Here is a 144,179-nt window from a genome sequence, read left to right as displayed (position 1 = left end):
CACTGATGTTTTCCTTTCATACATACCTGTATTTCCTCACCCTAGCTGAACAGGCCGATTTGGAGCAAACAGAGCCTACCTCCATTTTGAAAATCCCATGTTGCAACATGTCTTTTTTCAAAAAATAATTCAATGCTCACAGGGAATCAATATGCAGGATGCTGCAGCCTCTAACGTAGATGGTTTCCTGGGAGAGATACATGCATATCTACCACACTAAGAGCCCGTTAGGAATAAAATGAGCCTTTCTCCACCAAGGAAACGATGATTTACAAGAAGTATTCCTTTCAAACAGTAACTCAATTCTCACTTGGAAACAATTTTCTAGATGCCGATACTTGTAACACACATGGTTGTCTTTATACAGATATATGTGTTTCTTCGGTTCAGCTTCATAAGCATATTTAGAAAACAAGGAGCCTTCTCCAGCTTGAAAACTATGATTTTCAATAAGTATTCCTTGCAGAAACTAACTCAATTCTCTCTGCGCAACAAGGCACTATATACTCGTGCTTCTTACAAAGATGGATTTCTACAGAGGGATACACGTGTTTTTCCAAAATAGCTGAGTGGGCCTAGGTGGGTCATCCAGAGACTAACTGACTCTTTAAAACAATGATTTGCAGGAAGTATTCCTTTCAAAATTGAACACAATTACAACAGGGTAACAATGTTTTGGATGCTCATGCTTCCAGCACAGATGGTTTTTCTTGGAGACATATATGTGTTTCTTCAACTTAGCTGAATAGGCCTATTTGAAGCAAACAGAGCATATCTCCTCCTTGAAACTCCTATGTTTCAGGAAGTATTCCTTTCAAAAATAAATCGCCTGTCACAAGGAAACAATATGCAACATGTTTCCGTTTCTAACAAAGTTTTTTTTATTTGCAGTGATACAGGTGTTCCTTCAACTTAGCTGAATAAGCCTATTTGTAGCCAAATGATCCTATCTCCACGCTGAAACACCTAAGTTGCAGGAAGTATTCCTTTCAGAAACTAACTCAATTGTCACTGGAAACAATGTTCCAGATGATCCTGCTTCTAAACAGTTGGTTGCCTTTGGAGAGATACATGTGCTTCTTTGACTCAGCTGAATAGGCATATTTAGAACTAAGAGAACCTATCCCTACCTTGTAAACCCCACATTGCACGAGGCATTCATTTCAAAAACTAACTCAACTCCCACTTTGAATCAATGTGCAGGATGCTGCAGCCGCTAACATAGATGGTTTCCTTTGGAGGCATACATGCGTTTCCACAACTGAGGTGTATAGGCCGTTTTTGAATAAAATGAGCCTTTCTGTACCTTGAAATGTAAGATTTGCAGGAAGTATTCATTGCAAAAAATTACTCAGTTCTCCCTTGAATACAATGTGACTGACGCTACTGCTTCTTTGAGAGATGGTCGTCTTTGGAGATGTACAGGTGTTTCTCCAAATCATCTGAATAGGTGATTTGGAACCCAATGACCCTTTCTCCATCCTGAAAATTTTCATAATCACATAGTATTCCTTTCCAAAACTAACTCAATTCTCACAGGGAAACAATATGCTTGACGTTTCTGCTTCGAGCACCCATGGTTTTCTTTGGAGAGATTCATTTGTTTCCTTACCTTTGCAAACCAGGCCGATTTGGAGCAAACAGAGCCTATTTCCACCTTGAAATCTTTGATTTTCAGGAAGTGTTCTTTTCAAAAAGTAAGTCAGTTGTCACTGGACACCAATGTGCTACAGGCTCCTCTTTTAGACAGAGGGTTATCCTCCCAGAGATATATGGGATCCTTCAAGTTTGCTGAATAGACCTAATTGGAGCAAGCAGAAGCTCTCTCCACCTTGAAGCACCTAATTTGCAGGAAGTATTCCTTGAAAACTTGTTATAATTGTCAAGGAAATCAATGCTCTAGATCCTCCTTCTTCTACCACAGATGGCTGTCTGTGGAGAAGTACATGTGTTTCTTCCATTCAGCTCCACAGGCCTATTTGGAACAACATGACCCTTTCTCCACCATGAAAACTATGATTTTCAGAATGCATTCCTTTCAAAAATTAACTCAATTCTCACAGGGAAATAGTGTTCCACAGCCTCCTGCTTCTAACTCAGGTGCTTTTCTTGGGGCTATACATGTGTTTCCTCATCGCAGCTGAATTGGCCTACTTGGAGTAAGCACAGCCTGTGTCCACCTTGAAACAACTAATTTGAAAGAAGTTTTCCGTGAAAAACTAACAATTGTCACAGGTAAATAATGGGCTAGATCCTCCTGCTTCTAACACACATGGGTGTCTTTGGAGAGATACATGTGTTTCTTCAACTCAAATGAATAGGCCTAACTGGAAAAAAAAATCATCCTTTCTACACTTTGAAAATTATTGTTTTCAGGAAGTATTTCTTTCAAAAACTAAGTCCATTGTCACAGGGAAACAAGGAGCTTGAAGCTCCTGTTTCTAACACTGATGCTTTTCTTTTGACAGATACATGTGTTTCCTCACCTTAGCTGGACAGGCCAATCTGGAGCAAACAGAGCCAATCTCCACCTTGAAAAACCCATGTTGCAAGATGCACTTTTCAAAAACTTACTGAACTCCCACAGGGGAGAGTTAAATGTGCAGGATGCTGCACCATTTCATATAAATGGTTTCCTTAGGAGAGATACATGTGTTTCTTCAACTCAGCAGAATAGGCCATAAGGAATTATATAAGCTTTTCTCCACTTTGAAAACTATGGTTTACAGGACTATTCGCTTCAAAAGCGAACTCAATTCTCACTAGGAAACAAGGATCTACATGACAATATTTCTAACACAGTTGGTTGTCTTTGGACCGATACATGTGTTTCTTCAGCTCAGTTCTATAGGGCTAATTGGAAGAAAATGAGCCTCTGCCCACCTTGAAAACTATGATTTTCAGGAAGTATTCCTTCCCAAAGCTAATTCCATTCGCACTGAGCAAGAAGGAGCTGCATACTCGTGCTTTTACAAGGATGGTTTTCTACTGAGGGATACACGTATTCTTTCCAATTAGCTGAATAGGCCTATCTGGATCACACAGAGCCCATCTCCCCTTGAAAACAATGATTTGCACGTACTATTCCTTTCAAAAAGTAACACAATTGAAAGAGGGTAACAATGTTTTTAATGCTCATGCTTCAAACATAGATGGATTTCCTTTGAGAGATATATGTGTTTCTTCAACTAACCTGAAAAGGCCTACTTGGAACAACATGACCCTGCCTCAAGCTAGAAATCTATGATGTTCAGAAAGTATTTGCTTCAAAAATTACTCGATTCTCCCAGGAAAAGAGTGTTGTAGATCCTTCTGCTTCTAACAGACATGGTTGTCTTGGAGAGATATATGTGTTTCTTTGTCTAAGCCAAATAGGCTTACTTGGAGCAAACACAGCCTTTCTCCATCTTGAGACACCTTGGTGCAGGAAGGATTCCTTGAAAAACTAGCTCAATTCTCACAGGGAAATAATTCTCTAGATGCTCCTGCTTCTGACACAGATGGATGTCTTTGGAGAGATACATGTGTTTCTTCAACTCAATTGAATAGGCCTATTTGGAACAAAGAGACCCTTTCTCCACCTTGACAAGTATGATTTTCAGGTAGCATTGCTTTCAAAAACTAACTCAATTATTCCCGGGAAACAATGTGCTTGAAACTTCTGCTTCTAACACTGATGTTTTCCTTTCATACATACCTGTATTTCCTCACCCTAGCTGAACAGGCCGATTTGGAGCAAACAGAGCCTACTTCCATTTTGAAAATCCCATGTTGCAACATGTCTTTTTTCAAAAAATAATTCAATGCTCACAGGGAATCAATATGCAGGATGCTGCAGCCTCTAACGTAGATGGTTTCCTGGGAGAGATACATGCATATCTACCACACTAAGAGCCCGTTAGGAATAAAATGAGCCTTTCTCCACCAAGGAAACTATGATTTACAAGAAGTATTCCTTTCAAACAGTAACTCAATTCTCACTTGGAAACAATTTTCTAGATGCCGATACTTGTAACACACATGGTTGTCTTTATACAGATATATGTGTTTCTTCGGTTCAGCTTCATAAGCATATTTAGAAAACAAGGAGCCTTCTCCAGCTTGAAAACTATGATTTTCAATAAGTATTCCTTGCAGAAACTAACTCAATTCTCTCTGCGCAACAAGGCACTATATACTCGTGCTTCTTACAAAGATGGATTTCTACAGAGGGATACACGTGTTTTTTCAAAATAGCTGAGTGGGCCTAGGTGGGTCATCCAGAGACTAACTGACTCTTTAAAACAATGATTTGCAGGAAGTATTCCTTTCAAAATTGAACACAATTACAACAGGGTAACAATGTTTTGGATGCTCATGCTTCCAGCACAGATGGTTTTTCTTGGAGACATATATGTGTTTCTTCAACTTAGCTGAATAGGCCTATTTGAAGCAAACAGAGCATATCTCCTCCTTGAAACTCCTATGTTTCAGGAAGTATTCCTTTCAAAAATAAATCGCCTGTCACAAGGAAACAATATGCAACATGTTTCCGTTTCTAACAAAGTTTTTTTTATTTGCAGTGATACAGGTGTTCCTTCAACTTAGCTGAATAAGCCTATTTGTAGCCAAATGATCCTATCTCCACGCTGAAACACCTAAGTTGCAGGAAGTATTCCTTTCAGAAACTAACTCACTTGTCACTGGAAACAATGTTCCAGATGATCCTGCTTCTAAACAGTTGGTTGCCTTTGGAGAGATACATGTGCTTCTTTGACTCAGCTGAATAGGCATATTTAGAACTAAGAGAACCTATCCCTACCTTGTAAACCCCACATTGCACGAGGCATTCATTTCAAAAACTAACTCAACTCCCACTTTGAATCAATGTGCAGGATGCTGCAGCCGCTAACATAGATGGTTTCCTTTGGAGGCATACATGCGTTTCCACAACTGAGGTGTATAGGCCGTTTTTGAATAAAATGAGCCTTTCTGTACCTTGAAATGTAAGATTTGCAGGAAGTATTCATTGCAAAAAATTACTCAGTTCTCCCTTGAATACAATGTGACTGACGCTACGGCTTCTTTGAGAGATGGTCGTCTTTGGAGATGTACAGGTGTTTCTCCAAATCATCTGAATAGGTGATTTGGAACCCAATGACCCTTTCTCCATCCTGAAAATTTTCATAATCACATAGTATTCCTTTCCAAAACTAACTCAATTCTCACAGGGAAACAATATGCTTGACGTTTCTGCTTCGAGCACCCATGGTTTTCTTTGGAGAGATTCATTTGTTTCCTTACCTTTGCAAACCAGGCCGATTTGGAGCAAACAGAGCCTATTTCCACCTTGAAATCTTTGATTTTCAGGAAGTGTTCTTTTCAAAAAGTAAGTCAGTTGTCACTGGACACCAATGTGCTACAGGCTCCTCTTTTAGACAGAGGGTTATCCTCCCAGAGATATATGGGATCCTTCAAGTTTGCTGAATAGACCTAATTGGAGCAAGCAGAAGCTCTCTCCACCTTGAAGCACCTAATTTGCAGGAAGTATTCCTTGAAAACTTGTTATAATTGTCAAGGAAATCAATGCTCTAGATCCTCCTTCTTCTACCACAGATGGCTGTCTGTGGAGAAGTACATGTGTTTCTTCCATTCAGCTCCACAGGCCTATTTGGAACAACATGACCCTTTCTCCACCATGAAAACTATGATTTTCAGAAGGCATTCCTTTCAAAAATTAACTCAATTCTCACAGGGAAATAGTGTTCCACAGCCTCCTGCTTCTAACTCAGGTGCTTTTCTTGGGGCTATACATGTGTTTCCTCATCGCAGCTGAATTGGCCTACTTGGAGTAAGCACAGCCTGTGTCCACCTTGAAACAACTAATTTGAAAGAAGTTTTCCGTGAAAAACTAACAATTGTCACAGGTAAATAATGGGCTAGATCCTCCTGCTTCTAACACACATGGGTGTCTTTGGAGAGATACATGTGTTTCTTCAACTCAAATGAATAGGCCTAACTGGAAAAAAAAATCATCCTTTCTACACTTTGAAAATTATTGTTTTCAGGAAGTATTTCTTTCAAAAACTAAGTCCATTGTCACAGGGAAACAAGGAGCTTGAAGCTCCTGTTTCTAACACTGATGCTTTTCTTTTGACAGATACATGTGTTTCCTCACCTTAGCTGGACAGGCCAATCTGGAGCAAACAGAGCCAATCTCCACCTTGAAAAACCCATGTTCCAAGATGCACTTTTCTAAAACTTACTGAACTCCCACAGGGGAGAGTTAAATGTGCAGGATGCTGCACCATTTCATATAAATGGTTTCCTTAGGAGAGATACATGTGTTTCTTCAACTCAGCAGAATAGGCCATAAGGAATTATATAAGCTTTTCTCCACTTTGAAAACTATGGTTTACAGGACTATTCGCTTCAAAAGCGAACTCAATTCTCACTAGGAAACAAGGATCTACATGACAATATTTCTAACACAGTTGGTTGTCTTTGGACCGATACATGTGTTTCTTCAGCTCAGTTCTATAGGGCTAATTGGAAGAAAATGAGCCTCTGCCCACCTTGAAAACTATGATTTTCAGGAAGTATTCCTTCCCAAAGCTAATTCCATTCGCACTGAGCAAGAACGAGCTGCATACTCGTGCTTTTACAAGGATGGTTTTCTACTGAGGGATACACGTATTCTTTCCAATTAGCTGAATAGGCCTATCTGGATCACCCAGAGCCCATCTCCCCTTGAAAACAATGCTTTGCACGTACTATTCCTTTCAAAAAGTAACACAATTGAAAGAGGGTAACAATGTTTTTAATGCTCATGCTTCAAACATAGATGGATTTCCTTTGAGAGATATATGTGTTTCTTCAACTAACCTGAAAAGGCCTACTTGGAACAACATGACCCTGCCTCAAGCTAGAAATCTATGATGTTCAGAAAGTATTTGCTTCAAAAATTACTCGATTCTCCCAGGAAAAGAGTGTTGTAGATCCTTCTGCTTCTAACAGACATGGTTGTCTTGGAGAGATATATGTGTTTCTTTGTCTAAGCCAAATAGGCTTACTTGGAGCAAACACAGCCTTTCTCCATCTTGAGACACCTTGGTGCAGGAAGGATTCCTTGAAAAACTAGCTCAATTCTCACAGGGAAATAATTCTCTAGATGCTCCTGCTTCTGACACAGATGGATGTCTTTGGAGAGATACATGTGTTTCTTCAACTCAATTGAATAGGCCTATTTGGAACAAAGAGACCCTTTCTCCACCTTGACAAGTATGATTTTCAGGTAGCATTGCTTTCAAAAACTAACTCAATTATTCCCGGGAAACAATGTGCTTGAAACTTCTGCTTCTAACACTGATGTTTTCCTTTCATACATACCTGTATTTCCTCACCCTAGCTGAACAGGCCGATTTGGAGCAAACAGAGCCTACCTCCATTTTGAAAATCCCATGTTGCAACATGTCTTTTTTCAAAAAATAATTCAATGCTCACAGGGAATCAATATGCAGGATGCTGCAGCCTCTAACGTAGATGGTTTCCTGGGAGAGATACATGCATATCTACCACACTAAGAGCCCGTTAGGAATAAAATGAGCCTTTCTCCACCAAGGAAACGATGATTTACAAGAAGTATTCCTTTCAAACAGTAACTCAATTCTCACTTGGAAACAATTTTCTAGATGCCGATACTTGTAACACACATGGTTGTCTTTATACAGATATATGTGTTTCTTCGGTTCAGCTTCATAAGCATATTTAGAAAACAAGGAGCCTTCTCCAGCTTGAAAACTATGATTTTCAATAAGTATTCCTTGCAGAAACTAACTCAATTCTCTCTGCGCAACAAGGCACTATATACTCGTGCTTCTTACAAAGATGGATTTCTACAGAGGGATACACGTGTTTTTTCAAAATAGCTGAGTGGGCCTAGGTGGGTCATCCAGAGACTAACTGACTCTTTAAAACAATGATTTGCAGGAAGTATTCCTTTCAAAATTGAACACAATTACAACAGGGTAACAATGTTTTGGATGCTCATGCTTCCAGCACAGATGGTTTTTCTTGGAGACATATATGTGTTTCTTCAACTTAGCTGAATAGGCCTATTTGAAGCAAACAGAGCATATCTCCTCCTTGAAACTCCTATGTTTCAGGAAGTATTCCTTTCAAAAATAAATCGCCTGTCACAAGGAAACAATATGCAACATGTTTCCGTTTCTAACAAAGTTTTTTTTATTTGCAGTGATACAGGTGTTCCTTCAACTTAGCTGAATAAGCCTATTTGTAGCCAAATGATCCTATCTCCACGCTGAAACACCTAAGTTGCAGGAAGTATTCCTTTCAGAAACTAACTCAATTGTCACTGGAAACAATGTTCCAGATGATCCTGCTTCTAAACAGTTGGTTGCCTTTGGAGAGATACATGTGCTTCTTTGACTCAGCTGAATAGGCATATTTAGAACTAAGAGAACCTATCCCTACCTTGTAAACCCCACATTGCACGAGGCATTCATTTCAAAAACTAACTCAACTCCCACTTTGAATCAATGTGCAGGATGCTGCAGCCGCTAACATAGATGGTTTCCTTTGGAGGCATACATGCGTTTCCACAACTGAGGTGTATAGGCCGTTTTTGAATAAAATGAGCCTTTCTGTACCTTGAAATGTAAGATTTGCAGGAAGTATTCATTGCAAAAAATTACTCAGTTCTCCCTTGAATACAATGTGACTGACGCTACGGCTTCTTTGAGAGATGGTCGTCTTTGGAGATGTACAGGTGTTTCTCCAAATCATCTGAATAGGTGATTTGGAACCCAATGACCCTTTCTCCATCCTGAAAATTTTCATAATCACATAGTATTCCTTTCCAAAACTAACTCAATTCTCACAGGGAAACAATATGCTTGACGTTTCTGCTTCGAGCACCCATGGTTTTCTTTGGAGAGATTCATTTGTTTCCTTACCTTTGCAAACCAGGCCGATTTGGAGCAAACAGAGCCTATTTCCACCTTGAAATCTTTGATTTTCAGGAAGTGTTCTTTTCAAAAAGTAAGTCAGTTGTCACTGGACACCAATGTGCTACAGGCTCCTCTTTTAGACAGAGGGTTATCCTCCCAGAGATATATGGGATCCTTCAAGTTTGCTGAATAGACCTAATTGGAGCAAGCAGAAGCTCTCTCCACCTTGAAGCACCTAATTTGCAGGAAGTATTCCTTGAAAACTTGTTATAATTGTCAAGGAAATCAATGCTCTAGATCCTCCTTCTTCTACCACAGATGGCTGTCTGTGGAGAAGTACATGTGTTTCTTCCATTCAGCTCCACAGGCCTATTTGGAACAACATGACCCTTTCTCCACCATGAAAACTATGATTTTCAGAATGCATTCCTTTCAAAAATTAACTCAATTCTCACAGGGAAATAGTGTTCCACAGCCTCCTGCTTCTAACTCAGGTGCTTTTCTTGGGGCTATACATGTGTTTCCTCATCGCAGCTGAATTGGCCTACTTGGAGTAAGCACAGCCTGTGTCCACCTTGAAACAACTAATTTGAAAGAAGTTTTCCGTGAAAAACTAACAATTGTCACAGGTAAATAATGGGCTAGATCCTCCTGCTTCTAACACACATGGGTGTCTTTGGAGAGATACATGTGTTTCTTCAACTCAAATGAATAGGCCTAACTGGAAAAAAAAATCATCCTTTCTACACTTTGAAAATTATTGTTTTCAGGAAGTATTTCTTTCAAAAACTAAGTCCATTGTCACAGGGAAACAAGGAGCTTGAAGCTCCTGTTTCTAACACTGATGCTTTTCTTTTGACAGATACATGTGTTTCCTCACCTTAGCTGGACAGGCCAATCTGGAGCAAACAGAGCCAATCTCCACCTTGAAAAACCCATGTTGCAAGATGCACTTTTCAAAAACTTACTGAACTCCCACAGGGGAGAGTTAAATGTGCAGGATGCTGCACCATTTCATATAAATGGTTTCCTTAGGAGAGATACATGTGTTTCTTCAACTCAGCAGAATAGGCCATAAGGAATTATATAAGCTTTTCTCCACTTTGAAAACTATGGTTTACAGGACTATTCGCTTCAAAAGCGAACTCAATTCTCACTAGGAAACAAGGATCTACATGACAATATTTCTAACACAGTTGGTTGTCTTTGGACCGATACATGTGTTTCTTCTGCTCAGTTCTATAGGGCTAATTGGAAGAAAATGAGCCTCTGCCCACCTTGAAAACTATGATTTTCAGGAAGTATTCCTTCCCAAAGCTAATTCCATTCGCACTGAGCAAGAAGGAGCTGCATACTCGTGCTTTTACAAGGATGGTTTTCTACTGAGGGATACACGTATTCTTTCCAATTAGCTGAATAGGCCTATCTGGATCACACAGAGCCCATCTCCCCTTGAAAACAATGATTTGCACGTACTATTCCTTTCAAAAAGTAACACAATTGAAAGAGGGTAACAATGTTTTTAATGCTCATGCTTCAAACATAGATGGATTTCCTTTGAGAGATATATGTGTTTCTTCAACTAACCTGAAAAGGCCTACTTGGAACAACATGACCCTGCCTCAAGCTAGAAATCTATGATGTTCAGAAAGTATTTGCTTCAAAAATTACTCGATTCTCCCAGGAAAAGAGTGTTGTAGATCCTTCTGCTTCTAACAGACATGGTTGTCTTGGAGAGATATATGTGTTTCTTTGTCTAAGCCAAATAGGCTTACTTGGAGCAAACACAGCCTTTCTCCATCTTGAGACACCTTGGTGCAGGAAGGATTCCTTGAAAAACTAGCTCAATTCTCACAGGGAAATAATTCTCTAGATGCTCCTGCTTCTGACACAGATGGATGTCTTTGGAGAGATACATGTGTTTCTTCAACTCAATTGAATAGGCCTATTTGGAACAAAGAGACCCTTTCTCCACCTTGACAAGTATGATTTTCAGGTAGCATTGCTTTCAAAAACTAACTCAATTATTCCCGGGAAACAATGTGCTTGAAACTTCTGCTTCTAACACTGATGTTTTCCTTTCATACATACCTGTATTTCCTCACCCTAGCTGAACAGGCCGATTTGGAGCAAACAGAGCCTACCTCCATTTTGAAAATCCCATGTTGCAACATGTCTTTTTTCAAAAAATAATTCAATGCTCACAGGGAATCAATATGCAGGATGCTGCAGCCTCTAACGTAGATGGTTTCCTGGGAGAGATACATGCATATCTACCACACTAAGAGCCCGTTAGGAATAAAATGAGCCTTTCTCCACCAAGGAAACTATGATTTACAAGAAGTATTCCTTTCAAACAGTAACTCAATTCTCACTTGGAAACAATTTTCTAGATGCCGATACTTGTAACACACATGGTTGTCTTTATACAGATATATGTGTTTCTTCGGTTCAGCTTCATAAGCATATTTAGAAAACAAGGAGCCTTCTCCAGCTTGAAAACTATGATTTTCAATAAGTATTCCTTGCAGAAACTAACTCAATTCTCTCTGCGCAACAAGGCACTATATACTCGTGCTTCTTACAAAGATGGATTTCTACAGAGGGATACACGTGTTTTTTCAAAATAGCTGAGTGGGCCTAGGTGGGTCATCCAGAGACTAACTGACTCTTTAAAACAATGATTTGCAGGAAGTATTCCTTTCAAAATTGAACACAATTACAACAGGGTAACAATGTTTTGGATGCTCATGCTTCCAGCACAGATGGTTTTTCTTGGAGACATATATGTGTTTCTTCAACTTAGCTGAATAGGCCTATTTGAAGCAAACAGAGCATATCTCCTCCTTGAAACTCCTATGTTTCAGGAAGTATTCCTTTCAAAAATAAATCGCCTGTCACAAGGAAACAATATGCAACATGTTTCCGTTTCTAACAAAGTTTTTTTTATTTGCAGTGATACAGGTGTTCCTTCAACTTAGCTGAATAAGCCTATTTGTAGCCAAATGATCCTATCTCCACGCTGAAACACCTAAGTTGCAGGAAGTATTCCTTTCAGAAACTAACTCAATTGTCACTGGAAACAATGTTCCAGATGATCCTGCTTCTAAACAGTTGGTTGCCTTTGGAGAGATACATGTGCTTCTTTGACTCAGCTGAATAGGCATATTTAGAACTAAGAGAACCTATCCCTACCTTGTAAACCCCACATTGCACGAGGCATTCATTTCAAAAACTAACTCAACTCCCACTTTGAATCAATGTGCAGGATGCTGCAGCCGCTAACATAGATGGTTTCCTTTGGAGGCATACATGCGTTTCCACAACTGAGGTGTATAGGCCGTTTTTGAATAAAATGAGCCTTTCTGTACCTTGAAATGTAAGATTTGCAGGAAGTATTCATTGCAAAAAATTACTCAGTTCTCCCTTGAATACAATGTGACTGACGCTACTGCTTCTTTGAGAGATGGTCGTCTTTGGAGATGTACAGGTGTTTCTCCAAATCATCTGAATAGGTGATTTGGAACCCAATGACCCTTTCTCCATCCTGAAAATTTTCATAATCACATAGTATTCCTTTCCAAAACTAACTCAATTCTCACAGGGAAACAATATGCTTGACGTTTCTGCTTCGAGCACCCATGGTTTTCTTTGGAGAGATTCATTTGTTTCCTTACCTTTGCAAACCAGGCCGATTTGGAGCAAACAGAGCCTATTTCCACCTTGAAATCTTTGATTTTCAGGAAGTGTTCTTTTCAAAAAGTAAGTCAGTTCTCACTGGACACCAATGTGCTACAGGCTCCTCTTTTAGACAGAGGGTTATCCTCCCAGAGATATATGGGATCCTTCAAGTTTGCTGAATAGACCTAATTGGAGCAAGCAGAAGCTCTCTCCACCTTGAAGCACCTAATTTGCAGGAAGTATTCCTTGAAAACTTGTTATAATTGTCAAGGAAATCAATGCTCTAGATCCTCCTTCTTCTACCACAGATGGCTGTCTGTGGAGAAGTACATGTGTTTCTTCCATTCAGCTCCACAGGCCTATTTGGAACAACATGACCCTTTCTCCACCATGAAAACTATGATTTTCAGAAGGCATTCCTTTCAAAAATTAACTCAATTCTCACAGGGAAATAGTGTTCCACAGCCTCCTGCTTCTAACTCAGGTGCTTTTCTTGGGGCTATACATGTGTTTCCTCATCGCAGCTGAATTGGCCTACTTGGAGTAAGCACAGCCTGTGTCCACCTTGAAACAACTAATTTGAAAGAAGTTTTCCGTGAAAAACTAACAATTGTCACAGGTAAATAATGGGCTAGATCCTCCTGCTTCTAACACACATGGGTGTCTTTGGAGAGATACATGTGTTTCTTCAACTCAAATGAATAGGCCTAACTGGAAAAAAAAATCATCCTTTCTACACTTTGAAAATTATTGTTTTCAGGAAGTATTTCTTTCAAAAACTAAGTCCATTGTCACAGGGAAACAAGGAGCTTGAAGCTCCTGTTTCTAACACTGATGCTTTTCTTTTGACAGATACATGTGTTTCCTCACCTTAGCTGGACAGGCCAATCTGGAGCAAACAGAGCCAATCTCCACCTTGAAAAACCCATGTTGCAAGATGCACTTTTCAAAAACTTACTGAACTCCCACAGGGGAGAGTTAAATGTGCAGGATGCTGCACCATTTCATATAAATGGTTTCCTTAGGAGAGATACATGTGTTTCTTCAACTCAGCAGAATAGGCCATAAGGAATTATATAAGCTTTTCTCCACTTTGAAAACTATGGTTTACAGGACTATTCGCTTCAAAAGCGAACTCAATTCTCACTAGGAAACAAGGATCTACATGACAATATTTCTAACACAGTTGGTTGTCTTTGGACCGATACATGTGTTTCTTCAGCTCAGTTCTATAGGGCTAATTGGAAGAAAATGAGCCTCTGCCCACCTTGAAAACTATGATTTTCAGGAAGTATTCCTTCCCAAAGCTAATTCCATTCGCACTGAGCAAGAAGGAGCTGCATACTCGTGCTTTTACAAGGATGGTTTTCTACTGAGGGATACACGTATTCTTTCCAATTAGCTGAATAGGCCTATCTGGATCACACAGAGCCCATCTCCCCTTGAAAACAATGATTTGCACGTACTATTCCTTTCAAAAAGTAACACAATTGAAAGAGGGTAACAATGTTTTTAATGCTCATGCTTCAAACATAGATGGATTTCCTTTGAGAGATATATGTGTTTCTTCAACTAACCTGAAAAGGCCTACTTGGAACAACATGACCCTGCCTCAAGCTAGAAATCTATGATGTTCAGAAAGTATTTGCTTCAAAAATTACTCGATTCTCCCAGGAAAAGAGTGTTGTAGATCCTTCTGCTTCTAACAGACATGGTTGTCTTGGAGAGATATATGTGTTTCTTTGTCTAAGCCAAATAGGCTTACTTGGAGCAAACACAGCCTTTCTCCATCTTGAGACACCTTGGTGCAGGAAGGATTCCTTGAAAAACTAGCTCAATTCTCACAGGGAAATAATTCTCTAGATGCTCCTGCTTCTGACACAGATGGATGTCTTTGGAGAGATACATGTGTTTCTTCAACTCAATTGAATAGGCCTATTTGGAACAAAGAGACCCTTTCTCCACCTTGACAAGTATGATTTTCAGGTAGCATTGCTTTCAAAAACTAACTCAATTATTCCCGGGAAACAATGTGCTTGAAACTTCTGCTTCTAACACTGATGTTTTCCTTTCATACATACCTGTATTTCCTCACCCTAGCTGAACAGGCCGATTTGGAGCAAACAGAGCCTACCTCCATTTTGAAAATCCCATGTTGCAACATGTCTTTTTTCAAAAAATAATTCAATGCTCACAGGGAATCAATATGCAGGATGCTGCAGCCTCTAACGTAGATGGTTTCCTGGGAGAGATACATGCATATCTACCACACTAAGAGCCCGTTAGGAATAAAATGAGCCTTTCTCCACCAAGGAAACTATGATTTACAAGAAGTATTCCTTTCAAACAGTAACTCAATTCTCACTTGGAAACAATTTTCTAGATGCCGATACTTGTAACACACATGGTTGTCTTTATACAGATATATGTGTTTCTTCGGTTCAGCTTCATAAGCATATTTAGAAAACAAGGAGCCTTCTCCAGCTTGAAAACTATGATTTTCAATAAGTATTCCTTGCAGAAACTAACTCAATTCTCTCTGCGCAACAAGGCACTATATACTCGTGCTTCTTACAAAGATGGATTTCTACAGAGGGATACACGTGTTTTTTCAAAATAGCTGAGTGGGCCTAGGTGGGTCATCCAGAGACTAACTGACTCTTTAAAACAATGATTTGCAGGAAGTATTCCTTTCAAAATTGAACACAATTACAACAGGGTAACAATGTTTTGGATGCTCATGCTTCCAGCACAGATGGTTTTTCTTGGAGACATATATGTGTTTCTTCAACTTAGCTGAATAGGCCTATTTGAAGCAAACAGAGCATATCTCCTCCTTGAAACTCCTATGTTTCAGGAAGTATTCCTTTCAAAAATAAATCGCCTGTCACAAGGAAACAATATGCAACATGTTTCCGTTTCTAACAAAGTTTTTTTTATTTGCAGTGATACAGGTGTTCCTTCAACTTAGCTGAATAAGCCTATTTGTAGCCAAATGATCCTATCTCCACGCTGAAACACCTAAGTTGCAGGAAGTATTCCTTTCAGAAACTAACTCAATTGTCACTGGAAACAATGTTCCAGATGATCCTGCTTCTAAACAGTTGGTTGCCTTTGGAGAGATACATGTGCTTCTTTGACTCAGCTGAATAGGCATATTTAGAACTAAGAGAACCTATCCCTACCTTGTAAACCCCACATTGCACGAGGCATTCATTTCAAAAACTAACTCAACTCCCACTTTGAATCAATGTGCAGGATGCTGCAGCCGCTAACATAGATGGTTTCCTTTGGAGGCATACATGCGTTTCCACAACTGAGGTGTATAGGCCGTTTTTGAATAAAATGAGCCTTTCTGTACCTTGAAATGTAAGATTTGCAGGAAGTATTCATTGCAAAAAATTACTCAGTTCTCCCTTGAATACAATGTGACTGACGCTACTGCTTCTTTGAGAGATGGTCGTCTTTGGAGATGTACAGGTGTTTCTCCAAATCATCTGAATAGGTGATTTGGAACCCAATGACCCTTTCTCCATCCTGAAAATTTTCATAATCACATAGTATTCCTTTCCAAAACTAACTCAATTCTCACAGGGAAACAATATGCTTGACGTTTCTGCTTCGAGCACCCATGGTTTTCTTTGGAGAGATTCATTTGTTTCCTTACCTTTGCAAACCAGGCCGATTTGGAGCAAACAGAGCCTATTTCCACCTTGAAATCTTTGATTTTCAGGAAGTGTTCTTTTCAAAAAGTAAGTCAGTTCTCACTGGACACCAATGTGCTACAGGCTCCTCTTTTAGACAGAGGGTTATCCTCCCAGAGATATATGGGATCCTTCAAGTTTGCTGAATAGACCTAATTGGAGCAAGCAGAAGCTCTCTCCACCTTGAAGCACCTAATTTGCAGGAAGTATTCCTTGAAAACTTGTTATAATTGTCAAGGAAATCAATGCTCTAGATCCTCCTTCTTCTACCACAGATGGCTGTCTGTGGAGAAGTACATGTGTTTCTTCCATTCAGCTCCACAGGCCTATTTGGAACAACATGACCCTTTCTCCACCATGAAAACTATGATTTTCAGAAGGCATTCCTTTCAAAAATTAACTCAATTCTCACAGGGAAATAGTGTTCCACAGCCTCCTGCTTCTAACTCAGGTGCTTTTCTTGGGGCTATACATGTGTTTCCTCATCGCAGCTGAATTGGCCTACTTGGAGTAAGCACAGCCTGTGTCCACCTTGAAACAACTAATTTGAAAGAAGTTTTCCGTGAAAAACTAACAATTGTCACAGGTAAATAATGGGCTAGATCCTCCTGCTTCTAACACACATGGGTGTCTTTGGAGAGATACATGTGTTTCTTCAACTCAAATGAATAGGCCTAACTGGAAAAAAAAATCATCCTTTCTACACTTTGAAAATTATTGTTTTCAGGAAGTATTTCTTTCAAAAACTAAGTCCATTGTCACAGGGAAACAAGGAGCTTGAAGCTCCTGTTTCTAACACTGATGCTTTTCTTTTGACAGATACATGTGTTTCCTCACCTTAGCTGGACAGGCCAATCTGGAGCAAACAGAGCCAATCTCCACCTTGAAAAACCCATGTTGCAAGATGCACTTTTCAAAAACTTACTGAACTCCCACAGGGGAGAGTTAAATGTGCAGGATGCTGCACCATTTCATATAAATGGTTTCCTTAGGAGAGATACATGTGTTTCTTCAACTCAGCAGAATAGGCCATAAGGAATTATATAAGCTTTTCTCCACTTTGAAAACTATGGTTTACAGGACTATTCGCTTCAAAAGCGAACTCAATTCTCACTAGGAAACAAGGATCTACATGACAATATTTCTAACACAGTTGGTTGTCTTTGGACCGATACATGTGTTTCTTCAGCTCAGTTCTATAGGGCTAATTGGAAGAAAATGAGCCTCTGCCCACCTTGAAAACTATGATTTTCAGGAAGTATTCCTTCCCAAAGCTAATTCCATTCGCACTGAGCAAGAAGGAGCTGCATACTCGTGCTTTTACAAGGATGGTTTTCTACTGAGGGATACACGTATTCTTTCCAATTAGCTGAATAGGCCTATCTGGATCACACAGAGCCCATCTCCCCTTGAAAACAATGATTTGCACGTACTATTCCTTTCAAAAAGTAACACAATTGAAAGAGGGTAACAATGTTTTTAATGCTCATGCTTCAAACATAGATGGATTTCCTTTGAGAGATATATGTGTTTCTTCAACTAACCTGAAAAGGCCTACTTGGAACAACATGACCCTGCCTCAAGCTAGAAATCTATGATGTTCAGAAAGTATTTGCTTCAAAAATTACTCGATTCTCCCAGGAAAAGAGTGTTGTAGATCCTTCTGCTTCTAACAGACATGGTTGTCTTGGAGAGATATATGTGTTTCTTTGTCTAAGCCAAATAGGCTTACTTGGAGCAAACACAGCCTTTCTCCATCTTGAGACACCTTGGTGCAGGAAGGATTCCTTGAAAAACTAGCTCAATTCTCACAGGGAAATAATTCTCTAGATGCTCCTGCTTCTGACACAGATGGATGTCTTTGGAGAGATACATGTGTTTCTTCAACTCAATTGAATAGGCCTATTTGGAACAAAGAGACCCTTTCTCCACCTTGACAAGTATGATTTTCAGGTAGCATTGCTTTCAAAAACTAACTCAATTATTCCCGGGAAACAATGTGCTTGAAACTTCTGCTTCTAACACTGATGTTTTCCTTTCATACATACCTGTATTTCCTCACCCTAGCTGAACAGGCCGATTTGGAGCAAACAGAGCCTACCTCCATTTTGAAAATCCCATGTTGCAACATGTCTTTTTTCAAAAAATAATTCAATGCTCACAGGGAATCAATATGCAGGATGCTGCAGCCTCTAACGTAGATGGTTTCCTGGGAGAGATACATGCATATCTACCACACTAAGAGCCCGTTAGGAATAAAATGAGCCTTTCTCCACCAAGGAAACTATGATTTACAAGAAGTATTCCTTTCAAACAGTAACTCAATTCTCACTTGGAAACAATTTTCTAGATGCCGATACTTGTAACACACATGGTTGTCTTTATACAGATATATGTGTTTCTTCGGTTCAGCTTCATAAGCATATTTAGAAAACAAGGAGCCTTCTCCAGCTTGAAAACTATGATTTTCAATAAGTATTCCTTGCAGAAACTAACTCAATTCTCTCTGCGCAACAAGGCACTATATACTCGTGCTTCTTACAAAGATGGATTTCTACAGAGGGATACACGTGTTTTTTCAAAATAGCTGAGTGGGCCTAGGTGGGTCATCCAGAGACTAACTGACTCTTTAAAACAATGATTTGCAGGAAGTATTCCTTTCAAAATTGAACACAATTACAACAGGGTAACAATGTTTTGGATGCTCATGCTTCCAGCACAGATGGTTTTTCTTGGAGACATATATGTGTTTCTTCAACTTAGCTGAATAGGCCTATTTGAAGCAAACAGAGCATATCTCCTCCTTGAAACTCCTATGTTTCAGGAAGTATTCCTTTCAAAAATAAATCGCCTGTCACAAGGAAACAATATGCAACATGTTTCCGTTTCTAACAAAGTTTTTTTTATTTGCAGTGATACAGGTGTTCCTTCAACTTAGCTGAATAAGCCTATTTGTAGCCAAATGATCCTATCTCCACGCTGAAACACCTAAGTTGCAGGAAGTATTCCTTTCAGAAACTAACTCAATTGTCACTGGAAACAATGTTCCAGATGATCCTGCTTCTAAACAGTTGGTTGCCTTTGGAGAGATACATGTGCTTCTTTGACTCAGCTGAATAGGCATATTTAGAACTAAGAGAACCTATCCCTACCTTGTAAACCCCACATTGCACGAGGCATTCATTTCAAAAACTAACTCAACTCCCACTTTGAATCAATGTGCAGGATGCTGCAGCCGCTAACATAGATGGTTTCCTTTGGAGGCATACATGCGTTTCCACAACTGAGGTGTATAGGCCGTTTTTGAATAAAATGAGCCTTTCTGTACCTTGAAATGTAAGATTTGCAGGAAGTATTCATTGCAAAAAATTACTCAGTTCTCCCTTGAATACAATGTGACTGACGCTACTGCTTCTTTGAGAGATGGTCGTCTTTGGAGATGTACAGGTGTTTCTCCAAATCATCTGAATAGGTGATTTGGAACCCAATGACCCTTTCTCCATCCTGAAAATTTTCATAATCACATAGTATTCCTTTCCAAAACTAACTCAATTCTCACAGGGAAACAATATGCTTGACGTTTCTGCTTCGAGCACCCATGGTTTTCTTTGGAGAGATTCATTTGTTTCCTTACCTTTGCAAACCAGGCCGATTTGGAGCAAACAGAGCCTATTTCCACCTTGAAATCTTTGATTTTCAGGAAGTGTTCTTTTCAAAAAGTAAGTCAGTTCTCACTGGACACCAATGTGCTACAGGCTCCTCTTTTAGACAGAGGGTTATCCTCCCAGAGATATATGGGATCCTTCAAGTTTGCTGAATAGACCTAATTGGAGCAAGCAGAAGCTCTCTCCACCTTGAAGCACCTAATTTGCAGGAAGTATTCCTTGAAAACTTGTTATAATTGTCAAGGAAATCAATGCTCTAGATCCTCCTTCTTCTACCACAGATGGCTGTCTGTGGAGAAGTACATGTGTTTCTTCCATTCAGCTCCACAGGCCTATTTGGAACAACATGACCCTTTCTCCACCATGAAAACTATGATTTTCAGAATGCATTCCTTTCAAAAATTAACTCAATTCTCACAGGGAAATAGTGTTCCACAGCCTCCTGCTTCTAACTCAGGTGCTTTTCTTGGGGCTATACATGTGTTTCCTCATCGCAGCTGAATTGGCCTACTTGGAGTAAGCACAGCCTGTGTCCACCTTGAAACAACTAATTTGAAAGAAGTTTTCCGTGAAAAACTAACAATTGTCACAGGTAAATAATGGGCTAGATCCTCCTGCTTCTAACACACATGGGTGTCTTTGGAGAGATACATGTGTTTCTTCAACTCAAATGAATAGGCCTAACTGGAAAAAAAAATCATCCTTTCTACACTTTGAAAATTATTGTTTTCAGGAAGTATTTCTTTCAAAAACTAAGTCCATTGTCACAGGGAAACAAGGAGCTTGAAGCTCCTGTTTCTAACACTGATGCTTTTCTTTTGACAGATACATGTGTTTCCTCACCTTAGCTGGACAGGCCAATCTGGAGCAAACAGAGCCAATCTCCACCTTGAAAAACCCATGTTGCAAGATGCACTTTTCAAAAACTTACTGAACTCCCACAGGGGAGAGTTAAATGTGCAGGATGCTGCACCATTTCATATAAATGGTTTCCTTAGGAGAGATACATGTGTTTCTTCAACTCAGCAGAATAGGCCATAAGGAATTATATAAGCTTTTCTCCACTTTGAAAACTATGGTTTACAGGACTATTCGCTTCAAAAGCGAACTCAATTCTCACTAGGAAACAAGGATCTACATGACAATATTTCTAACACAGTTGGTTGTCTTTGGACCGATACATGTGTTTCTTCAGCTCAGTTCTATAGGGCTAATTGGAAGAAAATGAGCCTCTGCCCACCTTGAAAACTATGATTTTCAGGAAGTATTCCTTCCCAAAGCTAATTCCATTCGCACTGAGCAAGAAGGAGCTGCATACTCGTGCTTTTACAAGGATGGTTTTCTACTGAGGGATACACGTATTCTTTCCAATTAGCTGAATAGGCCTATCTGGATCACACAGAGCCCATCTCCCCTTGAAAACAATGATTTGCACGTACTATTCCTTTCAAAAAGTAACACAATTGAAAGAGGGTAACAATGTTTTTAATGCTCATGCTTCAAACATAGATGGATTTCCTTTGAGAGATATATGTGTTTCTTCAACTAACCTGAAAAGGCCTACTTGGAACAACATGACCCTGCCTCAAGCTAGAAATCTATGATGTTCAGAAAGTATTTGCTTCAAAAATTACTCGATTCTCCCAGGAAAAGAGTGTTGTAGATCCTTCTGCTTCTAACAGACATGGTTGTCTTGGAGAGATATATGTGTTTCTTTGTCTAAGCCAAATAGGCTTACTTGGAGCAAACACAGCCTTTCTCCATCTTGAGACACCTTGGTGCAGGAAGGATTCCTTGAAAAACTAGCTCAATTCTCACAGGGAAATAATTCTCTAGATGCTCCTGCTTCTGACACAGATGGATGTCTTTGGAGAGATACATGTGTTTCTTCAACTCAATTGAATAGGCCTATTTGGAACAAAGAGACCCTTTCTCCACCTTGACAAGTATGATTTTCAGGTAGCATTGCTTTCAAAAACTAACTCAATTATTCCCGGGAAACAATGTGCTTGAAACTTCTGCTTCTAACACTGATGTTTTCCTTTCATACATACCTGTATTTCCTCACCCTAGCTGAACAGGCCGATTTGGAGCAAACAGAGCCTACCTCCATTTTGAAAATCCCATGTTGCAACATGTCTTTTTTCAAAAAATAATTCAATGCTCACAGGGAATCAATATGCAGGATGCTGCAGCCTCTAACGTAGATGGTTTCCTGGGAGAGATACATGCATATCTACCACACTAAGAGCCCGTTAGGAATAAAATGAGCCTTTCTCCACCAAGGAAACTATGATTTACAAGAAGTATTCCTTTCAAACAGTAACTCAATTCTCACTTGGAAACAATTTTCTAGATGCCGATACTTGTAACACACATGGTTGTCTTTATACAGATATATGTGTTTCTTCGGTTCAGCTTCATAAGCATATTTAGAAAACAAGGAGCCTTCTCCAGCTTGAAAACTATGATTTTCAATAAGTATTCCTTGCAGAAACTAACTCAATTCTCTCTGCGCAACAAGGCACTATATACTCGTGCTTCTTACAAAGATGGATTTCTACAGAGGGATACACGTGTTTTTTCAAAATAGCTGAGTGGGCCTAGGTGGGTCATCCAGAGACTAACTGACTCTTTAAAACAATGATTTGCAGGAAGTATTCCTTTCAAAATTGAACACAATTACAACAGGGTAACAATGTTTTGGATGCTCATGCTTCCAGCACAGATGGTTTTTCTTGGAGACATATATGTGTTTCTTCAACTTAGCTGAATAGGCCTATTTGAAGCAAACAGAGCATATCTCCTCCTTGAAACTCCTATGTTTCAGGAAGTATTCCTTTCAAAAATAAATCGCCTGTCACAAGGAAACAATATGCAACATGTTTCCGTTTCTAACAAAGTTTTTTTTATTTGCAGTGATACAGGTGTTCCTTCAACTTAGCTGAATAAGCCTATTTGTAGCCAAATGATCCTATCTCCACGCTGAAACACCTAAGTTGCAGGAAGTATTCCTTTCAGAAACTAACTCAATTGTCACTGGAAACAATGTTCCAGATGATCCTGCTTCTAAACAGTTGGTTGCCTTTGGAGAGATACATGTGCTTCTTTGACTCAGCTGAATAGGCATATTTAGAACTAAGAGAACCTATCCCTACCTTGTAAACCCCACATTGCACGAGGCATTCATTTCAAAAACTAACTCAACTCCCACTTTGAATCAATGTGCAGGATGCTGCAGCCGCTAACATAGATGGTTTCCTTTGGAGGCATACATGCGTTTCCACAACTGAGGTGTATAGGCCGTTTTTGAATAAAATGAGCCTTTCTGTACCTTGAAATGTAAGATTTGCAGGAAGTATTCATTGCAAAAAATTACTCAGTTCTCCCTTGAATACAATGTGACTGACGCTACTGCTTCTTTGAGAGATGGTCGTCTTTGGAGATGTACAGGTGTTTCTCCAAATCATCTGAATAGGTGATTTGGAACCCAATGACCCTTTCTCCATCCTGAAAATTTTCATAATCACATAGTATTCCTTTCCAAAACTAACTCAATTCTCACAGGGAAACAATATGCTTGACGTTTCTGCTTCGAGCACCCATGGTTTTCTTTGGAGAGATTCATTTGTTTCCTTACCTTTGCAAACCAGGCCGATTTGGAGCAAACAGAGCCTATTTCCACCTTGAAATCTTTGATTTTCAGGAAGTGTTCTTTTCAAAAAGTAAGTCAGTTCTCACTGGACACCAATGTGCTACAGGCTCCTCTTTTAGACAGAGGGTTATCCTCCCAGAGATATATGGGATCCTTCAAGTTTGCTGAATAGACCTAATTGGAGCAAGCAGAAGCTCTCTCCACCTTGAAGCACCTAATTTGCAGGAAGTATTCCTTGAAAACTTGTTATAATTGTCAAGGAAATCAATGCTCTAGATCCTCCTTCTTCTACCACAGATGGCTGTCTGTGGAGAAGTACATGTGTTTCTTCCATTCAGCTCCACAGGCCTATTTGGAACAACATGACCCTTTCTCCACCATGAAAACTATGATTTTCAGAAGGCATTCCTTTCAAAAATTAACTCAATTCTCACAGGGAAATAGTGTTCCACAGCCTCCTGCTTCTAACTCAGGTGCTTTTCTTGGGGCTATACATGTGTTTCCTCATCGCAGCTGAATTGGCCTACTTGGAGTAAGCACAGCCTGTGTCCACCTTGAAACAACTAATTTGAAAGAAGTTTTCCGTGAAAAACTAACAATTGTCACAGGTAAATAATGGGCTAGATCCTCCTGCTTCTAACACACATGGGTGTCTTTGGAGAGATACATGTGTTTCTTCAACTCAAATGAATAGGCCTAACTGGAAAAAAAAATCATCCTTTCTACACTTTGAAAATTATTGTTTTCAGGAAGTATTTCTTTCAAAAACTAAGTCCATTGTCACAGGGAAACAAGGAGCTTGAAGCTCCTGTTTCTAACACTGATGCTTTTCTTTTGACAGATACATGTGTTTCCTCACCTTAGCTGGACAGGCCAATCTGGAGCAAACAGAGCCAATCTCCACCTTGAAAAACCCATGTTGCAAGATGCACTTTTCAAAAACTTACTGAACTCCCACAGGGGAGAGTTAAATGTGCAGGATGCTGCACCATTTCATATAAATGGTTTCCTTAGGAGAGATACATGTGTTTCTTCAACTCAGCAGAATAGGCCATAAGGAATTATATAAGCTTTTCTCCACTTTGAAAACTATGGTTTACAGGACTATTCGCTTCAAAAGCGAACTCAATTCTCACTAGGAAACAAGGATCTACATGACAATATTTCTAACACAGTTGGTTGTCTTTGGACCGATACATGTGTTTCTTCAGCTCAGTTCTATAGGGCTAATTGGAAGAAAATGAGCCTCTGCCCACCTTGAAAACTATGATTTTCAGGAAGTATTCCTTCCCAAAGCTAATTCCATTCGCACTGAGCAAGAAGGAGCTGCATACTCGTGCTTTTACAAGGATGGTTTTCTACTGAGGGATACACGTATTCTTTCCAATTAGCTGAATAGGCCTATCTGGATCACACAGAGCCCATCTCCCCTTGAAAACAATGATTTGCACGTACTATTCCTTTCAAAAAGTAACACAATTGAAAGAGGGTAACAATGTTTTTAATGCTCATGCTTCAAACATAGATGGATTTCCTTTGAGAGATATATGTGTTTCTTCAACTAACCTGAAAAGGCCTACTTGGAACAACATGACCCTGCCTCAAGCTAGAAATCTATGATGTTCAGAAAGTATTTGCTTCAAAAATTACTCGATTCTCCCAGGAAAAGAGTGTTGTAGATCCTTCTGCTTCTAACAGACATGGTTGTCTTGGAGAGATATATGTGTTTCTTTGTCTAAGCCAAATAGGCTTACTTGGAGCAAACACAGCCTTTCTCCATCTTGAGACACCTTGGTGCAGGAAGGATTCCTTGAAAAACTAGCTCAATTCTCACAGGGAAATAATTCTCTAGATGCTCCTGCTTCTGACACAGATGGATGTCTTTGGAGAGATACATGTGTTTCTTCAACTCAATTGAATAGGCCTATTTGGAACAAAGAGACCCTTTCTCCACCTTGACAAGTATGATTTTCAGGTAGCATTGCTTTCAAAAACTAACTCAATTATTCCCGGGAAACAATGTGCTTGAAACTTCTGCTTCTAACACTGATGTTTTCCTTTCATACATACCTGTATTTCCTCACCCTAGCTGAACAGGCCGATTTGGAGCAAACAGAGCCTACCTCCATTTTGAAAATCCCATGTTGCAACATGTCTTTTTTCAAAAAATAATTCAATGCTCACAGGGAATCAATATGCAGGATGCTGCAGCCTCTAACGTAGATGGTTTCCTGGGAGAGATACATGCATATCTACCACACTAAGAGCCCGTTAGGAATAAAATGAGCCTTTCTCCACCAAGGAAACTATGATTTACAAGAAGTATTCCTTTCAAACAGTAACTCAATTCTCACTTGGAAACAATTTTCTAGATGCCGATACTTGTAACACACATGGTTGTCTTTATACAGATATATGTGTTTCTTCGGTTCAGCTTCATAAGCATATTTAGAAAACAAGGAGCCTTCTCCAGCTTGAAAACTATGATTTTCAATAAGTATTCCTTGCAGAAACTAACTCAATTCTCTCTGCGCAACAAGGCACTATATACTCGTGCTTCTTACAAAGATGGATTTCTACAGAGGGATACACGTGTTTTTTCAAAATAGCTGAGTGGGCCTAGGTGGGTCATCCAGAGACTAACTGACTCTTTAAAACAATGATTTGCAGGAAGTATTCCTTTCAAAATTGAACACAATTACAACAGGGTAACAATGTTTTGGATGCTCATGCTTCCAGCACAGATGGTTTTTCTTGGAGACATATATGTGTTTCTTCAACTTAGCTGAATAGGCCTATTTGAAGCAAACAGAGCATATCTCCTCCTTGAAACTCCTATGTTTCAGGAAGTATTCCTTTCAAAAATAAATCGCCTGTCACAAGGAAACAATATGCAACATGTTTCCGTTTCTAACAAAGTTTTTTTTATTTGCAGTGATACAGGTGTTCCTTCAACTTAGCTGAATAAGCCTATTTGTAGCCAAATGATCCTATCTCCACGCTGAAACACCTAAGTTGCAGGAAGTATTCCTTTCAGAAACTAACTCAATTGTCACTGGAAACAATGTTCCAGATGATCCTGCTTCTAAACAGTTGGTTGCCTTTGGAGAGATACATGTGCTTCTTTGACTCAGCTGAATAGGCATATTTAGAACTAAGAGAACCTATCCCTACCTTGTAAACCCCACATTGCACGAGGCATTCATTTCAAAAACTAACTCAACTCCCACTTTGAATCAATGTGCAGGATGCTGCAGCCGCTAACATAGATGGTTTCCTTTGGAGGCATACATGCGTTTCCACAACTGAGGTGTATAGGCCGTTTTTGAATAAAATGAGCCTTTCTGTACCTTGAAATGTAAGATTTGCAGGAAGTATTCATTGCAAAAAATTACTCAGTTCTCCCTTGAATACAATGTGACTGACGCTACTGCTTCTTTGAGAGATGGTCGTCTTTGGAGATGTACAGGTGTTTCTCCAAATCATCTGAATAGGTGATTTGGAACCCAATGACCCTTTCTCCATCCTGAAAATTTTCATAATCACATAGTATTCCTTTCCAAAACTAACTCAATTCTCACAGGGAAACAATATGCTTGACGTTTCTGCTTCGAGCACCCATGGTTTTCTTTGGAGAGATTCATTTGTTTCCTTACCTTTGCAAACCAGGCCGATTTGGAGCAAACAGAGCCTATTTCCACCTTGAAATCTTTGATTTTCAGGAAGTGTTCTTTTCAAAAAGTAAGTCAGTTCTCACTGGACACCAATGTGCTACAGGCTCCTCTTTTAGACAGAGGGTTATCCTCCCAGAGATATATGGGATCCTTCAAGTTTGCTGAATAGACCTAATTGGAGCAAGCAGAAGCTCTCTCCACCTTGAAGCACCTAATTTGCAGGAAGTATTCCTTGAAAACTTGTTATAATTGTCAAGGAAATCAATGCTCTAGATCCTCCTTCTTCTACCACAGATGGCTGTCTGTGGAGAAGTACATGTGTTTCTTCCATTCAGCTCCACAGGCCTATTTGGAACAACATGACCCTTTCTCCACCATGAAAACTATGATTTTCAGAAGGCATTCCTTTCAAAAATTAACTCAATTCTCACAGGGAAATAGTGTTCCACAGCCTCCTGCTTCTAACTCAGGTGCTTTTCTTGGGGCTATACATGTGTTTCCTCATCGCAGCTGAATTGGCCTACTTGGAGTAAGCACAGCCTGTGTCCACCTTGAAACAACTAATTTGAAAGAAGTTTTCCGTGAAAAACTAACAATTGTCACAGGTAAATAATGGGCTAGATCCTCCTGCTTCTAACACACATGGGTGTCTTTGGAGAGATACATGTGTTTCTTCAACTCAAATGAATAGGCCTAACTGGAAAAAAAAATCATCCTTTCTACACTTTGAAAATTATTGTTTTCAGGAAGTATTTCTTTCAAAAACTAAGTCCATTGTCACAGGGAAACAAGGAGCTTGAAGCTCCTGTTTCTAACACTGATGCTTTTCTTTTGACAGATACATGTGTTTCCTCACCTTAGCTGGACAGGCCAATCTGGAGCAAACAGAGCCAATCTCCACCTTGAAAAACCCATGTTGCAAGATGCACTTTTCAAAAACTTACTGAACTCCCACAGGGGAGAGTTAAATGTGCAGGATGCTGCACCATTTCATATAAATGGTTTCCTTAGGAGAGATACATGTGTTTCTTCAACTCAGCAGAATAGGCCATAAGGAATTATATAAGCTTTTCTCCACTTTGAAAACTATGGTTTACAGGACTATTCGCTTCAAAAGCGAACTCAATTCTCACTAGGAAACAAGGATCTACATGACAATATTTCTAACACAGTTGGTTGTCTTTGGACCGATACATGTGTTTCTTCAGCTCAGTTCTATAGGGCTAATTGGAAGAAAATGAGCCTCTGCCCACCTTGAAAACTATGATTTTCAGGAAGTATTCCTTCCCAAAGCTAATTCCATTCGCACTGAGCAAGAAGGAGCTGCATACTCGTGCTTTTACAAGGATGGTTTTCTACTGAGGGATACACGTATTCTTTCCAATTAGCTGAATAGGCCTATCTGGATCACACAGAGCCCATCTCCCCTTGAAAACAATGATTTGCACGTACTATTCCTTTCAAAAAGTAACACAATTGAAAGAGGGTAACAATGTTTTTAATGCTCATGCTTCAAACATAGATGGATTTCCTTTGAGAGATATATGTGTTTCTTCAACTAACCTGAAAAGGCCTACTTGGAACAACATGACCCTGCCTCAAGCTAGAAATCTATGATGTTCAGAAAGTATTTGCTTCAAAAATTACTCGATTCTCCCAGGAAAAGAGTGTTGTAGATCCTTCTGCTTCTAACAGACATGGTTGTCTTGGAGAGATATATGTGTTTCTTTGTCTAAGCCAAATAGGCTTACTTGGAGCAAACACAGCCTTTCTCCATCTTGAGACACCTTGGTGCAGGAAGGATTCCTTGAAAAACTAGCTCAATTCTCACAGGGAAATAATTCTCTAGATGCTCCTGCTTCTGACACAGATGGATGTCTTTGGAGAGATACATGTGTTTCTTCAACTCAATTGAATAGGCCTATTTGGAACAAAGAGACCCTTTCTCCACCTTGACAAGTATGATTTTCAGGTAGCATTGCTTTCAAAAACTAACTCAATTATTCCCGGGAAACAATGTGCTTGAAACTTCTGCTTCTAACACTGATGTTTTCCTTTCATACATACCTGTATTTCCTCACCCTAGCTGAACAGGCCGATTTGGAGCAAACAGAGCCTACCTCCATTTTGAAAATCCCATGTTGCAACATGTCTTTTTTCAAAAAATAATTCAATGCTCACAGGGAATCAATATGCAGGATGCTGCAGCCTCTAACGTAGATGGTTTCCTGGGAGAGATACATGCATATCTACCACACTAAGAGCCCGTTAGGAATAAAATGAGCCTTTCTCCACCAAGGAAACTATGATTTACAAGAAGTATTCCTTTCAAACAGTAACTCAATTCTCACTTGGAAACAATTTTCTAGATGCCGATACTTGTAACACACATGGTTGTCTTTATACAGATATATGTGTTTCTTCGGTTCAGCTTCATAAGCATATTTAGAAAACAAGGAGCCTTCTCCAGCTTGAAAACTATGATTTTCAATAAGTATTCCTTGCAGAAACTAACTCAATTCTCTCTGCGCAACAAGGCACTATATACTCGTGCTTCTTACAAAGATGGATTTCTACAGAGGGATACACGTGTTTTTTCAAAATAGCTGAGTGGGCCTAGGTGGGTCATCCAGAGACTAACTGACTCTTTAAAACAATGATTTGCAGGAAGTATTCCTTTCAAAATTGAACACAATTACAACAGGGTAACAATGTTTTGGATGCTCATGCTTCCAGCACAGATGGTTTTTCTTGGAGACATATATGTGTTTCTTCAACTTAGCTGAATAGGCCTATTTGAAGCAAACAGAGCATATCTCCTCCTTGAAACTCCTATGTTTCAGGAAGTATTCCTTTCAAAAATAAATTGCCTGTCACAAGGAAACAATATGCAACATGTTTCCGTTTCTAACAAAGTTTTTTTTATTTGCAGTGATACAGGTGTTCCTTCAACTTAGCTGAATAAGCCTATTTGTAGCCAAATGATCCTATCTCCACGCTGAAACACCTAAGTTGCAGGAAGTATTCCTTTCAGAAACTAACTCAATTGTCACTGGAAACAATGTTCCAGATGATCCTGCTTCTAAACAGTTGGTTGCCTTTGGAGAGATACATGTGCTTCTTTGACTCAGCTGAATAGGCATATTTAGAACTAAGAGAACCTATCCCTACCTTGTAAACCCCACATTGCACGAGGCATTCATTTCAAAAACTAACTCAACTCCCACTTTGAATCAATGTGCAGGATGCTGCAGCCGCTAACATAGATGGTTTCCTTTGGAGGCATACATGCGTTTCCACAACTGAGGTGTATAGGCCGTTTTTGAATAAAATGAGCCTTTCTGTACCTTGAAATGTAAGATTTGCAGGAAGTATTCATTGCAAAAAATTACTCAGTTCTCCCTTGAATACAATGTGACTGACGCTACTGCTTCTTTGAGAGATGGTCGTCTTTGGAGATGTACAGGTGTTTCTCCAAATCATCTGAATAGGTGATTTGGAACCCAATGACCCTTTCTCCATCCTGAAAATTTTCATAATCACATAGTATTCCTTTCCAAAACTAACTCAATTCTCACAGGGAAACAATATGCTTGACGTTTCTGCTTCGAGCACCCATGGTTTTCTTTGGAGAGATTCATTTGTTTCCTTACCTTTGCAAACCAGGCCGATTTGGAGCAAACAGAGCCTATTTCCACCTTGAAATCTTTGATTTTCAGGAAGTGTTCTTTTCAAAAAGTAAGTCAGTTCTCACTGGACACCAATGTGCTACAGGCTCCTCTTTTAGACAGAGGGTTATCCTCCCAGAGATATATGGGATCCTTCAAGTTTGCTGAATAGACCTAATTGGAGCAAGCAGAAGCTCTCTCCACCTTGAAGCACCTAATTTGCAGGAAGTATTCCTTGAAAACTTGTTATAATTGTCAAGGAAATCAATGCTCTAGATCCTCCTTCTTCTACCACAGATGGCTGTCTGTGGAGAAGTACATGTGTTTCTTCCATTCAGCTCCACAGGCCTATTTGGAACAACATGACCCTTTCTCCACCATGAAAACTATGATTTTCAGAATGCATTCCTTTCAAAAATTAACTCAATTCTCACAGGGAAATAGTGTTCCACAGCCTCCTGCTTCTAACTCAGGTGCTTTTCTTGGGGCTATACATGTGTTTCCTCATCGCAGCTGAATTGGCCTACTTGGAGTAAGCACAGCCTGTGTCCACCTTGAAACAACTAATTTGAAAGAAGTTTTCCGTGAAAAACTAACAATTGTCACAGGTAAATAATGGGCTAGATCCTCCTGCTTCTAACACACATGGGTGTCTTTGGAGAGATACATGTGTTTCTTCAACTCAAATGAATAGGCCTAACTGGAAAAAAAAATCATCCTTTCTACACTTTGAAAATTATTGTTTTCAGGAAGTATTTCTTTCAAAAACTAAGTCCATTGTCACAGGGAAACAAGGAGCTTGAAGCTCCTGTTTCTAACACTGATGCTTTTCTTTTGACAGATACATGTGTTTCCTCACCTTAGCTGGACAGGCCAATCTGGAGCAAACAGAGCCAATCTCCACCTTGAAAAACCCATGTTGCAAGATGCACTTTTCAAAAACTTACTGAACTCCCACAGGGGAGAGTTAAATGTGCAGGATGCTGCACCATTTCATATAAATGGTTTCCTTAGGAGAGATACATGTGTTTCTTCAACTCAGCAGAATAGGCCATAAGGAATTATATAAGCTTTTCTCCACTTTGAAAACTATGGTTTACAGGACTATTCGCTTCAAAAGCGAACTCAATTCTCACTAGGAAACAAGGATCTACATGACAATATTTCTAACACAGTTGGTTGTCTTTGGACCGATACATGTGTTTCTTCAGCTCAGTTCTATAGGGCTAATTGGAAGAAAATGAGCCTCTGCCCACCTTGAAAACTATGATTTTCAGGAAGTATTCCTTCCCAAAGCTAATTCCATTCGCACTGAGCAAGAAGGAGCTGCATACTCGTGCTTTTACAAGGATGGTTTTCTACTGAGGGATACACGTATTCTTTCCAATTAGCTGAATAGGCCTATCTGGATCACACAGAGCCCATCTCCCCTTGAAAACAATGATTTGCACGTACTATTCCTTTCAAAAAGTAACACAATTGAAAGAGGGTAACAATGTTTTTAATGCTCATGCTTCAAACATAGATGGATTTCCTTTGAGAGATATATGTGTTTCTTCAACTAACCTGAAAAGGCCTACTTGGAACAACATGACCCTGCCTCAAGCTAGAAATCTATGATGTTCAGAAAGTATTTGCTTCAAAAATTACTCGATTCTCCCAGGAAAAGAGTGTTGTAGATCCTTCTGCTTCTAACAGACATGGTTGTCTTGGAGAGATATATGTGTTTCTTTGTCTAAGCCAAATAGGCTTACTTGGAGCAAACACAGCCTTTCTCCATCTTGAGACACCTTGGTGCAGGAAGGATTCCTTGAAAAACTAGCTCAATTCTCACAGGGAAATAATTCTCTAGATGCTCCTGCTTCTGACACAGATGGATGTCTTTGGAGAGATACATGTGTTTCTTCAACTCAATTGAATAGGCCTATTTGGAACAAAGAGACCCTTTCTCCACCTTGACAAGTATGATTTTCAGGTAGCATTGCTTTCAAAAACTAACTCAATTATTCCCGGGAAACAATGTGCTTGAAACTTCTGCTTCTAACACTGATGTTTTCCTTTCATACATACCTGTATTTCCTCACCCTAGCTGAACAGGCCGATTTGGAGCAAACAGAGCCTACCTCCATTTTGAAAATCCCATGTTGCAACATGTCTTTTTTCAAAAAATAATTCAATGCTCACAGGGAATCAATATGCAGGATGCTGCAGCCTCTAACGTAGATGGTTTCCTGGGAGAGATACATGCATATCTACCACACTAAGAGCCCGTTAGGAATAAAATGAGCCTTTCTCCACCAAGGAAACTATGATTTACAAGAAGTATTCCTTTCAAACAGTAACTCAATTCTCACTTGGAAACAATTTTCTAGATGCCGATACTTGTAACACACATGGTTGTCTTTATACAGATATATGTGTTTCTTCGGTTCAGCTTCATAAGCATATTTAGAAAACAAGGAGCCTTCTCCAGCTTGAAAACTATGATTTTCAATAAGTATTCCTTGCAGAAACTAACTCAATTCTCTCTGCGCAACAAGGCACTATATACTCGTGCTTCTTACAAAGATGGATTTCTACAGAGGGATACACGTGTTTTTTCAAAATAGCTGAGTGGGCCTAGGTGGGTCATCCAGAGACTAACTGACTCTTTAAAACAATGATTTGCAGGAAGTATTCCTTTCAAAATTGAACACAATTACAACAGGGTAACAATGTTTTGGATGCTCATGCTTCCAGCACAGATGGTTTTTCTTGGAGACATATATGTGTTTCTTCAACTTAGCTGAATAGGCCTATTTGAAGCAAACAGAGCATATCTCCTCCTTGAAACTCCTATGTTTCAGGAAGTATTCCTTTCAAAAATAAATCGCCTGTCACAAGGAAACAATATGCAACATGTTTCCGTTTCTAACAAAGTTTTTTTTATTTGCAGTGATACAGGTGTTCCTTCAACTTAGCTGAATAAGCCTATTTGTAGCCAAATGATCCTATCTCCACGCTGAAACACCTAAGTTGCAGGAAGTATTCCTTTCAGAAACTAACTCAATTGTCACTGGAAACAATGTTCCAGATGATCCTGCTTCTAAACAGTTGGTTGCCTTTGGAGAGATACATGTGCTTCTTTGACTCAGCTGAATAGGCATATTTAGAACTAAGAGAACCTATCCCTACCTTGTAAACCCCACATTGCACGAGGCATTCATTTCAAAAACTAACTCAACTCCCACTTTGAATCAATGTGCAGGATGCTGCAGCCGCTAACATAGATGGTTTCCTTTGGAGGCATACATGCGTTTCCACAACTGAGGTGTATAGGCCGTTTTTGAATAAAATGAGCCTTTCTGTACCTTGAAATGTAAGATTTGCAGGAAGTATTCATTGCAAAAAATTACTCAGTTCTCCCTTGAATACAATGTGACTGACGCTACTGCTTCTTTGAGAGATGGTCGTCTTTGGAGATGTACAGGTGTTTCTCCAAATCATCTGAATAGGTGATTTGGAACCCAATGACCCTTTCTCCATCCTGAAAATTTTCATAATCACATAGTATTCCTTTCCAAAACTAACTCAATTCTCACAGGGAAACAATATGCTTGACGTTTCTGCTTCGAGCACCCATGGTTTTCTTTGGAGAGATTCATTTGTTTCCTTACCTTTGCAAACCAGGCCGATTTGGAGCAAACAGAGCCTATTTCCACCTTGAAATCTTTGATTTTCAGGAAGTGTTCTTTTCAAAAAGTAAGTCAGTTCTCACTGGACACCAATGTGCTACAGGCTCCTCTTTTAGACAGAGGGTTATCCTCCCAGAGATATATGGGATCCTTCAAGTTTGCTGAATAGACCTAATTGGAGCAAGCAGAAGCTCTCTCCACCTTGAAGCACCTAATTTGCAGGAAGTATTCCTTGAAAACTTGTTATAATTGTCAAGGAAATCAATGCTCTAGATCCTCCTTCTTCTACCACAGATGGCTGTCTGTGGAGAAGTACATGTGTTTCTTCCATTCAGCTCCACAGGCCTATTTGGAACAACATGACCCTTTCTCCACCATGAAAACTATGATTTTCAGAAGGCATTCCTTTCAAAAATTAACTCAATTCTCACAGGGAAATAGTGTTCCACAGCCTCCTGCTTCTAACTCAGGTGCTTTTCTTGGGGCTATACATGTGTTTCCTCATCGCAGCTGAATTGGCCTACTTGGAGTAAGCACAGCCTGTGTCCACCTTGAAACAACTAATTTGAAAGAAGTTTTCCGTGAAAAACTAACAATTGTCACAGGTAAATAATGGGCTAGATCCTCCTGCTTCTAACACACATGGGTGTCTTTGGAGAGATACATGTGTTTCTTCAACTCAAATGAATAGGCCTAACTGGAAAAAAAAATCATCCTTTCTACACTTTGAAAATTATTGTTTTCAGGAAGTATTTCTTTCAAAAACTAAGTCCATTGTCACAGGGAAACAAGGAGCTTGAAGCTCCTGTTTCTAACACTGATGCTTTTCTTTTGACAGATACATGTGTTTCCTCACCTTAGCTGGACAGGCCAATCTGGAGCAAACAGAGCCAATCTCCACCTTGAAAAACCCATGTTGCAAGATGCACTTTTCAAAAACTTACTGAACTCCCACAGGGGAGAGTTAAATGTGCAGGATGCTGCACCATTTCATATAAATGGTTTCCTTAGGAGAGATACATGTGTTTCTTCAACTCAGCAGAATAGGCCATAAGGAATTATATAAGCTTTTCTCCACTTTGAAAACTATGGTTTACAGGACTATTCGCTTCAAAAGCGAACTCAATTCTCACTAGGAAACAAGGATCTACATGACAATATTTCTAACACAGTTGGTTGTCTTTGGACCGATACATGTGTTTCTTCAGCTCAGTTCTATAGGGCTAATTGGAAGAAAATGAGCCTCTGCCCACCTTGAAAACTATGATTTTCAGGAAGTATTCCTTCCCAAAGCTAATTCCATTCGCACTGAGCAAGAAGGAGCTGCATACTCGTGCTTTTACAAGGATGGTTTTCTACTGAGGGATACACGTATTCTTTCCAATTAGCTGAATAGGCCTATCTGGATCACACAGAGCCCATCTCCCCTTGAAAACAATGCTTTGCACGTACTATTCCTTTCAAAAAGTAACACAATTGAAAGAGGGTAACAATGTTTTTAATGCTCATGCTTCAAACATAGATGGATTTCCTTTGAGAGATATATGTGTTTCTTCAACTAACCTGAAAAGGCCTACTTGGAACAACATGACCCTGCCTCAAGCTAGAAATCTATGATGTTCAGAAAGTATTTGCTTCAAAAATTACTCGATTCTCCCAGGAAAAGAGTGTTGTAGATCCTTCTGCTTCTAACAGACATGGTTGTCTTGGAGAGATATATGTGTTTCTTTGTCTAAGCCAAATAGGCTTACTTGGAGCAAACACAGCCTTTCTCCATCTTGAGACACCTTGGTGCAGGAAGGATTCCTTGAAAAACTAGCTCAATTCTCACAGGGAAATAATTCTCTAGATGCTCCTGCTTCTGACACAGATGGATGTCTTTGGAGAGATACATGTGTTTCTTCAACTCAATTGAATAGGCCTATTTGGAACAAAGAGACCCTTTCTCCACCTTGACAAGTATGATTTTCAGGTAGCATTGCTTTCAAAAACTAACTCAATTATTCCCGGGAAACAATGTGCTTGAAACTTCTGCTTCTAACACTGATGTTTTCCTTTCATACATACCTGTATTTCCTCACCCTAGCTGAACAGGCCGATTTGGAGCAAACAGAGCCTACCTCCATTTTGAAAATCCCATGTTGCAACATGTCTTTTTTCAAAAAATAATTCAATGCTCACAGGGAATCAATATGCAGGATGCTGCAGCCTCTAACGTAGATGGTTTCCTGGGAGAGATACATGCATATCTACCACACTAAGAGCCCGTTAGGAATAAAATGAGCCTTTCTCCACCAAGGAAACGATGATTTACAAGAAGTATTCCTTTCAAACAGTAACTCAATTCTCACTTGGAAACAATTTTCTAGATGCCGATACTTGTAACACACATGGTTGTCTTTATACAGATATATGTGTTTCTTCGGTTCAGCTTCATAAGCATATTTAGAAAACAAGGAGCCTTCTCCAGCTTGAAAACTATGATTTTCAATAAGTATTCCTTGCAGAAACTAACTCAATTCTCTCTGCGCAACAAGGCACTATATACTCGTGCTTCTTACAAAGATGGATTTCTACAGAGGGATACACGTGTTTTTTCAAAATAGCTGAGTGGGCCTAGGTGGGTCATCCAGAGACTAACTGACTCTTTAAAACAATGATTTGCAGGAAGTATTCCTTTCAAAATTGAACACAATTACAACAGGGTAACAATGTTTTGGATGCTCATGCTTCCAGCACAGATGGTTTTTCTTAGAGACATATATGTGTTTCTTCAACTTAGCTGAATAGGCCTATTTGAAGCAAACAGAGCATATCTCCTCCTTGAAACTCCTATGTTTCAGGAAGTATTCCTTTCAAAAATAAATCGCCTGTCACAAGGAAACAATATGCAACATGTTTCCGTTTCTAACAAAGTTTTTTTTATTTGCAGTGATACAGGTGTTCCTTCAACTTAGCTGAATAAGCCTATTTGTAGCCAAATGATCCTATCTCCACGCTGAAACACCTAAGTTGCAGGAAGTATTCCTTTCAGAAACTAACTCAATTGTCACTGGAAACAATGTTCCAGATGATCCTGCTTCTAAACAGTTGGTTGCCTTTGGAGAGATACATGTGCTTCTTTGACTCAGCTGAATAGGCATATTTAGAACTAAGAGAACCTATCCCTACCTTGTAAACCCCACATTGCACGAGGCATTCATTTCAAAAACTAACTCAACTCCCACTTTGAATCAATGTGCAGGATGCTGCAGCCGCTAACATAGATGGTTTCCTTTGGAGGCATACATGCGTTTCCACAACTGAGGTGTATAGGCCGTTTTTGAATAAAATGAGCCTTTCTGTACCTTGAAATGTAAGATTTGCAGGAAGTATTCATTGCAAAAAATTACTCAGTTCTCCCTTGAATACAATGTGACTGACGCTACTGCTTCTTTGAGAGATGGTCGTCTTTGGAGATGTACAGGTGTTTCTCCAAATCATCTGAATAGGTGATTTGGAACCCAATGACCCTTTCTCCATCCTGAAAATTTTCATAATCACATAGTATTCCTTTCCAAAACTAACTCAATTCTCACAGGGAAACAATATGCTTGACGTTTCTGCTTCGAGCACCCATGGTTTTCTTTGGAGAGATTCATTTGTTTCCTTACCTTTGCAAACCAGGCCGATTTGGAGCAAACAGAGCCTATTTCCACCTTGAAATCTTTGATTTTCAGGAAGTGTTCTTTTCAAAAAGTAAGTCAGTTCTCACTGGACACCAATGTGCTACAGGCTCCTCTTTTAGACAGAGGGTTATCCTCCCAGAGATATATGGGATCCTTCAAGTTTGCTGAATAGACCTAATTGGAGCAAGCAGAAGCTCTCTCCACCTTGAAGCACCTAATTTGCAGGAAGTATTCCTTGAAAACTTGTTATAATTGTCAAGGAAATCAATGCTCTAGATCCTCCTTCTTCTACCACAGATGGCTGTCTGTGGAGAAGTACATGTGTTTCTTCCATTCAGCTCCACAGGCCTATTTGGAACAACATGACCCTTTCTCCACCATGAAAACTATGATTTTCAGAATGCATTCCTTTCAAAAATTAACTCAATTCTCACAGGGAAATAGTGTTCCACAGCCTCCTGCTTCTAACTCAGGTGCTTTTCTTGGGGCTATACATGTGTTTCCTCATCGCAGCTGAATTGGCCTACTTGGAGTAAGCACAGCCTGTGTCCACCTTGAAACAACTAATTTGAAAGAAGTTTTCCGTGAAAAACTAACAATTGTCACAGGTAAATAATGGGCTAGATCCTCCTGCTTCTAACACACATGGGTGTCTTTGGAGAGATACATGTGTTTCTTCAACTCAAATGAATAGGCCTAACTGGAAAAAAAAATCATCCTTTCTACACTTTGAAAATTATTGTTTTCAGGAAGTATTTCTTTCAAAAACTAAGTCCATTGTCACAGGGAAACAAGGAGCTTGAAGCTCCTGTTTCTAACACTGATGCTTTTCTTTTGACAGATACATGTGTTTCCTCACCTTAGCTGGACAGGCCAATCTGGAGCAAACAGAGCCAATCTCCACCTTGAAAAACCCATGTTGCAAGATGCACTTTTCAAAAACTTACTGAACTCCCACAGGGGAGAGTTAAATGTGCAGGATGCTGCACCATTTCATATAAATGGTTTCCTTAGGAGAGATACATGTGTTTCTTCAACTCAGCAGAATAGGCCATAAGGAATTATATAAGCTTTTCTCCACTTTGAAAACTATGGTTTACAGGACTATTCGCTTCAAAAGCGAACTCAATTCTCACTAGGAAACAAGGATCTACATGACAATATTTCTAACACAGTTGGTTGTCTTTGGACCGATACATGTGTTTCTTCAGCTCAGTTCTATAGGGCTAATTGGAAGAAAATGAGCCTCTGCCCACCTTGAAAACTATGATTTTCAGGAAGTATTCCTTCCCAAAGCTAATTCCATTCGCACTGAGCAAGAAGGAGCTGCATACTCGTGCTTTTACAAGGATGGTTTTCTACTGAGGGATACACGTATTCTTTCCAATTAGCTGAATAGGCCTATCTGGATCACACAGAGCCCATCTCCCCTTGAAAACAATGATTTGCACGTACTATTCCTTTCAAAAAGTAACACAATTGAAAGAGGGTAACAATGTTTTTAATGCTCATGCTTCAAACATAGATGGATTTCCTTTGAGAGATATATGTGTTTCTTCAACTAACCTGAAAAGGCCTACTTGGAACAACATGACCCTGCCTCAAGCTAGAAATCTATGATGTTCAGAAAGTATTTGCTTCAAAAATTACTCGATTCTCCCAGGAAAAGAGTGTTGTAGATCCTTCTGCTTCTAACAGACATGGTTGTCTTGGAGAGATATATGTGTTTCTTTGTCTAAGCCAAATAGGCTTACTTGGAGCAAACACAGCCTTTCTCCATCTTGAGACACCTTGGTGCAGGAAGGATTCCTTGAAAAACTAGCTCAATTCTCACAGGGAAATAATTCTCTAGATGCTCCTGCTTCTGACACAGATGGATGTCTTTGGAGAGATACATGTGTTTCTTCAACTCAATTGAATAGGCCTATTTGGAACAAAGAGACCCTTTCTCCACCTTGACAAGTATGATTTTCAGGTAGCATTGCTTTCAAAAACTAACTCAATTATTCCCGGGAAACAATGTGCTTGAAACTTCTGCTTCTAACACTGATGTTTTCCTTTCATACATACCTGTATTTCCTCACCCTAGCTGAACAGGCCGATTTGGAGCAAACAGAGCCTACCTCCATTTTGAAAATCCCATGTTGCAACATGTATTTTTTCAAAAAATAATTCAATGCTCACAGGGAATCAATATGCAGGATGCTGCAGCCTCTAACGTAGATGGTTTCCTGGGAGAGATACATGCATATCTACCACACTAAGAGCCCGTTAGGAATAAAATGAGCCTTTCTCCACCAAGGAAACTATGATTTACAAGAAGTATTCCTTTCAAACAGTAACTCAATTCTCACTTGGAAACAATTTTCTAGATGCCGATACTTGTAACACACATGGTTGTCTTTATACAGATATATGTGTTTCTTCGGTTCAGCTTCATAAGCATATTTAGAAAACAAGGAGCCTTCTCCAGCTTGAAAACTATGATTTTCAATAAGTATTCCTTGCAGAAACTAACTCAATTCTCTCTGCGCAACAAGGCACTATATACTCGTGCTTCTTACAAAGATGGATTTCTACAGAGGGATACACGTGTTTTTTCAAAATAGCTGAGTGGGCCTAGGTGGGTCATCCAGAGACTAACTGACTCTTTAAAACAATGATTTGCAGGAAGTATTCCTTTCAAAATTGAACACAATTACAACAGGGTAACAATGTTTTGGATGCTCATGCTTCCAGCACAGATGGTTTTTCTTGGAGACATATATGTGTTTCTTCAACTTAGCTGAATAGGCCTATTTGAAGCAAACAGAGCATATCTCCTCCTTGAAACTCCTATGTTTCAGGAAGTATTCCTTTCAAAAATAAATCGCCTGTCACAAGGAAACAATATGCAACATGTTTCCGTTTCTAACAAAGTTTTTTTTATTTGCAGTGATACAGGTGTTCCTTCAACTTAGCTGAATAAGCCTATTTGTAGCCAAATGATCCTATCTCCACGCTGAAACACCTAAGTTGCAGGAAGTATTCCTTTCAGAAACTAACTCAATTGTCACTGGAAACAATGTTCCAGATGATCCTGCTTCTAAACAGTTGGTTGCCTTTGGAGAGATACATGTGCTTCTTTGACTCAGCTGAATAGGCATATTTAGAACTAAGAGAACCTATCCCTACCTTGTAAACCCCACATTGCACGAGGCATTCATTTCAAAAACTAACTCAACTCCCACTTTGAATCAATGTGCAGGATGCTGCAGCCGCTAACATAGATGGTTTCCTTTGGAGGCATACATGCGTTTCCACAACTGAGGTGTATAGGCCGTTTTTGAATAAAATGAGCCTTTCTGTACCTTGAAATGTAAGATTTGCAGGAAGTATTCATTGCAAAAAATTACTCAGTTCTCCCTTGAATACAATGTGACTGACGCTACTGCTTCTTTGAGAGATGGTCGTCTTTGGAGATGTACAGGTGTTTCTCCAAATCATCTGAATAGGTGATTTGGAACCCAATGACCCTTTCTCCATCCTGAAAATTTTCATAATCACATAGTATTCCTTTCCAAAACTAACTCAATTCTCACAGGGAAACAATATGCTTGACGTTTCTGCTTCGAGCACCCATGGTTTTCTTTGGAGAGATTCATTTGTTTCCTTACCTTTGCAAACCAGGCCGATTTGGAGCAAACAGAGCCTATTTCCACCTTGAAATCTTTGATTTTCAGGAAGTGTTCTTTTCAAAAAGTAAGTCAGTTCTCACTGGACACCAATGTGCTACAGGCTCCTCTTTTAGACAGAGGGTTATCCTCCCAGAGATATATGGGATCCTTCAAGTTTGCTGAATAGACCTAATTGGAGCAAGCAGAAGCTCTCTCCACCTTGAAGCACCTAATTTGCAGGAAGTATTCCTTGAAAACTTGTTATAATTGTCAAGGAAATCAATGCTCTAGATCCTCCTTCTTCTACCACAGATGGCTGTCTGTGGAGAAGTACATGTGTTTCTTCCATTCAGCTCCACAGGCCTATTTGGAACAACATGACCCTTTCTCCACCATGAAAACTATGATTTTCAGAAGGCATTCCTTTCAAAAATTAACTCAATTCTCACAGGGAAATAGTGTTCCACAGCCTCCTGCTTCTAACTCAGGTGCTTTTCTTGGGGCTATACATGTGTTTCCTCATCGCAGCTGAATTGGCCTACTTGGAGTAAGCACAGCCTGTGTCCACCTTGAAACAACTAATTTGAAAGAAGTTTTCCGTGAAAAACTAACAATTGTCACAGGTAAATAATGGGCTAGATCCTCCTGCTTCTAACACACATGGGTGTCTTTGGAGAGATACATGTGTTTCTTCAACTCAAATGAATAGGCCTAACTGGAAAAAAAAATCATCCTTTCTACACTTTGAAAATTATTGTTTTCAGGAAGTATTTCTTTCAAAAACTAAGTCCATTGTCACAGGGAAACAAGGAGCTTGAAGCTCCTGTTTCTAACACTGATGCTTTTCTTTTGACAGATACATGTGTTTCCTCACCTTAGCTGGACAGGCCAATCTGGAGCAAACAGAGCCAATCTCCACCTTGAAAAACCCATGTTGCAAGATGCACTTTTCAAAAACTTACTGAACTCCCACAGGGGAGAGTTAAATGTGCAGGATGCTGCACCATTTCATATAAATGGTTTCCTTAGGAGAGATACATGTGTTTCTTCAACTCAGCAGAATAGGCCATAAGGAATTATATAAGCTTTTCTCCACTTTGAAAACTATGGTTTACAGGACTATTCGCTTCAAAAGCGAACTCAATTCTCACTAGGAAACAAGGATCTACATGACAATATTTCTAACACAGTTGGTTGTCTTTGGACCGATACATGTGTTTCTTCAGCTCAGTTCTATAGGGCTAATTGGAAGAAAATGAGCCTCTGCCCACCTTGAAAACTATGATTTTCAGGAAGTATTCCTTCCCAAAGCTAATTCCATTCGCACTGAGCAAGAAGGAGCTGCATACTCGTGCTTTTACAAGGATGGTTTTCTACTGAGGGATACACGTATTCTTTCCAATTAGCTGAATAGGCCTATCTGGATCACACAGAGCCCATCTCCCCTTGAAAACAATGATTTGCACGTACTATTCCTTTCAAAAAGTAACACAATTGAAAGAGGGTAACAATGTTTTTAATGCTCATGCTTCAAACATAGATGGATTTCCTTTGAGAGATATATGTGTTTCTTCAACTAACCTGAAAAGGCCTACTTGGAACAACATGACCCTGCCTCAAGCTAGAAATCTATGATGTTCAGAAAGTATTTGCTTCAAAAATTACTCGATTCTCCCAGGAAAAGAGTGTTGTAGATCCTTCTGCTTCTAACAGACATGGTTGTCTTGGAGAGATATATGTGTTTCTTTGTCTAAGCCAAATAGGCTTACTTGGAGCAAACACAGCCTTTCTCCATCTTGAGACACCTTGGTGCAGGAAGGATTCCTTGAAAAACTAGCTCAATTCTCACAGGGAAATAATTCTCTAGATGCTCCTGCTTCTGACACAGATGGATGTCTTTGGAGAGATACATGTGTTTCTTCAACTCAATTGAATAGGCCTATTTGGAACAAAGAGAGCCTTTCTCCACCTTGACAAGTATGATTTTCAGGTAGCATTGCTTTCAAAAACTAACTCAATTATTCCCGGGAAACAATGTGCTTGAAACTTCTGCTTCTAACACTGATGTTTTCCTTTCATACATACCTGTATTTCCTCACCCTAGCTGAACAGGCCGATTTGGAGCAAACAGAGCCTACCTCCATTTTGAAAATCCCATGTTGCAACATGTCTTTTTTCAAAAAATAATTCAATGCTCACAGGGAATCAATATGCAGGATGCTGCAGCCTCTAACGTAGATGGTTTCCTGGGAGAGATACATGCATATCTACCACACTAAGAGCCCGTTAGGAATAAAATGAGCCTTTCTCCACCAAGGAAACGATGATTTACAAGAAGTATTCCTTTCAAACAGTAACTCAATTCTCACTTGGAAACAATTTTCTAGATGCCGATACTTGTAACACACATGGTTGTCTTTATACAGATATATGTGTTTCTTCGGTTCAGCTTCATAAGCATATTTAGAAAACAAGGAGCCTTCTCCAGCTTGAAAACTATGATTTTCAATAAGTATTCCTTGCAGAAACTAACTCAATTCTCTCTGCGCAACAAGGCACTATATACTCGTGCTTCTTACAAAGATGGATTTCTACAGAGGGATACACGTGTTTTTTCAAAATAGCTGAGTGGGCCTAGGTGGGTCATCCAGAGACTAACTGACTCTTTAAAACAATGATTTGCAGGAAGTATTCCTTTCAAAATTGAACACAATTACAACAGGGTAACAATGTTTTGGATGCTCATGCTTCCAGCACAGATGGTTTTTCTTGGAGACATATATGTGTTTCTTCAACTTAGCTGAATAGGCCTATTTGAAGCAAACAGAGCATATCTCCTCCTTGAAACTCCTATGTTTCAGGAAGTATTCCTTTCAAAAATAAATCGCCTGTCACAAGGAAACAATATGCAACATGTTTCCGTTTCTAACAAAGTTTTTTTTATTTGCAGTGATACAGGTGTTCCTTCAACTTAGCTGAATAAGCCTATTTGTAGCCAAATGATCCTATCTCCACGCTGAAACACCTAAGTTGCAGGAAGTATTCCTTTCAGAAACTAACTCAATTGTCACTGGAAACAATGTTCCAGATGATCCTGCTTCTAAACAGTTGGTTGCCTTTGGAGAGATACATGTGCTTCTTTGACTCAGCTGAATAGGCATATTTAGAACTAAGAGAACCTATCCCTACCTTGTAAACCCCACATTGCACGAGGCATTCATTTCAAAAACTAACTCAACTCCCACTTTGAATCAATGTGCAGGATGCTGCAGCCGCTAACATAGATGGTTTCCTTTGGAGGCATACATGCGTTTCCACAACTGAGGTGTATAGGCCGTTTTTGAATAAAATGAGCCTTTCTGTACCTTGAAATGTAAGATTTGCAGGAAGTATTCATTGCAAAAAATTACTCAGTTCTCCCTTGAATACAATGTGACTGACGCTACTGCTTCTTTGAGAGATGGTCGTCTTTGGAGATGTACAGGTGTTTCTCCAAATCATCTGAATAGGTGATTTGGAACCCAATGACCCTTTCTCCATCCTGAAAATTTTCATAATCACATAGTATTCCTTTCCAAAACTAACTCAATTCTCACAGGGAAACAATATGCTTGACGTTTCTGCTTCGAGCACCCATGGTTTTCTTTGGAGAGATTCATTTGTTTCCTTACCTTTGCAAACCAGGCCGATTTGGAGCAAACAGAGCCTATTTCCACCTTGAAATCTTTGATTTTCAGGAAGTGTTCTTTTCAAAAAGTAAGTCAGTTCTCACTGGACACCAATGTGCTACAGGCTCCTCTTTTAGACAGAGGGTTATCCTCCCAGAGATATATGGGATCCTTCAAGTTTGCTGAATAGACCTAATTGGAGCAAGCAGAAGCTCTCTCCACCTTGAAGCACCTAATTTGCAGGAAGTATTCCTTGAAAACTTGTTATAATTGTCAAGGAAATCAATGCTCTAGATCCTCCTTCTTCTACCACAGATGGCTGTCTGTGGAGAAGTACATGTGTTTCTTCCATTCAGCTCCACAGGCCTATTTGGAACAACATGACCCTTTCTCCACCATGAAAACTATGATTTTCAGAAGGCATTCCTTTCAAAAATTAACTCAATTCTCACAGGGAAATAGTGTTCCACAGCCTCCTGCTTCTAACTCAGGTGCTTTTCTTGGGGCTATACATGTGTTTCCTCATCGCAGCTGAATTGGCCTACTTGGAGTAAGCACAGCCTGTGTCCACCTTGAAACAACTAATTTGAAAGAAGTTTTCCGTGAAAAACTAACAATTGTCACAGGTAAATAATGGGCTAGATCCTCCTGCTTCTAACACACATGGGTGTCTTTGGAGAGATACATGTGTTTCTTCAACTCAAATGAATAGGCCTAACTGGAAAAAAAAATCATCCTTTCTACACTTTGAAAATTATTGTTTTCAGGAAGTATTTCTTTCAAAAACTAAGTCCATTGTCGCAGGGAAACAAGGAGCTTGAAGCTCCTGTTTCTAACACTGATGCTTTTCTTTTGACAGATACATGTGTTTCCTCACCTTAGCTGGACAGGCCAATCTGGAGCAAACAGAGCCAATCTCCACCTTGAAAAACCCATGTTGCAAGATGCACTTTTCAAAAACTTACTGAACTCCCACAGGGGAGAGTTAAATGTGCAGGATGCTGCACCATTTCATATAAATGGTTTCCTTAGGAGAGATACATGTGTTTCTTCAACTCAGCAGAATAGGCCATAAGGAATTATATAAGCTTTTCTCCACTTTGAAAACTATGGTTTACAGGACTATTCGCTTCAAAAGCGAACTCAATTCTCACTAGGAAACAAGGATCTACATGACAATATTTCTAACACAGTTGGTTGTCTTTGGACCGATACATGTGTTTCTTCAGCTCAGTTCTATAGGGCTAATTGGAAGAAAATGAGCCTCTGCCCACCTTGAAAACTATGATTTTCAGGAAGTATTCCTTCCCAAAGCTAATTCCATTCGCACTGAGCAAGAAGGAGCTGCATACTCGTGCTTTTACAAGGATGGTTTTCTACTGAGGGATACACGTATTCTTTCCAATTAGCTGAATAGGCCTATCTGGATCACACAGAGCCCATCTCCCCTTGAAAACAATGATTTGCACGTACTATTCCTTTCAAAAAGTAACACAATTGAAAGAGGGTAACAATGTTTTTAATGCTCATGCTTCAAACATAGATGGATTTCCTTTGAGAGATATATGTGTTTCTTCAACTAACCTGAAAAGGCCTACTTGGAACAACATGACCCTGCCTCAAGCTAGAAATCTATGATGTTCAGAAAGTATTTGCTTCAAAAATTACTCGATTCTCCCAGGAAAAGAGTGTTGTAGATCCTTCTGCTTCTAACAGACATGGTTGTCTTGGAGAGATATATGTGTTTCTTTGTCTAAGCCAAATAGGCTTACTTGGAGCAAACACAGCCTTTCTCCATCTTGAGACACCTTGGTGCAGGAAGGATTCCTTGAAAAACTAGCTCAATTCTCACAGGGAAATAATTCTCTAGATGCTCCTGCTTCTGACACAGATGGATGTCTTTGGAGAGATACATGTGTTTCTTCAACTCAATTGAATAGGCCTATTTGGAACAAAGAGAGCCTTTCTCCACCTTGACAAGTATGATTTTCAGGTAGCATTGCTTTCAAAAACTAACTCAATTATTCCCGGGAAACAATGTGCTTGAAACTTCTGCTTCTAACACTGATGTTTTCCTTTCATACATACCTGTATTTCCTCACCCTAGCTGAACAGGCCGATTTGGAGCAAACAGAGCCTACCTCCATTTTGAAAATCCCATGTTGCAACATGTATTTTTTCAAAAAATAATTCAATGCTCACAGGGAATCAATATGCAGGATGCTGCAGCCTCTAACGTAGATGGTTTCCTGGGAGAGATACATGCATATCTACCACACTAAGAGCCCGTTAGGAATAAAATGAGCCTTTCTCCACCAAGGAAACGATGATTTACAAGAAGTATTCCTTTCAAACAGTAACTCAATTCTCACTTGGAAACAATTTTCTAGATGCCGATACTTGTAACACACATGGTTGTCTTTATACAGATATATGTGTTTCTTCGGTTCAGCTTCATAAGCATATTTAGAAAACAAGGAGCCTTCTCCAGCTTGAAAACTATGATTTTCAATAAGTATTCCTTGCAGAAACTAACTCAATTCTCTCTGCGCAACAAGGCACTATATACTCGTGCTTCTTACAAAGATGGATTTCTACAGAGGGATACACGTGTTTTTTCAAAATAGCTGAGTGGGCCTAGGTGGGTCATCCAGAGACTAACTGACTCTTTAAAACAATGATTTGCAGGAAGTATTCCTTTCAAAATTGAACACAATTACAACAGGGTAACAATGTTTTGGATGCTCATGCTTCCAGCACAGATGGTTTTTCTTGGAGACATATATGTGTTTCTTCAACTTAGCTGAATAGGCCTATTTGAAGCAAACAGAGCATATCTCCTCCTTGAAACTCCTATGTTTCAGGAAGTATTCCTTTCAAAAATAAATCGCCTGTCACAAGGAAACAATATGCAACATGTTTCCGTTTCTAACAAAGTTTTTTTTATTTGCAGTGATACAGGTGTTCCTTCAACTTAGCTGAATAAGCCTATTTGTAGCCAAATGATCCTATCTCCACGCTGAAACACCTAAGTTGCAGGAAGTATTCCTTTCAGAAACTAACTCAATTGTCACTGGAAACAATGTTCCAGATGATCCTGCTTCTAAACAGTTGGTTGCCTTTGGAGAGATACATGTGCTTCTTTGACTCAGCTGAATAGGCATATTTAGAACTAAGAGAACCTATCCCTACCTTGTAAACCCCACATTGCACGAGGCATTCATTTCAAAAACTAACTCAACTCCCACTTTGAATCAATGTGCAGGATGCTGCAGCCGCTAACATAGATGGTTTCCTTTGGAGGCATACATGCGTTTCCACAACTGAGGTGTATAGGCCGTTTTTGAATAAAATGAGCCTTTCTGTACCTTGAAATGTAAGATTTGCAGGAAGTATTCATTGCAAAAAATTACTCAGTTCTCCCTTGAATACAATGTGACTGACGCTACTGCTTCTTTGAGAGATGGTCGTCTTTGGAGATGTACAGGTGTTTCTCCAAATCATCTGAATAGGTGATTTGGAACCCAATGACCCTTTCTCCATCCTGAAAATTTTCATAATCACATAGTATTCCTTTCCAAAACTAACTCAATTCTCACAGGGAAACAATATGCTTGACGTTTCTGCTTCGAGCACCCATGGTTTTCTTTGGAGAGATTCATTTGTTTCCTTACCTTTGCAAACCAGGCCGATTTGGAGCAAACAGAGCCTATTTCCACCTTGAAATCTTTGATTTTCAGGAAGTGTTCTTTTCAAAAAGTAAGTCAGTTCTCACTGGACACCAATGTGCTACAGGCTCCTCTTTTAGACAGAGGGTTATCCTCCCAGAGATATATGGGATCCTTCAAGTTTGCTGAATAGACCTAATTGGAGCAAGCAGAAGCTCTCTCCACCTTGAAGCACCTAATTTGCAGGAAGTATTCCTTGAAAACTTGTTATAATTGTCAAGGAAATCAATGCTCTAGATCCTCCTTCTTCTACCACAGATGGCTGTCTGTGGAGAAGTACATGTGTTTCTTCCATTCAGCTCCACAGGCCTATTTGGAACAACATGACCCTTTCTCCACCATGAAAACTATGATTTTCAGAAGGCATTCCTTTCAAAAATTAACTCAATTCTCACAGGGAAATAGTGTTCCATAGCCTCCTGCTTCTAACTCAGGTGCTTTTCTTGGGGCTATACATGTGTTTCCTCATCGCAGCTGAATTGGCCTACTTGGAGTAAGCACAGCCTGTGTCCACCTTGAAACAACTAATTTGAAAGAAGTTTTCCGTGAAAAACTAACAATTGTCACAGGTAAATAATGGGCTAGATCCTCCTGCTTCTAACACACATGGGTGTCTTTGGAGAGATACATGTGTTTCTTCAACTCAAATGAATAGGCCTAACTGGAAAAAAAATCATCCTTTCTACACTTTGAAAATTATTGTTTTCAGGAAGTATTTCTTTCAAAAACTAAGTCCATTGTCACAGGGAAACAAGGAGCTTGAAGCTCCTGTTTCTAACACTGATGCTTTTCTTTTGACAGATACATGTGTTTCCTCACCTTAGCTGGACAGGCCAATCTGGAGCAAACAGAGCCAATCTCCACCTTGAAAAACCCATGTTGCAAGATGCACTTTTCAAAAACTTACTGAACTCCCACAGGGGAGAGTTAAATGTGCAGGATGCTGCACCATTTCATATAAATGGTTTCCTTAGGAGAGATACATGTGTTTCTTCAACTCAGCAGAATAGGCCATAAGGAATTATATAAGCTTTTCTCCACTTTGAAAACTATGGTTTACAGGACTATTCGCTTCAAAAGCGAACTCAATTCTCACTAGGAAACAAGGATCTACATGACAATATTTCTAACACAGTTGGTTGTCTTTGGACCGATACATGTGTTTCTTCAGCTCAGTTCTATAGGGCTAATTGGAAGAAAATGAGCCTCTGCCCACCTTGAAAACTATGATTTTCAGGAAGTATTCCTTCCCAAAGCTAATTCCATTCGCACTGAGCAAGAAGGAGCTGCATACTCGTGCTTTTACAAGGATGGTTTTCTACTGAGGGATACACGTATTCTTTCCAATTAGCTGAATAGGCCTATCTGGATCACACAGAGCCCATCTCCCCTTGAAAACAATGATTTGCACGTACTATTCCTTTCAAAAAGTAACACAATTGAAAGAGGGTAACAATGTTTTTAATGCTCATGCTTCAAACATAGATGGATTTCCTTTGAGAGATATATGTGTTTCTTCAACTAACCTGAAAAGGCCTACTTGGAACAACATGACCCTGCCTCAAGCTAGAAATCTATGATGTTCAGAAAGTATTTGCTTCAAAAATTACTCGATTCTCCCAGGAAAAGAGTGTTGTAGATCCTTCTGCTTCTAACAGACATGGTTGTCTTGGAGAGATATATGTGTTTCTTTGTCTAAGCCAAATAGGCTTACTTGGAGCAAACACAGCCTTTCTCCATCTTGAGACACCTTGGTGCAGGAAGGATTCCTTGAAAAACTAGCTCAATTCTCACAGGGAAATAATTCTCTAGATGCTCCTGCTTCTGACACAGATGGATGTCTTTGGAGAGATACATGTGTTTCTTCAACTCAATTGAATAGGCCTATTTGGAACAAAGAGACCCTTTCTCCACCTTGACAAGTATGATTTTCAGGTAGCATTGCTTTCAAAAACTAACTCAATTATTCCCGGGAAACAATGTGCTTGAAACTTCTGCTTCTAACACTGATGTTTTCCTTTCATACATACCTGTATTTCCTCACCCTAGCTGAACAGGCCGATTTGGAGCAAACAGAGCCTACCTCCATTTTGAAAATCCCATGTTGCAACATGTATTTTTTCAAAAAATAATTCAATGCTCACAGGGAATCAAAATGCAGGATGCTGCAGCCTCTAACGTAGATGGTTTCCTGGGAGAGATACATGCATATCTACCACACTAAGAGCCCGTTAGGAATAAAATGAGCCTTTCTCCACCAAGGAAACGATGATTTACAAGAAGTATTCCTTTCAAACAGTAACTCAATTCTCACTTGGAAACAATTTTCTAGATGCCGATACTTGTAACACACATGGTTGTCTTTATACAGATATATGTGTTTCTTCGGTTCAGCTTCATAAGCATATTTAGAAAACAAGGAGCCTTCTCCAGCTTGAAAACTATGATTTTCAATAAGTATTCCTTGCAGAAACTAACTCAATTCTCTCTGCGCAACAAGGCACTATATACTCGTGCTTCTTACAAAGATGGATTTCTACAGAGGGATACACGTGTTTTTTCAAAATAGCTGAGTGGGCCTAGGTGGGTCATCCAGAGACTAACTGACTCTTTAAAACAATGATTTGCAGGAAGTATTCCTTTCAAAATTGAACACAATTACAACAGGGTAACAATGTTTTGGATGCTCATGCTTCCAGCACAGATGGTTTTTCTTGGAGACATATATGTGTTTCTTCAACTTAGCTGAATAGGCCTATTTGAAGCAAACAGAGCATATCTCCTCCTTGAAACTCCTATGTTTCAGGAAGTATTCCTTTCAAAAATAAATCGCCTGTCACAAGGAAACAATATGCAACATGTTTCCGTTTCTAACAAAGTTTTTTTTATTTGCAGTGATACAGGTGTTCCTTCAACTTAGCTGAATAAGCCTATTTGTAGCCAAATGATCCTATCTCCACGCTGAAACACCTAAGTTGCAGGAAGTATTCCTTTCAGAAACTAACTCAATTGTCACTGGAAACAATGTTCCAGATGATCCTGCTTCTAAACAGTTGGTTGCCTTTGGAGAGATACATGTGCTTCTTTGACTCAGCTGAATAGGCATATTTAGAACTAAGAGAACCTATCCCTACCTTGTAAACCCCACATTGCACGAGGCATTCATTTCAAAAACTAACTCAACTCCCACTTTGAATCAATGTGCAGGATGCTGCAGCCGCTAACATAGATGGTTTCCTTTGGAGGCATACATGCGTTTCCACAACTGAGGTGTATAGGCCGTTTTTGAATAAAATGAGCCTTTCTGTACCTTGAAATGTAAGATTTGCAGGAAGTATTCATTGCAAAAAATTACTCAGTTCTCCCTTGAATACAATGTGACTGACGCTACTGCTTCTTTGAGAGATGGTCGTCTTTGGAGATGTACAGGTGTTTCTCCAAATCATCTGAATAGGTGATTTGGAACCCAATGACCCTTTCTCCATCCTGAAAATTTTCATAATCACATAGTATTCCTTTCCAAAACTAACTCAATTCTCACAGGGAAACAATATGCTTGACGTTTCTGCTTCGAGCACCCATGGTTTTCTTTGGAGAGATTCATTTGTTTCCTTACCTTTGCAAACCAGGCCGATTTGGAGCAAACAGAGCCTATTTCCACCTTGAAATCTTTGATTTTCAGGAAGTGTTCTTTTCAAAAAGTAAGTCAGTTCTCACTGGACACCAATGTGCTACAGGCTCCTCTTTTAGACAGAGGGTTATCCTCCCAGAGATATATGGGATCCTTCAAGTTTGCTGAATAGACCTAATTGGAGCAAGCAGAAGCTCTCTCCACCTTGAAGCACCTAATTTGCAGGAAGTATTCCTTGAAAACTTGTTATAATTGTCAAGGAAATCAATGCTCTAGATCCTCCTTCTTCTACCACAGATGGCTGTCTGTGGAGAAGTACATGTGTTTCTTCCATTCAGCTCCACAGGCCTATTTGGAACAACATGACCCTTTCTCCACCATGAAAACTATGATTTTCAGAAGGCATTCCTTTCAAAAATTAACTCAATTCTCACAGGGAAATAGTGTTCCATAGCCTCCTGCTTCTAACTCAGGTGCTTTTCTTGGGGCTATACATGTGTTTCCTCATCGCAGCTGAATTGGCCTACTTGGAGTAAGCACAGCCTGTGTCCACCTTGAAACAACTAATTTGAAAGAAGTTTTCCGTGAAAAACTAACAATTGTCACAGGTAAATAATGGGCTAGATCCTCCTGCTTCTAACACACATGGGTGTCTTTGGAGAGATACATGTGTTTCTTCAACTCAAATGAATAGGCCTAACTGGAAAAAAAAATCATCCTTTCTACACTTTGAAAATTATTGTTTTCAGGAAGTATTTCTTTCAAAAACTAAGTCCATTGTCACAGGGAAACAAGGAGCTTGAAGCTCCTGTTTCTAACACTGATGCTTTTCTTTTGACAGATACATGTGTTTCCTCACCTTAGCTGGACAGGCCAATCTGGAGCAAACAGAGCCAATCTCCACCTTGAAAAACCCATGTTGCAAGATGCACTTTTCAAAAACTTACTGAACTCCCACAGGGGAGAGTTAAATGTGCAGGATGCTGCACCATTTCATATAAATGGTTTCCTTAGGAGAGATACATGTGTTTCTTCAACTCAGCAGAATAGGCCATAAGGAATTATATAAGCTTTTCTCCACTTTGAAAACTATGGTTTACAGGACTATTCGCTTCAAAAGCGAACTCAATTCTCACTAGGAAACAAGGATCTACATGACAATATTTCTAACACAGTTGGTTGTCTTTGGACCGATACATGTGTTTCTTCAGCTCAGTTCTATAGGGCTAATTGGAAGAAAATGAGCCTCTGCCCACCTTGAAAACTATGATTTTCAGGAAGTATTCCTTCCCAAAGCTAATTCCATTCGCACTGAGCAAGAAGGAGCTGCATACTCGTGCTTTTACAAGGATGGTTTTCTACTGAGGGATACACGTATTCTTTCCAATTAGCTGAATAGGCCTATCTGGATCACACAGAGCCCATCTCCCCTTGAAAACAATGATTTGCACGTACTATTCCTTTCAAAAAGTAACACAATTGAAAGAGGGTAACAATGTTTTTAATGCTCATGCTTCAAACATAGATGGATTTCCTTTGAGAGATATATGTGTTTCTTCAACTAACCTGAAAAGGCCTACTTGGAACAACATGACCCTGCCTCAAGCTAGAAATCTATGATGTTCAGAAAGTATTTGCTTCAAAAATTACTCGATTCTCCCAGGAAAAGAGTGTTGTAGATCCTTCTGCTTCTAACAGACATGGTTGTCTTGGAGAGATATATGTGTTTCTTTGTCTAAGCCAAATAGGCTTACTTGGAGCAAACACAGCCTTTCTCCATCTTGAGACACCTTGGTGCAGGAAGGATTCCTTGAAAAACTAGCTCAATTCTCACAGGGAAATAATTCTCTAGATGCTCCTGCTTCTGACACAGATGGATGTCTTTGGAGAGATACATGTGTTTCTTCAACTCAATTGAATAGGCCTATTTGGAACAAAGAGACCCTTTCTCCACCTTGACAAGTATGATTTTCAGGTAGCATTGCTTTCAAAAACTAACTCAATTATTCCCGGGAAACAATGTGCTTGAAACTTCTGCTTCTAACACTGATGTTTTCCTTTCATACATACCTGTATTTCCTCACCCTAGCTGAACAGGCCGATTTGGAGCAAACAGAGCCTACCTCCATTTTGAAAATCCCATGTTGCAACATGTATTTTTTCAAAAAATAATTCAATGCTCACAGGGAATCAAAATGCAGGATGCTGCAGCCTCTAACGTAGATGGTTTCCTGGGAGAGATACATGCATATCTACCACACTAAGAGCCCGTTAGGAATAAAATGAGCCTTTCTCCACCAAGGAAACGATGATTTACAAGAAGTATTCCTTTCAAACAGTAACTCAATTCTCACTTGGAAACAATTTTCTAGATGCCGATACTTGTAACACACATGGTTGTCTTTATACAGATATATGTGTTTCTTCGGTTCAGCTTCATAAGCATATTTAGAAAACAAGGAGCCTTCTCCAGCTTGAAAACTATGATTTTCAATAAGTATTCCTTGCAGAAACTAACTCAATTCTCTCTGCGCAACAAGGCACTATATACTCGTGCTTCTTACAAAGATGGATTTCTACAGAGGGATACACGTGTTTTTTCAAAATAGCTGAGTGGGCCTAGGTGGGTCATCCAGAGACTAACTGACTCTTTAAAACAATGATTTGCAGGAAGTATTCCTTTCAAAATTGAACACAATTACAACAGGGTAACAATGTTTTGGATGCTCATGCTTCCAGCACAGATGGTTTTTCTTGGAGACATATATGTGTTTCTTCAACTTAGCTGAATAGGCCTATTTGAAGCAAACAGAGCATATCTCCTCCTTGAAACTCCTATGTTTCAGGAAGTATTCCTTTCAAAAATAAATCGCCTGTCACAAGGAAACAATATGCAACATGTTTCCGTTTCTAACAAAGTTTTTTTTATTTGCAGTGATACAGGTGTTCCTTCAACTTAGCTGAATAAGCCTATTTGTAGCCAAATGATCCTATCTCCACGCTGAAACACCTAAGTTGCAGGAAGTATTCCTTTCAGAAACTAACTCAATTGTCACTGGAAACAATGTTCCAGATGATCCTGCTTCTAAACAGTTGGTTGCCTTTGGAGAGATACATGTGCTTCTTTGACTCAGCTGAATAGGCATATTTAGAACTAAGAGAACCTATCCCTACCTTGTAAACCCCACATTGCACGAGGCATTCATTTCAAAAACTAACTCAACTCCCACTTTGAATCAATGTGCAGGATGCTGCAGCCGCTAACATAGATGGTTTCCTTTGGAGGCATACATGCGTTTCCACAACTGAGGTGTATAGGCCGTTTTTGAATAAAATGAGCCTTTCTGTACCTTGAAATGTAAGATTTGCAGGAAGTATTCATTGCAAAAAATTACTCAGTTCTCCCTTGAATACAATGTGACTGACGCTACTGCTTCTTTGAGAGATGGTCGTCTTTGGAGATGTACAGGTGTTTCTCCAAATCATCTGAATAGGTGATTTGGAACCCAATGACCCTTTCTCCATCCTGAAAATTTTCATAATCACATAGTATTCCTTTCCAAAACTAACTCAATTCTCACAGGGAAACAATATGCTTGACGTTTCTGCTTCGAGCACCCATGGTTTTCTTTGGAGAGATTCATTTGTTTCCTTACCTTTGCAAACCAGGCCGATTTGGAGCAAACAGAGCCTATTTCCACCTTGAAATCTTTGATTTTCAGGAAGTGTTCTTTTCAAAAAGTAAGTCAGTTCTCACTGGACACCAATGTGCTACAGGCTCCTCTTTTAGACAGAGGGTTATCCTCCCAGAGATATATGGGATCCTTCAAGTTTGCTGAATAGACCTAATTGGAGCAAGCAGAAGCTCTCTCCACCTTGAAGCACCTAATTTGCAGGAAGTATTCCTTGAAAACTTGTTATAATTGTCAAGGAAATCAATGCTCTAGATCCTCCTTCTTCTACCACAGATGGCTGTCTGTGGAGAAGTACATGTGTTTCTTCCATTCAGCTCCACAGGCCTATTTGGAACAACATGACCCTTTCTCCACCATGAAAACTATGATTTTCAGAAGGCATTCCTTTCAAAAATTAACTCAATTCTCACAGGGAAATAGTGTTCCATAGCCTCCTGCTTCTAACTCAGGTGCTTTTCTTGGGGCTATACATGTGTTTCCTCATCGCAGCTGAATTGGCCTACTTGGAGTAAGCACAGCCTGTGTCCACCTTGAAACAACTAATTTGAAAGAAGTTTTCCGTGAAAAACTAACAATTGTCACAGGTAAATAATGGGCTAGATCCTCCTGCTTCTAACACACATGGGTGTCTTTGGAGAGATACATGTGTTTCTTCAACTCAAATGAATAGGCCTAACTGGAAAAAAAAATCATCCTTTCTACACTTTGAAAATTATTGTTTTCAGGAAGTATTTCTTTCAAAAACTAAGTCCATTGTCACAGGGAAACAAGGAGCTTGAAGCTCCTGTTTCTAACACTGATGCTTTTCTTTTGACAGATACATGTGTTTCCTCACCTTAGCTGGACAGGCCAATCTGGAGCAAACAGAGCCAATCTCCACCTTGAAAAACCCATGTTGCAAGATGCACTTTTCAAAAACTTACTGAACTCCCACAGGGGAGAGTTAAATGTGCAGGATGCTGCACCATTTCATATAAATGGTTTCCTTAGGAGAGATACATGTGTTTCTTCAACTCAGCAGAATAGGCCATAAGGAATTATATAAGCTTTTCTCCACTTTGAAAACTATGGTTTACAGGACTATTCGCTTCAAAAGCGAACTCAATTCTCACTAGGAAACAAGGATCTACATGACAATATTTCTAACACAGTTGGTTGTCTTTGGACCGATACATGTGTTTCTTCAGCTCAGTTCTATAGGGCTAATTGGAAGAAAATGAGCCTCTGCCCACCTTGAAAACTATGATTTTCAGGAAGTATTCCTTCCCAAAGCTAATTCCATTCGCACTGAGCAAGAAGGAGCTGCATACTCGTGCTTTTACAAGGATGGTTTTCTACTGAGGGATACACGTATTCTTTCCAATTAGCTGAATAGGCCTATCTGGATCACCCAGAGCCCATCTCCCCTTGAAAACAATGATTTGCACGTACTATTCCTTTCAAAAAGTAACACAATTGAAAGAGGGTAACAATGTTTTTAATGCTCATGCTTCAAACATAGATGGATTTCCTTTGAGAGATATATGTGTTTCTTCAACTAACCTGAAAAGGCCTACTTGGAACAACATGACCCTGCCTCAAGCTAGAAATCTATGATGTTCAGAAAGTATTTGCTTCAAAAATTACTCGATTCTCCCAGGAAAAGAGTGTTGTAGATCCTTCTGCTTCTAACAGACATGGTTGTCTTGGAGAGATATATGTGTTTCTTTGTCTAAGCCAAATAGGCTTACTTGGAGCAAACACAGCCTTTCTCCATCTTGAGACACCTTGGTGCAGGAAGGATTCCTTGAAAAACTAGCTCAATTCTCACAGGGAAATAATTCTCTAGATGCTCCTGCTTCTGACACAGATGGATGTCTTTGGAGAGATACATGTGTTTCTTCAACTCAATTGAATAGGCCTATTTGGAACAAAGAGACCCTTTCTCCACCTTGACAAGTATGATTTTCAGGTAGCATTGCTTTCAAAAACTAACTCAATTATTCCCGGGAAACAATGTGCTTGAAACTTCTGCTTCTAACACTGATGTTTTCCTTTCATACATACCTGTATTTCCTCACCCTAGCTGAACAGGCCGATTTGGAGCAAACAGAGCCTACCTCCATTTTGAAAATCCCATGTTGCAACATGTATTTTTTCAAAAAATAATTCAATGCTCACAGGGAATCAAAATGCAGGATGCTGCAGCCTCTAACGTAGATGGTTTCCTGGGAGAGATACATGCATATCTACCACACTAAGAGCCCGTTAGGAATAAAATGAGCCTTTCTCCACCAAGGAAACGATGATTTACAAGAAGTATTCCTTTCAAACAGTAACTCAATTCTCACTTGGAAACAATTTTCTAGATGCCGATACTTGTAACACACATGGTTGTCTTTATACAGATATATGTGTTTCTTCGGTTCAGCTTCATAAGCATATTTAGAAAACAAGGAGCCTTCTCCAGCTTGAAAACTATGATTTTCAATAAGTATTCCTTGCAAAAACTAACTCAATTCTCTCTGCGCAACAAGGCACTATATACTCGTGCTTCTTACAAAGATGGATTTCTACAGAGGGATACACGTGTTTTTTCAAAATAGCTGAGTGGGCCTAGGTGGGTCATCCAGAGACTAACTGACTCTTTAAAACAATGATTTGCAGGAAGTATTCCTTTCAAAATTGAACACAATTACAACAGGGTAACAATGTTTTGGATGCTCATGCTTCCAGCACAGATGGTTTTTCTTGGAGACATATATGTGTTTCTTCAACTTAGCTGAATAGGCCTATTTGAAGCAAACAGAGCATATCTCCTCCTTGAAACTCCTATGTTTCAGGAAGTATTCCTTTCAAAAATAAATCGCCTGTCACAAGGAAACAATATGCAACATGTTTCCGTTTCTAACAAAGTTTTTTTTATTTGCAGTGATACAGGTGTTCCTTCAACTTAGCTGAATAAGCCTATTTGTAGCCAAATGATCCTATCTCCACGCTGAAACACCTAAGTTGCAGGAAGTATTCCTTTCAGAAACTAACTCAATTGTCACTGGAAACAATGTTCCAGATGATCCTGCTTCTAAACAGTTGGTTGCCTTTGGAGAGATACATGTGCTTCTTTGACTCAGCTGAATAGGCATATTTAGAACTAAGAGAACCTATCCCTACCTTGTAAACCCCACATTGCACGAGGCATTCATTTCAAAAACTAACTCAACTCCCACTTTGAATCAATGTGCAGGATGCTGCAGCCGCTAACATAGATGGTTTCCTTTGGAGGCATACATGCGTTTCCACAACTGAGGTGTATAGGCCGTTTTTGAATAAAATGAGCCTTTCTGTACCTTGAAATGTAAGATTTGCAGGAAGTATTCATTGCAAAAAATTACTCAGTTCTCCCTTGAATACAATGTGACTGACGCTACTGCTTCTTTGAGAGATGGTCGTCTTTGGAGATGTACAGGTGTTTCTCCAAATCATCTGAATAGGTGATTTGGAACCCAATGACCCTTTCTCCATCCTGAAAATTTTCATAATCACATAGTATTCCTTTCCAAAACTAACTCAATTCTCACAGGGAAACAATATGCTTGACGTTTCTGCTTCGAGCACCCATGGTTTTCTTTGGAGAGATTCATTTGTTTCCTTACCTTTGCAAACCAGGCCGATTTGGAGCAAACAGAGCCTATTTCCACCTTGAAATCTTTGATTTTCAGGAAGTGTTCTTTTCAAAAAGTAAGTCAGTTCTCACTGGACACCAATGTGCTACAGGCTCCTCTTTTAGACAGAGGGTTATCCTCCCAGAGATATATGGGATCCTTCAAGTTTGCTGAATAGACCTAATTGGAGCAAGCAGAAGCTCTCTCCACCTTGAAGCACCTAATTTGCAGGAAGTATTCCTTGAAAACTTGTTATAATTGTCAAGGAAATCAATGCTCTAGATCCTCCTTCTTCTACCACAGATGGCTGTCTGTGGAGAAGTACATGTGTTTCTTCCATTCAGCTCCACAGGCCTATTTGGAACAACATGACCCTTTCTCCACCATGAAAACTATGATTTTCAGAAGGCATTCCTTTCAAAAATTAACTCAATTCTCACAGGGAAATAGTGTTCCACAGCCTCCTGCTTCTAACTCAGGTGCTTTTCTTGGGGCTATACATGTGTTTCCTCATCGCAGCTGAATTGGCCTACTTGGAGTAAGCACAGCCTGTGTCCACCTTGAAACAACTAATTTGAAAGAAGTTTTCCGTGAAAAACTAACAATTGTCACAGGTAAATAATGGGCTAGATCCTCCTGCTTCTAACACACATGGGTGTCTTTGGAGAGATACATGTGTTTCTTCAACTCAAATGAATAGGCCTAACTGGAAAAAAAAATCATCCTTTCTACACTTTGAAAATTATTGTTTTCAGGAAGTATTTCTTTCAAAAACTAAGTCCATTGTCACAGGGAAACAAGGAGCTTGAAGCTCCTGTTTCTAACACTGATGCTTTTCTTTTGACAGATACATGTGTTTCCTCACCTTAGCTGGACAGGCCAATCTGGAGCAAACAGAGCCAATCTCCACCTTGAAAAACCCATGTTGCAAGATGCACTTTTCAAAAACTTACTGAACTCCCACAGGGGAGAGTTAAATGTGCAGGATGCTGCACCATTTCATATAAATGGTTTCCTTAGGAGAGATACATGTGTTTCTTCAACTCAGCAGAATAGGCCATAAGGAATTATATAAGCTTTTCTCCACTTTGAAAACTATGGTTTACAGGACTATTCGCTTCAAAAGCGAACTCAATTCTCACTAGGAAACAAGGATCTACATGACAATATTTCTAACACAGTTGGTTGTCTTTGGACCGATACATGTGTTTCTTCAGCTCAGTTCTATAGGGCTAATTGGAAGAAAATGAGCCTCTGCCCACCTTGAAAACTATGATTTTCAGGAAGTATTCCTTCCCAAAGCTAATTCCATTCGCACTGAGCAAGAAGGAGCTGCATACTCGTGCTTTTACAAGGATGGTTTTCTACTGAGGGATACACGTATTCTTTCCAATTAGCTGAATAGGCCTATCTGGATCACACAGAGCCCATCTCCCCTTGAAAACAATGATTTGCACGTACTATTCCTTTCAAAAAGTAACACAATTGAAAGAGGGTAACAATGTTTTTAATGCTCATGCTTCAAACATAGATGGATTTCCTTTGAGAGATATATGTGTTTCTTCAACTAACCTGAAAAGGCCTACTTGGAACAACATGACCCTGCCTCAAGCTAGAAATCTATGATGTTCAGAAAGTATTTGCTTCAAAAATTACTCGATTCTCCCAGGAAAAGAGTGTTGTAGATCCTTCTGCTTCTAACAGACATGGTTGTCTTGGAGAGATATATGTGTTTCTTTGTCTAAGCCAAATAGGCTTACTTGGAGCAAACACAGCCTTTCTCCATCTTGAGACACCTTGGTGCAGGAAGGATTCCTTGAAAAACTAGCTCAATTCTCACAGGGAAATAATTCTCTAGATGCTCCTGCTTCTGACACAGATGGATGTCTTTGGAGAGATACATGTGTTTCTTCAACTCAATTGAATAGGCCTATTTGGAACAAAGAGACCCTTTCTCCACCTTGAAAAGTATGATTTTCAGGTAGCATTGCTTTCAAAAACTAACTCAATTATTCCCGGGAAACAATGTGCTTGAAACTTCTGCTTCTAACACTGATGTTTTCCTTTCATACATACCTGTATTTCCTCACCCTAGCTGAACAGGCCGATTTGGAGCAAACAGAGCCTACCTCCATTTTGAAAATCCCATGTTGCAACATGTATTTTTTCAAAAAATAATTCAATGCTCACAGGGAATCAAAATGCAGGATGCTGCAGCCTCTAACGTAGATGGTTTCCTGGGAGAGATACATGCATATCTACCACACTAAGAGCCCGTTAGGAATAAAATGAGCCTTTCTCCACCAAGGAAACGATGATTTACAAGAAGTATTCCTTTCAAACAGTAACTCAATTCTCACTTGGAAACAATTTTCTAGATGCCGATACTTGTAACACACATGGTTGTCTTTATACAGATATATGTGTTTCTTCGGTTCAGCTTCATAAGCATATTTAGAAAACAAGGAGCCTTCTCCAGCTTGAAAACTATGATTTTCAATAAGTATTCCTTGCAAAAACTAACTCAATTCTCTCTGCGCAACAAGGCACTATATACTCGTGCTTCTTACAAAGATGGATTTCTACAGAGGGATACACGTGTTTTTTCAAAATAGCTGAGTGGGCCTAGGTGGGTCATCCAGAGACTAACTGACTCTTTAAAACAATGATTTGCAGGAAGTATTCCTTTCAAAATTGAACACAATTACAACAGGGTAACAATGTTTTGGATGCTCATGCTTCCAGCACAGATGGTTTTTCTTGGAGACATATATGTGTTTCTTCAACTTAGCTGAATAGGCCTATTTGAAGCAAACAGAGCATATCTCCTCCTTGAAACTCCTATGTTTCAGGAAGTATTCCTTTCAAAAATAAATCGCCTGTCACAAGGAAACAATATGCAACATGTTTCCGTTTCTAACAAAGTTTTTTTTATTTGCAGTGATACAGGTGTTCCTTCAACTTAGCTGAATAAGCCTATTTGTAGCCAAATGATCCTATCTCCACGCTGAAACACCTAAGTTGCAGGAAGTATTCCTTTCAGAAACTAACTCAATTGTCACTGGAAACAATGTTCCAGATGATCCTGCTTCTAAACAGTTGGTTGCCTTTGGAGAGATACATGTGCTTCTTTGACTCAGCTGAATAGGCATATTTAGAACTAAGAGAACCTATCCCTACCTTGTAAACCCCACATTGCACGAGGCATTCATTTCAAAAACTAACTCAACTCCCACTTTGAATCAATGTGCAGGATGCTGCAGCCGCTAACATAGATGGTTTCCTTTGGAGGCATACATGCGTTTCCACAACTGAGGTGTATAGGCCGTTTTTGAATAAAATGAGCCTTTCTGTACCTTGAAATGTAAGATTTGCAGGAAGTATTCATTGCAAAAAATTACTCAGTTCTCCCTTGAATACAATGTGACTGACGCTACTGCTTCTTTGAGAGATGGTCGTCTTTGGAGATGTACAGGTGTTTCTCCAAATCATCTGAATAGGTGATTTGGAACCCAATGACCCTTTCTCCATCCTGAAAATTTTCATAATCACATAGTATTCCTTTCCAAAACTAACTCAATTCTCACAGGGAAACAATATGCTTGACGTTTCTGCTTCGAGCACCCATGGTTTTCTTTGGAGAGATTCATTTGTTTCCTTACCTTTGCAAACCAGGCCGATTTGGAGCAAACAGAGCCTATTTCCACCTTGAAATCTTTGATTTTCAGGAAGTGTTCTTTTCAAAAAGTAAGTCAGTTCTCACTGGACACCAATGTGCTACAGGCTCCTCTTTTAGACAGAGGGTTATCCTCCCAGAGATATATGGGATCCTTCAAGTTTGCTGAATAGACCTAATTGGAGCAAGCAGAAGCTCTCTCCACCTTGAAGCACCTAATTTGCAGGAAGTATTCCTTGAAAACTTGTTATAATTGTCAAGGAAATCAATGCTCTAGATCCTCCTTCTTCTACCACAGATGGCTGTCTGTGGAGAAGTACATGTGTTTCTTCCATTCAGCTCCACAGGCCTATTTGGAACAACATGACCCTTTCTCCACCATGAAAACTATGATTTTCAGAAGGCATTCCTTTCAAAAATTAACTCAATTCTCACAGGGAAATAGTGTTCCATAGCCTCCTGCTTCTAACTCAGGTGCTTTTCTTGGGGCTATACATGTGTTTCCTCATCGCAGCTGAATTGGCCTACTTGGAGTAAGCACAGCCTGTGTCCACCTTGAAACAACTAATTTGAAAGAAGTTTTCCGTGAAAAACTAACAATTGTCACAGGTAAATAATGGGCTAGATCCTCCTGCTTCTAACACACATGGGTGTCTTTGGAGAGATACATGTGTTTCTTCAACTCAAATGAATAGGCCTAACTGGAAAAAAAAATCATCCTTTCTACACTTTGAAAATTATTGTTTTCAGGAAGTATTTCTTTCAAAAACTAAGTCCATTGTCACAGGGAAACAAGGAGCTTGAAGCTCCTGTTTCTAACACTGATGCTTTTCTTTTGACAGATACATGTGTTTCCTCACCTTAGCTGGACAGGCCAATCTGGAGCAAACAGAGCCAATCTCCACCTTGAAAAACCCATGTTGCAAGATGCACTTTTCAAAAACTTACTGAACTCCCACAGGGGAGAGTTAAATGTGCAGGATGCTGCACCATTTCATATAAATGGTTTCCTTAGGAGAGATACATGTGTTTCTTCAACTCAGCAGAATAGGCCATAAGGAATTATATAAGCTTTTCTCCACTTTGAAAACTATGGTTTACAGGACTATTCGCTTCAAAAGCGAACTCAATTCTCACTAGGAAACAAGGATCTACATGACAATATTTCTAACACAGTTGGTTGTCTTTGGACCGATACATGTGTTTCTTCAGCTCAGTTCTATAGGGCTAATTGGAAGAAAATGAGCCTCTGCCCACCTTGAAAACTATGATTTTCAGGAAGTATTCCTTCCCAAAGCTAATTCCATTCGCACTGAGCAAGAAGGAGCTGCATACTCGTGCTTTTACAAGGATGGTTTTCTACTGAGGGATACACGTATTCTTTCCAATTAGCTGAATAGGCCTATCTGGATCACACAGAGCCCATCTCCCCTTGAAAACAATGATTTGCACGTACTATTCCTTTCAAAAAGTAACACAATTGAAAGAGGGTAACAATGTTTTTAATGCTCATGCTTCAAACATAGATGGATTTCCTTTGAGAGATATATGTGTTTCTTCAACTAACCTGAAAAGGCCTACTTGGAACAACATGACCCTGCCTCAAGCTAGAAATCTATGATGTTCAGAAAGTATTTGCTTCAAAAATTACTCGATTCTCCCAGGAAAAGAGTGTTGTAGATCCTTCTGCTTCTAACAGACATGGTTGTCTTGGAGAGATATATGTGTTTCTTTGTCTAAGCCAAATAGGCTTACTTGGAGCAAACACAGCCTTTCTCCATCTTGAGACACCTTGGTGCAGGAAGGATTCCTTGAAAAACTAGCTCAATTCTCACAGGGAAATAATTCTCTAGATGCTCCTGCTTCTGACACAGATGGATGTCTTTGGAGAGATACATGTGTTTCTTCAACTCAATTGAATAGGCCTATTTGGAACAAAGAGACCCTTTCTCCACCTTGACAAGTATGATTTTCAGGTAGCATTGCTTTCAAAAACTAACTCAATTATTCCCGGGAAACAATGTGCTTGAAACTTCTGCTTCTAACACTGATGTTTTCCTTTCATACATACCTGTATTTCCTCACCCTAGCTGAACAGGCCGATTTGGAGCAAACAGAGCCTACCTCCATTTTGAAAATCCCATGTTGCAACATGTATTTTTTCAAAAAATAATTCAATGCTCACAGGGAATCAAAATGCAGGATGCTGCAGCCTCTAACGTAGATGGTTTCCTGGGAGAGATACATGCATATCTACCACACTAAGAGCCCGTTAGGAATAAAATGAGCCTTTCTCCACCAAGGAAACGATGATTTACAAGAAGTATTCCTTTCAAACAGTAACTCAATTCTCACTTGGAAACAATTTTCTAGATGCCGATACTTGTAACACACATGGTTGTCTTTATACAGATATATGTGTTTCTTCGGTTCAGCTTCATAAGCATATTTAGAAAACAAGGAGCCTTCTCCAGCTTGAAAACTATGATTTTCAATAAGTATTCCTTGCAAAAACTAACTCAATTCTCTCTGCGCAACAAGGCACTATATACTCGTGCTTCTTACAAAGATGGATTTCTACAGAGGGATACACGTGTTTTTTCAAAATAGCTGAGTGGGCCTAGGTGGGTCATCCAGAGACTAACTGACTCTTTAAAACAATGATTTGCAGGAAGTATTCCTTTCAAAATTGAACACAATTACAACAGGGTAACAATGTTTTGGATGCTCATGCTTCCAGCACAGATGGTTTTTCTTGGAGACATATATGTGTTTCTTCAACTTAGCTGAATAGGCCTATTTGAAGCAAACAGAGCATATCTCCTCCTTGAAACTCCTATGTTTCAGGAAGTATTCCTTTCAAAAATAAATCGCCTGTCACAAGGAAACAATATGCAACATGTTTCCGTTTCTAACAAAGTTTTTTTTATTTGCAGTGATACAGGTGTTCCTTCAACTTAGCTGAATAAGCCTATTTGTAGCCAAATGATCCTATCTCCACGCTGAAACACCTAAGTTGCAGGAAGTATTCCTTTCAGAAACTAACTCAATTGTCACTGGAAACAATGTTCCAGATGATCCTGCTTCTAAACAGTTGGTTGCCTTTGGAGAGATACATGTGCTTCTTTGACTCAGCTGAATAGGCATATTTAGAACTAAGAGAACCTATCCCTACCTTGTAAACCCCACATTGCACGAGGCATTCATTTCAAAAACTAACTCAACTCCCACTTTGAATCAATGTGCAGGATGCTGCAGCCGCTAACATAGATGGTTTCCTTTGGAGGCATACATGCGTTTCCACAACTGAGGTGTATAGGCCGTTTTTGAATAAAATGAGCCTTTCTGTACCTTGAAATGTAAGATTTGCAGGAAGTATTCATTGCAAAAAATTACTCAGTTCTCCCTTGAATACAATGTGACTGACGCTACTGCTTCTTTGAGAGATGGTCGTCTTTGGAGATGTACAGGTGTTTCTCCAAATCATCTGAATAGGTGATTTGGAACCCAATGACCCTTTCTCCATCCTGAAAATTTTCATAATCACATAGTATTCCTTTCCAAAACTAACTCAATTCTCACAGGGAAACAATATGCTTGACGTTTCTGCTTCGAGCACCCATGGTTTTCTTTGGAGAGATTCATTTGTTTCCTTACCTTTGCAAACCAGGCCGATTTGGAGCAAACAGAGCCTATTTCCACCTTGAAATCTTTGATTTTCAGGAAGTGTTCTTTTCAAAAAGTAAGTCAGTTCTCACTGGACACCAATGTGCTACAGGCTCCTCTTTTAGACAGAGGGTTATCCTCCCAGAGATATATGGGATCCTTCAAGTTTGCTGAATAGACCTAATTGGAGCAAGCAGAAGCTCTCTCCACCTTGAAGCACCTAATTTGCAGGAAGTATTCCTTGAAAACTTGTTATAATTGTCAAGGAAATCAATGCTCTAGATCCTCCTTCTTCTACCACAGATGGCTGTCTGTGGAGAAGTACATGTGTTTCTTCCATTCAGCTCCACAGGCCTATTTGGAACAACATGACCCTTTCTCCACCATGAAAACTATGATTTTCAGAAGGCATTCCTTTCAAAAATTAACTCAATTCTCACAGGGAAATAGTGTTCCACAGCCTCCTGCTTCTAACTCAGGTGCTTTTCTTGGGGCTATACATGTGTTTCCTCATCGCAGCTGAATTGGCCTACTTGGAGTAAGCACAGCCTGTGTCCACCTTGAAACAACTAATTTGAAAGAAGTTTTCCGTGAAAAACTAACAATTGTCACAGGTAAATAATGGGCTAGATCCTCCTGCTTCTAACACACATGGGTGTCTTTGGAGAGATACATGTGTTTCTTCAACTCAAATGAATAGGCCTAACTGGAAAAAAAAATCATCCTTTCTACACTTTGAAAATTATTGTTTTCAGGAAGTATTTCTTTCAAAAACTAAGTCCATTGTCACAGGGAAACAAGGAGCTTGAAGCTCCTGTTTCTAACACTGATGCTTTTCTTTTGACAGATACATGTGTTTCCTCACCTTAGCTGGACAGGCCAATCTGGAGCAAACAGAGCCAATCTCCACCTTGAAAAACCCATGTTGCAAGATGCACTTTTCAAAAACTTACTGAACTCCCACAGGGGAGAGTTAAATGTGCAGGATGCTGCACCATTTCATATAAATGGTTTCCTTAGGAGAGATACATGTGTTTCTTCAACTCAGCAGAATAGGCCATAAGGAATTATATAAGCTTTTCTCCACTTTGAAAACTATGGTTTACAGGACTATTCGCTTCAAAAGCGAACTCAATTCTCACTAGGAAACAAGGATCTACATGACAATATTTCTAACACAGTTGGTTGTCTTTGGACCGATACATGTGTTTCTTCAGCTCAGTTCTATAGGGCTAATTGGAAGAAAATGAGCCTCTGCCCACCTTGAAAACTATGATTTTCAGGAAGTATTCCTTCCCAAAGCTAATTCCATTCGCACTGAGCAAGAAGGAGCTGCATACTCGTGCTTTTACAAGGATGGTTTTCTACTGAGGGATACACGTATTCTTTCCAATTAGCTGAATAGGCCTATCTGGATCACACAGAGCCCATCTCCCCTTGAAAACAATGATTTGCACGTACTATTCCTTTCAAAAAGTAACACAATTGAAAGAGGGTAACAATGTTTTTAATGCTCATGCTTCAAACATAGATGGATTTCCTTTGAGAGATATATGTGTTTCTTCAACTAACCTGAAAAGGCCTACTTGGAACAACATGACCCTGCCTCAAGCTAGAAATCTATGATGTTCAGAAAGTATTTGCTTCAAAAATTACTCGATTCTCCCAGGAAAAGAGTGTTGTAGATCCTTCTGCTTCTAACAGACATGGTTGTCTTGGAGAGATATATGTGTTTCTTTGTCTAAGCCAAATAGGCTTACTTGGAGCAAACACAGCCTTTCTCCATCTTGAGACACCTTGGTGCAGGAAGGATTCCTTGAAAAACTAGCTCAATTCTCACAGGGAAATAATTCTCTAGATGCTCCTGCTTCTGACACAGATGGATGTCTTTGGAGAGATACATGTGTTTCTTCAACTCAATTGAATAGGCCTATTTGGAACAAAGAGACCCTTTCTCCACCTTGAAAAGTATGATTTTCAGGTAGCATTGCTTTCAAAAACTAACTCAATTATTCCCGGGAAACAATGTGCTTGAAACTTCTGCTTCTAACACTGATGTTTTCCTTTCATACATACCTGTATTTCCTCACCCTAGCTGAACAGGCCGATTTGGAGCAAACAGAGCCTACCTCCATTTTGAAAATCCCATGTTGCAACATGTATTTTTTCAAAAAATAATTCAATGCTCACAGGGAATCAAAATGCAGGATGCTGCAGCCTCTAACGTAGATGGTTTCCTGGGAGAGATACATGCATATCTACCACACTAAGAGCCCGTTAGGAATAAAATGAGCCTTTCTCCACCAAGGAAACGATGATTTACAAGAAGTATTCCTTTCAAACAGTAACTCAATTCTCACTTGGAAACAATTTTCTAGATGCCGATACTTGTAACACACATGGTTGTCTTTATACAGATATATGTGTTTCTTCGGTTCAGCTTCATAAGCATATTTAGAAAACAAGGAGCCTTCTCCAGCTTGAAAACTATGATTTTCAATAAGTATTCCTTGCAAAAACTAACTCAATTCTCTCTGCGCAACAAGGCACTATATACTCGTGCTTCTTACAAAGATGGATTTCTACAGAGGGATACACGTGTTTTTTCAAAATAGCTGAGTGGGCCTAGGTGGGTCATCCAGAGACTAACTGACTCTTTAAAACAATGATTTGCAGGAAGTATTCCTTTCAAAATTGAACACAATTACAACAGGGTAACAATGTTTTGGATGCTCATGCTTCCAGCACAGATGGTTTTTCTTGGAGACATATATGTGTTTCTTCAACTTAGCTGAATAGGCCTATTTGAAGCAAACAGAGCATATCTCCTCCTTGAAACTCCTATGTTTCAGGAAGTATTCCTTTCAAAAATAAATCGCCTGTCACAAGGAAACAATATGCAACATGTTTCCGTTTCTAACAAAGTTTTTTTTATTTGCAGTGATACAGGTGTTCCTTCAACTTAGCTGAATAAGCCTATTTGTAGCCAAATGATCCTATCTCCACGCTGAAACACCTAAGTTGCAGGAAGTATTCCTTTCAGAAACTAACTCAATTGTCACTGGAAACAATGTTCCAGATGATCCTGCTTCTAAACAGTTGGTTGCCTTTGGAGAGATACATGTGCTTCTTTGACTCAGCTGAATAGGCATATTTAGAACTAAGAGAACCTATCCCTACCTTGTAAACCCCACATTGCACGAGGCATTCATTTCAAAAACTAACTCAACTCCCACTTTGAATCAATGTGCAGGATGCTGCAGCCGCTAACATAGATGGTTTCCTTTGGAGGCATACATGCGTTTCCACAACTGAGGTGTATAGGCCGTTTTTGAATAAAATGAGCCTTTCTGTACCTTGAAATGTAAGATTTGCAGGAAGTATTCATTGCAAAAAATTACTCAGTTCTCCCTTGAATACAATGTGACTGACGCTACTGCTTCTTTGAGAGATGGTCGTCTTTGGAGATGTACAGGTGTTTCTCCAAATCATCTGAATAGGTGATTTGGAACCCAATGACCCTTTCTCCATCCTGAAAATTTTCATAATCACATAGTATTCCTTTCCAAAACTAACTCAATTCTCACAGGGAAACAATATGCTTGACGTTTCTGCTTCGAGCACCCATGGTTTTCTTTGGAGAGATTCATTTGTTTCCTTACCTTTGCAAACCAGGCCGATTTGGAGCAAACAGAGCCTATTTCCACCTTGAAATCTTTGATTTTCAGGAAGTGTTCTTTTCAAAAAGTAAGTCAGTTCTCACTGGACACCAATGTGCTACAGGCTCCTCTTTTAGACAGAGGGTTATCCTCCCAGAGATATATGGGATCCTTCAAGTTTGCTGAATAGACCTAATTGGAGCAAGCAGAAGCTCTCTCCACCTTGAAGCACCTAATTTGCAGGAAGTATTCCTTGAAAACTTGTTATAATTGTCAAGGAAATCAATGCTCTAGATCCTCCTTCTTCTACCACAGATGGCTGTCTGTGGAGAAGTACATGTGTTTCTTCCATTCAGCTCCACAGGCCTATTTGGAACAACATGACCCTTTCTCCACCATGAAAACTATGATTTTCAGAAGGCATTCCTTTCAAAAATTAACTCAATTCTCACAGGGAAATAGTGTTCCACAGCCTCCTGCTTCTAACTCAGGTGCTTTTCTTGGGGCTATACATGTGTTTCCTCATCGCAGCTGAATTGGCCTACTTGGAGTAAGCACAGCCTGTGTCCACCTTGAAACAACTAATTTGAAAGAAGTTTTCCGTGAAAAACTAACAATTGTCACAGGTAAATAATGGGCTAGATCCTCCTGCTTCTAACACACATGGGTGTCTTTGGAGAGATACATGTGTTTCTTCAACTCAAATGAATAGGCCTAACTGGAAAAAAAAATCATCCTTTCTACACTTTGAAAATTATTGTTTTCAGGAAGTATTTCTTTCAAAAACTAAGTCCATTGTCACAGGGAAACAAGGAGCTTGAAGCTCCTGTTTCTAACACTGATGCTTTTCTTTTGACAGATACATGTGTTTCCTCACCTTAGCTGGACAGGCCAATCTGGAGCAAACAGAGCCAATCTCCACCTTGAAAAACCCATGTTGCAAGATGCACTTTTCAAAAACTTACTGAACTCCCACAGGGGAGAGTTAAATGTGCAGGATGCTGCACCATTTCATATAAATGGTTTCCTTAGGAGAGATACATGTGTTTCTTCAACTCAGCAGAATAGGCCATAAGGAATTATATAAGCTTTTCTCCACTTTGAAAACTATGGTTTACAGGACTATTCGCTTCAAAAGCGAACTCAATTCTCACTAGGAAACAAGGATCTACATGACAATATTTCTAACACAGTTGGTTGTCTTTGGACCGATACATGTGTTTCTTCAGCTCAGTTCTATAGGGCTAATTGGAAGAAAATGAGCCTCTGCCCACCTTGAAAACTATGATTTTCAGGAAGTATTCCTTCCCAAAGCTAATTCCATTCGCACTGAGCAAGAAGGAGCTGCATACTCGTGCTTTTACAAGGATGGTTTTCTACTGAGGGATACACGTATTCTTTCCAATTAGCTGAATAGGCCTATCTGGATCACACAGAGCCCATCTCCCCTTGAAAACAATGATTTGCACGTACTATTCCTTTCAAAAAGTAACACAATTGAAAGAGGGTAACAATGTTTTTAATGCTCATGCTTCAAACATAGATGGATTTCCTTTGAGAGATATATGTGTTTCTTCAACTAACCTGAAAAGGCCTACTTGGAACAACATGACCCTGCCTCAAGCTAGAAATCTATGATGTTCAGAAAGTATTTGCTTCAAAAATTACTCGATTCTCCCAGGAAAAGAGTGTTGTAGATCCTTCTGCTTCTAACAGACATGGTTGTCTTGGAGAAATATATGTGTTTCTTTGTCTAAGCCAAATAGGCTTACTTGGAGCAAACACAGCCTTTCTCCATCTTGAGACACCTTGGTGCAGGAAGGATTCCTTGAAAAACTAGCTCAATTCTCACAGGGAAATAATTCTCTAGATGCTCCTGCTTCTGACACAGATGGATGTCTTTGGAGAGATACATGTGTTTCTTCAACTCAATTGAATAGGCCTATTTGGAACAAAGAGACCCTTTCTCCACCTTGAAAAGTATGATTTTCAGGTAGCATTGCTTTCAAAAACTAACTCAATTATTCCCGGGAAACAATGTGCTTGAAACTTCTGCTTCTAACACTGATGTTTTCCTTTCATACATACCTGTATTTCCTCACCCTAGCTGAACAGGCCGATTTGGAGCAAACAGAGCCTACCTCCATTTTGAAAATCCCATGTTGCAACATGTATTTTTTCAAAAAATAATTCAATGCTCACAGGGAATCAAAATGCAGGATGCTGCAGCCTCTAACGTAGATGGTTTCCTGGGAGAGATACATGCATATCTACCACACTAAGAGCCCGTTAGGAATAAAATGAGCCTTTCTCCACCAAGGAAACGATGATTTACAAGAAGTATTCCTTTCAAACAGTAACTCAATTCTCACTTGGAAACAATTTTCTAGATGCCGATACTTGTAACACACATGGTTGTCTTTATACAGATATATGTGTTTCTTCGGTTCAGCTTCATAAGCATATTTAGAAAACAAGGAGCCTTCTCCAGCTTGAAAACTATGATTTTCAATAAGTATTCCTTGCAAAAACTAACTCAATTCTCTCTGCGCAACAAGGCACTATATACTCGTGCTTCTTACAAAGATGGATTTCTACAGAGGGATACACGTGTTTTTTCAAAATAGCTTAAGGGGCCTAGGTGGGTCATCCAGAGACTAACTGACTCTTTAAAACAATGATTTGCAGGAAGTATTCCTTTCAAAATTGAACACAATTACAACAGGGTAACAATGTTTTGGATGCTCATGCTTCCAGCACAGATGGTTTTTCTTGGAGACATATATGTGTTTCTTCAACTTAGCTGAATAGGCCTATTTGAAGCAAACAGAGCATATCTCCTCCTTGAAACTCCTATGTTTCAGGAAGTATTCCTTTCAAAAATAAATCGCCTGTCACAAGGAAACAATATGCAACATGTTTCCGTTTCTAACAAAGTTTTTTTTATTTGCAGTGATACAGGTGTTCCTTCAACTTAGCTGAATAAGCCTATTTGTAGCCAAATGATCCTATCTCCACGCTGAAACACCTAAGTTGCAGGAAGTATTCCTTTCAGAAACTAACTCAATTGTCACTGGAAACAATGTTCCAGATGATCCTGCTTCTAAACAGTTGGTTGCCTTTGGAGAGATACATGTGCTTCTTTGACTCAGCTGAATAGGCATATTTAGAACTAAGAGAACCTATCCCTACCTTGTAAACCCCACATTGCACGAGGCATTCATTTCAAAAACTAACTCAACTCCCACTTTGAATCAATGTGCAGGATGCTGCAGCCGCTAACATAGATGGTTTCCTTTGGAGGCATACATGCGTTTCCACAACTGAGGTGTATAGGCCGTTTTTGAATAAAATGAGCCTTTCTGTACCTTGAAATGTAAGATTTGCAGGAAGTATTCATTGCAAAAAATTACTCAGTTCTCCCTTGAATACAATGTGACTGACGCTACTGCTTCTTTGAGAGATGGTCGTCTTTGGAGATGTACAGGTGTTTCTCCAAATCATCTGAATAGGTGATTTGGAACCCAATGACCCTTTCTCCATCCTGAAAATTTTCATAATCACATAGTATTCCTTTCCAAAACTAACTCAATTCTCACAGGGAAACAATATGCTTGACGTTTCTGCTTCGAGCACCCATGGTTTTCTTTGGAGAGATTCATTTGTTTCCTTACCTTTGCAAACCAGGCCGATTTGGAGCAAACAGAGCCTATTTCCACCTTGAAATCTTTGATTTTCAGGAAGTGTTCTTTTCAAAAAGTAAGTCAGTTCTCACTGGACACCAATGTGCTACAGGCTCCTCTTTTAGACAGAGGGTTATCCTCCCAGAGATATATGGGATCCTTCAAGTTTGCTGAATAGACCTAATTGGAGCAAGCAGAAGCTCTCTCCACCTTGAAGCACCTAATTTGCAGGAAGTATTCCTTGAAAACTTGTTATAATTGTCAAGGAAATCAATGCTCTAGATCCTCCTTCTTCTACCACAGATGGCTGTCTGTGGAGAAGTACATGTGTTTCTTCCATTCAGCTCCACAGGCCTATTTGGAACAACATGACCCTTTCTCCACCATGAAAACTATGATTTTCAGAAGGCATTCCTTTCAAAAATTAACTCAATTCTCACAGGGAAATAGTGTTCCACAGCCTCCTGCTTCTAACTCAGGTGCTTTTCTTGGGGCTATACATGTGTTTCCTCATCGCAGCTGAATTGGCCTACTTGGAGTAAGCACAGCCTGTGTCCACCTTGAAACAACTAATTTGAAAGAAGTTTTCCGTGAAAAACTAACAATTGTCACAGGTAAATAATGGGCTAGATCCTCCTGCTTCTAACACACATGGGTGTCTTTGGAGAGATACATGTGTTTCTTCAACTCAAATGAATAGGCCTAACTGGAAAAAAAAATCATCCTTTCTACACTTTGAAAATTATTGTTTTCAGGAAGTATTTCTTTCAAAAACTAAGTCCATTGTCACAGGGAAACAAGGAGCTTGAAGCTCCTGTTTCTAACACTGATGCTTTTCTTTTGACAGATACATGTGTTTCCTCACCTTAGCTGGACAGGCCAATCTGGAGCAAACAGAGCCAATCTCCACCTTGAAAAACCCATGTTGCAAGATGCACTTTTCAAAAACTTACTGAACTCCCACAGGGGAGAGTTAAATGTGCAGGATGCTGCACCATTTCATATAAATGGTTTCCTTAGGAGAGATACATGTGTTTCTTCAACTCAGCAGAATAGGCCATAAGGAATTATATAAGCTTTTCTCCACTTTGAAAACTATGGTTTACAGGACTATTCGCTTCAAAAGCGAACTCAATTCTCACTAGGAAACAAGGATCTACATGACAATATTTCTAACACAGTTGGTTGTCTTTGGACCGATACATGTGTTTCTTCAGCTCAGTTCTATAGGGCTAATTGGAAGAAAATGAGCCTCTGCCCACCTTGAAAACTATGATTTTCAGGAAGTATTCCTTCCCAAAGCTAATTCCATTCGCACTGAGCAAGAAGGAGCTGCATACTCGTGCTTTTACAAGGATGGTTTTCTACTGAGGGATACACGTATTCTTTCCAATTAGCTGAATAGGCCTATCTGGATCACACAGAGCCCATCTCCCCTTGAAAACAATGATTTGCACGTACTATTCCTTTCAAAAAGTAACACAATTGAAAGAGGGTAACAATGTTTTTAATGCTCATGCTTCAAACATAGATGGATTTCCTTTGAGAGATATATGTGTTTCTTCAACTAACCTGAAAAGGCCTACTTGGAACAACATGACCCTGCCTCAAGCTAGAAATCTATGATGTTCAGAAAGTATTTGCTTCAAAAATTACTCGATTCTCCCAGGAAAAGAGTGTTGTAGATCCTTCTGCTTCTAACAGACATGGTTGTCTTGGAGAGATATATGTGTTTCTTTGTCTAAGCCAAATAGGCTTACTTGGAGCAAACACAGCCTTTCTCCATCTTGAGACACCTTGGTGCAGGAAGGATTCCTTGAAAAACTAGCTCAATTCTCACAGGGAAATAATTCTCTAGATGCTCCTGCTTCTGACACAGATGGATGTCTTTGGAGAGATACATGTGTTTCTTCAACTCAATTGAATAGGCCTATTTGGAACAAAGAGACCCTTTCTCCACCTTGAAAAGTATGATTTTCAGGTAGCATTGCTTTCAAAAACTAACTCAATTATTCCCGGGAAACAATGTGCTTGAAACTTCTGCTTCTAACACTGATGTTTTCCTTTCATACATACCTGTATTTCCTCACCCTAGCTGAACAGGCCGATTTGGAGCAAACAGAGCCTACCTCCATTTTGAAAATCCCATGTTGCAACATGTATTTTTTCAAAAAATAATTCAATGCTCACAGGGAATCAAAATGCAGGATGCTGCAGCCTCTAACGTAGATGGTTTCCTGGGAGAGATACATGCATATCTACCACACTAAGAGCCCGTTAGGAATAAAATGAGCCTTTCTCCACCAAGGAAACGATGATTTACAAGAAGTATTCCTTTCAAACAGTAACTCAATTCTCACTTGGAAACAATTTTCTAGATGCCGATACTTGTAACACACATGGTTGTCTTTATACAGATATATGTGTTTCTTCGGTTCAGCTTCATAAGCATATTTAGAAAACAAGGAGCCTTCTCCAGCTTGAAAACTATGATTTTCAATAAGTATTCCTTGCAAAAACTAACTCAATTCTCTCTGCGCAACAAGGCACTATATACTCGTGCTTCTTACAAAGATGGATTTCTACAGAGGGATACACGTGTTTTTTCAAAATAGCTGAGTGGGCCTAGGTGGGTCATCCAGAGACTAACTGACTCTTTAAAACAATGATTTGCAGGAAGTATTCCTTTCAAAATTGAACACAATTACAACAGGGTAACAATGTTTTGGATGCTCATGCTTCCAGCACAGATGGTTTTTCTTGGAGACATATATGTGTTTCTTCAACTTAGCTGAATAGGCCTATTTGAAGCAAACAGAGCATATCTCCTCCTTGAAACTCCTATGTTTCAGGAAGTATTCCTTTCAAAAATAAATCGCCTGTCACAAGGAAACAATATGCAACATGTTTCCGTTTCTAACAAAGTTTTTTTTATTTGCAGTGATACAGGTGTTCCTTCAACTTAGCTGAATAAGCCTATTTGTAGCCAAATGATCCTATCTCCACGCTGAAACACCTAAGTTGCAGGAAGTATTCCTTTCAGAAACTAACTCAATTGTCACTGGAAACAATGTTCCAGATGATCCTGCTTCTAAACAGTTGGTTGCCTTTGGAGAGATACATGTGCTTCTTTGACTCAGCTGAATAGGCATATTTAGAACTAAGAGAACCTATCCCTACCTTGTAAACCCCACATTGCACGAGGCATTCATTTCAAAAACTAACTCAACTCCCACTTTGAATCAATGTGCAGGATGCTGCAGCCGCTAACATAGATGGTTTCCTTTGGAGGCATACATGCGTTTCCACAACTGAGGTGTATAGGCCGTTTTTGAATAAAATGAGCCTTTCTGTACCTTGAAATGTAAGATTTGCAGGAAGTATTCATTGCAAAAAATTACTCAGTTCTCCCTTGAATACAATGTGACTGACGCTACTGCTTCTTTGAGAGATGGTCGTCTTTGGAGATGTACAGGTGTTTCTCCAAATCATCTGAATAGGTGATTTGGAACCCAATGACCCTTTCTCCATCCTGAAAATTTTCATAATCACATAGTATTCCTTTCCAAAACTAACTCAATTCTCACAGGGAAACAATATGCTTGACGTTTCTGCTTCGAGCACCCATGGTTTTCTTTGGAGAGATTCATTTGTTTCCTTACCTTTGCAAACCAGGCCGATTTGGAGCAAACAGAGCCTATTTCCACCTTGAAATCTTTGATTTTCAGGAAGTGTTCTTTTCAAAAAGTAAGTCAGTTCTCACTGGACACCAATGTGCTACAGGCTCCTCTTTTAGACAGAGGGTTATCCTCCCAGAGATATATGGGATCCTTCAAGTTTGCTGAATAGACCTAATTGGAGCAAGCAGAAGCTCTCTCCACCTTGAAGCACCTAATTTGCAGGAAGTATTCCTTGAAAACTTGTTATAATTGTCAAGGAAATCAATGCTCTAGATCCTCCTTCTTCTACCACAGATGGCTGTCTGTGGAGAAGTACATGTGTTTCTTCCATTCAGCTCCACAGGCCTATTTGGAACAACATGACCCTTTCTCCACCATGAAAACTATGATTTTCAGAAGGCATTCCTTTCAAAAATTAACTCAATTCTCACAGGGAAATAGTGTTCCACAGCCTCCTGCTTCTAACTCAGGTGCTTTTCTTGGGGCTATACATGTGTTTCCTCATCGCAGCTGAATTGGCCTACTTGGAGTAAGCACAGCCTGTGTCCACCTTGAAACAACTAATTTGAAAGAAGTTTTCCGTGAAAAACTAACAATTGTCACAGGTAAATAATGGGCTAGATCCTCCTGCTTCTAACACACATGGGTGTCTTTGGAGAGATACATGTGTTTCTTCAACTCAAATGAATAGGCCTAACTGGAAAAAAAAATCATCCTTTCTACACTTTGAAAATTATTGTTTTCAGGAAGTATTTCTTTCAAAAACTAAGTCCATTGTCACAGGGAAACAAGGAGCTTGAAGCTCCTGTTTCTAACACTGATGCTTTTCTTTTGACAGATACATGTGTTTCCTCACCTTAGCTGGACAGGCCAATCTGGAGCAAACAGAGCCAATCTCCACCTTGAAAAACCCATGTTGCAAGATGCACTTTTCAAAAACTTACTGAACTCCCACAGGGGAGAGTTAAATGTGCAGGATGCTGCACCATTTCATATAAATGGTTTCCTTAGGAGAGATACATGTGTTTCTTCAACTCAGCAGAATAGGCCATAAGGAATTATATAAGCTTTTCTCCACTTTGAAAACTATGGTTTACAGGACTATTCGCTTCAAAAGCGAACTCAATTCTCACTAGGAAACAAGGATCTACATGACAATATTTCTAACACAGTTGGTTGTCTTTGGACCGATACATGTGTTTCTTCAGCTCAGTTCTATAGGGCTAATTGGAAGAAAATGAGCCTCTGCCCACCTTGAAAACTATGATTTTCAGGAAGTATTCCTTCCCAAAGCTAATTCCATTCGCACTGAGCAAGAAGGAGCTGCATACTCGTGCTTTTACAAGGATGGTTTTCTACTGAGGGATACACGTATTCTTTCCAATTAGCTGAATAGGCCTATCTGGATCACACAGAGCCCATCTCCCCTTGAAAACAATGATTTGCACGTACTATTCCTTTCAAAAAGTAACACAATTGAAAGAGGGTAACAATGTTTTTAATGCTCATGCTTCAAACATAGATGGATTTCCTTTGAGAGATATATGTGTTTCTTCAACTAACCTGAAAAGGCCTACTTGGAACAACATGACCCTGCCTCAAGCTAGAAATCTATGATGTTCAGAAAGTATTTGCTTCAAAAATTACTCGATTCTCCCAGGAAAAGAGTGTTGTAGATCCTTCTGCTTCTAACAGACATGGTTGTCTTGGAGAGATATATGTGTTTCTTTGTCTAAGCCAAATAGGCTTACTTGGAGCAAACACAGCCTTTCTCCATCTTGAGACACCTTGGTGCAGGAAGGATTCCTTGAAAAACTAGCTCAATTCTCACAGGGAAATAATTCTCTAGATGCTCCTGCTTCTGACACAGATGGATGTCTTTGGAGAGATACATGTGTTTCTTCAACTCAATTGAATAGGCCTATTTGGAACAAAGAGACCCTTTCTCCACCTTGAAAAGTATGATTTTCAGGTAGCATTGCTTTCAAAAACTAACTCAATTATTCCCGGGAAACAATGTGCTTGAAACTTCTGCTTCTAACACTGATGTTTTCCTTTCATACATACCTGTATTTCCTCACCCTAGCTGAACAGGCCGATTTGGAGCAAACAGAGCCTACCTCCATTTTGAAAATCCCATGTTGCAACATGTATTTTTTCAAAAAATAATTCAATGCTCACAGGGAATCAAAATGCAGGATGCTGCAGCCTCTAACGTAGATGGTTTCCTGGGAGAGATACATGCATATCTACCACACTAAGAGCCCGTTAGGAATAAAATGAGCCTTTCTCCACCAAGGAAACGATGATTTACAAGAAGTATTCCTTTCAAACAGTAACTCAATTCTCACTTGGAAACAATTTTCTAGATGCCGATACTTGTAACACACATGGTTGTCTTTATACAGATATATGTGTTTCTTCGGTTCAGCTTCATAAGCATATTTAGAAAACAAGGAGCCTTCTCCAGCTTGAAAACTATGATTTTCAATAAGTATTCCTTGCAAAAACTAACTCAATTCTCTCTGCGCAACAAGGCACTATATACTCGTGCTTCTTACAAAGATGGATTTCTACAGAGGGATACACGTGTTTTTTCAAAATAGCTGAGTGGGCCTAGGTGGGTCATCCAGAGACTAACTGACTCTTTAAAACAATGATTTGCAGGAAGTATTCCTTTCAAAATTGAACACAATTACAACAGGGTAACAATGTTTTGGATGCTCATGCTTCCAGCACAGATGGTTTTTCTTGGAGACATATATGTGTTTCTTCAACTTAGCTGAATAGGCCTATTTGAAGCAAACAGAGCATATCTCCTCCTTGAAACTCCTATGTTTCAGGAAGTATTCCTTTCAAAAATAAATCGCCTGTCACAAGGAAACAATATGCAACATGTTTCCGTTTCTAACAAAGTTTTTTTTATTTGCAGTGATACAGGTGTTCCTTCAACTTAGCTGAATAAGCCTATTTGTAGCCAAATGATCCTATCTCCACGCTGAAACACCTAAGTTGCAGGAAGTATTCCTTTCAGAAACTAACTCAATTGTCACTGGAAACAATGTTCCAGATGATCCTGCTTCTAAACAGTTGGTTGCCTTTGGAGAGATACATGTGCTTCTTTGACTCAGCTGAATAGGCATATTTAGAACTAAGAGAACCTATCCCTACCTTGTAAACCCCACATTGCACGAGGCATTCATTTCAAAAACTAACTCAACTCCCACTTTGAATCAATGTGCAGGATGCTGCAGCCGCTAACATAGATGGTTTCCTTTGGAGGCATACATGCGTTTCCACAACTGAGGTGTATAGGCCGTTTTTGAATAAAATGAGCCTTTCTGTACCTTGAAATGTAAGATTTGCAGGAAGTATTCATTGCAAAAAATTACTCAGTTCTCCCTTGAATACAATGTGACTGACGCTACTGCTTCTTTGAGAGATGGTCGTCTTTGGAGATGTACAGGTGTTTCTCCAAATCATCTGAATAGGTGATTTGGAACCCAATGACCCTTTCTCCATCCTGAAAATTTTCATAATCACATAGTATTCCTTTCCAAAACTAACTCAATTCTCACAGGGAAACAATATGCTTGACGTTTCTGCTTCGAGCACCCATGGTTTTCTTTGGAGAGATTCATTTGTTTCCTTACCTTTGCAAACCAGGCCGATTTGGAGCAAACAGAGCCTATTTCCACCTTGAAATCTTTGATTTTCAGGAAGTGTTCTTTTCAAAAAGTAAGTCAGTTCTCACTGGACACCAATGTGCTACAGGCTCCTCTTTTAGACAGAGGGTTATCCTCCCAGAGATATATGGGATCCTTCAAGTTTGCTGAATAGACCTAATTGGAGCAAGCAGAAGCTCTCTCCACCTTGAAGCACCTAATTTGCAGGAAGTATTCCTTGAAAACTTGTTATAATTGTCAAGGAAATCAATGCTCTAGATCCTCCTTCTTCTACCACAGATGGCTGTCTGTGGAGAAGTACATGTGTTTCTTCCATTCAGCTCCACAGGCCTATTTGGAACAACATGACCCTTTCTCCACCATGAAAACTATGATTTTCAGAAGGCATTCCTTTCAAAAATTAACTCAATTCTCACAGGGAAATAGTGTTCCACAGCCTCCTGCTTCTAACTCAGGTGCTTTTCTTGGGGCTATACATGTGTTTCCTCATCGCAGCTGAATTGGCCTACTTGGAGTAAGCACAGCCTGTGTCCACCTTGAAACAACTAATTTGAAAGAAGTTTTCCGTGAAAAACTAACAATTGTCACAGGTAAATAATGGGCTAGATCCTCCTGCTTCTAACACACATGGGTGTCTTTGGAGAGATACATGTGTTTCTTCAACTCAAATGAATAGGCCTAACTGGAAAAAAAAATCATCCTTTCTACACTTTGAAAATTATTGTTTTCAGGAAGTATTTCTTTCAAAAACTAAGTCCATTGTCACAGGGAAACAAGGAGCTTGAAGCTCCTGTTTCTAACACTGATGCTTTTCTTTTGACAGATACATGTGTTTCCTCACCTTAGCTGGACAGGCCAATCTGGAGCAAACAGAGCCAATCTCCACCTTGAAAAACCCATGTTGCAAGATGCACTTTTCAAAAACTTACTGAACTCCCACAGGGGAGAGTTAAATGTGCAGGATGCTGCACCATTTCATATAAATGGTTTCCTTAGGAGAGATACATGTGTTTCTTCAACTCAGCAGAATAGGCCATAAGGAATTATATAAGCTTTTCTCCACTTTGAAAACTATGGTTTACAGGACTATTCGCTTCAAAAGCGAACTCAATTCTCACTAGGAAACAAGGATCTACATGACAATATTTCTAACACAGTTGGTTGTCTTTGGACCGATACATGTGTTTCTTCAGCTCAGTTCTATAGGGCTAATTGGAAGAAAATGAGCCTCTGCCCACCTTGAAAACTATGATTTTCAGGAAGTATTCCTTCCCAAAGCTAATTCCATTCGCACTGAGCAAGAAGGAGCTGCATACTCGTGCTTTTACAAGGATGGTTTTCTACTGAGGGATACACGTATTCTTTCCAATTAGCTGAATAGGCCTATCTGGATCACCCAGAGCCCATCTCCCCTTGAAAACAATGATTTGCACGTACTATTCCTTTCAAAAAGTAACACAATTGAAAGAGGGTAACAATGTTTTTAATGCTCATGCTTCAAACATAGATGGATTTCCTTTGAGAGATATATGTGTTTCTTCAACTAACCTGAAAAGGCCTACTTGGAACAACATGACCCTGCCTCAAGCTAGAAATCTATGATGTTCAGAAAGTATTTGCTTCAAAAATGACTCGATTCTCCCAGGAAAAGAGTGTTGTAGATCCTTCTGCTTCTAACAGACATGGTTGTCTTGGAGAGATATATGTGTTTCTTTGTCTAAGCCAAATAGGCTTACTTGGAGCAAACACAGCCTTTCTCCATCTTGAGACACCTTGGTGCAGGAAGGATTCCTTGAAAAACTAGCTCAATTCTCACAGGGAAATAATTCTCTAGATGCTCCTGCTTCTGACACAGATGGATGTCTTTGGAGAGATACATGTGTTTCTTCAACTCAATTGACTAGGCCTATTTGGAACAAAGAGAGCCTTTCTCCACCTTGAAAAGTATGATTTTCAGGTAGCATTGCTTTCAAAAACTAACTCAATTATTCCCGGGAAACAATGTGCTTGAAACTTCTGCTTCTAACACTGATGTTTTCCTTTCATACATACCTGTATTTCCTCACCCTAGCTGAACAGGCCGATTTGGAGCAAACAGAGCCTACCTCCATTTTGAAAATCCCATGTTGCAACATGTCTTTTTTCAAAAAATAATTCAATGCTCACAGGGAATCAATATGCAGGATGCTGCAGCCTCTAACGTAGATGGTTTCCTGGGAGAGATACATGCATATCTACCACACTAAGAGCCCGTTAGGAATAAAATGAGCCTTTCTCCACCAAGGAAACGATGATTTACAAGAAGTATTCCTTTCAAACAGTAACTCAATTCTCACTTGGAAACAATTTTCTAGATGCCGATACTTGTAACACACATGGTTGTCTTTATACAGATATATGTGTTTCTTCGGTTCAGCTTCATAAGCATATTTAGAAAACAAGGAGCCTTCTCCAGCTTGAAAACTATGATTTTCAATAAGTATTCCTTGCAGAAACTAACTCAATTCTCTCTGCGCAACAAGGCACTATATACTCGTGCTTCTTACAAAGATGGATTTCTACAGAGGGATACACGTGTTTTTTCAAAATAGCTGAGTGGGCCTAGGTGGGTCATCCAGAGACTAACTGACTCTTTAAAACAATGATTTGCAGGAAGTATTCCTTTCAAAATTGAACACAATTACAACAGGGTAACAATGTTTTGGATGCTCATGCTTCCAGCACAGATGGTTTTTCTTGGAGACATATATGTGTTTCTTCAACTTAGCTGAATAGGCCTATTTGAAGCAAACAGAGCATATCTCCTCCTTGAAACTCCTATGTTTCAGGAAGTATTCCTTTCAAAAATAAATCGCCTGTCACAAGGAAACAATATGCAACATGTTTCCGTTTCTAACAAAGTTTTTTTTATTTGCAGTGATACAGGTGTTCCTTCAACTTAGCTGAATAAGCCTATTTGTAGCCAAATGATCCTATCTCCACGCTGAAACACCTAAGTTGCAGGAAGTATTCCTTTCAGAAACTAACTCAATTGTCACTGGAAACAATGTTCCAGATGATCCTGCTTCTAAACAGTTGGTTGCCTTTGGAGAGATACATGTGCTTCTTTGACTCAGCTGAATAGGCATATTTAGAACTAAGAGAACCTATCCCTACCTTGTAAACCCCACATTGCACGAGGCATTCATTTCAAAAACTAACTCAACTCCCACTTTGAATCAATGTGCAGGATGCTGCAGCCGCTAACATAGATGGTTTCCTTTGGAGGCATACATGCGTTTCCACAACTGAGGTGTATAGGCCGTTTTTGAATAAAATGAGCCTTTCTGTACCTTGAAATGTAAGATTTGCAGGAAGTATTCATTGCAAAAAATTACTCAGTTCTCCCTTGAATACAATGTGACTGACGCTACTGCTTCTTTGAGAGATGGTCGTCTTTGGAGATGTACAGGTGTTTCTCCAAATCATCTGAATAGGTGATTTGGAACCCAATGACCCTTTCTCCATCCTGAAAATTTTCATAATCACATAGTATTCCTTTCCAAAACTAACTCAATTCTCACAGGGAAACAATATGCTTGACGTTTCTGCTTCGAGCACCCATGGTTTTCTTTGGAGAGATTCATTTGTTTCCTTACCTTTGCAAACCAGGCCGATTTGGAGCAAACAGAGCCTATTTCCACCTTGAAATCTTTGATTTTCAGGAAGTGTTCTTTTCAAAAAGTAAGTCAGTTGTCACTGGACACCAATGTGCTACAGGCTCCTCTTTTAGACAGAGGGTTATCCTCCCAGAGATATATGGGATCCTTCAAGTTTGCTGAATAGACCTAATTGGAGCAAGCAGAAGCTCTCTCCACCTTGAAGCACCTAATTTGCAGGAAGTATTCCTTGAAAACTTGTTATAATTGTCAAGGAAATCAATGCTCTAGATCCTCCTTCTTCTACCACAGATGGCTGTCTGTGGAGAAGTACATGTGTTTCTTCCATTCAGCTCCACAGGCCTATTTGGAACAACATGACCCTTTCTCCACCATGAAAACTATGATTTTCAGAAGGCATTCCTTTCAAAAATTAACTCAATTCTCACAGGGAAATAGTGTTCCACAGCCTCCTGCTTCTAACTCAGGTGCTTTTCTTGGGGCTATACATGTGTTTCCTCATCGCAGCTGAATTGGCCTACTTGGAGTAAGCACAGCCTGTGTCCACCTTGAAACAACTAATTTGAAAGAAGTTTTCCGTGAAAAACTAACAATTGTCACAGGTAAATAATGGGCTAGATCCTCCTGCTTCTAACACACATGGGTGTCTTTGGAGAGATACATGTGTTTCTTCAACTCAAATGAATAGGCCTAACTGGAAAAAAAAATCATCCTTTCTACACTTTGAAAATTATTGTTTTCAGGAAGTATTTCTTTCAAAAACTAAGTCCATTGTCACAGGGAAACAAGGAGCTTGAAGCTCCTGTTTCTAACACTGATGCTTTTCTTTTGACAGATACATGTGTTTCCTCACCTTAGCTGGACAGGCCAATCTGGAGCAAACAGAGCCAATCTCCACCTTGAAAAACCCATGTTGCAAGATGCACTTTTCTAAAACTTACTGAACTCCCACAGGGGAGAGTTAAATGTGCAGGATGCTGCACCATTTCATATAAATGGTTTCCTTAGGAGAGATACATGTGTTTCTTCAACTCAGCAGAATAGGCCATAAGGAATTATATAAGCTTTTCTCCACTTTGAAAACTATGGTTTACAGGACTATTCGCTTCAAAAGCGAACTCAATTCTCACTAGGAAACAAGGATCTACATGACAATATTTCTAACACAGTTGGTTGTCTTTGGACCGATACATGTGTTTCTTCAGCTCAGTTCTATAGGGCTAATTGGAAGAAAATGAGCCTCTGCCCACCTTGAAAACTATGATTTTCAGGAAGTATTCCTTCCCAAAGCTAATTCCATTCGCACTGAGCAAGAAGGAGCTGCATACTCGTGCTTTTACAAGGATGGTTTTCTACTGAGGGATACACGTATTCTTTCCAATTAGCTGAATAGGCCTATCTGGATCACCCAGAGCCCATCTCCCCTTGAAAACAATGATTTGCACGTACTATTCCTTTCAAAAAGTAACACAATTGAAAGAGGGTAACAATGTTTTTAATGCTCATGCTTCAAACATAGATGGATTTCCTTTGAGAGATATATGTGTTTCTTCAACTAACCTGAAAAGGCCTACTTGGAACAACATGACCCTGCCTCAAGCTAGAAATCTATGATGTTCAGAAAGTATTTGCTTCAAAAATGACTCGATTCTCCCAGGAAAAGAGTGTTGTAGATCCTTCTGCTTCTAACAGACATGGTTGTCTTGGAGAGATATATGTGTTTCTTTGTCTAAGCCAAATAGGCTTACTTGGAGCAAACACAGCCTTTCTCCATCTTGAGACACCTTGGTGCAGGAAGGATTCCTTGAAAAACTAGCTCAATTCTCACAGGGAAATAATTCTCTAGATGCTCCTGCTTCTGACACAGATGGATGTCTTTGGAGAGATACATGTGTTTCTTCAACTCAATTGACTAGGCCTATTTGGAACAAAGAGAGCCTTTCTCCACCTTGAAAAGTATGATTTTCAGGTAGCATTGCTTTCAAAAACTAACTCAATTATTCCCGGGAAACAATGTGCTTGAAACTTCTGCTTCTAACACTGATGTTTTCCTTTCATACATACCTGTATTTCCTCACCCTAGCTGAACAGGCCGATTTGGAGCAAACAGAGCCTACCTCCATTTTGAAAATCCCATGTTGCAACATGTCTTTTTTCAAAAAATAATTCAATGCTCACAGGGAATCAATATGCAGGATGCTGCAGCCTCTAACGTAGATGGTTTCCTGGGAGAGATACATGCATATCTACCACACTAAGAGCCCGTTAGGAATAAAATGAGCCTTTCTCCACCAAGGAAACGATGATTTACAAGAAGTATTCCTTTCAAACAGTAACTCAATTCTCACTTGGAAACAATTTTCTAGATGCCGATACTTGTAACACACATGGTTGTCTTTATACAGATATATGTGTTTCTTCGGTTCAGCTTCATAAGCATATTTAGAAAACAAGGAGCCTTCTCCAGCTTGAAAACTATGATTTTCAATAAGTATTCCTTGCAGAAACTAACTCAATTCTCTCTGCGCAACAAGGCACTATATACTCGTGCTTCTTACAAAGATGGATTTCTACAGAGGGATACACGTGTTTTTTCAAAATAGCTGAGTGGGCCTAGGTGGGTCATCCAGAGACTAACTGACTCTTTAAAACAATGATTTGCAGGAAGTATTCCTTTCAAAATTGAACACAATTACAACAGGGTAACAATGTTTTGGATGCTCATGCTTCCAGCACAGATGGTTTTTCTTGGAGACATATATGTGTTTCTTCAACTTAGCTGAATAGGCCTATTTGAAGCAAACAGAGCATATCTCCTCCTTGAAACTCCTATGTTTCAGGAAGTATTCCTTTCAAAAATAAATCGCCTGTCACAAGGAAACAATATGCAACATGTTTCCGTTTCTAACAAAGTTTTTTTTATTTGCAGTGATACAGGTGTTCCTTCAACTTAGCTGAATAAGCCTATTTGTAGCCAAATGATCCTATCTCCACGCTGAAACACCTAAGTTGCAGGAAGTATTCCTTTCAGAAACTAACTCAATTGTCACTGGAAACAATGTTCCAGATGATCCTGCTTCTAAACAGTTGGTTGCCTTTGGAGAGATACATGTGCTTCTTTGACTCAGCTGAATAGGCATATTTAGAACTAAGAGAACCTATCCCTACCTTGTAAACCCCACATTGCACGAGGCATTCATTTCAAAAACTAACTCAACTCCCACTTTGAATCAATGTGCAGGATGCTGCAGCCGCTAACATAGATGGTTTCCTTTGGAGGCATACATGCGTTTCCACAACTGAGGTGTATAGGCCGTTTTTGAATAAAATGAGCCTTTCTGTACCTTGAAATGTAAGATTTGCAGGAAGTATTCATTGCAAAAAATTACTCAGTTCTCCCTTGAATACAATGTGACTGACGCTACTGCTTCTTTGAGAGATGGTCGTCTTTGGAGATGTACAGGTGTTTCTCCAAATCATCTGAATAGGTGATTTGGAACCCAATGACCCTTTCTCCATCCTGAAAATTTTCATAATCACATAGTATTCCTTTCCAAAACTAACTCAATTCTCACAGGGAAACAATATGCTTGACGTTTCTGCTTCGAGCACCCATGGTTTTCTTTGGAGAGATTCATTTGTTTCCTTACCTTTGCAAACCAGGCCGATTTGGAGCAAACAGAGCCTATTTCCACCTTGAAATCTTTGATTTTCAGGAAGTGTTCTTTTCAAAAAGTAAGTCAGTTCTCACTGGACACCAATGTGCTACAGGCTCCTCTTTTAGACAGAGGGTTATCCTCCCAGAGATATATGGGATCCTTCAAGTTTGCTGAATAGACCTAATTGGAGCAAGCAGAAGCTCTCTCCACCTTGAAGCACCTAATTTGCAGGAAGTATTCCTTGAAAACTTGTTATAATTGTCAAGGAAATCAATGCTCTAGATCCTCCTTCTTCTACCACAGATGGCTGTCTGTGGAGAAGTACATGTGTTTCTTCCATTCAGCTCCACAGGCCTATTTGGAACAACATGACCCTTTCTCCACCATGAAAACTATGATTTTCAGAAGGCATTCCTTTCAAAAATTAACTCAATTCTCACAGGGAAATAGTGTTCCACAGCCTCCTGCTTCTAACTCAGGTGCTTTTCTTGGGGCTATACATGTGTTTCCTCATCGCAGCTGAATTGGCCTACTTGGAGTAAGCACAGCCTGTGTCCACCTTGAAACAACTAATTTGAAAGAAGTTTTCCGTGAAAAACTAACAATTGTCACAGGTAAATAATGGGCTAGATCCTCCTGCTTCTAACACACATGGGTGTCTTTGGAGAGATACATGTGTTTCTTCAACTCAAATGAATAGGCCTAACTGGAAAAAAAAATCATCCTTTCTACACTTTGAAAATTATTGTTTTCAGGAAGTATTTCTTTCAAAAACTAAGTCCATTGTCACAGGGAAACAAGGAGCTTGAAGCTCCTGTTTCTAACACTGATGCTTTTCTTTTGACAGATACATGTGTTTCCTCACCTTAGCTGGACAGGCCAATCTGGAGCAAACAGAGCCAATCTCCACCTTGAAAAACCCATGTTGCAAGATGCACTTTTCTAAAACTTACTGAACTCCCACAGGGGAGAGTTAAATGTGCAGGATGCTGCACCATTTCATATAAATGGTTTCCTTAGGAGAGATACATGTGTTTCTTCAACTCAGCAGAATAGGCCATAAGGAATTATATAAGCTTTTCTCCACTTTGAAAACTATGGTTTACAGGACTATTCGCTTCAAAAGCGAACTCAATTCTCACTAGGAAACAAGGATCTACATGACAATATTTCTAACACAGTTGGTTGTCTTTGGACCGATACATGTGTTTCTTCAGCTCAGTTCTATAGGGCTAATTGGAAGAAAATGAGCCTCTGCCCACCTTGAAAACTATGATTTTCAGGAAGTATTCCTTCCCAAAGCTAATTCCATTCGCACTGAGCAAGAAGGAGCTGCATACTCGTGCTTTTACAAGGATGGTTTTCTACTGAGGGATACACGTATTCTTTCCAATTAGCTGAATAGGCCTATCTGGATCACCCAGAGCCCATCTCCCCTTGAAAACAATGATTTGCACGTACTATTCCTTTCAAAAAGTAACACAATTGAAAGAGGGTAACAATGTTTTTAATGCTCATGCTTCAAACATAGATGGATTTCCTTTGAGAGATATATGTGTTTCTTCAACTAACCTGAAAAGGCCTACTTGGAACAACATGACCCTGCCTCAAGCTAGAAATCTATGATGTTCAGAAAGTATTTGCTTCAAAAATGACTCGATTCTCCCAGGAAAAGAGTGTTGTAGATCCTTCTGCTTCTAACAGACATGGTTGTCTTGGAGAGATATATGTGTTTCTTTGTCTAAGCCAAATAGGCTTACTTGGAGCAAACACAGCCTTTCTCCATCTTGAGACACCTTGGTGCAGGAAGGATTCCTTGAAAAACTAGCTCAATTCTCACAGGGAAATAATTCTCTAGATGCTCCTGCTTCTGACACAGATGGATGTCTTTGGAGAGATACATGTGTTTCTTCAACTCAATTGACTAGGCCTATTTGGAACAAAGAGAGCCTTTCTCCACCTTGAAAAGTATGATTTTCAGGTAGCATTGCTTTCAAAAACTAACTCAATTATTCCCGGGAAACAATGTGCTTGAAACTTCTGCTTCTAACACTGATGTTTTCCTTTCATACATACCTGTATTTCCTCACCCTAGCTGAACAGGCCGATTTGGAGCAAACAGAGCCTACCTCCATTTTGAAAATCCCATGTTGCAACATGTCTTTTTTCAAAAAATAATTCAATGCTCACAGGGAATCAATATGCAGGATGCTGCAGCCTCTAACGTAGATGGTTTCCTGGGAGAGATACATGCATATCTACCACACTAAGAGCCCGTTAGGAATAAAATGAGCCTTTCTCCACCAAGGAAACGATGATTTACAAGAAGTATTCCTTTCAAACAGTAACTCAATTCTCACTTGGAAACAATTTTCTAGATGCCGATACTTGTAACACACATGGTTGTCTTTATACAGATATATGTGTTTCTTCGGTTCAGCTTCATAAGCATATTTAGAAAACAAGGAGCCTTCTCCAGCTTGAAAACTATGATTTTCAATAAGTATTCCTTGCAGAAACTAACTCAATTCTCTCTGCGCAACAAGGCACTATATACTCGTGCTTCTTACAAAGATGGATTTCTACAGAGGGATACACGTGTTTTTTCAAAATAGCTGAGTGGGCCTAGGTGGGTCATCCAGAGACTAACTGACTCTTTAAAACAATGATTTGCAGGAAGTATTCCTTTCAAAATTGAACACAATTACAACAGGGTAACAATGTTTTGGATGCTCATGCTTCCAGCACAGATGGTTTTTCTTGGAGACATATATGTGTTTCTTCAACTTAGCTGAATAGGCCTATTTGAAGCAAACAGAGCATATCTCCTCCTTGAAACTCCTATGTTTCAGGAAGTATTCCTTTCAAAAATAAATCGCCTGTCACAAGGAAACAATATGCAACATGTTTCCGTTTCTAACAAAGTTTTTTTTATTTGCAGTGATACAGGTGTTCCTTCAACTTAGCTGAATAAGCCTATTTGTAGCCAAATGATCCTATCTCCACGCTGAAACACCTAAGTTGCAGGAAGTATTCCTTTCAGAAACTAACTCAATTGTCACTGGAAACAATGTTCCAGATGATCCTGCTTCTAAACAGTTGGTTGCCTTTGGAGAGATACATGTGCTTCTTTGACTCAGCTGAATAGGCATATTTAGAACTAAGAGAACCTATCCCTACCTTGTAAACCCCACATTGCACGAGGCATTCATTTCAAAAACTAACTCAACTCCCACTTTGAATCAATGTGCAGGATGCTGCAGCCGCTAACATAGATGGTTTCCTTTGGAGGCATACATGCGTTTCCACAACTGAGGTGTATAGGCCGTTTTTGAATAAAATGAGCCTTTCTGTACCTTGAAATGTAAGATTTGCAGGAAGTATTCATTGCAAAAAATTACTCAGTTCTCCCTTGAATACAATGTGACTGACGCTACTGCTTCTTTGAGAGATGGTCGTCTTTGGAGATGTACAGGTGTTTCTCCAAATCATCTGAATAGGTGATTTGGAACCCAATGACCCTTTCTCCATCCTGAAAATTTTCATAATCACATAGTATTCCTTTCCAAAACTAACTCAATTCTCACAGGGAAACAATATGCTTGACGTTTCTGCTTCGAGCACCCATGGTTTTCTTTGGAGAGATTCATTTGTTTCCTTACCTTTGCAAACCAGGCCGATTTGGAGCAAACAGAGCCTATTTCCACCTTGAAATCTTTGATTTTCAGGAAGTGTTCTTTTCAAAAAGTAAGTCAGTTCTCACTGGACACCAATGTGCTACAGGCTCCTCTTTTAGACAGAGGGTTATCCTCCCAGAGATATATGGGATCCTTCAAGTTTGCTGAATAGACCTAATTGGAGCAAGCAGAAGCTCTCTCCACCTTGAAGCACCTAATTTGCAGGAAGTATTCCTTGAAAACTTGTTATAATTGTCAAGGAAATCAATGCTCTAGATCCTCCTTCTTCTACCACAGATGGCTGTCTGTGGAGAAGTACATGTGTTTCTTCCATTCAGCTCCACAGGCCTATTTGGAACAACATGACCCTTTCTCCACCATGAAAACTATGATTTTCAGAAGGCATTCCTTTCAAAAATTAACTCAATTCTCACAGGGAAATAGTGTTCCACAGCCTCCTGCTTCTAACTCAGGTGCTTTTCTTGGGGCTATACATGTGTTTCCTCATCGCAGCTGAATTGGCCTACTTGGAGTAAGCACAGCCTGTGTCCACCTTGAAACAACTAATTTGAAAGAAGTTTTCCGTGAAAAACTAACAATTGTCACAGGTAAATAATGGGCTAGATCCTCCTGCTTCTAACACACATGGGTGTCTTTGGAGAGATACATGTGTTTCTTCAACTCAAATGAATAGGCCTAACTGGAAAAAAAAATCATCCTTTCTACACTTTGAAAATTATTGTTTTCAGGAAGTATTTCTTTCAAAAACTAAGTCCATTGTCGCAGGGAAACAAGGAGCTTGAAGCTCCTGTTTCTAACACTGATGCTTTTCTTTTGACAGATACATGTGTTTCCTCACCTTAGCTGGACAGGCCAATCTGGAGCAAACAGAGCCAATCTCCACCTTGAAAAACCCATGTTGCAAGATGCACTTTTCTAAAACTTACTGAACTCCCACAGGGGAGAGTTAAATGTGCAGGATGCTGCACCATTTCATATAAATGGTTTCCTTAGGAGAGATACATGTGTTTCTTCAACTCAGCAGAATAGGCCATAAGGAATTATATAAGCTTTTCTCCACTTTGAAAACTATGGTTTACAGGACTATTCGCTTCAAAAGCGAACTCAATTCTCACTAGGAAACAAGGATCTACATGACAATATTTCTAACACAGTTGGTTGTCTTTGGACCGATACATGTGTTTCTTCAGCTCAGTTCTATAGGGCTAATTGGAAGAAAATGAGCCTCTGCCCACCTTGAAAACTATGATTTTCAGGAAGTATTCCTTCCCAAAGCTAATTCCATTCGCACTGAGCAAGAAGGAGCTGCATACTCGTGCTTTTACAAGGATGGTTTTCTACTGAGGGATACACGTATTCTTTCCAATTAGCTGAATAGGCCTATCTGGATCACACAGAGCCCATCTCCCCTTGAAAACAATGATTTGCACGTACTATTCCTTTCAAAAAGTAACACAATTGAAAGAGGGTAACAATGTTTTTAATGCTCATGCTTCAAACATAGATGGATTTCCTTTGAGAGATATATGTGTTTCTTCAACTAACCTGAAAAGGCCTACTTGGAACAACATGACCCTGCCTCAAGCTAGAAATCTATGATGTTCAGAAAGTATTTGCTTCAAAAATTACTCGATTCTCCCAGGAAAAGAGTGTTGTAGATCCTTCTGCTTCTAACAGACATGGTTGTCTTGGAGAGATATATGTGTTTCTTTGTCTAAGCCAAATAGGCTTACTTGGAGCAAACACAGCCTTTCTCCATCTTGAGACACCTTGGTGCAGGAAGGATTCCTTGAAAAACTAGCTCAATTCTCACAGGGAAATAATTCTCTAGATGCTCCTGCTTCTGACACAGATGGATGTCTTTGGAGAGATATATGTGTTTCTTCAACTCAATTGAATAGGCCTATTTGGAACAAAGAGACCCTTTCTCCACCTTGAAAAGTATGATTTTCAGGTAGCATTGCTTTCAAAAACTAACTCAATTATTCCCGGGAAACAATGTGCTTGAAACTTCTGCTTCTAACACTGATGTTTTCCTTTCATACATACCTGTATTTCCTCACCCTAGCTGAACAGGCCGATTTGGAGCAAACAGAGCCTACCTCCATTTTGAAAATCCCATGTTGCAACATGTATTTTTTCAAAAAATAATTCAATGCTCACAGGGAATCAAAATGCAGGATGCTGCAGCCTCTAACGTAGATGGTTTCCTGGGAGAGATACATGCATATCTACCACACTAAGAGCCCGTTAGGAATAAAATGAGCCTTTCTCCACCAAGGAAACGATGATTTACAAGAAGTATTCCTTTCAAACAGTAACTCAATTCTCACTTGGAAACAATTTTCTAGATGCCGATACTTGTAACACACATGGTTGTCTTTATACAGATATATGTGTTTCTTCGGTTCAGCTTCATAAGCATATTTAGAAAACAAGGAGCCTTCTCCAGCTTGAAAACTATGATTTTCAATAAGTATTCCTTGCAAAAACTAACTCAATTCTCTCTGCGCAACAAGGCACTATATACTCGTGCTTCTTACAAAGATGGATTTCTACAGAGGGATACACGTGTTTTTTCAAAATAGCTGAGTGGGCCTAGGTGGGTCATCCAGAGACTAACTGACTCTTTAAAACAATGATTTGCAGGAAGTATTCCTTTCAAAATTGAACACAATTACAACAGGGTAACAATGTTTTGGATGCTCATGCTTCCAGCACAGATGGTTTTTCTTGGAGACATATATGTGTTTCTTCAACTTAGCTGAATAGGCCTATTTGAAGCAAACAGAGCATATCTCCTCCTTGAAACTCCTATGTTTCAGGAAGTATTCCTTTCAAAAATAAATCGCCTGTCACAAGGAAACAATATGCAACATGTTTCCGTTTCTAACAAAGTTTTTTTTATTTGCAGTGATACAGGTGTTCCTTCAACTTAGCTGAATAAGCCTATTTGTAGCCAAATGATCCTATCTCCACGCTGAAACACCTAAGTTGCAGGAAGTATTCCTTTCAGAAACTAACTCAATTGTCACTGGAAACAATGTTCCAGATGATCCTGCTTCTAAACAGTTGGTTGCCTTTGGAGAGATACATGTGCTTCTTTGACTCAGCTGAATAGGCATATTTAGAACTAAGAGAACCTATCCCTACCTTGTAAACCCCACATTGCACGAGGCATTCATTTCAAAAACTAACTCAACTCCCACTTTGAATCAATGTGCAGGATGCTGCAGCCGCTAACATAGATGGTTTCCTTTGGAGGCATACATGCGTTTCCACAACTGAGGTGTATAGGCCGTTTTTGAATAAAATGAGCCTTTCTGTACCTTGAAATGTAAGATTTGCAGGAAGTATTCATTGCAAAAAATTACTCAGTTCTCCCTTGAATACAATGTGACTGACGCTACTGCTTCTTTGAGAGATGGTCGTCTTTGGAGATGTACAGGTGTTTCTCCAAATCATCTGAATAGGTGATTTGGAACCCAATGACCCTTTCTCCATCCTGAAAATTTTCATAATCACATAGTATTCCTTTCCAAAACTAACTCAATTCTCACAGGGAAACAATATGCTTGACGTTTCTGCTTCGAGCACCCATGGTTTTCTTTGGAGAGATTCATTTGTTTCCTTACCTTTGCAAACCAGGCCGATTTGGAGCAAACAGAGCCTATTTCCACCTTGAAATCTTTGATTTTCAGGAAGTGTTCTTTTCAAAAAGTAAGTCAGTTCTCACTGGACACCAATGTGCTACAGGCTCCTCTTTTAGACAGAGGGTTATCCTCCCAGAGATATATGGGATCCTTCAAGTTTGCTGAATAGACCTAATTGGAGCAAGCAGAAGCTCTCTCCACCTTGAAGCACCTAATTTGCAGGAAGTATTCCTTGAAAACTTGTTATAATTGTCAAGGAAATCAATGCTCTAGATCCTCCTTCTTCTACCACAGATGGCTGTCTGTGGAGAAGTACATGTGTTTCTTCCATTCAGCTCCACAGGCCTATTTGGAACAACATGACCCTTTCTCCACCATGAAAACTATGATTTTCAGAAGGCATTCCTTTCAAAAATTAACTCAATTCTCACAGGGAAATAGTGTTCCACAGCCTCCTGCTTCTAACTCAGGTGCTTTTCTTGGGGCTATACATGTGTTTCCTCATCGCAGCTGAATTGGCCTACTTGGAGTAAGCACAGCCTGTGTCCACCTTGAAACAACTAATTTGAAAGAAGTTTTCCGTGAAAAACTAACAATTGTCACAGGTAAATAATGGGCTAGATCCTCCTGCTTCTAACACACATGGGTGTCTTTGGAGAGATACATGTGTTTCTTCAACTCAAATGAATAGGCCTAACTGGAAAAAAAAATCATCCTTTCTACACTTTGAAAATTATTGTTTTCAGGAAGTATTTCTTTCAAAAACTAAGTCCATTGTCACAGGGAAACAAGGAGCTTGAAGCTCCTGTTTCTAACACTGATGCTTTTCTTTTGACAGATACATGTGTTTCCTCACCTTAGCTGGACAGGCCAATCTGGAGCAAACAGAGCCAATCTCCACCTTGAAAAACCCATGTTGCAAGATGCACTTTTCAAAAACTTACTGAACTCCCACAGGGGAGAGTTAAATGTGCAGGATGCTGCACCATTTCATATAAATGGTTTCCTTAGGAGAGATACATGTGTTTCTTCAACTCAGCAGAATAGGCCATAAGGAATTATATAAGCTTTTCTCCACTTTGAAAACTATGGTTTACAGGACTATTCGCTTCAAAAGCGAACTCAATTCTCACTAGGAAACAAGGATCTACATGACAATATTTCTAACACAGTTGGTTGTCTTTGGACCGATACATGTGTTTCTTCAGCTCAGTTCTATAGGGCTAATTGGAAGAAAATGAGCCTCTGCCCACCTTGAAAACTATGATTTTCAGGAAGTATTCCTTCCCAAAGCTAATTCCATTCGCACTGAGCAAGAAGGAGCTGCATACTCGTGCTTTTACAAGGATGGTTTTCTACTGAGGGATACACGTATTCTTTCCAATTAGCTGAATAGGCCTATCTGGATCACACAGAGCCCATCTCCCCTTGAAAACAATGATTTGCACGTACTATTCCTTTCAAAAAGTAACACAATTGAAAGAGGGTAACAATGTTTTTAATGCTCATGCTTCAAACATAGATGGATTTCCTTTGAGAGATATATGTGTTTCTTCAACTAACCTGAAAAGGCCTACTTGGAACAACATGACCCTGCCTCAAGCTAGAAATCTATGATGTTCAGAAAGTATTTGCTTCAAAAATTACTCGATTCTCCCAGGAAAAGAGTGTTGTAGATCCTTCTGCTTCTAACAGACATGGTTGTCTTGGAGAGATATATGTGTTTCTTTGTCTAAGCCAAATAGGCTTACTTGGAGCAAACACAGCCTTTCTCCATCTTGAGACACCTTGGTGCAGGAAGGATTCCTTGAAAAACTAGCTCAATTCTCACAGGGAAATAATTCTCTAGATGCTCCTATTTCTGACACAGATGGATGTCTTTGGAGAGATACATGTGTTTCTTCAACTCAATTGAATAGGCCTATTTGGAACAAAGAGACCCTTTCTCCACCTTGAAAAGTATGATTTTCAGGTAGCATTGCTTTCAAAAACTAACTCAATTATTCCCGGGAAACAATGTGCTTGAAACTTCTGCTTCTAACACTGATGTTTTCCTTTCATACATACCTGTATTTCCTCACCCTAGCTGAACAGGCCGATTTGGAGCAAACAGAGCCTACCTCCATTTTGAAAATCCCATGTTGCAACATGTATTTTTTCAAAAAATAATTCAATGCTCACAGGGAATCAAAATGCAGGATGCTGCAGCCTCTAACGTAGATGGTTTCCTGGGAGAGATACATGCATATCTACCACACTAAGAGCCCGTTAGGAATAAAATGAGCCTTTCTCCACCAAGGAAACGATGATTTACAAGAAGTATTCCTTTCAAACAGTAACTCAATTCTCACTTGGAAACAATTTTCTAGATGCCGATACTTGTAACACACATGGTTGTCTTTATACAGATATATGTGTTTCTTCGGTTCAGCTTCATAAGCATATTTAGAAAACAAGGAGCCTTCTCCAGCTTGAAAACTATGATTTTCAATAAGTATTCCTTGCAAAAACTAACTCAATTCTCTCTGCGCAACAAGGCACTATATACTCGTGCTTCTTACAAAGATGGATTTCTACAGAGGGATACACGTGTTTTTTCAAAATAGCTGAGTGGGCCTAGGTGGGTCATCCAGAGACTAACTGACTCTTTAAAACAATGATTTGCAGGAAGTATTCCTTTCAAAATTGAACACAATTACAACAGGGTAACAATGTTTTGGATGCTCATGCTTCCAGCACAGATGGTTTTTCTTGGAGACATATATGTGTTTCTTCAACTTAGCTGAATAGGCCTATTTGAAGCAAACAGAGCATATCTCCTCCTTGAAACTCCTATGTTTCAGGAAGTATTCCTTTCAAAAATAAATCGCCTGTCACAAGGAAACAATATGCAACATGTTTCCGTTTCTAACAAAGTTTTTTTTATTTGCAGTGATACAGGTGTTCCTTCAACTTAGCTGAATAAGCCTATTTGTAGCCAAATGATCCTATCTCCACGCTGAAACACCTAAGTTGCAGGAAGTATTCCTTTCAGAAACTAACTCAATTGTCACTGGAAACAATGTTCCAGATGATCCTGCTTCTAAACAGTTGGTTGCCTTTGGAGAGATACATGTGCTTCTTTGACTCAGCTGAATAGGCATATTTAGAACTAAGAGAACCTATCCCTACCTTGTAAACCCCACATTGCACGAGGCATTCATTTCAAAAACTAACTCAACTCCCACTTTGAATCAATGTGCAGGATGCTGCAGCCGCTAACATAGATGGTTTCCTTTGGAGGCATACATGCGTTTCCACAACTGAGGTGTATAGGCCGTTTTTGAATAAAATGAGCCTTTCTGTACCTTGAAATGTAAGATTTGCAGGAAGTATTCATTGCAAAAAATTACTCAGTTCTCCCTTGAATACAATGTGACTGACGCTACTGCTTCTTTGAGAGATGGTCGTCTTTGGAGATGTACAGGTGTTTCTCCAAATCATCTGAATAGGTGATTTGGAACCCAATGACCCTTTCTCCATCCTGAAAATTTTCATAATCACATAGTATTCCTTTCCAAAACTAACTCAATTCTCACAGGGAAACAATATGCTTGACGTTTCTGCTTCGAGCACCCATGGTTTTCTTTGGAGAGATTCATTTGTTTCCTTACCTTTGCAAACCAGGCCGATTTGGAGCAAACAGAGCCTATTTCCACCTTGAAATCTTTGATTTTCAGGAAGTGTTCTTTTCAAAAAGTAAGTCAGTTCTCACTGGACACCAATGTGCTACAGGCTCCTCTTTTAGACAGAGGGTTATCCTCCCAGAGATATATGGGATCCTTCAAGTTTGCTGAATAGACCTAATTGGAGCAAGCAGAAGCTCTCTCCACCTTGAAGCACCTAATTTGCAGGAAGTATTCCTTGAAAACTTGTTATAATTGTCAAGGAAATCAATGCTCTAGATCCTCCTTCTTCTACCACAGATGGCTGTCTGTGGAGAAGTACATGTGTTTCTTCCATTCAGCTCCACAGGCCTATTTGGAACAACATGACCCTTTCTCCACCATGAAAACTATGATTTTCAGAAGGCATTCCTTTCAAAAATTAACTCAATTCTCACAGGGAAATAGTGTTCCACAGCCTCCTGCTTCTAACTCAGGTGCTTTTCTTGGGGCTATACATGTGTTTCCTCATCGCAGCTGAATTGGCCTACTTGGAGTAAGCACAGCCTGTGTCCACCTTGAAACAACTAATTTGAAAGAAGTTTTCCGTGAAAAACTAACAATTGTCACAGGTAAATAATGGGCTAGATCCTCCTGCTTCTAACACACATGGGTGTCTTTGGAGAGATACATGTGTTTCTTCAACTCAAATGAATAGGCCTAACTGGAAAAAAAAATCATCCTTTCTACACTTTGAAAATTATTGTTTTCAGGAAGTATTTCTTTCAAAAACTAAGTCCATTGTCACAGGGAAACAAGGAGCTTGAAGCTCCTGTTTCTAACACTGATGCTTTTCTTTTGACAGATACATGTGTTTCCTCACCTTAGCTGGACAGGCCAATCTGGAGCAAACAGAGCCAATCTCCACCTTGAAAAACCCATGTTGCAAGATGCACTTTTCAAAAACTTACTGAACTCCCACAGGGGAGAGTTAAATGTGCAGGATGCTGCACCATTTCATATAAATGGTTTCCTTAGGAGAGATACATGTGTTTCTTCAACTCAGCAGAATAGGCCATAAGGAATTATATAAGCTTTTCTCCACTTTGAAAACTATGGTTTACAGGACTATTCGCTTCAAAAGCGAACTCAATTCTCACTAGGAAACAAGGATCTACATGACAATATTTCTAACACAGTTGGTTGTCTTTGGACCGATACATGTGTTTCTTCAGCTCAGTTCTATAGGGCTAATTGGAAGAAAATGAGCCTCTGCCCACCTTGAAAACTATGATTTTCAGGAAGTATTCCTTCCCAAAGCTAATTCCATTCGCACTGAGCAAGAAGGAGCTGCATACTCGTGCTTTTACAAGGATGGTTTTCTACTGAGGGATACACGTATTCTTTCCAATTAGCTGAATAGGCCTATCTGGATCACACAGAGCCCATCTCCCCTTGAAAACAATGATTTGCACGTACTATTCCTTTCAAAAAGTAACACAATTGAAAGAGGGTAACAATGTTTTTAATGCTCATGCTTCAAACATAGATGGATTTCCTTTGAGAGATATATGTGTTTCTTCAACTAACCTGAAAAGGCCTACTTGGAACAACATGACCCTGCCTCAAGCTAGAAATCTATGATGTTCAGAAAGTATTTGCTTCAAAAATTACTCGATTCTCCCAGGAAAAGAGTGTTGTAGATCCTTCTGCTTCTAACAGACATGGTTGTCTTGGAGAGATATATGTGTTTCTTTGTCTAAGCCAAATAGGCTTACTTGGAGCAAACACAGCCTTTCTCCATCTTGAGACACCTTGGTGCAGGAAGGATTCCTTGAAAAACTAGCTCAATTCTCACAGGGAAATAATTCTCTAGATGCTCCTGCTTCTGACACAGATGGATGTCTTTGGAGAGATACATGTGTTTCTTCAACTCAATTGAATAGGCCTATTTGGAACAAAGAGAGCCTTTCTCCACCTTGAAAAGTATGATTTTCAGGTAGCATTGCTTTCAAAAACTAACTCAATTATTCCCGGGAAACAATGTGCTTGAAACTTCTGCTTCTAACACTGATGTTTTCCTTTCATACATACCTGTATTTCCTCACCCTAGCTGAACAGGCCGATTTGGAGCAAACAGAGCCTACCTCCATTTTGAAAATCCCATGTTGCAACATGTATTTTTTCAAAAAATAATTCAATGCTCACAGGGAATCAAAATGCAGGATGCTGCAGCCTCTAACGTAGATGGTTTCCTGGGAGAGATACATGCATATCTACCACTCTAAGAGCCCGTTAGGAATAAAATGAGCCTTTCTCCACCAAGGAAACGATGATTTACAAGAAGTATTCCTTTCAAACAGTAACTCAATTCTCACTTGGAAACAATTTTCTAGATGCCGATACTTGTAACACACATGGTTGTCTTTATACAGATATATGTGTTTCTTCGGTTCAGCTTCATAAGCATATTTAGAAAACAAGGAGCCTTCTCCAGCTTGAAAACTATGATTTTCAATAAGTATTCCTTGCAGAAACTAACTCAATTCTCTCTGCGCAACAAGGCACTATATACTCGTGCTTCTTACAAAGATGGATTTCTACAGAGGGATACACGTGTTTTTTCAAAATAGCTGAGTGGGCCTAGGTGGGTCATCCAGAGACTAACTGACTCTTTAAAACAATGATTTGCAGGAAGTATTCCTTTCAAAATTGAACACAATTACAACAGGGTAACAATGTTTTGGATGCTCATGCTTCCAGCACAGATGGTTTTTCTTGGAGACATATATGTGTTTCTTCAACTTAGCTGAATAGGCCTATTTGAAGCAAACAGAGCATATCTCCTCCTTGAAACTCCTATGTTTCAGGAAGTATTCCTTTCAAAAATAAATCGCCTGTCACAAGGAAACAATATGCAACATGTTTCCGTTTCTAACAAAGTTTTTTTTATTTGCAGTGATACAGGTGTTCCTTCAACTTAGCTGAATAAGCCTATTTGTAGCCAAATGATCCTATCTCCACGCTGAAACACCTAAGTTGCAGGAAGTATTCCTTTCAGAAACTAACTCAATTGTCACTGGAAACAATGTTCCAGATGATCCTGCTTCTAAACAGTTGGTTGCCTTTGGAGAGATACATGTGCTTCTTTGACTCAGCTGAATAGGCATATTTAGAACTAAGAGAACCTATCCCTACCTTGTAAACCCCACATTGCACGAGGCATTCATTTCAAAAACTAACTCAACTCCCACTTTGAATCAATGTGCAGGATGCTGCAGCCGCTAACATAGATGGTTTCCTTTGGAGGCATACATGCGTTTCCACAACTGAGGTGTATAGGCCGTTTTTGAATAAAATGAGCCTTTCTGTACCTTGAAATGTAAGATTTGCAGGAAGTATTCATTGCAAAAAATTACTCAGTTCTCCCTTGAATACAATGTGACTGACGCTACTGCTTCTTTGAGAGATGGTCGTCTTTGGAGATGTACAGGTGTTTCTCCAAATCATCTGAATAGGTGATTTGGAACCCAATGACCCTTTCTCCATCCTGAAAATTTTCATAATCACATAGTATTCCTTTCCAAAACTAACTCAATTCTCACAGGGAAACAATATGCTTGACGTTTCTGCTTCGAGCACCCATGGTTTTCTTTGGAGAGATTCATTTGTTTCCTTACCTTTGCAAACCAGGCCGATTTGGAGCAAACAGAGCCTATTTCCACCTTGAAATCTTTGATTTTCAGGAAGTGTTCTTTTCAAAAAGTAAGTCAGTTCTCACTGGACACCAATGTGCTACAGGCTCCTCTTTTAGACAGAGGGTTATCCTCCCAGAGATATATGGGATCCTTCAAGTTTGCTGAATAGACCTAATTGGAGCAAGCAGAAGCTCTCTCCACCTTGAAGCACCTAATTTGCAGGAAGTATTCCTTGAAAACTTGTTATAATTGTCAAGGAAATCAATGCTCTAGATCCTCCTTCTTCTACCACAGATGGCTGTCTGTGGAGAAGTACATGTGTTTCTTCCATTCAGCTCCACAGGCCTATTTGGAACAACATGACCCTTTCTCCACCATGAAAACTATGATTTTCAGAAGGCATTCCTTTCAAAAATTAACTCAATTCTCACAGGGAAATAGTGTTCCACAGCCTCCTGCTTCTAACTCAGGTGCTTTTCTTGGGGCTATACATGTGTTTCCTCATCGCAGCTGAATTGGCCTACTTGGAGTAAGCACAGCCTGTGTCCACCTTGAAACAACTAATTTGAAAGAAGTTTTCCGTGAAAAACTAACAATTGTCACAGGTAAATAATGGGCTAGATCCTCCTGCTTCTAACACACATGGGTGTCTTTGGAGAGATACATGTGTTTCTTCAACTCAAATGAATAGGCCTAACTGGAAAAAAAAATCATCCTTTCTACACTTTGAAAATTATTGTTTTCAGGAAGTATTTCTTTCAAAAACTAAGTCCATTGTCACAGGGAAACAAGGAGCTTGAAGCTCCTGTTTCTAACACTGATGCTTTTCTTTTGACAGATACATGTGTTTCCTCACCTTAGCTGGACAGGCCAATCTGGAGCAAACAGAGCCAATCTCCACCTTGAAAAACCCATGTTGCAAGATGCACTTTTCTAAAACTTACTGAACTCCCACAGGGGAGAGTTAAATGTGCAGGATGCTGCACCATTTCATATAAATGGTTTCCTTAGGAGAGATACATGTGTTTCTTCAACTCAGCAGAATAGGCCATAAGGAATTATATAAGCTTTTCTCCACTTTGAAAACTATGGTTTACAGGACTATTCGCTTCAAAAGCGAACTCAATTCTCACTAGGAAACAAGGATCTACATGACAATATTTCTAACACAGTTGGTTGTCTTTGGACCGATACATGTGTTTCTTCAGCTCAGTTCTATAGGGCTAATTGGAAGAAAATGAGCCTCTGCCCACCTTGAAAACTATGATTTTCAGGAAGTATTCCTTCCCAAAGCTAATTCCATTCGCACTGAGCAAGAAGGAGCTGCATACTCGTGCTTTTACAAGGATGGTTTTCTACTGAGGGATACACGTATTCTTTCCAATTAGCTGAATAGGCCTATCTGGATCACCCAGAGCCCATCTCCCCTTGAAAACAATGATTTGCACGTACTATTCCTTTCAAAAAGTAACACAATTGAAAGAGGGTAACAATGTTTTTAATGCTCATGCTTCAAACATAGATGGATTTCCTTTGAGAGATATATGTGTTTCTTCAACTAACCTGAAAAGGCCTACTTGGAACAACATGACCCTGCCTCAAGCTAGAAATCTATGATGTTCAGAAAGTATTTGCTTCAAAAATTACTCGATTCTCCCAGGAAAAGAGTGTTGTAGATCCTTCTGCTTCTAACAGACATGGTTGTCTTGGAGAGATATATGTGTTTCTTTGTCTAAGCCAAATAGGCTTACTTGGAGCAAACACAGCCTTTCTCCATCTTGAGACACCTTGGTGCAGGAAGGATTCCTTGAAAAACTAGCTCAATTCTCACAGGGAAATAATTCTCTAGATGCTCCTGCTTCTGACACAGATGGATGTCTTTGGAGAGATACATGTGTTTCTTCAACTCAATTGACTAGGCCTATTTGGAACAAAGAGACCCTTTCTCCACCTTGAAAAGTATGATTTTCAGGTAGCATTGCTTTCAAAAACTAACTCAATTATTCCCGGGAAACAATGTGCTTGAAACTTCTGCTTCTAACACTGATGTTTTCCTTTCATACATACCTGTATTTCCTCACCCTAGCTGAACAGGCCGATTTGGAGCAAACAGAGCCTACCTCCATTTTGAAAATCCCATGTTGCAACATGTCTTTTTTCAAAAAATAATTCAATGCTCACAGGGAATCAATATGCAGGATGCTGCAGCCTCTAACGTAGATGGTTTCCTGGGAGAGATACATGCATATCTACCACACTAAGAGCCCGTTAGGAATAAAATGAGCCTTTCTCCACCAAGGAAACGATGATTTACAAGAAGTATTCCTTTCAAACAGTAACTCAATTCTCACTTGGAAACAATTTTCTAGATGCCGATACTTGTAACACACATGGTTGTCTTTATACAGATATATGTGTTTCTTCGGTTCAGCTTCATAAGCATATTTAGAAAACAAGGAGCCTTCTCCAGCTTGAAAACTATGATTTTCAATAAGTATTCCTTGCAGAAACTAACTCAATTCTCTCTGCGCAACAAGGCACTATATACTCGTGCTTCTTACAAAGATGGATTTCTACAGAGGGATACACGTGTTTTTTCAAAATAGCTGAGTGGGCCTAGGTGGGTCATCCAGAGACTAACTGACTCTTTAAAACAATGATTTGCAGGAAGTATTCCTTTCAAAATTGAACACAATTACAACAGGGTAACAATGTTTTGGATGCTCATGCTTCCAGCACAGATGGTTTTTCTTGGAGACATATATGTGTTTCTTCAACTTAGCTGAATAGGCCTATTTGAAGCAAACAGAGCATATCTCCTCCTTGAAACTCCTATGTTTCAGGAAGTATTCCTTTCAAAAATAAATCGCCTGTCACAAGGAAACAATATGCAACATGTTTCCGTTTCTAACAAAGTTTTTTTTATTTGCAGTGATACAGGTGTTCCTTCAACTTAGCTGAATAAGCCTATTTGTAGCCAAATGATCCTATCTCCACGCTGAAACACCTAAGTTGCAGGAAGTATTCCTTTCAGAAACTAACTCAATTGTCACTGGAAACAATGTTCCAGATGATCCTGCTTCTAAACAGTTGGTTGCCTTTGGAGAGATACATGTGCTTCTTTGACTCAGCTGAATAGGCATATTTAGAACTAAGAGAACCTATCCCTACCTTGTAAACCCCACATTGCACGAGGCATTCATTTCAAAAACTAACTCAACTCCCACTTTGAATCAATGTGCAGGATGCTGCAGCCGCTAACATAGATGGTTTCCTTTGGAGGCATACATGCGTTTCCACAACTGAGGTGTATAGGCCGTTTTTGAATAAAATGAGCCTTTCTGTACCTTGAAATGTAAGATTTGCAGGAAGTATTCATTGCAAAAAATTACTCAGTTCTCCCTTGAATACAATGTGACTGACGCTACTGCTTCTTTGAGAGATGGTCGTCTTTGGAGATGTACAGGTGTTTCTCCAAATCATCTGAATAGGTGATTTGGAACCCAATGACCCTTTCTCCATCCTGAAAATTTTCATAATCACATAGTATTCCTTTCCAAAACTAACTCAATTCTCACAGGGAAACAATATGCTTGACGTTTCTGCTTCGAGCACCCATGGTTTTCTTTGGAGAGATTCATTTGTTTCCTTACCTTTGCAAACCAGGCCGATTTGGAGCAAACAGAGCCTATTTCCACCTTGAAATCTTTGATTTTCAGGAAGTGTTCTTTTCAAAAAGTAAGTCAGTTCTCACTGGACACCAATGTGCTACAGGCTCCTCTTTTAGACAGAGGGTTATCCTCCCAGAGATATATGGGATCCTTCAAGTTTGCTGAATAGACCTAATTGGAGCAAGCAGAAGCTCTCTCCACCTTGAAGCACCTAATTTGCAGGAAGTATTCCTTGAAAACTTGTTATAATTGTCAAGGAAATCAATGCTCTAGATCCTCCTTCTTCTACCACAGATGGCTGTCTGTGGAGAAGTACATGTGTTTCTTCCATTCAGCTCCACAGGCCTATTTGGAACAACATGACCCTTTCTCCACCATGAAAACTATGATTTTCAGAAGGCATTCCTTTCAAAAATTAACTCAATTCTCACAGGGAAATAGTGTTCCACAGCCTCCTGCTTCTAACTCAGGTGCTTTTCTTGGGGCTATACATGTGTTTCCTCATCGCAGCTGAATTGGCCTACTTGGAGTAAGCACAGCCTGTGTCCACCTTGAAACAACTAATTTGAAAGAAGTTTTCCGTGAAAAACTAACAATTGTCACAGGTAAATAATGGGCTAGATCCTCCTGCTTCTAACACACATGGGTGTCTTTGGAGAGATACATGTGTTTCTTCAACTCAAATGAATAGGCCTAACTGGAAAAAAAAATCATCCTTTCTACACTTTGAAAATTATTGTTTTCAGGAAGTATTTCTTTCAAAAACTAAGTCCATTGTCACAGGGAAACAAGGAGCTTGAAGCTCCTGTTTCTAACACTGATGCTTTTCTTTTGACAGATACATGTGTTTCCTCACCTTAGCTGGACAGGCCAATCTGGAGCAAACAGAGCCAATCTCCACCTTAAAAAACCCATGTTCCAAGATGCACTTTTCTAAAACTTACTGAACTCCCACAGGGGAGAGTTAAATGTGCAGGATGCTGCACCATTTCATATAAATGGTTTCCTTAGGAGAGATACATGTGTTTCTTCAACTCAGCAGAATAGGCCATAAGGAATTATATAAGCTTTTCTCCACTTTGAAAACTATGGTTTACAGGACTATTCGCTTCAAAAGCGAACTCAATTCTCACTAGGAAACAAGGATCTACATGACAATATTTCTAACACAGTTGGTTGTCTTTGGACCGATACATGTGTTTCTTCAGCTCAGTTCTATAGGGCTAATTGGAAGAAAATGAGCCTCTGCCCACCTTGAAAACTATGATTTTCAGGAAGTATTCCTTCCCAAAGCTAATTCCATTCGCACTGAGCAAGAAGGAGCTGCATACTCGTGCTTTTACAAGGATGGTTTTCTACTGAGGGATACACGTATTCTTTCCAATTAGCTGAATAGGCCTATCTGGATCACCCAGAGCCCATCTCCCCTTGAAAACAATGCTTTGCACGTACTATTCCTTTCAAAAAGTAACACAATTGAAAGAGGGTAACAATGTTTTTAATGCTCATGCTTCAAACATAGATGGATTTCCTTTGAGAGATATATGTGTTTCTTCAACTAACCTGAAAAGGCCTACTTGGAACAACATGACCCTGCCTCAAGCTAGAAATCTATGATGTTCAGAAAGTATTTGCTTCAAAAATTACTCGATTCTCCCAGGAAAAGAGTGTTGTAGATCCTTCTGCTTCTAACAGACATGGTTGTCTTGGAGAGATATATGTGTTTCTTTATCTAAGCCAAATAGGCTTACTTGGAGCAAACACAGCCTTTCTCCATCTTGAGACACCTTGGTGCAGGAAGGATTCCTTGAAAAACTAGCTCAATTCTCACAGGGAAATAATTCTCTAGATGCTCCTGCTTCTGACACAGATGGATGTCTTTGGAGAGATACATGTGTTTCTTCAACTCAATTGAATAGGCCTATTTGGAACAAAGAGACCCTTTCTCCACCTTGACAAGTATGATATTCAGGTAGCATTGCTTTCAAAAACTAACTCAATTATTCCCGGGAAACAATGTGCTTGAAACTTCTGCTTCTAACACTGATGTTTTCCTTTCATACATACCTGTATTTCCTCACCCTAGCTGAACAGGCCGATTTGGAGCAAACAGAGCCTACCTCCATTTTGAAAATCCCATGTTGCAACATGTCTTTTTTCAAAAAATAATTCAATGCTCACAGGGAATCAATATGCAGGATGCTGCAGCCTCTAACGTAGATGGTTTCCTGGGAGAGATACATGCATATCTACCACACTAAGAGCCCGTTAGGAATAAAATGAGCCTTTCTCCACCAAGGAAACGATGATTTACAAGAAGTATTCCTTTCAAACAGTAACTCAATTCTCACTTGGAAACAATTTTCTAGATGCCGATACTTGTAACACACATGGTTGTCTTTATATAGATATATGTGTTTCTTCGGTTCAGCTTCATAAGCATATTTAGAAAACAAGGAGCCTTCTCCAGCTTGAAAACTATGATTTTCAATAAGTATTCCTTGCAGAAACTAACTCAATTCTCTCTGCGCAACAAGGCACTATATACTCGTGCTTCTTACAAAGATGGATTTCTACAGAGGGATACACGTGTTTTTTCAAAATAGCTGAGTGGGCCTAGGTGGGTCATCCAGAGACTAACTGACTCTTTAAAACAATGATTTGCAGGAAGTATTCCTTTCAAAATTGAACACAATTACAACAGGGTAACAATGTTTTGGATGCTCATGCTTCCAGCACAGATGGTTTTTCTTGGAGACATATATGTGTTTCTTCAACTTAGCTGAATAGGCCTATTTGAAGCAAACAGAGCATATCTCCTCCTTGAAACTCCTATGTTTCAGGAAGTATTCCTTTCAAAAATAAATCGCCTGTCACAAGGAAACAATATGCAACATGTTTCCGTTTCTAACAAAGTTTTTTTTATTTGCAGTGATACAGGTGTTCCTTCAACTTAGCTGAATAAGCCTATTTGTAGCCAAATGATCCTATCTCCACGCTGAAACACCTAAGTTGCAGGAAGTATTCCTTTCAGAAACTAACTCAATTGTCACTGGAAACAATGTTCCAGATGATCCTGCTTCTAAACAGTTGGTTGCCTTTGGAGAGATACATGTGCTTCTTTGACTCAGCTGAATAGGCATATTTAGAACTAAGAGAACCTATCCCTACCTTGTAAACCCCACATTGCACGAGGCATTCATTTCAAAAACTAACTCAACTCCCACTTTGAATCAATGTGCAGGATGCTGCAGCCGCTAACATAGATGGTTTCCTTTGGAGGCATACATGCGTTTCCACAACTGAGGTGTATAGGCCGTTTTTGAATAAAATGAGCCTTTCTGTACCTTGAAATGTAAGATTTGCAGGAAGTATTCATTGCAAAAAATTACTCAGTTCTCCCTTGAATACAATGTGACTGACGCTACTGCTTCTTTGAGAGATGGTCGTCTTTGGAGATGTACAGGTGTTTCTCCAAATCATCTGAATAGGTGATTTGGAACCCAATGACCCTTTCTCCATCCTGAAAATTTTCATAATCACATAGTATTCCTTTCCAAAACTAACTCAATTCTCACAGGGAAACAATATGCTTGACGTTTCTGCTTCGAGCACCCATGGTTTTCTTTGGAGAGATTCATTTGTTTCCTTACCTTTGCAAACCAGGCCGATTTGGAGCAAACAGAGCCTATTTCCACCTTGAAATCTTTGATTTTCAGGAAGTGTTCTTTTCAAAAAGTAAGTCAGTTCTCACTGGACACCAATGTGCTACAGGCTCCTCTTTTAGACAGAGGGTTATCCTCCCAGAGATATATGGGATCCTTCAAGTTTGCTGAATAGACCTAATTGGAGCAAGCAGAAGCTCTCTCCACCTTGAAGCACCTAATTTGCAGGAAGTATTCCTTGAAAACTTGTTATAATTGTCAAGGAAATCAATGCTCTAGATCCTCCTTCTTCTACCACAGATGGCTGTCTGTGGAGAAGTACATGTGTTTCTTCCATTCAGCTCCACAGGCCTATTTGGAACAACATGACCCTTTCTCCACCATGAAAACTATGATTTTCAGAAGGCATTCCTTTCAAAAATTAACTCAATTCTCACAGGGAAATAGTGTTCCACAGCCTCCTGCTTCTAACTCAGGTGCTTTTCTTGGGGCTATACATGTGTTTCCTCATCGCAGCTGAATTGGCCTACTTGGAGTAAGCACAGCCTGTGTCCACCTTGAAACAACTAATTTGAAAGAAGTTTTCCGTGAAAAACTAACAATTGTCACAGGTAAATAATGGGCTAGATCCTCCTGCTTCTAACACACATGGGTGTCTTTGGAGAGATACATGTGTTTCTTCAACTCAAATGAATAGGCCTAACTGGAAAAAAAAATCATCCTTTCTACACTTTGAAAATTATTGTTTTCAGGAAGTATTTCTTTCAAAAACTAAGTCCATTGTCACAGGGAAACAAGGAGCTTGAAGCTCCTGTTTCTAACACTGATGCTTTTCTTTTGACAGATACATGTGTTTCCTCACCTTAGCTGGACAGGCCAATCTGGAGCAAACAGAGCCAATCTCCACCTTGAAAAACCCATGTTGCAAGATGCACTTTTCTAAAACTTACTGAACTCCCACAGGGGAGAGTTAAATGTGCAGGATGCTGCACCATTTCATATAAATGGTTTCCTTAGGAGAGATACATGTGTTTCTTCAACTCAGCAGAATAGGCCATAAGGAATTATATAAGCTTTTCTCCACTTTGAAAACTATGGTTTACAGGACTATTCGCTTCAAAAGCGAACTCAATTCTCACTAGGAAACAAGGATCTACATGACAATATTTCTAACACAGTTGGTTGTCTTTGGACCGATACATGTGTTTCTTCAGCTCAGTTCTATAGGGCTAATTGGAAGAAAATGAGCCTCTGCCCACCTTGAAAACTATGATTTTCAGGAAGTATTCCTTCCCAAAGCTAATTCCATTCGCACTGAGCAAGAAGGAGCTGCATACTCGTGCTTTTACAAGGATGGTTTTCTACTGAGGGATACACGTATTCTTTCCAATTAGCTGAATAGGCCTATCTGGATCACCCAGAGCCCATCTCCCCTTGAAAACAATGATTTGCACGTACTATTCCTTTCAAAAAGTAACACAATTGAAAGAGGGTAACAATGTTTTTAATGCTCATGCTTCAAACATAGATGGATTTCCTTTGAGAGATATATGTGTTTCTTCAACTAACCTGAAAAGGCCTACTTGGAACAACATGACCCTGCCTCAAGCTAGAAATCTATGATGTTCAGAAAGTATTTGCTTCAAAAATTACTCGATTCTCCCAGGAAAAGAGTGTTGTAGATCCTTCTGCTTCTAACAGACATGGTTGTCTTGGAGAGATATATGTGTTTCTTTGTCTAAGCCAAATAGGCTTACTTGGAGCAAACACAGCCTTTCTCCATCTTGAGACACCTTGGTGCAGGAAGGATTCCTTGAAAAACTAGCTCAATTCTCACAGGGAAATAATTCTCTAGATGCTCCTGCTTCTGACACAGATGGATGTCTTTGGAGAGATACATGTGTTTCTTCAACTCAATTGACTAGGCCTATTTGGAACAAAGAGACCCTTTCTCCACCTTGAAAAGTATGATTTTCAGGTAGCATTGCTTTCAAAAACTAACTCAATTATTCCCGGGAAACAATGTGCTTGAAACTTCTGCTTCTAACACTGATGTTTTCCTTTCATACATACCTGTATTTCCTCACCCTAGCTGAACAGGCCGATTTGGAGCAAACAGAGCCTACCTCCATTTTGAAAATCCCATGTTGCAACATGTCTTTTTTCAAAAAATAATTCAATGCTCACAGGGAATCAATATGCAGGATGCTGCAGCCTCTAACGTAGATGGTTTCCTGGGAGAGATACATGCATATCTACCACACTAAGAGCCCGTTAGGAATAAAATGAGCCTTTCTCCACCAAGGAAACGATGATTTACAAGAAGTATTCCTTTCAAACAGTAACTCAATTCTCACTTGGAAACAATTTTCTAGATGCCGATACTTGTAACACACATGGTTGTCTTTATACAGATATATGTGTTTCTTCGGTTCAGCTTCATAAGCATATTTAGAAAACAAGGAGCCTTCTCCAGCTTGAAAACTATGATTTTCAATAAGTATTCCTTGCAGAAACTAACTCAATTCTCTCTGCGCAACAAGGCACTATATACTCGTGCTTCTTACAAAGATGGATTTCTACAGAGGGATACACGTGTTTTTTCAAAATAGCTGAGTGGGCCTAGGTGGGTCATCCAGAGACTAACTGACTCTTTAAAACAATGATTTGCAGGAAGTATTCCTTTCAAAATTGAACACAATTACAACAGGGTAACAATGTTTTGGATGCTCATGCTTCCAGCACAGATGGTTTTTCTTGGAGACATATATGTGTTTCTTCAACTTAGCTGAATAGGCCTATTTGAAGCAAACAGAGCATATCTCCTCCTTGAAACTCCTATGTTTCAGGAAGTATTCCTTTCAAAAATAAATCGCCTGTCACAAGGAAACAATATGCAACATGTTTCCGTTTCTAACAAAGTTTTTTTTATTTGCAGTGATACAGGTGTTCCTTCAACTTAGCTGAATAAGCCTATTTGTAGCCAAATGATCCTATCTCCACGCTGAAACACCTAAGTTGCAGGAAGTATTCCTTTCAGAAACTAACTCAATTGTCACTGGAAACAATGTTCCAGATGATCCTGCTTCTAAACAGTTGGTTGCCTTTGGAGAGATACATGTGCTTCTTTGACTCAGCTGAATAGGCATATTTAGAACTAAGAGAACCTATCCCTACCTTGTAAACCCCACATTGCACGAGGCATTCATTTCAAAAACTAACTCAACTCCCACTTTGAATCAATGTGCAGGATGCTGCAGCCGCTAACATAGATGGTTTCCTTTGGAGGCATACATGCGTTTCCACAACTGAGGTGTATAGGCCGTTTTTGAATAAAATGAGCCTTTCTGTACCTTGAAATGTAAGATTTGCAGGAAGTATTCATTGCAAAAAATTACTCAGTTCTCCCTTGAATACAATGTGACTGACGCTACTGCTTCTTTGAGAGATGGTCGTCTTTGGAGATGTACAGGTGTTTCTCCAAATCATCTGAATAGGTGATTTGGAACCCAATGACCCTTTCTCCATCCTGAAAATTTTCATAATCACATAGTATTCCTTTCCAAAACTAACTCAATTCTCACAGGGAAACAATATGCTTGACGTTTCTGCTTCGAGCACCCATGGTTTTCTTTGGAGAGATTCATTTGTTTCCTTACCTTTGCAAACCAGGCCGATTTGGAGCAAACAGAGCCTATTTCCACCTTGAAATCTTTGATTTTCAGGAAGTGTTCTTTTCAAAAAGTAAGTCAGTTCTCACTGGACACCAATGTGCTACAGGCTCCTCTTTTAGACAGAGGGTTATCCTCCCAGAGATATATGGGATCCTTCAAGTTTGCTGAATAGACCTAATTGGAGCAAGCAGAAGCTCTCTCCACCTTGAAGCACCTAATTTGCAGGAAGTATTCCTTGAAAACTTGTTATAATTGTCAAGGAAATCAATGCTCTAGATCCTCCTTCTTCTACCACAGATGGCTGTCTGTGGAGAAGTACATGTGTTTCTTCCATTCAGCTCCACAGGCCTATTTGGAACAACATGACCCTTTCTCCACCATGAAAACTATGATTTTCAGAAGGCATTCCTTTCAAAAATTAACTCAATTCTCACAGGGAAATAGTGTTCCACAGCCTCCTGCTTCTAACTCAGGTGCTTTTCTTGGGGCTATACATGTGTTTCCTCATCGCAGCTGAATTGGCCTACTTGGAGTAAGCACAGCCTGTGTCCACCTTGAAACAACTAATTTGAAAGAAGTTTTCCGTGAAAAACTAACAATTGTCACAGGTAAATAATGGGCTAGATCCTCCTGCTTCTAACACACATGGGTGTCTTTGGAGAGATACATGTGTTTCTTCAACTCAAATGAATAGGCCTAACTGGAAAAAAAAATCATCCTTTCTACACTTTGAAAATTATTGTTTTCAGGAAGTATTTCTTTCAAAAACTAAGTCCATTGTCACAGGGAAACAAGGAGCTTGAAGCTCCTGTTTCTAACACTGATGCTTTTCTTTTGACAGATACATGTGTTTCCTCACCTTAGCTGGACAGGCCAATCTGGAGCAAACAGAGCCAATCTCCACCTTAAAAAACCCATGTTCCAAGATGCACTTTTCTAAAACTTACTGAACTCCCACAGGGGAGAGTTAAATGTGCAGGATGCTGCACCATTTCATATAAATGGTTTCCTTAGGAGAGATACATGTGTTTCTTCAACTCAGCAGAATAGGCCATAAGGAATTATATAAGCTTTTCTCCACTTTGAAAACTATGGTTTACAGGACTATTCGCTTCAAAAGCGAACTCAATTCTCACTAGGAAACAAGGATCTACATGACAATATTTCTAACACAGTTGGTTGTCTTTGGACCGATACATGTGTTTCTTCAGCTCAGTTCTATAGGGCTAATTGGAAGAAAATGAGCCTCTGCCCACCTTGAAAACTATGATTTTCAGGAAGTATTCCTTCCCAAAGCTAATTCCATTCGCACTGAGCAAGAAGGAGCTGCATACTCGTGCTTTTACAAGGATGGTTTTCTACTGAGGGATACACGTATTCTTTCCAATTAGCTGAATAGGCCTATCTGGATCACCCAGAGCCCATCTCCCCTTGAAAACAATGCTTTGCACGTACTATTCCTTTCAAAAAGTAACACAATTGAAAGAGGGTAACAATGTTTTTAATGCTCATGCTTCAAACATAGATGGATTTCCTTTGAGAGATATATGTGTTTCTTCAACTAACCTGAAAAGGCCTACTTGGAACAACATGACCCTGCCTCAAGCTAGAAATCTATGATGTTCAGAAAGTATTTGCTTCAAAAATTACTCGATTCTCCCAGGAAAAGAGTGTTGTAGATCCTTCTGCTTCTAACAGACATGGTTGTCTTGGAGAGATATATGTGTTTCTTTATCTAAGCCAAATAGGCTTACTTGGAGCAAACACAGCCTTTCTCCATCTTGAGACACCTTGGTGCAGGAAGGATTCCTTGAAAAACTAGCTCAATTCTCACAGGGAAATAATTCTCTAGATGCTCCTGCTTCTGACACAGATGGATGTCTTTGGAGAGATACATGTGTTTCTTCAACTCAATTGAATAGGCCTATTTGGAACAAAGAGACCCTTTCTCCACCTTGACAAGTATGATATTCAGGTAGCATTGCTTTCAAAAACTAACTCAATTATTCCCGGGAAACAATGTGCTTGAAACTTCTGCTTCTAACACTGATGTTTTCCTTTCATACATACCTGTATTTCCTCACCCTAGCTGAACAGGCCGATTTGGAGCAAACAGAGCCTACCTCCATTTTGAAAATCCCATGTTGCAACATGTCTTTTTTCAAAAAATAATTCAATGCTCACAGGGAATCAATATGCAGGATGCTGCAGCCTCTAACGTAGATGGTTTCCTGGGAGAGATACATGCATATCTACCACACTAAGAGCCCGTTAGGAATAAAATGAGCCTTTCTCCACCAAGGAAACGATGATTTACAAGAAGTATTCCTTTCAAACAGTAACTCAATTCTCACTTGGAAACAATTTTCTAGATGCCGATACTTGTAACACACATGGTTGTCTTTATATAGATATATGTGTTTCTTCGGTTCAGCTTCATAAGCATATTTAGAAAACAAGGAGCCTTCTCCAGCTTGAAAACTATGATTTTCAATAAGTATTCCTTGCAGAAACTAACTCAATTCTCTCTGCGCAACAAGGCACTATATACTCGTGCTTCTTACAAAGATGGATTTCTACAGAGGGATACACGTGTTTTTTCAAAATAGCTGAGTGGGCCTAGGTGGGTCATCCAGAGACTAACTGACTCTTTAAAACAATGATTTGCAGGAAGTATTCCTTTCAAAATTGAACACAATTACAACAGGGTAACAATGTTTTGGATGCTCATGCTTCCAGCACAGATGGTTTTTCTTGGAGACATATATGTGTTTCTTCAACTTAGCTGAATAGGCCTATTTGAAGCAAACAGAGCATATCTCCTCCTTGAAACTCCTATGTTTCAGGAAGTATTCCTTTCAAAAATAAATCGCCTGTCACAAGGAAACAATATGCAACATGTTTCCGTTTCTAACAAAGTTTTTTTTATTTGCAGTGATACAGGTGTTCCTTCAACTTAGCTGAATAAGCCTATTTGTAGCCAAATGATCCTATCTCCACGCTGAAACACCTAAGTTGCAGGAAGTATTCCTTTCAGAAACTAACTCAATTGTCACTGGAAACAATGTTCCAGATGATCCTGCTTCTAAACAGTTGGTTGCCTTTGGAGAGATACATGTGCTTCTTTGACTCAGCTGAATAGGCATATTTAGAACTAAGAGAACCTATCCCTACCTTGTAAACCCCACATTGCACGAGGCATTCATTTCAAAAACTAACTCAACTCCCACTTTGAATCAATGTGCAGGATGCTGCAGCCGCTAACATAGATGGTTTCCTTTGGAGGCATACATGCGTTTCCACAACTGAGGTGTATAGGCCGTTTTTGAATAAAATGAGCCTTTCTGTACCTTGAAATGTAAGATTTGCAGGAAGTATTCATTGCAAAAAATTACTCAGTTCTCCCTTGAATACAATGTGACTGACGCTACTGCTTCTTTGAGAGATGGTCGTCTTTGGAGATGTACAGGTGTTTCTCCAAATCATCTGAATAGGTGATTTGGAACCCAATGACCCTTTCTCCATCCTGAAAATTTTCATAATCACATAGTATTCCTTTCCAAAACTAACTCAATTCTCACAGGGAAACAATATGCTTGACGTTTCTGCTTCGAGCACCCATGGTTTTCTTTGGAGAGATTCATTTGTTTCCTTACCTTTGCAAACCAGGCCGATTTGGAGCAAACAGAGCCTATTTCCACCTTGAAATCTTTGATTTTCAGGAAGTGTTCTTTTCAAAAAGTAAGTCAGTTCTCACTGGACACCAATGTGCTACAGGCTCCTCTTTTAGACAGAGGGTTATCCTCCCAGAGATATATGGGATCCTTCAAGTTTGCTGAATAGACCTAATTGGAGCAAGCAGAAGCTCTCTCCACCTTGAAGCACCTAATTTGCAGGAAGTATTCCTTGAAAACTTGTTATAATTGTCAAGGAAATCAATGCTCTAGATCCTCCTTCTTCTACCACAGATGGCTGTCTGTGGAGAAGTACATGTGTTTCTTCCATTCAGCTCCACAGGCCTATTTGGAACAACATGACCCTTTCTCCACCATGAAAACTATGATTTTCAGAAGGCATTCCTTTCAAAAATTAACTCAATTCTCACAGGGAAATAGTGTTCCACAGCCTCCTGCTTCTAACTCAGGTGCTTTTCTTGGGGCTATACATGTGTTTCCTCATCGCAGCTGAATTGGCCTACTTGGAGTAAGCACAGCCTGTGTCCACCTTGAAACAACTAATTTGAAAGAAGTTTTCCGTGAAAAACTAACAATTGTCACAGGTAAATAATGGGCTAGATCCTCCTGCTTCTAACACACATGGGTGTCTTTGGAGAGATACATGTGTTTCTTCAACTCAAATGAATAGGCCTAACTGGAAAAAAAAATCATCCTTTCTACACTTTGAAAATTATTGTTTTCAGGAAGTATTTCTTTCAAAAACTAAGTCCATTGTCACAGGGAAACAAGGAGCTTGAAGCTCCTGTTTCTAACACTGATGCTTTTCTTTTGACAGATACATGTGTTTCCTCACCTTAGCTGGACAGGCCAATCTGGAGCAAACAGAGCCAATCTCCACCTTGAAAAACCCATGTTGCAAGATGCACTTTTCAAAAACTTACTGAACTCCCACAGGGGAGAGTTAAATGTGCAGGATGCTGCACCATTTCATATAAATGGTTTCCTTAGGAGAGATACATGTGTTTCTTCAACTCAGCAGAATAGGCCATAAGGAATTATATAAGCTTTTCTCCACTTTGAAAACTATGGTTTACAGGACTATTCGCTTCAAAAGCGAACTCAATTCTCACTAGGAAACAAGGATCTACATGACAATATTTCTAACACAGTTGGTTGTCTTTGGACCGATACATGTGTTTCTTCAGCTCAGTTCTATAGGGCTAATTGGAAGAAAATGAGCCTCTGCCCACCTTGAAAACTATGATTTTCAGGAAGTATTCCTTCCCAAAGCTAATTCCATTCGCACTGAGCAAGAAGGAGCTGCATACTCGTGCTTTTACAAGGATGGTTTTCTACTGAGGGATACACGTATTCTTTCCAATTAGCTGAATAGGCCTATCTGGATCACACAGAGCCCATCTCCCCTTGAAAACAATGATTTGCACGTACTATTCCTTTCAAAAAGTAACACAATTGAAAGAGGGTAACAATGTTTTTAATGCTCATGCTTCAAACATAGATGGATTTCCTTTGAGAGATATATGTGTTTCTTCAACTAACCTGAAAAGGCCTACTTGGAACAACATGACCCTGCCTCAAGCTAGAAATCTATGATGTTCAGAAAGTATTTGCTTCAAAAATTACTCGATTCTCCCAGGAAAAGAGTGTTGTAGATCCTTCTGCTTCTAACAGACATGGTTGTCTTGGAGAGATATATGTGTTTCTTTGTCTAAGCCAAATAGGCTTACTTGGAGCAAACACAGCCTTTCTCCATCTTGAGACACCTTGGTGCAGGAAGGATTCCTTGAAAAACTAGCTCAATTCTCACAGGGAAATAATTCTCTAGATGCTCCTGCTTCTGACACAGATGGATGTCTTTGGAGAGATACATGTGTTTCTTCAACTCAATTGAATAGGCCTATTTGGAACAAAGAGACCCTTTCTCCACCTTGACAAGTATGATTTTCAGGTAGCATTGCTTTCAAAAACTAACTCAATTATTCCCGGGAAACAATGTGCTTGAAACTTCTGCTTCTAACACTGATGTTTTCCTTTCATACATACCTGTATTTCCTCACCCTAGCTGAACAGGCCGATTTGGAGCAAACAGAGCCTACCTCCATTTTGAAAATCCCATGTTGCAACATGTCTTTTTTCAAAAAATAATTCAATGCTCACAGGGAATCAATATGCAGGATGCTGCAGCCTCTAACGTAGATGGTTTCCTGGGAGAGATACATGCATATCTACCACACTAAGAGCCCGTTAGGAATAAAATGAGCCTTTCTCCACCAAGGAAACGATGATTTACAAGAAGTATTCCTTTCAAACAGTAACTCAATTCTCACTTGGAAACAATTTTCTAGATGCCGATACTTGTAACACACATGGTTGTCTTTATACAGATATATGTGTTTCTTCGGTTCAGCTTCATAAGCATATTTAGAAAACAAGGAGCCTTCTCCAGCTTGAAAACTATGATTTTCAATAAGTATTCCTTGCAGAAACTAACTCAATTCTCTCTGCGCAACAAGGCACTATATACTCGTGCTTCTTACAAAGATGGATTTCTACAGAGGGATACACGTGTTTTTTCAAAATAGCTGAGTGGGCCTAGGTGGGTCATCCAGAGACTAACTGACTCTTTAAAACAATGATTTGCAGGAAGTATTCCTTTCAAAATTGAACACAATTACAACAGGGTAACAATGTTTTGGATGCTCATGCTTCCAGCACAGATGGTTTTTCTTGGAGACATATATGTGTTTCTTCAACTTAGCTGAATAGGCCTATTTGAAGCAAACAGAGCATATCTCCTCCTTGAAACTCCTATGTTTCAGGAAGTATTCCTTTCAAAAATAAATCGCCTGTCACAAGGAAACAATATGCAACATGTTTCCGTTTCTAACAAAGTTTTTTTTATTTGCAGTGATACAGGTGTTCCTTCAACTTAGCTGAATAAGCCTATTTGTAGCCAAATGATCCTATCTCCACGCTGAAACACCTAAGTTGCAGGAAGTATTCCTTTCAGAAACTAACTCAATTGTCACTGGAAACAATGTTCCAGATGATCCTGCTTCTAAACAGTTGGTTGCCTTTGGAGAGATACATGTGCTTCTTTGACTCAGCTGAATAGGCATATTTAGAACTAAGAGAACCTATCCCTACCTTGTAAACCCCACATTGCACGAGGCATTCATTTCAAAAACTAACTCAACTCCCACTTTGAATCAATGTGCAGGATGCTGCAGCCGCTAACATAGATGGTTTCCTTTGGAGGCATACATGCGTTTCCACAACTGAGGTGTATAGGCCGTTTTTGAATAAAATGAGCCTTTCTGTACCTTGAAATGTAAGATTTGCAGGAAGTATTCATTGCAAAAAATTACTCAGTTCTCCCTTGAATACAATGTGACTGACGCTACTGCTTCTTTGAGAGATGGTCGTCTTTGGAGATGTACAGGTGTTTCTCCAAATCATCTGAATAGGTGATTTGGAACCCAATGACCCTTTCTCCATCCTGAAAATTTTCATAATCACATAGTATTCCTTTCCAAAACTAACTCAATTCTCACAGGGAAACAATATGCTTGACGTTTCTGCTTCGAGCACCCATGGTTTTCTTTGGAGAGATTCATTTGTTTCCTTACCTTTGCAAACCAGGCCGATTTGGAGCAAACAGAGCCTATTTCCACCTTGAAATCTTTGATTTTCAGGAAGTGTTCTTTTCAAAAAGTAAGTCAGTTCTCACTGGACACCAATGTGCTACAGGCTCCTCTTTTAGACAGAGGGTTATCCTCCCAGAGATATATGGGATCCTTCAAGTTTGCTGAATAGACCTAATTGGAGCAAGCAGAAGCTCTCTCCACCTTGAAGCACCTAATTTGCAGGAAGTATTCCTTGAAAACTTGTTATAATTGTCAAGGAAATCAATGCTCTAGATCCTCCTTCTTCTACCACAGATGGCTGTCTGTGGAGAAGTACATGTGTTTCTTCCATTCAGCTCCACAGGCCTATTTGGAACAACATGACCCTTTCTCCACCATGAAAACTATGATTTTCAGAAGGCATTCCTTTCAAAAATTAACTCAATTCTCACAGGGAAATAGTGTTCCACAGCCTCCTGCTTCTAACTCAGGTGCTTTTCTTGGGGCTATACATGTGTTTCCTCATCGCAGCTGAATTGGCCTACTTGGAGTAAGCACAGCCTGTGTCCACCTTGAAACAACTAATTTGAAAGAAGTTTTCCGTGAAAAACTAACAATTGTCACAGGTAAATAATGGGCTAGATCCTCCTGCTTCTAACACACATGGGTGTCTTTGGAGAGATACATGTGTTTCTTCAACTCAAATGAATAGGCCTAACTGGAAAAAAAAATCATCCTTTCTACACTTTGAAAATTATTGTTTTCAGGAAGTATTTCTTTCAAAAACTAAGTCCATTGTCACAGGGAAACAAGGAGCTTGAAGCTCCTGTTTCTAACACTGATGCTTTTCTTTTGACAGATACATGTGTTTCCTCACCTTAGCTGGACAGGCCAATCTGGAGCAAACAGAGCCAATCTCCACCTTGAAAAACCCATGTTCCAAGATGCACTTTTCTAAAACTTACTGAACTCCCACAGGGGAGAGTTAAATGTGCAGGATGCTGCACCATTTCATATAAATGGTTTCCTTAGGAGAGATACATGTGTTTCTTCAACTCAGCAGAATAGGCCATAAGGAATTATATAAGCTTTTCTCCACTTTGAAAACTATGGTTTACAGGACTATTCGCTTCAAAAGCGAACTCAATTCTCACTAGGAAACAAGGATCTACATGACAATATTTCTAACACAGTTGGTTGTCTTTGGACCGATACATGTGTTTCTTCAGCTCAGTTCTATAGGGCTAATTGGAAGAAAATGAGCCTCTGCCCACCTTGAAAACTATGATTTTCAGGAAGTATTCCTTCCCAAAGCTAATTCCATTCGCACTGAGCAAGAAGGAGCTGCATACTCGTGCTTTTACAAGGATGGTTTTCTACTGAGGGATACACGTATTCTTTCCAATTAGCTGAATAGGCCTATCTGGATCACCCAGAGCCCATCTCCCCTTGAAAACAATGCTTTGCACGTACTATTCCTTTCAAAAAGTAACACAATTGAAAGAGGGTAACAATGTTTTTAATGCTCATGCTTCAAACATAGATGGATTTCCTTTGAGAGATATATGTGTTTCTTCAACTAACCTGAAAAGGCCTACTTGGAACAACATGACCCTGCCTCAAGCTAGAAATCTATGATGTTCAGAAAGTATTTGCTTCAAAAATTACTCGATTCTCCCAGGAAAAGAGTGTTGTAGATCCTTCTGCTTCTAACAGACATGGTTGTCTTGGAGAGATATATGTGTTTCTTTATCTAAGCCAAATAGGCTTACTTGGAGCAAACACAGCCTTTCTCCATCTTGAGACACCTTGGTGCAGGAAGGATTCCTTGAAAAACTAGCTCAATTCTCACAGGGAAATAATTCTCTAGATGCTCCTGCTTCTGACACAGATGGATGTCTTTGGAGAGATACATGTGTTTCTTCAACTCAATTGAATAGGCCTATTTGGAACAAAGAGACCCTTTCTCCACCTTGACAAGTATGATTTTCAGGTAGCATTGCTTTCAAAAACTAACTCAATTATTCCCGGGAAACAATGTGCTTGAAACTTCTGCTTCTAACACTGATGTTTTCCTTTCATACATACCTGTATTTCCTCACCCTAGCTGAACAGGCCGATTTGGAGCAAACAGAGCCTACCTCCATTTTGAAAATCCCATGTTGCAACATGTCTTTTTTCAAAAAATAATTCAATGCTCACAGGGAATCAATATGCAGGATGCTGCAGCCTCTAACGTAGATGGTTTCCTGGGAGAGATACATGCATATCTACCACACTAAGAGCCCGTTAGGAATAAAATGAGCCTTTCTCCACCAAGGAAACGATGATTTACAAGAAGTATTCCTTTCAAACAGTAACTCAATTCTCACTTGGAAACAATTTTCTAGATGCCGATACTTGTAACACACATGGTTGTCTTTATACAGATATATGTGTTTCTTCGGTTCAGCTTCATAAGCATATTTAGAAAACAAGGAGCCTTCTCCAGCTTGAAAACTATGATTTTCAATAAGTATTCCTTGCAGAAACTAACTCAATTCTCTCTGCGCAACAAGGCACTATATACTCGTGCTTCTTACAAAGATGGATTTCTACAGAGGGATACACGTGTTTTTTCAAAATAGCTGAGTGGGCCTAGGTGGGTCATCCAGAGACTAACTGACTCTTTAAAACAATGATTTGCAGGAAGTATTCCTTTCAAAATTGAACACAATTACAACAGGGTAACAATGTTTTGGATGCTCATGCTTCCAGCACAGATGGTTTTTCTTGGAGACATATATGTGTTTCTTCAACTTAGCTGAATAGGCCTATTTGAAGCAAACAGAGCATATCTCCTCCTTGAAACTCCTATGTTTCAGGAAGTATTCCTTTCAAAAATAAATCGCCTGTCACAAGGAAACAATATGCAACATGTTTCCGTTTCTAACAAAGTTTTTTTTATTTGCAGTGATACAGGTGTTCCTTCAACTTAGCTGAATAAGCCTATTTGTAGCCAAATGATCCTATCTCCACGCTGAAACACCTAAGTTGCAGGAAGTATTCCTTTCAGAAACTAACTCAATTGTCACTGGAAACAATGTTCCAGATGATCCTGCTTCTAAACAGTTGGTTGCCTTTGGAGAGATACATGTGCTTCTTTGACTCAGCTGAATAGGCATATTTAGAACTAAGAGAACCTATCCCTACCTTGTAAACCCCACATTGCACGAGGCATTCATTTCAAAAACTAACTCAACTCCCACTTTGAATCAATGTGCAGGATGCTGCAGCCGCTAACATAGATGGTTTCCTTTGGAGGCATACATGCGTTTCCACAACTGAGGTGTATAGGCCGTTTTTGAATAAAATGAGCCTTTCTGTACCTTGAAATGTAAGATTTGCAGGAAGTATTCATTGCAAAAAATTACTCAGTTCTCCCTTGAATACAATGTGACTGACGCTACTGCTTCTTTTAGAGATGGTCGTCTTTGGAGATGTACAGGTGTTTCTCCAAATCATCTGAATAGGTGATTTGGAACCCAATGACCCTTTCTCCATCCTGAAAATTTTCATAATCACATAGTATTCCTTTCCAAAACTAACTCAATTCTCACAGGGAAACAATATGCTTGACGTTTCTGCTTCGAGCACCCATGGTTTTCTTTGGAGAGATTCATTTGTTTCCTTACCTTTGCAAACCAGGCCGATTTGGAGCAAACAGAGCCTATTTCCACCTTGAAATCTTTGATTTTCAGGAAGTGTTCTTTTCAAAAAGTAAGTCAGTTCTCACTGGACACCAATGTGCTACAGGCTCCTCTTTTAGACAGAGGGTTATCCTCCCAGAGATATATGGGATCCTTCAAGTTTGCTGAATAGACCTAATTGGAGCAAGCAGAAGCTCTCTCCACCTTGAAGCACCTAATTTGCAGGAAGTATTCCTTGAAAACTTGTTATAATTGTCAAGGAAATCAATGCTCTAGATCCTCCTTCTTCTACCACAGATGGCTGTCTGTGGAGAAGTACATGTGTTTCTTCCATTCAGCTCCACAGGCCTATTTGGAACAACATGACCCTTTCTCCACCATGAAAACTATGATTTTCAGAAGGCATTCCTTTCAAAAATTAACTCAATTCTCACAGGGAAATAGTGTTCCACAGCCTCCTGCTTCTAACTCAGGTGCTTTTCTTGGGGCTATACATGTGTTTCCTCATCGCAGCTGAATTGGCCTACTTGGAGTAAGCACAGCCTGTGTCCACCTTGAAACAACTAATTTGAAAGAAGTTTTCCGTGAAAAACTAACAATTGTCACAGGTAAATAATGGGCTAGATCCTCCTGCTTCTAACACACATGGGTGTCTTTGGAGAGATACATGTGTTTCTTCAACTCAAATGAATAGGCCTAACTGGAAAAAAAAATCATCCTTTCTACACTTTGAAAATTATTGTTTTCAGGAAGTATTTCTTTCAAAAACTAAGTCCATTGTCACAGGGAAACAAGGAGCTTGAAGCTCCTGTTTCTAACACTGATGCTTTTCTTTTGACAGATACATGTGTTTCCTCACCTTAGCTGGACAGGCCAATCTGGAGCAAACAGAGCCAATCTCCACCTTGAAAAACCCATGTTGCAAGATGCACTTTTCAAAAACTTACTGAACTCCCACAGGGGAGAGTTAAATGTGCAGGATGCTGCACCATTTCATATAAATGGTTTCCTTAGGAGAGATACATGTGTTTCTTCAACTCAGCAGAATAGGCCATAAGGAATTATATAAGCTTTTCTCCACTTTGAAAACTATGGTTTACAGGACTATTCGCTTCAAAAGCGAACTCAATTCTCACTAGGAAACAAGGATCTACATGACAATATTTCTAACACAGTTGGTTGTCTTTGGACCGATACATGTGTTTCTTCAGCTCAGTTCTATAGGGCTAATTGGAAGAAAATGAGCCTCTGCCCACCTTGAAAACTATGATTTTCAGGAAGTATTCCTTCCCAAAGCTAATTCCATTCGCACTGAGCAAGAAGGAGCTGCATACTCGTGCTTTTACAAGGATGGTTTTCTACTGAGGGATACACGTATTCTTTCCAATTAGCTGAATAGGCCTATCTGGATCACACAGAGCCCATCTCCCCTTGAAAACAATGATTTGCACGTACTATTCCTTTCAAAAAGTAACACAATTGAAAGAGGGTAACAATGTTTTTAATGCTCATGCTTCAAACATAGATGGATTTCCTTTGAGAGATATATGTGTTTCTTCAACTAACCTGAAAAGGCCTACTTGGAACAACATGACCCTGCCTCAAGCTAGAAATCTATGATGTTCAGAAAGTATTTGCTTCAAAAATTACTCGATTCTCCCAGGAAAAGAGTGTTGTAGATCCTTCTGCTTCTAACAGACATGGTTGTCTTGGAGAGATATATGTGTTTCTTTGTCTAAGCCAAATAGGCTTACTTGGAGCAAACACAGCCTTTCTCCATCTTGAGACACCTTGGTGCAGGAAGGATTCCTTGAAAAACTAGCTCAATTCTCACAGGGAAATAATTCTCTAGATGCTCCTGCTTCTGACACAGATGGATGTCTTTGGAGAGATACATGTGTTTCTTCAACTCAATTGAATAGGCCTATTTGGAACAAAGAGAGCCTTTCTCCACCTTGACAAGTATGATTTTCAGGTAGCATTGCTTTCAAAAACTAACTCAATTATTCCCGGGAAACAATGTGCTTGAAACTTCTGCTTCTAACACTGATGTTTTCCTTTCATACATACCTGTATTTCCTCACCCTAGCTGAACAGGCCGATTTGGAGCAAACAGAGCCTACCTCCATTTTGAAAATCCCATGTTGCAACATGTCTTTTTTCAAAAAATAATTCAATGCTCACAGGGAATCAATATGCAGGATGCTGCAGCCTCTAACGTAGATGGTTTCCTGGGAGAGATACATGCATATCTACCACACTAAGAGCCCGTTAGGAATAAAATGAGCCTTTCTCCACCAAGGAAACGATGATTTACAAGAAGTATTCCTTTCAAACAGTAACTCAATTCTCACTTGGAAACAATTTTCTAGATGCCGATACTTGTAACACACATGGTTGTCTTTATACAGATATATGTGTTTCTTCGGTTCAGCTTCATAAGCATATTTAGAAAACAAGGAGCCTTCTCCAGCTTGAAAACTATGATTTTCAATAAGTATTCCTTGCAGAAACTAACTCAATTCTCTCTGCGCAACAAGGCACTATATACTCGTGCTTCTTACAAAGATGGATTTCTACAGAGGGATACACGTGTTTTTTCAAAATAGCTGAGTGGGCCTAGGTGGGTCATCCAGAGACTAACTGACTCTTTAAAACAATGATTTGCAGGAAGTATTCCTTTCAAAATTGAACACAATTACAACAGGGTAACAATGTTTTGGATGCTCATGCTTCCAGCACAGATGGTTTTTCTTGGAGACATATATGTGTTTCTTCAACTTAGCTGAATAGGCCTATTTGAAGCAAACAGAGCATATCTCCTCCTTGAAACTCCTATGTTTCAGGAAGTATTCCTTTCAAAAATAAATCGCCTGTCACAAGGAAACAATATGCAACATGTTTCCGTTTCTAACAAAGTTTTTTTTATTTGCAGTGATACAGGTGTTCCTTCAACTTAGCTGAATAAGCCTATTTGTAGCCAAATGATCCTATCTCCACGCTGAAACACCTAAGTTGCAGGAAGTATTCCTTTCAGAAACTAACTCAATTGTCACTGGAAACAATGTTCCAGATGATCCTGCTTCTAAACAGTTGGTTGCCTTTGGAGAGATACATGTGCTTCTTTGACTCAGCTGAATAGGCATATTTAGAACTAAGAGAACCTATCCCTACCTTGTAAACCCCACATTGCACGAGGCATTCATTTCAAAAACTAACTCAACTCCCACTTTGAATCAATGTGCAGGATGCTGCAGCCGCTAACATAGATGGTTTCCTTTGGAGGCATACATGCGTTTCCACAACTGAGGTGTATAGGCCGTTTTTGAATAAAATGAGCCTTTCTGTACCTTGAAATGTAAGATTTGCAGGAAGTATTCATTGCAAAAAATTACTCAGTTCTCCCTTGAATACAATGTGACTGACGCTACTGCTTCTTTGAGAGATGGTCGTCTTTGGAGATGTACAGGTGTTTCTCCAAATCATCTGAATAGGTGATTTGGAACCCAATGACCCTTTCTCCATCCTGAAAATTTTCATAATCACATAGTATTCCTTTCCAAAACTAACTCAATTCTCACAGGGAAACAATATGCTTGACGTTTCTGCTTCGAGCACCCATGGTTTTCTTTGGAGAGATTCATTTGTTTCCTTACCTTTGCAAACCAGGCCGATTTGGAGCAAACAGAGCCTATTTCCACCTTGAAATCTTTGATTTTCAGGAAGTGTTCTTTTCAAAAAGTAAGTCAGTTCTCACTGGACACCAATGTGCTACAGGCTCCTCTTTTAGACAGAGGGTTATCCTCCCAGAGATATATGGGATCCTTCAAGTTTGCTGAATAGACCTAATTGGAGCAAGCAGAAGCTCTCTCCACCTTGAAGCACCTAATTTGCAGGAAGTATTCCTTGAAAACTTGTTATAATTGTCAAGGAAATCAATGCTCTAGATCCTCCTTCTTCTACCACAGATGGCTGTCTGTGGAGAAGTACATGTGTTTCTTCCATTCAGCTCCACAGGCCTATTTGGAACAACATGACCCTTTCTCCACCATGAAAACTATGATTTTCAGAAGGCATTCCTTTCAAAAATTAACTCAATTCTCACAGGGAAATAGTGTTCCACAGCCTCCTGCTTCTAACTCAGGTGCTTTTCTTGGGGCTATACATGTGTTTCCTCATCGCAGCTGAATTGGCCTACTTGGAGTAAGCACAGCCTGTGTCCACCTTGAAACAACTAATTTGAAAGAAGTTTTCCGTGAAAAACTAACAATTGTCACAGGTAAATAATGGGCTAGATCCTCCTGCTTCTAACACACATGGGTGTCTTTGGAGAGATACATGTGTTTCTTCAACTCAAATGAATAGGCCTAACTGGAAAAAAAATCATCCTTTCTACACTTTGAAAATTATTGTTTTCAGGAAGTATTTCTTTCAAAAACTAAGTCCATTGTCGCAGGGAAACAAGGAGCTTGAAGCTCCTGTTTCTAACACTGATGCTTTTCTTTTGACAGATACATGTGTTTCCTCACCTTAGCTGGACAGGCCAATCTGGAGCAAACAGAGCCAATCTCCACCTTGAAAAACCCATGTTGCAAGATGCACTTTTCAAAAACTTACTGAACTCCCACAGGGGAGAGTTAAATGTGCAGGATGCTGCACCATTTCATATAAATGGTTTCCTTAGGAGAGATACATGTGTTTCTTCAACTCAGCAGAATAGGCCATAAGGAATTATATAAGCTTTTCTCCACTTTGAAAACTATGGTTTACAGGACTATTCGCTTCAAAAGCGAACTCAATTCTCACTAGGAAACAAGGATCTACATGACAATATTTCTAACACAGTTGGTTGTCTTTGGACCGATACATGTGTTTCTTCAGCTCAGTTCTATAGGGCTAATTGGAAGAAAATGAGCCTCTGCCCACCTTGAAAACTATGATTTTCAGGAAGTATTCCTTCCCAAAGCTAATTCCATTCGCACTGAGCAAGAAGGAGCTGCATACTCGTGCTTTTACAAGGATGGTTTTCTACTGAGGGATACACGTATTCTTTCCAATTAGCTGAATAGGCCTATCTGGATCACACAGAGCCCATCTCCCCTTGAAAACAATGATTTGCACGTACTATTCCTTTCAAAAAGTAACACAATTGAAAGAGGGTAACAATGTTTTTAATGCTCATGCTTCAAACATAGATGGATTTCCTTTGAGAGATATATGTGTTTCTTCAACTAACCTGAAAAGGCCTACTTGGAACAACATGACCCTGCCTCAAGCTAGAAATCTATGATGTTCAGAAAGTATTTGCTTCAAAAATTACTCGATTCTCCCAGGAAAAGAGTGTTGTAGATCCTTCTGCTTCTAACAGACATGGTTGTCTTGGAGAGATATATGTGTTTCTTTGTCTAAGCCAAATAGGCTTACTTGGAGCAAACACAGCCTTTCTCCATCTTGAGACACCTTGGTGCAGGAAGGATTCCTTGAAAAACTAGCTCAATTCTCACAGGGAAATAATTCTCTAGATGCTCCTGCTTCTGACACAGATGGATGTCTTTGGAGAGATACATGTGTTTCTTCAACTCAATTGAATAGGCCTATTTGGAACAAAGAGAGCCTTTCTCCACCTTGACAAGTATGATTTTCAGGTAGCATTGCTTTCAAAAACTAACTCAATTATTCCCGGGAAACAATGTGCTTGAAACTTCTGCTTCTAACACTGATGTTTTCCTTTCATACATACCTGTATTTCCTCACCCTAGCTGAACAGGCCGATTTGGAGCAAACAGAGCCTACCTCCATTTTGAAAATCCCATGTTGCAACATGTATTTTTTCAAAAAATAATTCAATGCTCACAGGGAATCAATATGCAGGATGCTGCAGCCTCTAACGTAGATGGTTTCCTGGGAGAGATACATGCATATCTACCACACTAAGAGCCCGTTAGGAATAAAATGAGCCTTTCTCCACCAAGGAAACGATGATTTACAAGAAGTATTCCTTTCAAACAGTAACTCAATTCTCACTTGGAAACAATTTTCTAGATGCCGATACTTGTAACACACATGGTTGTCTTTATACAGATATATGTGTTTCTTCGGTTCAGCTTCATAAGCATATTTAGAAAACAAGGAGCCTTCTCCAGCTTGAAAACTATGATTTTCAATAAGTATTCCTTGCAGAAACTAACTCAATTCTCTCTGCGCAACAAGGCACTATATACTCGTGCTTCTTACAAAGATGGATTTCTACAGAGGGATACACGTGTTTTTTCAAAATAGCTGAGTGGGCCTAGGTGGGTCATCCAGAGACTAACTGACTCTTTAAAACAATGATTTGCAGGAAGTATTCCTTTCAAAATTGAACACAATTACAACAGGGTAACAATGTTTTGGATGCTCATGCTTCCAGCACAGATGGTTTTTCTTGGAGACATATATGTGTTTCTTCAACTTAGCTGAATAGGCCTATTTGAAGCAAACAGAGCATATCTCCTCCTTGAAACTCCTATGTTTCAGGAAGTATTCCTTTCAAAAATAAATCGCCTGTCACAAGGAAACAATATGCAACATGTTTCCGTTTCTAACAAAGTTTTTTTTATTTGCAGTGATACAGGTGTTCCTTCAACTTAGCTGAATAAGCCTATTTGTAGCCAAATGATCCTATCTCCACGCTGAAACACCTAAGTTGCAGGAAGTATTCCTTTCAGAAACTAACTCAATTGTCACTGGAAACAATGTTCCAGATGATCCTGCTTCTAAACAGTTGGTTGCCTTTGGAGAGATACATGTGCTTCTTTGACTCAGCTGAATAGGCATATTTAGAACTAAGAGAACCTATCCCTACCTTGTAAACCCCACATTGCACGAGGCATTCATTTCAAAAACTAACTCAACTCCCACTTTGAATCAATGTGCAGGATGCTGCAGCCGCTAACATAGATGGTTTCCTTTGGAGGCATACATGCGTTTCCACAACTGAGGTGTATAGGCCGTTTTTGAATAAAATGAGCCTTTCTGTACCTTGAAATGTAAGATTTGCAGGAAGTATTCATTGCAAAAAATTACTCAGTTCTCCCTTGAATACAATGTGACTGACGCTACTGCTTCTTTGAGAGATGGTCGTCTTTGGAGATGTACAGGTGTTTCTCCAAATCATCTGAATAGGTGATTTGGAACCCAATGACCCTTTCTCCATCCTGAAAATTTTCATAATCACATAGTATTCCTTTCCAAAACTAACTCAATTCTCACAGGGAAACAATATGCTTGACGTTTCTGCTTCGAGCACCCATGGTTTTCTTTGGAGAGATTCATTTGTTTCCTTACCTTTGCAAACCAGGCCGATTTGGAGCAAACAGAGCCTATTTCCACCTTGAAATCTTTGATTTTCAGGAAGTGTTCTTTTCAAAAAGTAAGTCAGTTCTCACTGGACACCAATGTGCTACAGGCTCCTCTTTTAGACAGAGGGTTATCCTCCCAGAGATATATGGGATCCTTCAAGTTTGCTGAATAGACCTAATTGGAGCAAGCAGAAGCTCTCTCCACCTTGAAGCACCTAATTTGCAGGAAGTATTCCTTGAAAACTTGTTATAATTGTCAAGGAAATCAATGCTCTAGATCCTCCTTCTTCTACCACAGATGGCTGTCTGTGGAGAAGTACATGTGTTTCTTCCATTCAGCTCCACAGGCCTATTTGGAACAACATGACCCTTTCTCCACCATGAAAACTATGATTTTCAGAAGGCATTCCTTTCAAAAATTAACTCAATTCTCACAGGGAAATAGTGTTCCACAGCCTCCTGCTTCTAACTCAGGTGCTTTTCTTGGGGCTATACATGTGTTTCCTCATCGCAGCTGAATTGGCCTACTTGGAGTAAGCACAGCCTGTGTCCACCTTGAAACAACTAATTTGAAAGAAGTTTTCCGTGAAAAACTAACAATTGTCACAGGTAAATAATGGGCTAGATCCTCCTGCTTCTAACACACATGGGTGTCTTTGGAGAGATACATGTGTTTCTTCAACTCAAATGAATAGGCCTAACTGGAAAAAAAATCATCCTTTCTACACTTTGAAAATTATTGTTTTCAGGAAGTATTTCTTTCAAAAACTAAGTCCATTGTCGCAGGGAAACAAGGAGCTTGAAGCTCCTGTTTCTAACACTGATGCTTTTCTTTTGACAGATACATGTGTTTCCTCACCTTAGCTGGACAGGCCAATCTGGAGCAAACAGAGCCAATCTCCACCTTGAAAAACCCATGTTGCAAGATGCACTTTTCAAAAACTTACTGAACTCCCACAGGGGAGAGTTAAATGTGCAGGATGCTGCACCATTTCATATAAATGGTTTCCTTAGGAGAGATACATGTGTTTCTTCAACTCAGCAGAATAGGCCATAAGGAATTATATAAGCTTTTCTCCACTTTGAAAACTATGGTTTACAGGACTATTCGCTTCAAAAGCGAACTCAATTCTCACTAGGAAACAAGGATCTACATGACAATATTTCTAACACAGTTGGTTGTCTTTGGACCGATACATGTGTTTCTTCAGCTCAGTTCTATAGGGCTAATTGGAAGAAAATGAGCCTCTGCCCACCTTGAAAACTATGATTTTCAGGAAGTATTCCTTCCCAAAGCTAATTCCATTCGCACTGAGCAAGAAGGAGCTGCATACTCGTGCTTTTACAAGGATGGTTTTCTACTGAGGGATACACGTATTCTTTCCAATTAGCTGAATAGGCCTATCTGGATCACACAGAGCCCATCTCCCCTTGAAAACAATGATTTGCACGTACTATTCCTTTCAAAAAGTAACACAATTGAAAGAGGGTAACAATGTTTTTAATGCTCATGCTTCAAACATAGATGGATTTCCTTTGAGAGATATATGTGTTTCTTCAACTAACCTGAAAAGGCCTACTTGGAACAACATGACCCTGCCTCAAGCTAGAAATCTATGATGTTCAGAAAGTATTTGCTTCAAAAATTACTCGATTCTCCCAGGAAAAGAGTGTTGTAGATCCTTCTGCTTCTAACAGACATGGTTGTCTTGGAGAGATATATGTGTTTCTTTGTCTAAGCCAAATAGGCTTACTTGGAGCAAACACAGCCTTTCTCCATCTTGAGACACCTTGGTGCAGGAAGGATTCCTTGAAAAACTAGCTCAATTCTCACAGGGAAATAATTCTCTAGATGCTCCTGCTTCTGACACAGATGGATGTCTTTGGAGAGATACATGTGTTTCTTCAACTCAATTGAATAGGCCTATTTGGAACAAAGAGAGCCTTTCTCCACCTTGACAAGTATGATTTTCAGGTAGCATTGCTTTCAAAAACTAACTCAATTATTCCCGGGAAACAATGTGCTTGAAACTTCTGCTTCTAACACTGATGTTTTCCTTTCATACATACCTGTATTTCCTCACCCTAGCTGAACAGGCCGATTTGGAGCAAACAGAGCCTACCTCCATTTTGAAAATCCCATGTTGCAACATGTATTTTTTCAAAAAATAATTCAATGCTCACAGGGAATCAATATGCAGGATGCTGCAGCCTCTAACGTAGATGGTTTCCTGGGAGAGATACATGCATATCTACCACACTAAGAGCCCGTTAGGAATAAAATGAGCCTTTCTCCACCAAGGAAACGATGATTTACAAGAAGTATTCCTTTCAAACAGTAACTCAATTCTCACTTGGAAACAATTTTCTAGATGCCGATACTTGTAACACACATGGTTGTCTTTATACAGATATATGTGTTTCTTCGGTTCAGCTTCATAAGCATATTTAGAAAACAAGGAGCCTTCTCCAGCTTGAAAACTATGATTTTCAATAAGTATTCCTTGCAGAAACTAACTCAATTCTCTCTGCGCAACAAGGCACTATATACTCGTGCTTCTTACAAAGATGGATTTCTACAGAGGGATACACGTGTTTTTTCAAAATAGCTGAGTGGGCCTAGGTGGGTCATCCAGAGACTAACTGACTCTTTAAAACAATGATTTGCAGGAAGTATTCCTTTCAAAATTGAACACAATTACAACAGGGTAACAATGTTTTGGATGCTCATGCTTCCAGCACAGATGGTTTTTCTTGGAGACATATATGTGTTTCTTCAACTTAGCTGAATAGGCCTATTTGAAGCAAACAGAGCATATCTCCTCCTTGAAACTCCTATGTTTCAGGAAGTATTCCTTTCAAAAATAAATCGCCTGTCACAAGGAAACAATATGCAACATGTTTCCGTTTCTAACAAAGTTTTTTTTATTTGCAGTGATACAGGTGTTCCTTCAACTTAGCTGAATAAGCCTATTTGTAGCCAAATGATCCTATCTCCACGCTGAAACACCTAAGTTGCAGGAAGTATTCCTTTCAGAAACTAACTCAATTGTCACTGGAAACAATGTTCCAGATGATCCTGCTTCTAAACAGTTGGTTGCCTTTGGAGAGATACATGTGCTTCTTTGACTCAGCTGAATAGGCATATTTAGAACTAAGAGAACCTATCCCTACCTTGTAAACCCCACATTGCACGAGGCATTCATTTCAAAAACTAACTCAACTCCCACTTTGAATCAATGTGCAGGATGCTGCAGCCCTAACATAGATGGTTTCCTTTGGAGGCATACATGCGTTTCCACAACTGAGGTGTATAGGCCGTTTTTGAATAAAATGAGCCTTTCTGTACCTTGAAATGTAAGATTTGCAGGAAGTATTCATTGCAAAAAATTACTCAGTTCTCCCTTGAATACAATGTGACTGACGCTACTGCTTCTTTGAGAGATGGTCGTCTTTGGAGATGTACAGGTGTTTCTCCAAATCATCTGAATAGGTGATTTGGAACCCAATGACCCTTTCTCCATCCTGAAAATTTTCATAATCACATAGTATTCCTTTCCAAAACTAACTCAATTCTCACAGGGAAACAATATGCTTGACGTTTCTGCTTCGAGCACCCATGGTTTTCTTTGGAGAGATTCATTTGTTTCCTTACCTTTGCAAACCAGGCCGATTTGGAGCAAACAGAGCCTATTTCCACCTTGAAATCTTTGATTTTCAGGAAGTGTTCTTTTCAAAAAGTAAGTCAGTTCTCACTGGACACCAATGTGCTACAGGCTCCTCTTTTAGACAGAGGGTTATCCTCCCAGAGATATATGGGATCCTTCAAGTTTGCTGAATAGACCTAATTGGAGCAAGCAGAAGCTCTCTCCACCTTGAAGCACCTAATTTGCAGGAAGTATTCCTTGAAAACTTGTTATAATTGTCAAGGAAATCAATGCTCTAGATCCTCCTTCTTCTACCACAGATGGCTGTCTGTGGAGAAGTACATGTGTTTCTTCCATTCAGCTCCACAGGCCTATTTGGAACAACATGACCCTTTCTCCACCATGAAAACTATGATTTTCAGAAGGCATTCCTTTCAAAAATTAACTCAATTCTCACAGGGAAATAGTGTTCCACAGCCTCCTGCTTCTAACTCAGGTGCTTTTCTTGGGGCTATACATGTGTTTCCTCATCGCAGCTGAATTGGCCTACTTGGAGTAAGCACAGCCTGTGTCCACCTTGAAACAACTAATTTGAAAGAAGTTTTCCGTGAAAAACTAACAATTGTCACAGGTAAATAATGGGCTAGATCCTCCTGCTTCTAACACACATGGGTGTCTTTGGAGAGATACATGTGTTTCTTCAACTCAAATGAATAGGCCTAACTGGAAAAAAAAATCATCCTTTCTACACTTTGAAAATTATTGTTTTCAGGAAGTATTTCTTTCAAAAACTAAGTCCATTGTCACAGGGAAACAAGGAGCTTGAAGCTCCTGTTTCTAACACTGATGCTTTTCTTTTGACAGATACATGTGTTTCCTCACCTTAGCTGGACAGGCCAATCTGGAGCAAACAGAGCCAATCTCCACCTTGAAAAACCCATGTTGCAAGATGCACTTTTCAAAAACTTACTGAACTCCCACAGGGGAGAGTTAAATGTGCAGGATGCTGCACCATTTCATATAAATGGTTTCCTTAGGAGAGATACATGTGTTTCTTCAACTCAGCAGAATAGGCCATAAGGAATTATATAAGCTTTTCTCCACTTTGAAAACTATGGTTTACAGGACTATTCGCTTCAAAAGCGAACTCAATTCTCACTAGGAAACAAGGATCTACATGACAATATTTCTAACACAGTTGGTTGTCTTTGGACCGATACATGTGTTTCTTCAGCTCAGTTCTATAGGGCTAATTGGAAGAAAATGAGCCTCTGCCCACCTTGAAAACTATGATTTTCAGGAAGTATTCCTTCCCAAAGCTAATTCCATTCGCACTGAGCAAGAAGGAGCTGCATACTCGTGCTTTTACAAGGATGGTTTTCTACTGAGGGATACACGTATTCTTTCCAATTAGCTGAATAGGCCTATCTGGATCACACAGAGCCCATCTCCCCTTGAAAACAATGATTTGCACGTACTATTCCTTTCAAAAAGTAACACAATTGAAAGAGGGTAACAATGTTTTTAATGCTCATGCTTCAAACATAGATGGATTTCCTTTGAGAGATATATGTGTTTCTTCAACTAACCTGAAAAGGCCTACTTGGAACAACATGACCCTGCCTCAAGCTAGAAATCTATGATGTTCAGAAAGTATTTGCTTCAAAAATTACTCGATTCTCCCAGGAAAAGAGTGTTGTAGATCCTTCTGCTTCTAACAGACATGGTTGTCTTGGAGAGATATATGTGTTTCTTTGTCTAAGCCAAATAGGCTTACTTGGAGCAAACACAGCCTTTCTCCATCTTGAGACACCTTGGTGCAGGAAGGATTCCTTGAAAAACTAGCTCAATTCTCACAGGGAAATAATTCTCTAGATGCTCCTGCTTCTGACACAGATGGATGTCTTTGGAGAGATACATGTGTTTCTTCAACTCAATTGAATAGGCCTATTTGGAACAAAGAGAGCCTTTCTCCACCTTGAAAAGTATGATTTTCAGGTAGCATTGCTTTCAAAAACTAACTCAATTATTCCCGGGAAACAATGTGCTTGAAACTTCTGCTTCTAACACTGATGTTTTCCTTTCATACATACCTGTATTTCCTCACCCTAGCTGAACAGGCCGATTTGGAGCAAACAGAGCCTACCTCCATTTTGAAAATCCCATGTTGCAACATGTATTTTTTCAAAAAATAATTCAATGCTCACAGGGAATCAAAATGCAGGATGCTGCAGCCTCTAACGTAGATGGTTTCCTGGGAGAGATACATGCATATCTACCACACTAAGAGCCCGTTAGGAATAAAATGAGCCTTTCTCCACCAAGGAAACGATGATTTACAAGAAGTATTCCTTTCAAACAGTAACTCAATTCTCACTTGGAAACAATTTTCTAGATGCCGATACTTGTAACACACATGGTTGTCTTTATACAGATATATGTGTTTCTTCGGTTCAGCTTCATAAGCATATTTAGAAAACAAGGAGCCTTCTCCAGCTTGAAAACTATGATTTTCAATAAGTATTCCTTGCAAAAACTAACTCAATTCTCTCTGCGCAACAAGGCACTATATACTCGTGCTTCTTACAAAGATGGATTTCTACAGAGGGATACACGTGTTTTTTCAAAATAGCTTAAGGGGCCTAGGTGGGTCATCCAGAGACTAACTGACTCTTTAAAACAATGATTTGCAGGAAGTATTCCTTTCAAAATGGAACACAATTACAACAGGGTAACAATGTTTTGGATGCTCATGCTTCCAGCACAGATGGTTTTTCTTGGAGACATATATGTGTTTCTTCAACTTAGCTGAATAGGCCTATTTGAAGCAAACAGAGCATATCTCCTCCTTGAAACTCCTATGTTTCAGGAAGTATTCCTTTCAAAAATAAATCGCCTGTCACAAGGAAACAATATGCAACATGTTTCCGTTTCTAACAAAGTTTTTTTTATTTGCAGTGATACAGGTGTTCCTTCAACTTAGCTGAATAAGCCTATTTGTAGCCAAATGATCCTATCTCCACGCTGAAACACCTAAGTTGCAGGAAGTATTCCTTTCAGAAACTAACTCAATTGTCACTGGAAACAATGTTCCAGATGATCCTGCTTCTAAACAGTTGGTTGCCTTTGGAGAGATACATGTGCTTCTTTGACTCAGCTGAATAGGCATATTTAGAACTAAGAGAACCTATCCCTACCTTGTAAACCCCACATTGCACGAGGCATTCATTTCAAAAACTAACTCAACTCCCACTTTGAATCAATGTGCAGGATGCTGCAGCCGCTAACATAGATGGTTTCCTTTGGAGGCATACATGCGTTTCCACAACTGAGGTGTATAGGCCGTTTTTGAATAAAATGAGCCTTTCTGTACCTTGAAATGTAAGATTTGCAGGAAGTATTCATTGCAAAAAATTACTCAGTTCTCCCTTGAATACAATGTGACTGACGCTACTGCTTCTTTGAGAGATGGTCGTCTTTGGAGATGTACAGGTGTTTCTCCAAATCATCTGAATAGGTGATTTGGAACCCAATGACCCTTTCTCCATCCTGAAAATTTTCATAATCACATAGTATTCCTTTCCAAAACTAACTCAATTCTCACAGGGAAACAATATGCTTGACGTTTCTGCTTCGAGCACCCATGGTTTTCTTTGGAGAGATTCATTTGTTTCCTTACCTTTGCAAACCAGGCCGATTTGGAGCAAACAGAGCCTATTTCCACCTTGAAATCTTTGATTTTCAGGAAGTGTTCTTTTCAAAAAGTAAGTCAGTTCTCACTGGACACCAATGTGCTACAGGCTCCTCTTTTAGACAGAGGGTTATCCTCCCAGAGATATATGGGATCCTTCAAGTTTGCTGAATAGACCTAATTGGAGCAAGCAGAAGCTCTCTCCACCTTGAAGCACCTAATTTGCAGGAAGTATTCCTTGAAAACTTGTTATAATTGTCAAGGAAATCAATGCTCTAGATCCTCCTTCTTCTACCACAGATGGCTGTCTGTGGAGAAGTACATGTGTTTCTTCCATTCAGCTCCACAGGCCTATTTGGAACAACATGACCCTTTCTCCACCATGAAAACTATGATTTTCAGAAGGCATTCCTTTCAAAAATTAACTCAATTCTCACAGGGAAATAGTGTTCCACAGCCTCCTGCTTCTAACTCAGGTGCTTTTCTTGGGGCTATACATGTGTTTCCTCATCGCAGCTGAATTGGCCTACTTGGAGTAAGCACAGCCTGTGTCCACCTTGAAACAACTAATTTGAAAGAAGTTTTCCGTGAAAAACTAACAATTGTCACAGGTAAATAATGGGCTAGATCCTCCTGCTTCTAACACACATGGGTGTCTTTGGAGAGATACATGTGTTTCTTCAACTCAAATGAATAGGCCTAACTGGAAAAAAAATCATCCTTTCTACACTTTGAAAATTATTGTTTTCAGGAAGTATTTCTTTCAAAAACTAAGTCCATTGTCGCAGGGAAACAAGGAGCTTGAAGCTCCTGTTTCTAACACTGATGCTTTTCTTTTGACAGATACATGTGTTTCCTCACCTTAGCTGGACAGGCCAATCTGGAGCAAACAGAGCCAATCTCCACCTTGAAAAACCCATGTTGCAAGATGCACTTTTCAAAAACTTACTGAACTCCCACAGGGGAGAGTTAAATGTGCAGGATGCTGCACCATTTCATATAAATGGTTTCCTTAGGAGAGATACATGTGTTTCTTCAACTCAGCAGAATAGGCCATAAGGAATTATATAAGCTTTTCTCCACTTTGAAAACTATGGTTTACAGGACTATTCGCTTCAAAAGCGAACTCAATTCTCACTAGGAAACAAGGATCTACATGACAATATTTCTAACACAGTTGGTTGTCTTTGGACCGATACATGTGTTTCTTCAGCTCAGTTCTATAGGGCTAATTGGAAGAAAATGAGCCTCTGCCCACCTTGAAAACTATGATTTTCAGGAAGTATTCCTTCCCAAAGCTAATTCCATTCGCACTGAGCAAGAAGGAGCTGCATACTCGTGCTTTTACAAGGATGGTTTTCTACTGAGGGATACACGTATTCTTTCCAATTAGCTGAATAGGCCTATCTGGATCACACAGAGCCCATCTCCCCTTGAAAACAATGATTTGCACGTACTATTCCTTTCAAAAAGTAACACAATTGAAAGAGGGTAACAATGTTTTTAATGCTCATGCTTCAAACATAGATGGATTTCCTTTGAGAGATATATGTGTTTCTTCAACTAACCTGAAAAGGCCTACTTGGAACAACATGACCCTGCCTCAAGCTAGAAATCTATGATGTTCAGAAAGTATTTGCTTCAAAAATTACTCGATTCTCCCAGGAAAAGAGTGTTGTAGATCCTTCTGCTTCTAACAGACATGGTTGTCTTGGAGAGATATATGTGTTTCTTTGTCTAAGCCAAATAGGCTTACTTGGAGCAAACACAGCCTTTCTCCATCTTGAGACACCTTGGTGCAGGAAGGATTCCTTGAAAAACTAGCTCAATTCTCACAGGGAAATAATTCTCTAGATGCTCCTGCTTCTGACACAGATGGATGTCTTTGGAGAGATACATGTGTTTCTTCAACTCAATTGAATAGGCCTATTTGGAACAAAGAGAGCCTTTCTCCACCTTGACAAGTATGATTTTCAGGTAGCATTGCTTTCAAAAACTAACTCAATTATTCCCGGGAAACAATGTGCTTGAAACTTCTGCTTCTAACACTGATGTTTTCCTTTCATACATACCTGTATTTCCTCACCCTAGCTGAACAGGCCGATTTGGAGCAAACAGAGCCTACCTCCATTTTGAAAATCCCATGTTGCAACATGTATTTTTTCAAAAAATAATTCAATGCTCACAGGGAATCAATATGCAGGATGCTGCAGCCTCTAACGTAGATGGTTTCCTGGGAGAGATACATGCATATCTACCACACTAAGAGCCCGTTAGGAATAAAATGAGCCTTTCTCCACCAAGGAAACGATGATTTACAAGAAGTATTCCTTTCAAACAGTAACTCAATTCTCACTTGGAAACAATTTTCTAGATGCCGATACTTGTAACACACATGGTTGTCTTTATACAGATATATGTGTTTCTTCGGTTCAGCTTCATAAGCATATTTAGAAAACAAGGAGCCTTCTCCAGCTTGAAAACTATGATTTTCAATAAGTATTCCTTGCAGAAACTAACTCAATTCTCTCTGCGCAACAAGGCACTATATACTCGTGCTTCTTACAAAGATGGATTTCTACAGAGGGATACACGTGTTTTTTCAAAATAGCTGAGTGGGCCTAGGTGGGTCATCCAGAGACTAACTGACTCTTTAAAACAATGATTTGCAGGAAGTATTCCTTTCAAAATTGAACACAATTACAACAGGGTAACAATGTTTTGGATGCTCATGCTTCCAGCACAGATGGTTTTTCTTGGAGACATATATGTGTTTCTTCAACTTAGCTGAATAGGCCTATTTGAAGCAAACAGAGCATATCTCCTCCTTGAAACTCCTATGTTTCAGGAAGTATTCCTTTCAAAAATAAATCGCCTGTCACAAGGAAACAATATGCAACATGTTTCCGTTTCTAACAAAGTTTTTTTTATTTGCAGTGATACAGGTGTTCCTTCAACTTAGCTGAATAAGCCTATTTGTAGCCAAATGATCCTATCTCCACGCTGAAACACCTAAGTTGCAGGAAGTATTCCTTTCAGAAACTAACTCAATTGTCACTGG

This window comes from Castor canadensis, chromosome 10, assembly GCF_047511655.1.
Source record: "Castor canadensis chromosome 10, mCasCan1.hap1v2, whole genome shotgun sequence".
Lineage (NCBI taxonomy): Eukaryota > Metazoa > Chordata > Mammalia > Rodentia > Castoridae > Castor > Castor canadensis.
The sequence above is the reverse complement of the archived record's forward strand: the minus strand, read 5'-3'. Positions refer to the sequence as shown.